Here is a 144,179-nt window from a genome sequence, read left to right on the forward strand (position 1 = left end):
CGACTCAACTTTGCTTATCTAAATATGGATGTATCCACACATGTTTTTACTCTAGATACATACACGTCTAAGGAAAGTTGAATCAATTAATTTAGTTCGGAGGGTGTACAATATACAGAGAGAAGTCGGCCTCGTCTCCGGCCGGCGAGGCCGCCGGAGAGAAGGGGAGAGGAGCCGGGGAGTGGGAGAGACTCGAGAGAGAAAGAGAAGAGGAAGAAATGAGAGCTCCCTGGGGAAGAACATTATTTTTGTCGTTACGCTAGTAGCTTGAAACTGAAAATTTCGGCCGCGCGCCAAATCATCCCGCCGCATCCATTCGAAAATCCCGTGACCAGTTTTACCCTTTTAACCCCGGTCCGGAAGCTACAACCCACCGACCATGGAGGGCTCATTCGGTAACAATGAAATATCTTGCCTAGATCCCGAACCCTCCCCACAGGCCCACACCCACCCACCAACCATTCGCCCCATTAGCTCAAAAATACTATCACACGCCAAAGCTCTGACTCTCTACAGTACTAGATCTGCTTCGCCACCGGCATACTCCTCCACAGCGTAGCCTTGATCGTGTTGGCTGTCCACCCACCTGATCCGCTCCCCCGCCGCCCTCGTCACCGACGGATCTGCTTCACCGCCGACCTCGCCACCGACCTCGCCACCGACGGATCTGCTTCACCGCCGACCTCGCCACCGACGGATCTGCTTCACCGCCGACCTCGCCACCGACTACCTCGGCGCAGCGGCTGTATCAACTTCACCGAATCCCTTGCCAGCCAACCAGATCTGCTTCACTAACGCCCGCTTCTACTGAAACAGGGTCGATTCATCGTCTCCCGCGTTCGCCGCCGCCGGAATGCAAGTTGCCGCCCCGTCCACCCCGCCGCAGCTTGGTTAGTACGCTGGCCCGTTAGATCGCGGTGTTTCTTTAGCCATGTTTTGTGTAGTTATTTGCAGATCTCATATGCAGTTAACTTTCTTGATGTGTTGCTTCGCATGAAGTTTGTTTAAATATTGTACAAGTACAAAAGCATTATCCGATCGCTACCATCCTGTTCATTCTACCGACACCTGTGTGCATCCACATATTTATAGCCTTATACCCATTCATTTGTCGCCAACTGTTTTTGTACTGCATGCTATTGTCGCATCGCTTTTATAGTCATGCTATGGGCATTTCCAATCTGCTTGTTCTTATACCAGTCATTAGCTCACCGCTAGCCGCTAGCTGTTTTCTCGTGTCCGCTATTCTCACACTCGCTTTTATAATCATGCTATGTGCATTTCCAATCCGCTTGCTCTTATACCTCGTCTTTAGCTTATATAGTTATTGTTGCGTGCATGTCTCGGTCTTTGTATTATCGTAGACTCGACTTGTCAATGTTATTTTTCCTAGGGATTGATCATGCGAACCACTTATTAGAACATCCAACATTAACAGCGGGGACGCTAGGGAAGGTTGGAATCTGAGTTCTTGGTTGGTAATTTTGGCGATTTACTTCCGTTATTATCTATAACCTATATGCATTGTTCCTTATGCAAGAGATTAACACTTGGAACCCTGCCATAGCAATGCCATTCATGCTTTACTATGTTTCGCCTATTTGATATGCTTGTCTTGGAGAAACTGCGAAGGTGATTTGAACCTGACATTTGGTCATTCTTAATGCCAGCTTACTTTATGTGGAAAACCTTGGCATTACCCTACTCTAAATCTGAATGTCTGAAATTCGTATCTCATGCAAAGCAACATCTAGTTGGTTTTAATCTGATATCTGGTAAATATTGGCTTATTCATTTGGCAGCTCAAGTTTTTTGTTATTTGAAACCAGCTGACTTGGTCTTAAATGTGATATCTAAACACATATTAAGGACAATGGAGCAGGAGGATTAGCATTTCACTTGATGGCTGAACCTAAAATGACAGGCATGTTGACCACGACTAGTGCACGCAAGAGAAGGACCTGCAGTGAGCCAGTATGTGCTTAGTACATGCATCTTATCTTATCTTGTGCTTATTTCTGCTACATGCTGTTATCTGATCTCTACATTGCGTAATACATGTTTGAATAGTTAATTGTTGTAACTATGTTTGCAATGTTACCATAATGCAGTTTTAATGAAGCGAGTCATCATTAGAAGATAGTCGCCAAAAAGGATCCGTAGCGACCCTGTGCAACATTATGATGTAAGTTTGTGCTTAGTACAAGTTCCATACATTGTCTTATTTATGCAACTTGTTATTATCTTATATCTACATTGCATAATAAATGTTTGCATAGTTCATCGTTTAACTCTTTTTGAATTATTATCAGAATGCAGTTGTGATGAAGAAATCTTCATTAGAAGTGAGGCCCACAAAAAGTTCTGATATTTCTTCTGATGCATCTTCTCATAGCCGTCAACCTAGACCACTTCTTTCATCAAACAGTAAATATCTCAAGGCTGTACTTTATAAAAGACATGGTATTGCTGCTTTAAGATCCGTAGTCGATATGTTGACAAAGAGTACACAAGATTCAATCAAGGCGATTGCCAAATGTCAACGTGTTATTGATGATGCTAATAGAAGTCCTCAATGATTCTATGTAATTTTTTTATTTGGGCACATTAATTGCCTTGTAATTTTCCTACTTGTTTTATTTGTGTATGTAATTGTGTGTATCATTGATATCAGATTTTAGGCTCATGAAATTTAATGCAAGTTGACTAGTCAAACAAGTAGGGCCCTACAACAGATTGGGCCGGCCCACTTACAGTAGTGTGGGACCCACTTTCATTTTGGGCCGGCCCACTTCTTTAGTAGGCCGGCCCGGTTACACGATAGTGGGATCCACATGCTTATTGGGCCGGCCCACTATCTTGTTGGGCCAGCCCATTTGCTATATGGTGGTCCCACATGGTAAATGGGCCAGCCCTTTAACAAGAAGGTGGGACCCACATGTGTTTTTGGCCCGGCCCACTATCTTGTTGGGCCGGCCCACTTGCTATATGGTGGACCCCACATACTAAATGGGCCGGCCTTTTAACTGGAAAGTGGGACCCACCTGTGTTTTTGGCCCGGTCCACTATCTTGTTGGGCCGACCCACTTGCTATATGGTGGACCCCACACACCAAATGGGCCGACCCTTTAACAGGAAAGTGGGACCCACCTGTGTTTTTGGCCCGGCCCACTATCTTGTTGGGCCGGCCCACTTGCTATATGGTGGACCCCACATACTAAATGGGCCGACCCTTTAACTGGAAAGTGGGACCCACCTGTGTTTTTGGCCCGGCCCACTTGCTATATGGTGGACCCCACACACTAAATGGGCCGGCCCTTTAACGGAAAGTGGGACCCACCTGTGTTTTTGGCCCGGCCCACTTGCTTCTTGGGCCGGCCCAGTTGCTCGTAAGGTGGACCCCACATGTTAAATGGGCCGGCCCATTTAAGTTTTGACCAGTCAACCTTAGAGGTTAGGCCCGGCCCACGTAACTAATGGACCAGCCCAGCTATATAGTTGGCCGGTCAAACTATGTCAGCTGGCCCGGCCCGCTTAAGACGTGGCAGGCAACGTGTGGGCCTACCATCTACCACAGGGTTTCAGCCGGTTAACGCCGTTAACTGCCAGTTAACGGCGTCTGCCACGTGTCAGTTTGCATGACGTCAGCAGTCAACGGGCTCCCGAAAACACTTGCGCAACGGTCCGATTTTCCGTGGCGGAAGGGCGCCCAAACGCGACGGACCGAAAAAAATGTCGTAGGACTTTGCCTGACGCAGTTTGGACAACAGAACCCATATCGTCGGGTTAGGCCCATAGGCGACGAAAAATACCCCTTAGTGGAAGATTTTGGGACGTTGTCTATCAGAACTTTTCTTGTAGTGGCTGCAGGCGAAGCTTGTTGCAGTCCTTGGACAGCATCTTGATGGCATCGCCATGAGTGATCAGTGCAAGGTGAGTCTGGTTCGCGTACGCACGAGAGTTGTCTAACTCCTTCTGAGTGTGGTACAGCATGAAATCCAGATGCTCAGCATGGTGCCTCATCTCCGGGTGCGGCTGCAGCTCCATAGGCACTCCCATAGCATCACGCCTCACAAGATGTGCGAAGCGAGACGCAAGTAGGCGCACCATGTTCTGTCCACAGAGGCGCGCAAGTGCCTCCTGAAGGCCACGTGCGAGACCATCGAGCCAGTTGCTCTCGCGGAAGGAGAAGAGGATCCTCTCCGAGGTGGGAGGCTCCATCTTGCCCCTCAAGTCGGCGGTGATGATCCACTGCAACTCGCCTCCAGCCTGGTCGTCCACCTGAATCCCGTGGAACTCAGGGTGTGGGCGTCCAAGGAAGTCCGAGACAGCGTCGAGGTCGTTCTCGAAGATCAAACTCCCTCCGTTCCCAAGTTGATAAAACTTGGCGTTGATGGGTGCATTCGGCTCCATCTGAAAGCGAATGGGAGGAATAAGTTAGAGAGTGAACAAGTGTGGCAAAATTTTAAGTAGATTCAAATAAGAAAGAGCATGATTCATCAAATTTCGAAAAAGCCTCAAAGACAAGAGTGTGAGTAAATTTTCATAAATATTCTCTTCATTTTGATTTCAAAGTTAGGTTTTTATGAACGTCCATTCTAACTAGGGTTTCCTAAGGTCAAACAATGGCTCTGAAACCAACTTGTCAACACCCGGATTTTTAAGTCCAGATGCCTATTATGTCATTCATCGCAATCCCAGGAATAGTGTTGTTGCGAGGCATAATAGTCGAATATCATAGTCATCATTTATTACAAACCATATTGTCTTACAACCTGAATCACATGATCCATATTACACAAATAGTTGATCTATCGATCAACGAACAAACACAAGTTCATAGCGGAAGCGTAAAGATAAAGGGACTCTCTAGTCCACGGGCCAACGCTTGACGTCGGAAAACTCCTAATTGTCGTAGGCGTCCCGCTGGTCATCTCCTTGGTAGTTCTGTTCATCTTCATACTCTGGCCATTTGAATAGCCAGGGACAAAGCCGTAAGTACTTTAAGTACTTGCAAACTAACACTAATGTAAGTGCTAACAATTTTAGTAAGGGTTGCTAAGCTCTAGTTTATTTTGCGTAAAGCCAATTTTAATTCACAAGTATTTGAGAAACAGACTTATTCATGTGCTAACTAACTCAAGTGGGAACATTAGTGTCATTCCCACTACATTTGTTGTAATTCACCAAGTCACCAAGTCACCATTCGTTTCATCAATATTTTCAAAACCTGACACCGGAAACTGTATGGCCTTTCCAACCGTCCGTAACCGTGGACACGGCTATTCGAATAGATTAACACTCTGCAGAGGTTGCACACTTGTGCCACAACATTTGATTTCATCCGTCGGGATTACCCCGAATCATCGTAACACAGTACGCGGATCATCAACCATAACCTTTCACTTACAAACCCTAGTATGAGCACCTCTCCCCATGAGCTTGGCCTCCCAGTGAAGACCAACTGTCAGCCTGGGAACTGCACAGGGCTTGGCCGTACAATTCACCTTAGTTCACATCATTTCTTAACGACGGAGGCAGCCTCGGCAGAACCCCTATGATGTGTGTTCAGAGGGAACCCATACTAAAGTGTATAAATTTCCAGTTAAACCCTACCCATAATCAGGTATTGTGGGGGTACTCAAAATTGGAAAGGTATCGCATCCAAACCAATCTCAGTTTTATATCAAAAATCACTTTCTTCTCTTGTTCATCTTCATCTTCAAAAAATCATTCAATGAAATGATTCATCATTCCAAGGTTTCAAATTCAATTCAAGTCACATGTTCCCATCTAGAGTAGTCAAGTTTTAATCTTTAGCACTAGCACTAATCATGAGGGGTGCTATCTTGCTTGGCTAGTTTGAGACTAACATTGCTACTCTAGTAACCTTATTCACTTAGACCAAGTTAAATTAACTCTTTGAAATCAACAAGTAAAACTTGTAAGGTAAAAACTTGGGGTAGGCTTGTGATAATAAGGTAAGAATCATGGTGCCTTGTCCCAAAGAGGCTTTGCACTTTGCAAGAGTATTAGCTTGCCTTGGTAGTTCTCAAGGTGTTCCTCTTCCTCCTCTTGGTAGAATCCTTCTTCCTCTTGGTATTCTCCGGTGCTAGCGTCTAAATTTGAATACGAGGTATAATCACTCCACAAGCTCAAGAGCTATACTAAGCACATCATTACTTCACACAAACTACGCTAAGCACACACATAACATAATTAGGTGCATTGGTTTTCTTTATTGAAGAAAACTAATTTCCTCTCATTACATATGTAATTAATAATTTCTATTTAGTTCTTGAGGAAAATAATTTCCTCTCATTGAAATCTTCTTAAGATTTAAATTCTCAACAATCATACATGAATTTATGTTGACCTAGGTCAACCATTCATGATCATCATTTGAGAAAATGATTTAAATGAGGTAGACCACCTCATACCATTTAATAATTCTACAAATGATTTAAATCTCCAAGTATTTCATCTAAGAGTGTTTGGACCAGAGGTTCAAACATCACATGAATTCACTTGAGACAAGATTTAAATGAAGTGAAATACTTCATATGCATTGCCTAATAGTTTTGGACAATATCACTTAAATAAACTAGCCATATTGTCCATTAATTAAACTAGGGCATGATCATGCAAAGTTACCACACCATTTTCTTGCAGAAACAATTAGTGTAAGTCAAATGTGAACTATTAGAGTTGGAATTAACTAAATATATCTATTTTGGTTGATTTTTAATAATTATTTGAATATGAGAAAGTCCCTGCCTTCTTCTTTTTATCATTTTATTTCTATAACAGATCCTGAGATGGGACCAGTGGAATGTTGTAGAACTTTTCTGTGGCTTTCTAACAATATAAAATTTGTTAAATTTGGCCCAGCCAAACAGATTCTATGAATTTTCAAAGTTGGGTCCAGTATTGAATTTGAATTCTATTTATTAAACGGGATTTGAATTAAACGGGCTGGCGGGAAAACTAACTGGGCTGAAACGTTTAAAACGGCCCAAGGTCAGCCCACCACGCGTCCACGCACGCGCGGGCTGCCTGACAGGGGGCTCCACCCGTCAGCGACTCCTAAAAGCCGAATCGGTATGGATCAAAGGGGAGCGTTGGATTAAAACGCAGATCAACGGTTCACGCTCGTCGTCGTTGACGGCGAGAGAGGGGCTCGCCGGCGGCTCAGGTAGGGGGTCGGAGAGCTCACCGTGGCTCCAGCTAGGGTGGGAAGTGTGCGTGATGACGTTGTGGACGATGGCGATGCAGCCTGTAGCAGTTGCGAAGCTCGGGGCGGCCTGGATCGACGGCGATTTCACCAGGGCTTCCACGGCTCCGATCGCTCGATTGAGCTTGCTCCGGCGACGATTGAGCTGGCTAACGGTGCGAGGAGAAGCGGTGGTGAGAGGTGGTCATGGTGGTGTGCTGGGGTTGCTCTGGGGAGTGCTCTATTTATAGGAGGGAGGGGGTGCTGCGGGGCATGGTGCGGGTCGTCGTGGGCGCGGCGTCTCCGGCGAGCTAGGGAGCTAGGCGATGACGCAGCAACGATCGGGAGGGTACAGATAATCCACGAGCGTCCGCGGCGCGTTAATGCGAGGCGTACGATGGTCGGGGCCGTGCGCGTACTGTCGCGGCCGTGGCGGGCGGTCTCGTCCTCGCCGGCGACCGTAGGTGCTAGGGGGTGACGCGAGCATGTCCGGCGAGCTACGCGTGGCAAGGCAGGTACCAGGGCGCGCGGAGGTGGTCGGGGTACGGCGAGGTACGGCGAACGCCGCGTGGCCGTGTCGCGCGCGTCCGTGCACGGGTTACGTCGCCATGCCGTTGGCGGCGTACCTGGAACGTACTGGGCGCGCGTCGTCCGGGTCGTGGCATCGTCCTCTCATTCAACGGCGAGTACGGGCGATCTCTGGAGATCGTGGGCGACGCGTTTGGCAAGGTGGCGAGGGCTGGAAAGGCAGGGAGAGAGGGGTGGCGCGTCGAGGTGGAACGTGGCCGGCATGGCCATGGCGAGCCATGTTCTGGTCGTGTCCATGGTGGTTTCTTGCATGGGCTAGGTAGGGTTGGGTCAAGAGGTCATGGCTAAGTCAAGTGGTGAGCAAGAAATGGTCTGGTTTGATCAAAGTTTGAAAATTGGTGATCTTGCAATTGTTTCAAAGTCCTCTCTTTGCTTGATCATAACCTTTGATCCAAGATGAATTTGGTATGATGATCTTTACAAAAGTTGTTCACCTTGTTGTGTACTTGGATGACATGCAAAGAATGGGATTTGTTTAGTTTAGAAATCTTGAAATATAGAGGCTCAAAGTGGTGACCAGAATGTAATTGTCAAAAATGACCATTATTCCACGTGAGCATATTTTGATTTTTGGATTGGGTTTAAATGGTGTTTCTTTGATTCCCAAGGTTGTAATAACTCTTTAATATCATATTGCAAATAATGATGAAGATCAAATGGGTCTAGGGTCAAAATTTGCAAAGATGGCATAGGCCATATGTTAGGGTTTTTAGGGTTTTATTCATATTTGATTTCTTTCTCTTTTTGATTTATTTGATTGGTGATCTTCACTTGATCACTTTAGGGTTTTAGAGTTCATCACATAAACAATAAAACAATCATCATGGCATATCACTCAAAATGCACAAGTCCTATGCAGGGCACTATATGCAATTTAAAAGTTTTTGTTGGTTCTCAAATTTGGATCTCTGGAATTCTTCTTCTCTCTTTTATTGAAATTTTGGGATGTTACAACCATCAACACCACCATCTCCATCTACGAGATCGAGGTAATCCCCCTCATAGTTTGTGTTGAATTGAACCCCAAATATTGTTTTTAGTGATGTTGCATGTTTGCGATTGGTACTTCGTCATTATTTGGTGGGGAGATTATATATTCAGATTGTGTTGTAATCATTATGCCTCTGGTTAATATCATGTTTGCACTTTTGAGTAGTTTCCCACGTTCCTGAGGGCATAGGATGACCTGGCTATGATTCTATATGATGTGCAATGAGTATTTGGTCAAGTTTTCTATCTTTTATGTTGTTCTATGATGGTTTTATGCGAACGTCGACTGCATATTACTTCACCTATATGGGCTCATAGGGCTGCACTTTAATGTAATGCATTAGTGTTGGAAGGGACGGACTGACAACGATGCTATGAGTTGCATTAGAGGGGTTTATGTCGGGGACCAATGATCTTATTGCTGTGGTGGGACATTTATGTCTTAATAATTCCTATACTTGCACATGAAAATGGCTCTAGGACCCATCATAAGGGGTGTGTTTGCACATATCTATGACTGCACCTAATTTAGGCTCCGCCCCTAACTGAATAAAATTTGACAAAATATTTACCATGTTGTGTAGAACTCAGATGCTAGTAAATCCATGCCGCCCTCGGGAACTTTCGTCTCATACAAGCACACACACTTGAGCTTGTCCTCTTGCTGCATAGAGGATTGGGCTTTTCTCTCATTGAGAACTTTTACTTATTTACTATTTATTTTCTGCACTTTATTTTTATTGCAAACTATACAACCAAAATATCAAAATTGCTAAGCAATACCTTCAGCTCCTCGTGGGTTCGACAACCTTTCTATTTGAAAAGTACTACAATTGATCTCCTGCACTTGGGAGCCATCAGTGCCAGACACAGAGCTGTTCGACGCCCTCATCGCTATTGACAGGTCTCAAACCTGCTTGGGCCCGACGCCGTGGCTCAAGGGCTGGCCCAACACCTCTTCCTCACCTCAGCAGAGGAACCTGCGAGCGTGGCCGAGGAGGAACGCGATCCGAGCTGGCGCAAGGCAATGCTCGAAGAAATGAGCTCGTGAGGACAACAACACCTGGGAGCTTCTTGATCTACTCCGTGGCCACAAAGCTATCAGTCTTAAGTGGGTATTCAAGGTCAAGCGCGACGAGAACGGCCCCATCATCAAGCACAAGGAGTGACTCGTGGTTAAGGACTATGTCCAGAAGCAGGGGATCGATTTCGAGGAGGTGTGCGCACCTGTCGCTCGGAACGCATCCGTGCGCCTGCTACTTGCTCTAGCCCCTCATGAAGGGTGGGCAGTCCATCACATGGACGTGAAGTCCGCGTTTCTGAATGGCGACCTCTAGGAAGAGGTATACGTATCGCAGCCGCCTGGATTCGTCATCGCCGGCGAGGAGGCAAGGGTAATGCGCCTTCGCAAGGCACTGCACGGGCTCTAACAAGCTCCACGTGCCTGGAACACCAAGCTTGGCGCGACCATGCTGTCGCTCGGCTTTCGGCGCAACAGCTCGGAGCACGCCATCTACATCCGCGACAAGCTGCTGGTAGGGGTCTACGTCGACGACCTCGTGATCACGGGCTCGAGCGACGAGGAGATCCAACGATTAAAGGAGGAGATGAAGGGCTCGTTTCACATGAGCGATCTCGGATTGCTCAGTTACTACATGGGCACCGAGGTGCGCCAGAACGCAAATGACATCAATCTAGCCCAGACCGCGTACACAAAGAGTGTGGTCGAGAAGGCAGGGATGGAGGGCAGCAATGCGTGCCATGTCCCAATGGAAGCACGCCTGAAGCTGAGCAAGGCGAGCAAAACGCTGCCGGTCGACGCCACACAGTACCAGAGAGTCGTGGGCAGCCTTCGATACCTGGTTCACACCCGCCCTGACAAGCGGTTGGGTATCTGAGCAGGTTCATGGAGCACCCCACGGAGGAACACTTGGGAGCCGTCAAGCACATACTTCGCTATGTCGCTGGAACTCTTGACTACGGCTGCCACTACGGAAGAGAAGCAGGTGCACGCGCTGGTCTGACAGGTTTCAGCGACAGCAACATGGCCGACGTTGTCGACACACACAAGAGCACCACTGGCGTGATGTTCTTCCTCGGTGATGGACCCGTGAGCTGGCAATATCAGAAGCAGAAGGTAGTGGCTCCTGTGAAGTTGGGTACATCACCTCTACAGCTGCAGCGTGCCAGGGAGTTTGGCTCGCGCGGCTGCTCGGTGATCTCACCAGCGAGGAACCCCGTGCAACTAAGCTTTTGGTGGACAACAAATCTGCCATTTCCCTGATCAAGAACCCGATGTACCACGATAGGAGAAAGCACATTGATCTCCGCTTCCACTACATCCACGAGTGCGTGGAGAATAAGCAGATTCATGTCGAGTTAACCGCCAACACCGACTTGCAGCTCGCGGACATCCTGAGGAAGCCTCTTGGTAGAGCCAAGTTCCAGGAGATGAGGAGGAAGATCAGTGTGATCCAGATGAGGTAGAGTGACAGGGATTAGGGGAGTTTGTTAGCAAATAAACCATGTCACTAGAGGTTTTAGGTGTTGAACACTTTCAGTTTCGACAGATTCATCAGAGTTGGTTCTAGCATAGTTTTAGGCTAAATTTGTTAGCTTTTAGTTGAGGTCCTCGTCGTTGCTGGTAACGGTTTAGGACCGAGGTCTGTTGGTGCCAAGATCTGCTCGTGGGATGGCGCGAGGTTTACGGATCGTGCTGACCGACTACGTCCTCAGAAATTGAATAAAAGGAAGAGAGAAACAGAAAAGCTGTGACACTTCACGCAGCACAAAACTCTAGTCTTGTTCTATCTGAGGTTGATCTTTTTTTGACGTGATCTGAGGTTGATCTTGATTGTTTTCCAATTCTTGAGTGAGTTGCGAGAGAGAATCCAGACTACATCAAATGGTCGGCGCGCGAGCACTTTAGGAACGCATCCTCCACTAATCTGTCCACTGACATCCTGACTCACAACCTTGGGCCTCTTTATTTTTTTAGGAACGCAACCTTGGGCCTCTACGAACGACCCGAGTGCACTTCAACGCCTGACCCGCCGCCAAGCATCCATCCATCTCTAACTAATCTCAGATTATTTTTCCCCATCTCTCTAGCCATAACATCTCCGATGGATCACCCTCTCTCAAAAAAAAATCTCTGGTCTCCCGATTTTACCGATTATCTTTCTCGTCGGACATCCGCGGCTCCGTTGCGTTCAATTTCCTGCTGCCGCCGGTGGAATTCGTGTCTCCGAGCCTGAGGTAAGGCATCCCCTCAAATTCCCTCTCGCCTTGAAGAAAGCGAATCATGTTCCCCTGGCATGCTCTAGTATTTGGGAATGAGATGTTCGGATTTATGTTTCCGCGATCTTACTATTATTGTGCCTTTGAGATGGACCGACAATTTGCCAGCGTTTTCTGGTTATTTGTGTTACAGCAAATTACAGAATAAGGAAAACCTGTATTAGCCTGATACGGAACATCTTCAATTAAGGAGGTATGATAAAATGTGGAGATCATTCAACCCCATGAAAGAAGAGGCCATTCTGCCATCCTTGACTCCTTCATGAAGGAGAGTGACGTCAGCATAAACCTGAAAAGACGGGCCTTCACTGAGGTGCAAACATAATTGACCTTCTAGATATCCTCTATGTCTAGCCTTCCCGGTTAAGATCTCCAATTTCCTAGGTTCTTATCTGGGAAATCACAAAATAACCGTTTTTTGTCGTTTTGGTCAAAATAAAGTGTACCGAATAGATCCCACAAAACAACCGGTACTGAAAAAATTTAATCCTAGTACTGCGATTATGGAGCTGGAGATGCTCTAAGTACCTAGGTCTACCGCTGCACTTTAGGCGTCATTATCATGTAGTCTCTAAGAGCAAGTACAATAGGTCCTAATCAACAGGCTACAAACAATGCCACCTCAGAAAAATCTTAGCTGCAAGAGAGAAGAGAGAGCAAAGCGGTCTCTCTGCCTAGCGCCCGGCTACAGCTTAAGAAACTAAAAATTGCAGCCAGTTAGTAGCCTACCGTAAGCTTTTGGCTGGCTATTGCATCAGTATACTCTTGCATGCGATGCATGCACATGCAAAGCAACATGTTTAAATATTCTATTTAGCCCATCTAAGAGCTAGACTATTGTATGTGTGCTTACTTTATGAAGACTTTAAACTGACTTGGCATGAACTTGTAGCTGGCAGCAGGCTATATTATTGCTCTTGCTCTAATCGGCAAGATTAGATCAAGGCTTCCCTGGTGGAAGGGGAAGAACTTCATACGTCCAAGCAGAGTCACTCTTTTAAAATCGATAGTCATGAATGGGATCATATTAGGGAAACCCCCTCGCCTAGCAGTGTCTCTCCGTGGGGAGACAAGGGGAAACCCTAAATCCTGCCGCCAACCGTCCTTCCCCAGCATCTCCCTCCCCACCCCCGCCATTGCCATGAGGCCCCATCGGGCAAAGCACGGGTGAAGACGGCGACAGTGGGGTCTCTCTTTAAGCGATAGTTCCCTGTTTAGGCGGCGAGGTGCATGGTATCGTCTACATCTTGCGGTGCGGAGCGGCGGATCCCGACGGAATGTGACTCTAGCGCTGACGGTGACGGAGGTGGGGGCTCAGGCTCTGGTAGGGGTAGTCCTCTTGCAGCTACAGACAATAGCTCCGGGTTTATTTGTGGGCCCTCCGGGCTTGGGCGGGCATGTGGGGCTGGGTCCATGGCGGCAGGAGCGTGGCGACACTTGGCAGCGGCAACCTCGTGTGGTGGTGCCAATGATCAGCCAGGCAGCTGGACCTCAACCATCCAATGGTAGAGGTGGAACGACGGTCTTTGTATCCCCTTCACCGATGTTGGGGATCGGCTCTCCTCTCGGCGGCGGTGTGGTCAATGGGTCAAGCCTAGCCTTTTCCGGCAGAATTCAGGGCTAACGCTTGTGTTGGAGCAAAAGCCACTTGAAGTTGATAATGGTGAAGCGTGCGGGCCCCATCGCCTCCTTGGGGGTGTTGTCTTGGCACTACTCGTGCTTTCCCGCCTTGGGCGCTAGGGAAAACTATAGATTCTGTTGTGGCGGCACCACACCGTGTCCCCTCCTTGGAGGCATTGTCTAGGTCGCTCGTAGTCACCGGAGTGGCAAGATGGAGTCGATGTTGGCAGCCACTTTGAGCGTGGGCTTCCGAGGAACAATGTACACCGTTTTTGATGCTTCTTAGTCGATGCCTCCTTCGGTATGGTCCTATCTGGCATTCACTCGCCGACTGTTAGCGGCTTTAGGGCGACTGAGGTGTGCTTATTGTGCCAATGTGGAGTCAGAGTCGATCTTCGGAAGTTTCTTTCACCGGTCGTGACATGGTCTTGAAGCTCGGTGTAGCGCCTCCTCACCATTCATGGCGGGAGACAGTGTAAAGCGAGTCCTCCTCGTTTGGTGGTTGTTGGTTCCGTTGTAAGTTGCGCCGTGTTTGTATCATTGTAGCCTTTCTTCGCGTTTTACCAACCATCTCGGAGTTCTCTTCTATGTAATGTTATACACCTTTTAGGGTGTATTCTATAAAAAATAATCAGTTATCACAACCAAGACCACTTACAACGTTGCTGTTGTTCCATTTTCTAAGAAGGCTCATGACAAGACCTAAGGAAATTTCATTTGGAGCGGTAACGAGGGCCATCATGCCTCGAGAGGGCAGCTGGAAGATCGTGTGCCGCCCAAAGGATTTAAGGCGGCTTGGGGTGGCTGACATTGAGCTTTTTTCCGTGCCCTTAAGCGGAGATGGCCATTGCTCCGACAGCAGACGTGGGTGGGCTCAAGGCTTCCCTCCGATGATACAAATATGAAGTTGTTCAAGGCCTCCACTAGGATTACTTTTGGAAATGGGGAAACAACGCCCTTTTGGCACCACAACCGGTGCAATCAGAGCCCACTGCGCCTATGGGTGCCTGATTTTTTCAAGATTGCAACTAGAAAGAAAAACAAATGTAGCAAAGAGTTCCAAAGAGACAACTGGATTCGGCCTATTGCGTGACTTAACATGACTGCTCAGCTGGCCTGGCTCATTTCATCTATATGTGGGGCATGATTTCCTCGACCAATCTTCTGGTAGACCAGCCAAATACTTTCACTTCGAAGTGGAATGAAAATGGAATTTTACATTGCAACCCCTGCTTATAGAGCGCAATTTCATGGCCCTCATCCAAAATTTTAGAATCGAGAAGATCTAGAAGGCGTGGGCTAAGCCGAAATGCAGGCTTTTTTCATGGATCACCTTTCACAGGTGCATTTTGATGGCTAACATGTTGGCTGTTCGAGGATGGCCATATCACACGATGTTCCAGTTGTGCTTGAGCGGTCATGAAACGGCGATCCATCTCTGTAAAGAATGCCCCTTCAGGATGGTTGTGTGGAAGTCGGTACAATTAGGGGTCGGGGGTGGTTGGGGGACCCAAACCAAGCACCGGCTCAATCTTTCCAGTCAAACTCTGGATGGTGGAATGGGTTAATCAGAAGGCCCCCGAAATATATACAGGGCAGCGGATGGCTCGTCTATGTTCTTTGGAACTGTCTATGTTCTTTGAAACGCTTGGAAAGAAAGAAACCGACGAATATTCGCCATGGTTTTTAAGGCGTTCGCCTTATGACGCTTAGGCGATAAGGAGGCCTTGCAACGCCTTTGAAATTTGCTGGCTTTAGGCGCTTACACGCTTGTTGCGGCGTTAGCGCAGGGGTCAAGCGCCTTAGGACGCCTCACTGCCTTAAAAACCATGATCTTCGCCAGATCGAGGCTAACATGTCAGGCGCTCAATTCCAACACACCCCGAAGATCCCACCATTGCCTGATTAGTGGTCCCTTAAAGAGAAGCATGCCCCTCTATACAAATGTTCGTTTTTCTCTCTAAGTGAAAAGGGAGCTCTCCTGCTGGTTGCTCTAAAATAGATTTCTCCTAAATTAATATTTGGAAGCTCTGAAAAATTATATAGCAGCGTCAGAGCATTTCCAGTAGATTACATGTACTTTGTTACCTAAAACTTCTTTTTGGTATAGAAGAGAGAAGTTTTACAGAAAAACATGTGCTCTCCCCTAGCAGATTACCTAAAGCTGGTCACATATAATTCATTTTGCTTCTATCTGTCGCCCTATTGTGGATACTCCAAATGAATTCTAATTTTCATCACATGGCAATTCAAACATTTATGATCATGACACACAATTCAACAACATTTCAAATCCTTAATTTTTAAATTCAAATTCAAACCTACATCAATTTGGGCTATTGGTTGTACTGGTTGGTGCGCATGAAGCTTAATATGTTATCAGAGTAGAGGTCTTGGGTTCAAGTCTCGGATTTATTTCACATTTTAAAATAAATTTCTCTTGCCCTCTTTCTGTCCACGTGTAGGCGCCTCATCGAGTCACGCGTGAGTGGGAGTTTAAATTATATTGGATTGTCCACCTTCTCTCCATCAGTTCGGTTGATGCAGAGCGGAGGTCTTGGGTTCAAGTCTTGACTTTTAAAACTTAAAAATAAATCGCTCTTGCCCTCTTTCTGTCCACGTATAGGCATCATCGAGTAGGTTGCCCACCTTCTCTCCACCAGTTCAGACTTTTGGTTCTACTGGTTGGTGCATCAAACTTAATAAAAACTACTATTTTTTCATAATAGAGTTCATTAGGTAGATTGCGCTATTGATTTACTAACCTATGCCTTGTCGTGAACACTAATCTCTACATTTTAGCCTCTTGTACCTGCATATTGTCGTAAATCATAACTAATGTTCATTGTCTTTGCACGTGAGTCATATGTAGCAGCATTTTGTAGAAATAAGAAATGGCTGACGTGGAAGACATTATGTCTGATGCTGAGATAGAGGAAATGGGGAATTTAATGAAGGGTGAACTGATAAGGTGCTTTTCGTCAGATATTGTTTATGACAGTGGATCTGATTTCTGCTTGATTCCAAGAATACATGAGCACATCCGAGTGATTGATAGATATTCTTATGAACCAATAATAGTGTCAATTGGTCCCTATCACGACGGGTCTCCAGCACTTTCTTTTATGGAGAGAGAAAAATGGAACTGCTTGGACTACATTCTTAAGTTGAACTGTGAGAAGGGTCTGAAAGATTACTTGACCGTCGTCAATGGACTAGAGAAACGAGCAAGGATGTGCTATTCTGGAGATATTAAAATGAGCAAGAGGAAGTTGTTGCAGATTCTCTTGCTTGATGGATGTTTTGTGCTTGTTTCACTAGTGGGATTAAATGAGCTTATAAGTGGAGGCCAAAGTCGTATGTCTAGTTCATCACATGCTGACATACTTGAGGAAGATACAAGTCAACAAATGAATATGAGAGAGCAGAATGCCATGAAGGGCAGTGTAGTGGAACAAGACACTATGAATTCCAAACATTCTGGGGAAGAAAACTTAGTGCTTGAGATTGAATCATCCTCAGAAACCAGTGGTCATCAGACAGGGCAATGTCTATATCAGGATAACGCTCAGCTGATTGGACAGTGGTATGATGTCTTTGTAACGCATGACCTGCTCCTGCTGGAGAATCAAATTCCCTTTTTCATAGTCGAGGGAATATATGAGGTATTAACTTTGAACAAGATGGCACCAACCACTACCTGTAAATCAAGTGTTGCTCAATACATGGAAAAGTATGTATCCTTCTATCCAACAGCAATACGAGAGTCTAATCGCCCAAAAGATTTTGATCATTTGTTACACTTGTGCCACATGTACTTCAGACACAGTTCTAACCAGGATGAGCATGATGACCAATCAGCACAACACTACATTCATCAGTTCCTTCAGCTGGGACGGGATTATCTCAGCCATTTAGGTTTGTCGCACGATGGCCATTTCCCAAATCGATGGCGGCGAGCGACACAGTATCATGAAGCTGGGATCGAGTTTAGGAGAAGAATACAATCTGGGTGTAATCCTCATTCTCTCCTCGATATCAAGCTCAGGGATGGCGTTCTGGAAATTCCTTTCCTGTTTGTGGATGAAGAATCCATCGCCCGTTTCAGGAACTTTATAGCACTGGAGCAAACATCCCCACGAGTCGGAAATGATGTTACTGCTTACATTATCTTCATGGCCAAGCTGATGAGCATGCCTGATGATGTAGCGCTGCTGGCTCGAAAGGGGGTCATCGCGCACCATATGCGCACCGACAGAGACGTATCACAGCTCTTTACCAGGCTGACGAAAGGTGTTGTCTTCGATTTCTATGGGAACTATTACCTCAATCAACTGTGTTTAGCCTTGGAGGCATATTATCAGAACCGTCTGCACAGGTGGGTTGCGTGGCTGAGGCACAACCATCTGAGCAATCCATGGCTGGTAGTCGCAGCGATAGCTGGTGTTATTGTGCTTTTCTGCACCATTGCGCAGACCGTCCTTACTGTCGAGTCTTATGTTAATCCTTTGTAAGCACCTGGTGGGAAATTGACTGGGGGATTCAGTTTTATTTTCCACTTCAGTCTCAAAGAAAATAAACTATCTGCATTCTCTACTCCATCTCTTTGTACTTCCTCTGTTCACTAATATAAGACGTTTTGGAAAACTTAATCAGTTTGCTAAAATGTCGTATATTAGTGAACGGAGGAAGTAACATCTACTATTTGTCTATCTGGAGATCGGAAGTACTATGCTTACGGTTAGAGTTCCAAATGCACTTAGACGACCCCATCATGAACTGGCTATATGATTGTGCCATCTATCATGCATACTTGTGTTCGGTCAGTAACTGTGGTCTTCTGAAATTGGATCGTTGATCTGATTTTTTTTCCAGGATATTATGGTTATTTGTTACTTTTGTTGATATCATAGGTGATTTTTTTTTTGTACTTTTAGTACACATTGATCATAAATATGCCTAGCCATATGGTCATGTAGCATGTTATGAGCAGTATTTTTCCTCCGCAGTATCTTTGGCAAGACTGAGGCTCACGTGATTGGTGATAGCTATTTTTCTTCTGCTAAATTGTTGTGTGTAAACTTTTGTTGTTTTGCTTCCCTGATTAAAGAGGAGTTTCTAATGTATTTTCATGTTGGGTTAATATGTGCTCTGATTAGTACATACGGAGTATTATATATAGGAGTAAGCATGATTACTGTGCTCCACCTTTGTATGAAATGGAAGGCTGAAGGGTATCATGCTATGTAAAGATAAGAGTTGCCTCTTCGGGAAAATTTAGACCCCGTTGCTTTCTGAAAGAAGTGGAAGTTCATCCTAATTTACGTTACCATAATTTTTTTTTCCTTTCTGAGAAGAAACTGGTGTGTATTGCAATTTTCCTCTTAAAATCGATGCCAAGTCTTATGTTATTTGCGCTACAAGTTTCTCAACTCGTGCTGATTATCTGATGCAAACTGCGGACCTACAGAATGGCAATCTAGCACACCTGTAGGCCGCATCCACGTTTCTCCAATTTCTGCTTTGAGGCATCCAATTGATTCCCACCTAATCTTTATGTGTTTACCTGGATACCTTATCCCTCTGAGTTTGAAATTAGATGTTGCTATAAGTACTTTTCAAAGTCTCAACATATGCCGTCGACCACTTATATTTGTATTTCATGCTATGGAATTTGAGTATCATATTTAGTTTATTGCAGTTCAAAACCTTGCCATCATACCTTATTGTTTAGTTTTTTTGTTTGCCCGAAGCAACTTCAGTCTTGTAGGATCATTGCAATTTGGTTTGCACATTTTTCTGAAGATGTGCAAAATTTGTTTTTAATTTTAGTTTCTTTCCAGCGTATCCAGGTTCCCACAGTTATGTGCATGCCCTGAACTTCTGAAGAATATGCCAAAGCTCACAACCATTTTACCACTTCACAATCCTCTGTAAGTGGGGCTTTGGAATGGTTCTATAAACCTTTCCCCTGCGGTTAATCATGGCTAAACTTAGTAACATGGTCTGAAGCGAAATTGTGTTCTTAGCGTGTATTCCAATGCATATGTGTCCTGACCGTGTCATTTTATAGATGCATCATTTTTCATTTTGAACCACACTACAAAATGTTTCTAACAATTGCATGTTTTGGATGTGTTTGTCAAAGATTAGCAGGCTGGTATCTTATATATGTTAGCACCGTTCTATTGTAGATAAGCGTCTTTGGTCCATCGGATATACTTGTGGTTTATCTTTTTCAGATAATGATATATTGTTGCTGTTGAATTGCCAAATATCCTGGTAGAAAGTTTGGGCGCCAGAAAAATGTCGGTTCTTTGGGTGGTTCCTTTTTTTTTGAGAGCTCTTTGGGTGGTTCCTGGTTACTCGTCCAGAATCGAATTTATTCAGCCGTTCTTCCTGGTCAAAAGAACATTCAAAAACGACAAGCGGTGAACTTTCTACACAAATGCGCTTGCTGGACGAAGCTGGGATGTTTCAATCCGGTGGCCTGGCAGGTTAACACTTCGATTTGATCCTGCTGCCTTGAGCACAACTACCAGGCAAGGTTTGAAGTCACCATTCGGCCAGAGCTGCTCCCCCTCGTCGATATTCCTCTCAACCCTTTGGAAGATTGGGAGGAGATAAATCGTAGGAGTAGTATTTTTCAGCAGAGGCGGCGCTCGGCAGGCTTGCAACTTATCCGTCATCAGAGGCGAAGCTGATCAACGGGCGAAGGCCGGCAAACACTTGTCTTGGTGGCAGGATCTGACGATGTGCCTCGAATCTTTGGAGCGCCCTGTGATTTGATTTTTTTCCCGCATGTTCCTCCTCTCGTTCCAAGTTTCAGTATTTTGATGAGAAGCAAAAGATTACCACGTATACTCATTAACCACAAAGCACGATACAATGCGCACTCACGAAATCATCGAGACACAGCGAGAAAAGACGTGGCCAAGAATATTGGCGGAAAACCGTCCCAGAAAGAAAGGACAACAAATCCCCTAAGGTTCGCTTCAACTTTCGTAGCTGCTGCAGGACATACCGCGGAGCCAAGATTCCAAATTACCAAGCAAGACCGAGGCCAGATCTTCAAATCACAAAGGAAAAGTAAATTACTCCACCATGTGTGAGAACTGAGAAAGCATCATCCCTTAGGGCATGTGCAATGGTTGATAAGGTTGCCATATCTTAACCCTGCCACGTAATCTAGATATAACAATAAAACATGATGTACAATTGATTGTTTTTTAGTCTTATCTTTAGTAACGAGACATCCTAAATTTGTGGTGGGAGAGATTGTGCTAAGAGATAGGCAAAGTCTTTTTTTCATTTTTCTCCTTTCTCCACATCAGCGTTTATCCTATATGGCACTGCTAAGATATCACCATTGCACATGCCCTTATGTGGTTTTCAGCCGATGAAGAGGCCCGCTGCAGTTGTGCTCGTGCGTCGATCAAAGATTGTCCCGTACTCCTCGCATCTCTATCTGAACCCCCATAATTTAGAGGATAAAACGCAGATAAAAATAGATGGAAATACATTTAGTCCTCTAAATGCTGATCGCCAGATTGGAACACCAAAATCTTAAAGGACTAAAATATTTTAAAATCATTTTTTAAACATCTCAAACACATAAAGTTGAAACACATAAATATTATCCAAAAAACATCGGATCGATCAAGTTTGATCCAAAAGCACAACATAGCATGTTTATGTTGTCTCGGCCACCACCATCTCGGCCACCTCAAACACCATCACCACCACCACCACCGGGCGTTTCATCGATCACGTCGCGGGCGGCGACTCGGGGACGAGATCCGATGCCATTCCGGCCGAAGGAGGGGAGAATGGTGGCGCCTGCGACAACTGATGGCGAATTTGGGTGGGAGGGGCGGCCGCTCGACGGGAGCTCAATTTTTTGTCATCGAGGTGGGCGGGGAGGAAATATGAGAGAGTCGTCTCGAGTTTTAGGGGTCACTCTCTCAATTTTAGTCCTTTAACCTTTTTGGCTTTGGCTCGAGGCGCTTATGACACTCGGCAGCTTATCGTTTCTCCTCTAAGGGCATGTACAATGGTGCTGACTAAGCTGTCTGTAAGTGGTGGTTATATGTGATTTTGATGATGTGGAGGAAAGAGAATAAGGAGAGAGAGTGAGGCTGTCTGTAAAGTTGCAGACAGTCTGTTCTTACAGACAGCTTACAGACTGCGATTTTGCTATTGTATGGAGAGTGTCTGTAACTTATACTCACATATGATTATGGCTAAAAATAGGCAACTTACAGACAGAATGTTGTACACATTGTCTATAGCATCGTCTATATATGACATGGATTAGTACTACAGACACCATCTGTCTAAACTAATGTACATGCCCTAAGGTGGTTTTGGGTTTCGGTTAGAAATGTTCTCACCATGGGAAAACTCCAGACCACCACCCACAAAGTGAAACAAGAAATGGCGTTGCAGATATGTGTTGTTCTGATTTTACTACCTCTAATTCGAATTAATCGACGTGGACACTGCTGGGGCTGTTGCTTATTTCTTGCGTGAGCCCGCGGCGATTAATTGCGAACGAAGGGAGTATTTGCTGAAGTTATTGTACAAACTTTTTTGTGAAATAATACCCATCTAAGTATAACAAAATTTCATTACCATGTTTTTATATACTACTCGGCTACTCCATATGTTATAAAAGAATATCGGAGATTTATCTAAATTCGAATGTAAATATATTTAATGTGTAGATACATTTAAATTTAAATGTAGATGAACTTGCGACATACTTTTATAGTACTACTGTATTAGAATTTGATGGATAATAAAACAAACAAATATTCCTTTATTACGAATTTTCTCAACTTAAATGATCCACTGCTCCACAATTCCTGCCTCTAACGCTCATTTCCTCAGAAAATAGATCAGGGAAAATAAATTAACCACACAACCCGCACGGCTTTAACGCATAGGAGGCGGCTCCCACCAACCACGGCGACGGCGGCAGCGGCCACGGAGGAGGGCGGCGGATCAGCGGCACCAGCGATGGCGTCCGTGGCGGCGGTAGAGGGCGCGGCGGCGGCGCTCCGGTCGGTGCTGTCGCGCGCGCAGCAGGCGGCGGCACGGTCGGGGCGCTCGCCGGAGTCCGTGCGCGTGGTGGCCGTGAGCAAGACGAAGCCCGTCGGCGTCATCCGCGGCGTGTACGACGCCGGCCAACGCTGCTTCGGCGAGAACTACGTGCAGGAGCTCATCGACAAGGCCCCCCAGGTTATCGCCCCCACGAAAAAATGCTTGAAACATTTGCCCCCTTTCTAGCTGTGTGAATAAACTGCTGTCTGAAACATGAACGAAAACAAGTTGCTAATGAAATCCACCCAGTAGTTACAAAATCTACACGATATAAAATTAACATTTGAGTTTGTGAGGTCAGCTCATTCTTGATTTGATCCCGCGCAACACAACCGAATCCTGTGCATTTTACTGGACGAGTGGACATGCTTCGTACTAGTTCAAATTGCTTAGTTGTCTAAGCAAGTACTACCTCTGTCCATAAATAGATGCCAAAAGTTTATCTAAATTTGAATGTATCTAGACATGATTTAGTGTATAGATACATCCGAATTTAAATAAATTTTTGGCATCTATTTATGGACGGAGGGAGTATTATTCTTGTTGCAGCTCCCCACAAAATAAAAATGCTCGAAACTTCCCCCTCCCCTTTTTGGCTGTATGAATAAACTGCCGACTGAAACATGAATGAAAGCAAGTTGCTGATGAAACCCATCCAGGAGTTACAAAACCTACACGACATACAATTAACATTTGAGTTGGGGAGGTCAGCTCACACTTGATTTGATCCGCAGCACAACCGAATCTTGTGCATTTTACAGGACGTGCTTCGTACTAGTTCAAATCACTTAGTTGTCTAAGCAAGTGTTCTTTTCGTTGCAGCTCCCCGACGATATTGAGTGGCATTTCATTGGGAACCTACAAAGCAACAAAGCCAAAGCCCTCCTAGGTTAGTGCACATATTATTGTTTGGCTGTTCTGTCGGAGACAAGTGCTCTCATCTCTCAATTATCGACCACCAGTTGCTTAGGTTTTCTGTTGAGCCAACTTTTTCTTTTCTTCTTAACCTGCAGCTGGTGTACCAAATCTTGACATGGTTGAGAGCGTAGATGATGAGAAGGTATGTGATCAACTTAATATTTTTCTTCTGGTTTACTCTGCAATTGCTCCTGATTTCTCAAAATAGTATCCTTTAAGGCAATCAGTCATCAGTAGCTGAATTATTTTGGCTGCCTTCTCATATTGTATCGCTTGCTTGGTGAAGATAAAATTATATTACTAGTCTCATAGAACTTGCTCTTGTAGGCGATCTATGATATTTTATTGTGTCACTTGGGAGTTAGGCCTTAGGAAATAAAAGTTGCATTGCTACTGCATTGTCTTGTTGCCAGATTGGATTCTCGATCTTGCATAAGTAACAAGGCTGAAAGTAAATTTTTTCTTTCAGATTGCTAATCGTCTTGATCGGGTGGTAGCTGATTTGGGGAGAAAACCTCTTAAGGTCTTGGTCCAAGTCAACACAAGTGGAGAAGAATGTGGGTACTCTAGTTCTCTTTTTTGATACAATTGCATGGTATGAATTTCTCAGTGTGGAGTGCATGTGGTACTTACTTTTCAACATTTGTACCCTACACATTGTTTGTAGCTACTGTTAAGTGTTTCTAAGTGATCAATTTTTGTTTTGTGAAATCATATTGTTCCTGCCTTAGCATTGCCAGAGTGAAGATATGTATTTCTCAAACACTATTGCCATTTTGCAGCCAAATTTGGAGTAGATCCCTCAGGGTGTGCAGGATTAGCAAAACATGTCAAATTAAGCTGTCCAAATCTTGTATTTTCTGGTTTGATGACAATTGGGATGCTTGATTATTCCTCAACTCCGGAGAATTTCAAGGTTATTATTTGAGACACAAATTTACTTGGACTGATCTGCTTCATAGTGCTAATGTACGATGTTTTTCGATCGCATAGGCACTCACTAGCTGCCGGAAGGAGGTATGTGACGAGCTTGGAATACCAGAAGAGCAGTGTGAGTTGTCAATGGGCATGTCTGCTGATTTTGAGCAAGCGGTAAGGAACAGACTACAAGAAGATAACTAGGAGACGTGAAAGCTGAATGCCTAATACCTCTTACTTGTTATTTGTGTTTGTGCAGATTGAAATGGGCAGCACAAATGTCAGAGTTGGATCAACTATATTTGGTGCAAGAGAATACCCAAAGAAGAATTAGGATAACTATATATTTCAGGTTTTGTTGTGGCACTGCCTGCATAGAATATGTACGATTCTCATCTAGAAATAAAATATTGGTGATAAATATGTATCCAGTTCCTCCAACATTCCGCTTTGATTTTTTTCACAATGTGTCATTAATAAAACTACTGTTTGTCATGGTGATTCCGAAGAGCCACTTAAGTTGCTCATACAACTGAAGCCTAAAAGGCCATAGTCAATCTTGTAGCAGTTGTATTGCATGCAAATGGCAATGTTCAACCTTTCATGTACTGTTTTTTGTACTTTAGCAAATAAAATCATCTAACGGATCATCATTTAAGAACTCATTCTCATTTAATATCTATGGAATCATCATTTCACCAATGTTCTGCAGATGTCTCAACTTCTGCGGAAATCCCCATGCTGCACTTGTTTGCTCTCGGAACTTCAATGATTCATGTATTCAAGAAAAAACACATTTCATATTTCTAGTGATATTTTTTAAAGAATGTTGGATGTACAAAGAATTTCACAAACTGACATCCAGTGATACAACCTGGGAGAGGAGCTTTTGCTCACATATGAAAGAAACTCTGCTGATTTGTCAATTTCAATATCCCATTCCATCCCTTTCATCAGATATCAAGGAGGAATTTACTTTTTGCCATGCTTTACTTTGGCAATCTACAATTTGCCCTCATTTACTTTTACATCTACGTTTTGCCACTCTTTACTTTGCCCCTTGATGATTTGCCCTTTCGATTTATTTCCGTTTCATTTTAGGATCTAGGATAAAACTCAATGACATAGCTGCCCCTGACTGCACACGTGAACAGAATCACCTTTTCTCCCCTGTTTAGAAAGAAGCGGGAAGAACCGCAGCTCCGCTGGCCCTGCTATGTCACACGCAAGCTCACTGGAATCCTAATTCTAGCTCTCAGCACACAGGGGAGGGCGGGATGAGGTGGTTCGTGCCTAGCGTCGCTAGGGAGTGGTCGCTGTGCTCCCCGGAATCCCGCTGCTATTCTGCCGGCTGCCGATCGCTTCCTCTGCTTGAGCCGTAAACGAACGGATCCAGATTTCAATCGATCCAAGTCAAACATGTATTTGTTTGGGGTATTTTCGACACTGCATGCAGGCCCAGCCTGTTACAGGGCAAATAATCAAGAGCTAAAGTAAAGAGTGGCAAAAAAAATAGATATCAAAGGGCAAATTGTAGAGTGGCAAAGTAAAGCAGGGCAAAAAATAAAATTCCCCGATATCAAGCCCCATGTGTTCCCACATTACCACACACAGGAGCTCCTCAGCGCTTAGTTAGTATCACCTTTCACAAACACATTTCTCTTCTTTGTCTATGCAGACTACCAAGCACCAACAAATTATGGAAAGATGAGGAAGGTAGCAATCTTTGCACAGAAAAAAATACTAGTAATATCCTCTCTCCGATTACAGATAGTTTAACCGGTCTCCAATCGACAAAATATGAAAGATTACACAACTCAAATTTGTGGATTAAAACTATAGCGTCTTCTCTGGGCTTGGCAGGCTCATCAAACCCCCTGGGTTAACCAATATGATTCGATCATCTGATCTTCTCTCAGGATCCCAGAAACTTGGTTGAGTGACTTCCTCTACCGCTAGATGGGACGTGACTTGACGAAGCGGAGCAAATGAAGATCGTACATAGAAGGGTCCCTACTCTCTAGCAGTTCTTGAGCTCTGCAAACCTGCAAGCTTACAAGAGATAATGCACAGATTTACATGGTTGCATCCTAATGCCCTCACATTGTTCTGATACTTAAGGTTGCTGTCAGGTTTTGATCTCCTTTAATAAGCACAAGTGCTAAAAGCTGTCCCAGTAGTGTGATTTTAGTGTGGAGTTACTCGTCATGATCTATAATCTCTCGTATCTGGATCCTCACTAGCCATCGGCCAAGATCTCCCTACCACTAAAATACATATAAATATGTGGAGGCTTATCTGTCGTTTGGTGAGGGTAAATGGAGTAAGCAAACCTAAATTTCAGTTATTGCAAAGTTAAATAGGTATCCAAAACTAGTACAATGAAACTTTGTCATGCCAGTCAAAGGAAGAATGATGTCATTGGGGGGAAAAGGTGTCAAAAGGAAAAGAATGATCTGAGTACTGGATACCACATGGAGAGTGGGCATCAGCTCAGCACTGCCTAAGGATATGGAAGTATGCGCTAATGAACTCTCCCACTGAGTGAAATATCAGAGCCTCTATAATCTTAATCGGCAGCACACGCTCTTTTCTGCCTCTAGAATGCAAGGACTCCTTTTTCTTCTTTTCCTTATATTTTTTGCCTCTATAATGCTCTTTTTTCCAGTATACTCTTTTTCCATTTTCTTTTATTTTTTTCTCTTTGCCTCTGGAATGTCAACACTCTTTCTTCTTCATTCAAATAAGTATATTTTTAGAGTTGCCAACTAGACGGAGGGCTCTGTTTATAAAGGACTGCTGGTAGTTATTCAATGCATGGTGGGCGCTATAAATGATATCTCCCCATGAATATGTCAAAGAAGAACAGTATGCAAACTCTACATGGTAGTCTGATGGATACACCAATGGAGTATGCAAGATCACAGTGTAGTAATTGCAATGGAAAATGTCAAAGAGGGAACCAATGGAGGGATTACAAAGGAACCAATTGGCTTTCAAGAGCTTTAAACTATTGGATGACTCTCTTACGAAGGACTGGATGAGTGCCATAAAATGAACTCTCTCATTGAGTTTTATCGGAGAAGAACAAGTGTACAAACCCTATATAATCGGTTGAAAATGATGCACAAAAGGATGAAGTGGCTTATACAAGGTGAATGGATACACCGATGAAGTATGCATGATCGCAGAGCATGGATTGTACTGAAAAGTGTCAGAGAGGGTAACAATCAAAGAATAGAAAAATAATGACTGGCTTTCAATAGCTTCTGACTAGATGGATACAAAGTTAACAACGCTCACTAAATATTCAGATTGCTAATGGTTCAGTTTTTGTTACGTATGGCTCTGGTGGGATAAATAATACTCTAAACCTGCGAGGGCTAGAATGCAACCAAATAAATTATATGCATGATCCAAGGTAAACTAGCATTTGAATAGATAAATTTTGCTACTACCATTTTTCATCCCAGCATTCCGTTCATTAACTCCATGTCAGCATTCCTGTCTTCAGTTATTCCCGAATCTGCATTGGTATTACAATAATCTAAATTTTAGTATGAAGGCCTCGGCAATCGTAATTTGCATTATGTACATTATACCAACCCTGGCTTCAAGAGCTAGCAATAATTTTAGTCTACAATTAATCCTAGAATATTGTGATTTCAAAATACAAGAGAGGAAATTACCTTAGATGCTGCAGCTTTCAAGTAGCAAAATTGCATGTTTATCCCGGGTTTCACCAAAACGCAAATCAGCCGATGCCAATATAGCTCTTAGAATTTCAGGTTCAAGACAAATGGCAGATTCATACAGCTTCATTGCCTGCAAATATGGCAAATATATTTATAACTTGCCGAAGTGCACCATTATTTAGCAAAAGCATAGAGAATAAAATCATGAGAGACGTCCTTTGCAGAAAACTTACCTTGCACATCGTCTACTAACTTGAGATCCACTGCAGAATGGTCCATAACCTTCGTTCTTTTTGCAGGTTGACTGGTCCATAACCTGAATTGCTTCATGTGCAGTGAATAATCCACCCTTCATCTATTAAGTGCCAGATAAGGACGAACCAAACCTGGTAGTATATCATGTTAGGATCAATTAACTAAGCAGTAAATGAGTTTAACATAAACTTCTTTGGCAGCACTTCCAAGGCTCCAAGTCTATAGTAGCTCATTTCTTCGTTTACCTTGTTTAGTCAGTATGTATTCGGCTTTTCGTAATGGCTTCAATTAACTTTTGTTACTGCTGTTTGAGCTCCTCGTTGCCATGACCACTCACATCTAATTCTTTCAGTGAACTGGGTATGTCTCCTTGGGCAGCTGAGTGCGTGGGCTGCACACAACAATGACTCTTAAGCTATCGAAGTTGGTAAGGCTGTGTAGCTCTGCCATGAGGCATTGAAGTTAGGCAAGTTTGCACGTGTGATGTTGAGTAGTATCTGAACAAATGTGACTTCTGATTGAGATTTTGCTAATAGAGAACAATAATTGTACTACTCTATTGAAGAAAAAAATCAAAAAAATATTTTAAATTAACCTTAGGTAGTCATAAGGGAGATCTTCTGAAGTCTTTGGATACACTCTTTTGGAGTGTGAACCACCAACATTTCTGACAATGTTCCCTGGACGGACGAAAGGAGAATGCCAAAGTTAACAAAGATTTCGATAGAAAAACAAGTTAACTAAGGTGATATCTACATATTCTATAAAAATGGGAAACAAGAAAATGGAGCTTATAGATCAAAATGAATCATAAAGTAGTGGTTTCAACAACAGTACTATTGAAAGTTTTGTTCAGTTCAGTAACTTACTAAGCGGTCAGCCAGTAAAGAGCGTAGCTTTCACACCTGTTGCAATACGAAGTATACCCAAGACTGCATGGCATTTTCTGGAAAGGAAAATCAATACTTCTAAGATTTGAAAAGATAAATGCAACATTATATATGAAAACTGAGGAACCAGAGTGCTATATTATTTGAAAACTATGTTCAATTCTGGAACTTACGAAGCAGTAACATCTGCAGCAATTGGAACGCTAGAGCACCAACTCTTCACTAGTGACGACAGAAGCGTAATTACAAAGTATCAACAAGACCACGGGACCACGGGAACAAGCATAAGAACACCTGCACAAAAAGCCAAAATAGATGGTGTATACATATCAGAGATTTCATCCAGGAAAGAAAACAGAGAAACTCTGTAATGCCATTAACTGCGGATTACATGATTTCCCCAATATTCCTTTGCTGGAGTGAAGTTCCATTTTGGTTGTACAGTACTTACCAGGTTTATGTACATGAAGAAGATACCACACAGGAGACTCTCTTCTGTGTGAACTGGGTACATCCATGGAGATAGTCCTACAAGGCTAGAAGAATGTACAACTCCCAACAAGCCCTGCAGGGTAGATAGAAATGCAGACTGTTCAGATTATTAAGTAATGAGGTAAATCAAACAAAAGAAGGTGACTTGTGTGTGTGGTATGATGAAAAAAGAAAGGGTAATTGTGAGAATTGAGGATGGGAACAAAACAAGGAAGCGATTGTTACCTTGGATTAGTCTATAGTTTGATTAGTGGGATGGTCCCCACTAACCGTCTGCATCGCTGTTTTAGCTTCTCGTTGTCGCAATATCTGAGATTCAACTCTTGCAGTGAGCTGGGGAGGCCATTCTTGGGCAGCGACCGGATGGCTGGACAACTCCAGATCTGTAATCTCTTGAGGTTGGTGAGCTTGTGTAGCCCTGCTGGGAGACACCGCAGATTGATGCAATCCCAGACAACTAACTCTTGCAGGGAACTCGGGAGGCCATTCCTGGGCAGTGACCGCATGGCTGGGCAGCCATTGATCCCTAATTTCTCGAGGGTGGTGAGCTTGCGTAGCCCTGACGGGAGGCAACTTAGCTTGTCGCACCACCGAAACTGGAGCTCCTTCAGCGAGGTGAGGAAAGAAAGGGCCTCCTCTTGCTGCTTTGTGAAGCGCTCCACCTGTTCGTTGAATTTAAGAGATAATCTGGTGAGGGAGGGAGCGAGGAGACGGCAGATCGGCTGAGCAAGGGCTCCTGCGATGTCGTCCGTCTCGAATTCCTGCAATTTGGAGGATGGCTGCTCTTCTCCACCCTGCAGCCCTCGCGCGGGGTCCCAACCAGCAAAGAAATTGGGGCAACGGCAGACTTCTAAGAGCATGTCTAACAGGCCCCGTATTTCGCTGCCCCGTATAAGTCTCTTATTTCGCCCCGTATCGAAAAACTGCTCCATTTCGAGCCATGCCGTCTAGCAGACCCCGTATTTCGCCCCGTATTTTCAAAAATTAAAACCCCGGGAAGTTCATCTTCATTGATCATACTAAGGATCATACATACATTTTGATCATACTACGGATCATACTACATCTAACCTACCTCTAGTCGTCCAGGATGACGTAGGGGATGAAGGCGATCCTCGCCGCCTCCTCCCGCGCCTCCCGCGCCTGCCGCGCCTCGAACTCCTGGACGGCGGCGATGGCCGCCGCCTCCTCCTCTGCCTCCGCCGCCGCTTTCTCGGCGGCATCCGCCTCGGACAAGGCGACCGCACGGCGGTAGGCCGCCCTCCTTCCTCTCTCTTCCGCCGCCGCCGCTTCCTCCTCGCCGCCTCCGCTTCCTCCGCCGCTGCCGCCGCTGCCGATGGACGCCCTCCATTCCGCCAACGCCGCGCGGTCGCGCCGCCACTGCGCGCGCCATTTCTCGAACGCCTCGCCGCTCATCGGCTTGAGCGGCGGGTCCTCGCTTGTACCACCGCCCACCCGCGGCGAACTCGCGGAGCGGGTCCGGCACGTACAGCGCGCCGGCGTACTTGCGGGCCGCGCGACGGCTCCCGGCGGCGGAAAGTTTGCACTTCGGCCGCCACGCTTCCTCTACGGTGTCCGGCGAGCGGGATCGCTTCGATCCGCTCGCCGGCGAGGCCCTACTCGCGGCGGCGGGAGTCCATCCTAGCTTTGGGGTGGAATGCGTGGCGGGGAGCGGCTAATTGCTCGCCGGAGCGGGAGGAGGAGGCGGCGGCGCGCGGCGGAGCTAGGGTTGCGAGCGAGGGTTAACCCCTCACTCGCACCTGCGCCCACTATATGTACGGGCGACGGGGCCGATTTCCTGGGCCCCGTATTCCGCCGAAACGGGGCGGCCCGAATACGGGGCCTGCTAGACGGCCCAAACCGCGCCTGCCCCGTATGTCGCCGGAATTTTACGGGGTGGGCGGGTTATACGGGGCCTGTTAGACATGCTCTAATGTGGTGAGCTGGCCCTGGGTAAGGAGATGCAACAGGCCCTCGTGCCTTAAATGCTGGCCCCAATATGTAACTCTTAATTCCTGGAGAGTGGTGAGGTTCGAGAGGGGCACCAGCGTGTCCATGCCCTCCATACGATGTTGAAGAACGAGGCGTTGCAGGGAGGATGGGAAAGGGCAACAGGAAGAGGCATCCGAATCCTTGTAGGCGGAGAGGAATTTGGGGCATTTTTTTACTACGATTTCCTCCAGGGAGCGCATGGCCTGGAGACCTCCTCCTGCCCCGCGGGTCAGGATAAGCTCTGGACAATAACGAATACTAAAATACTTCAGAGAATCGGAGAGATGGGCCGGTAAGAGCAGCAGCCCATCATGTCCTTCTTGTTCCGCAGCAACCTCCTCTGCTACTTCTTGTTGTTGACCTCTTCCTTGTGGATCCTGCAATTTAACAACGGGAGAAGCTGGCACTGATTGCGATGTTGCTGGTTGTTTATGTTCGGCCTCTATGTCCAACCGTGTTATCTTGTCGCACATACTTATTTCTAGGTGAGACAGATCAGGGAGATGAGAGAGTAGACGTGTTAGTTCCTGCCCACTACCAGTCCACCTCGTTATGTCAACAAGGGTAACCGGAATCTGCCATTTCACATCAGTTTTTACTAGCGGCAAGAACGCAATACCAGAACTACTTATTTTGAGGGTCTTTAAAGATGTTAGCATTTGAAGGTGTTTCTCAGACAGAGGGGGGCATTTTTGAAAACTTAACTCTTGTAGTTGGGTTAACTTACCGAATGCCAAGACTGTCTCATCTAGGCTAGGCAGCGCATCATTACCTTCCATTTTCAAAGAGAAGGATGATTTGTTTGAGTAACATAACTGCTCCATGCCTCTTCCTACATCTTCCAGTTTAACAGAGCACAAAGTGTCACTAAAAGGGGTAGGAGGCAGTGACAACAGTTCTGGGCAATTCTCTATTTTAATCTTTCTTAGCCTAGGAAACCAAGTCACATTCAAATCTCCATCCGAAGGGTAGCAAGTAGTATAAGATGAAAACGGGAGCTTAGTTAGTTCAGGGCAATCCTTCACAATGAGGACTTCTATTACTGAGAAGTACCAAGGGCAAAATTCATTTGCTACCCACCTTTTAAATCTTGGCAACCCAATGAGTTCTAGTCTTTTCAAGTTATGAAAGTTCGGACCTCTAATGCAACCGAAATACTCTTCTCCAGTCTCGCGAACAAGATATAGCTCTCCAAGGGGTGGAAGCGATTCCCATTCAGTGCTGTCAAGTCGGAGAGCCTCCAGACCTCTAGTGGACAAATTTGCACCTAGCCATGTAGGGCAAGTAGAGCCTCCATGCCCATCAATGCATAGCTCATGAATATTGTTGTGTGGCTGAAGGCTTTCAAGTATTTGATCTTCTGCGGAAGGATTTGTGCTAGACCTTTTTTTATTCCAGTTGAGTGTTAATTTTTGCAAACGGTTTTTGTATGATAGTTTTGCTTCATGTGCCTCATTTACTACTGCATTCTCAAGATTATAAATGCCAAGTGATCCTCCTAGCTCTTCTAGTTTCCCCAGCTCCCTTAATTCAAAACCACCACTTTCTCTTCTAACTTCAAATCTCTGTAGCTCTTGTAAGCTATGTAGTTTTCCCACATTAAAAATATTTGAGTGGAATTCATCATTATGAGATAGAAAATGCCGCAGTTTTTCAAGGTTCGTCATATCTCCAAGCAAACTATGAGAACCGTACCAGTGTTGTATGTCTAGGACCCTTAATTGATAGAATCTCGAGATAATTTTTGGTAAATGTTCTTTACAGCCATAGTTTGGAGACACAAGTCGCAGGTAGCGAAGATGAACAAGTTTGGAGAAGTTGTGCAATAGAGACTGCACAGGGTAGTACATTCTTGACAAAAAGACAACACGCAAAGATTTTGCATTTTTAAATAAATCACTGAACATGCGAAGAAACATTGCATCATAACTTCCAAACAACATCAAAGTGCGCAGATTCTCAAATTTGATTATGTTCCTTATTTTATCTAGTCCTTTCTTCAAATTTTCTTCCTCAGCTCCATCCATACTATTAGCTGCACAACTAATGGACATGTGATAGATTGATGGTCCAATTTCTAGCGCTCTTGGACTAGAAGAAGCTATATGCAGACATTCTTGTGAGGAAACCTTCAAGGCTAAATCATGCAGCAGGTCATGCATAGTATAGTAGTGTCTACCAGAAGGGTATGTTTCTTTTTTGAGAAATCCATAATTAACTAATTCATTCAGGTTGTGATGCCCTATATCTTCAGTTCTTTTGGTTATATGACCTGGATGTAAAATGTCAAGTCCTATCCAGAAGTGAATTAGCTCGTTATCGTCAAACTTGTAATCCTCTGGAAATAATGCACAAGGGGAAAAACATTGTTGCAGACGAAAAGGAAGGTAGTAATAGCTAAGCTTCAATGCGGGCATAATATCATGATCATGGGTTTGTGATTCCCATTCTCTACTTTCAAGAACTCTTGTCCAATGATCTACAGTTAGGTCATGCCTCAGCACTCTACCCACAGTTTTTGCTGCAAGAGGAGAACCCTTCAATTTTTCCACAATCTTTTCCCCAATTTCAAGCAAGTTTTCATCATTACATTGTTGATTACTTTCATAAAAAACACATGATAGAAAAAGACTCCGATATTCTTTTGGCTCCAGACCTTCTAGTTGCAAGAGTTTATCTCCTTTCTTAACCATTTCAGCAACTTCAAGGAATCGGGTTGTGATTAGAATTGTGTCTCCGTTTCCCTGCACCTTTTTAAAGGGAACCAGAAATCTATTCCACTCATCTTCATTACCATATTTCCATATATCATCCAAAACAAGTAAAAATCTTCTGTTTTTTAGTCTTTTTTCAATCAATTTCTGAAGTTGGTCCAGGTTTTGTACCTCGTTATCCGGTTTGTCATTTTTTTCATCTTCTGCTTTAGGAATGGAGCTCACAATCTCCTGTGTCAACTTATACACACTAAAGTCAAGGGATACACACACCCACGCTCGAATTTGGAAATGATCTTGCACTTCTTTGTTGTTATATATGTACTGAGTGAGTGCTGTCTTTCCTATGCCCCCAGGACCAACTATAGGAATAACAGTGAGACCTCTATGAATGTGTTCACCCTTTGTAATGTCCTCGACAATGGTGTTCTTCTCTGGATCCCTCCCATACAATGTAGGCTCTAAAGCTTGTGAGGTGGTTATGGTCCTAGTTGCAGAAGCTGCATTACCAATGCCGCGGCTAGAACCCATTAAATCTAGCTTGGCAACGACAGAGCCTGAGAACTCTAGGCCAAGAATGGTGGAGACCTTAGCACACAGGGGCTTTAGTTCTTCCGTAATACATTTCATTTTTCTAGAGACGTCCACCCTATCAAATTTCAACTTCGGTACTGTATGAACACGTTCACTATCATCAGGAACATGATGAGAAGAGCAGAGGAATCGTTTACCGAAGGTGTGGACGGTGGTACGAGCACGGGATGCCAGCCCGCGCACGCACTTGCTGGACTCCTCATCAGACTCCTCGTCGGAACCACGAGCAGTCGACGAGCGCGAGGCGCAACAGAGCTGCTTGGCGGCTTGGCCGGTGGTACGGGCACGGGAGGCGAGCCGGCGCACGCATTTGCTGGACTCGTCATCAGACTCCTCGTCGGAACCACGAGCAGCCGACAAGCACGAGGTACAGCAGAGCTGCTTGGCGGCGGAACGGGCACTGGAACCAATCCGGCGCACGCACTTGCACGACTTCTCACCAGCGCGGTCGTTGGAACCAGGAGCAGTAGACAATGACGAGGCGCAACCGAGCTGCTTGGCGGCGGCAGTGGCGGCGTGGCGGACATCGCGGACGAGGTTGCGGGCGCACCCGCGGTCGTCGATGGCCTCAGAGGTGTCCTCGAGCTCGTCCTGGATGCGGAAGTAGTCGAGCTCGTCGAGGACGTCCTCGGCGAGGTAGCCTAGGCCCCGCAGCATCTGCAGCAGGTCCACCAGCGCGGGGTTGTCGATCTCCCTTCTCCGAGCACCGTGGAGTATGGCCTGCGCGTTGAGCAGCTCCATCTTGAGGGCCTTGATGTTGGGTTCGAGCTCCGTTGTGGCCGCCCATGCCTCCACCAGGCCGCCGGACAGCGGGCTCAGCGCCTTACCCACCACCCATCCAGCCCCCCTGATGGCGGCGGACTCCATGGGCGGTGGCTGTTAATTAGCCCTCCTGCAAAGCAATAAGTAACATAGAGTTGGGTTAGTTTCTGAATTGCACATCGGCTCGTACGCGACGTCGCGGAGGATAAGATATTCGGTCTCATGTATCTATACCTATACCTAATAATATAATATATATATATATATATATAATATATAATAATAATAATAATCTATCTATACCTAATAATAAAGGAGCTAAGGTTTCTGCTAAAAAGTTTCGTCAACGCTTTTTTTGGACCGTTTTGCCCTCCCACCAAACCGCATAATACATCAAACTGCCCTGTACCGGTTTGTCTTTTATTCCCTCGACCTCCGCTCTCTAAACAATCCACCGGCGTTAGTTGTATGTCCGGCCCTGTATCAATTAATGACCTCCGCTCTCTAAACAATCCACCGGCGTTAGTTGTATGTCCGGCCCTGTATCAATTAATGGGCCACTAGCCACCTCCGTTGGTACTCCGTAACAGAAGTCACGAAAGCTCTTGCAATCAATTGATTGGATGGGGTTCAATAGTCCCACATCGTTACATTAAGATGAATACCACCAGCTTATATACGCTCTGATTAGCCTAGAATATAAGGAGGTGAATCAACGAGAGCTAGCACCATTGAAATGAGGGGAGCTCGGCCACGAGACGACGGATGTCGACGACAGCGCTGGGTGCCAAAAAGAGCGCGGCGAGAGAAGGATTGAGAGGGCGGGGCGGAGCTGCTCATGGACTACGGCGCTTGGTCCCGAAAAAAAAAACGGGCAAGAGCAAGCCTGAGCGCAGAATTACATGTTGTCGGCGGATGGCACAAGGTGGACGGAGCCCGGAGAATCAAAGGCCACGCTCGCGCAGCTCTGTGCTGCAGTGGCGGCCGCCCTCAAGAAACGCCCCTACGCGCTGCCCAGCGAATCCAACCCTCCCGAGAGGCGCGAGAAGGGGATTAAGCGGTTGGCAAAAAGGCCAAGTTGGGCCAATTATTTTGTCCAAGAATTGTTGTGGATTTTAGCCTGCATGAATAAAACATTAGAGGACGCTCAAAAAATAATAAAACATTAGAGGTGCTTTTAGACACGACCGCAACAAAGCTGGACACGAATAAAAAGTTGGAATAATTATTCTTGCGTGGTGCATGAATTACTTACCACGGATTAGACACACACTTACTAACACATATATTTTATTATCGAGCTGGAAGAGCACAAAATCTAGATGAACAGAACGTGTTAGCTGAATTTCTTCTTACAATTTCTCTCTAGGATAAAAGGTAGTTCAACTATGGAAACCCCAAAGAATAGAGGGTGCTTTATGACAGCGGTCTTGCTGCCGTAACGACTCCCATCTCCGATCGCCCTGAATAATTCTTTGGTGTTTCAAATTTTGGACGTAACCAAATCCATGTTTTTATTATTAAATGAGAGTGGATTTTGTGCACCCACGCATGGTGTGAGTGTTTCCGTCACCGTCCTGCGGCATGAAATGAAATATTCGTGTCTCACTTTAAATTCCTAATTTTCTAGAATATCTACATCTATTCTTTCTAGCTTGATTTTGATTGGTAAATGTTGCGTGCAAAGATATACAATAATATTATATGTGTAATAATGGTAAATTGTTTTGAATTCATATCTTAATAAAAATTAAGGATGGAACGCCATCGTTGCCATATTACAAGTTAGTGCCACGAAGAGCTTGCAATCATGATTATTTTCATCGTGAATGGGAGAAAACATGACCACCATCGACGATGGTAACAAATATGTGAAGTTTCAACATGGAAGATTTGCTTGAGCATTTGAGTATTTGTTTCCACGGTGCAACGCACGGGCACTTTTGCTAGTACCTACTCGCGCCACCATGGGCCACAAGCTGCACTAGCCGCTGCTGGGCTAGCTTCGCATCGAACCCACCTTAATCTAGCCTAACGATAGCTAAAAATATTCTTAAATTAGTACCACCTCGCTTCATTAAATAGAGTTTTAGCAGTTTATATACGCAGGTTTTCTGGCTATCCACAAGCCTCCAAGGAACAGAAAGGAAAAATCTCATCGAGATTCGGTAGCGCACCCCATCGGTGGCGGCTCAGGAAATCGAAATCGGGACGCCTCCGGTCGGGCCAGCGCCGAGCGGTTCCTCCGGCCGTCGTCCCACGGGAGAATCCCAGAAGCCCCTGCCCCGACCCATGGTCTGAGACCAGCACAGCCCAGCGGCTCCAAGATCGTGGTCAGGAGACCAGCAGGTGGCCCACGAGGTCATGCGTGGAAGCTCTGCAGATCTGATGCGCCAGACCGGCACCGACGCCGGTGTACTGAGCCTCTCCTGCGTGGAAGCTCTGCAGATCTGATGCCGGCAAGCCTCGCTGTGTTGGCGCGTTTTCCGCTCACCTGCAGTTCTATTGCGAGGCGGGCCTACAACTAATTTTCAGTTAAAGCACGAGTCCGTCAAGAAAGGCAAGAACAGGAATAGACTAGCATCAGTCGGAAGCATGTACAATTAAGCTTAAAAAAAGCTTTCACTTTGGTCTCTCGAGTTTAGTTTGTTTTTTGAGAACCTCTGCCGATTTCCGTCCGGCTGTTGCTAATTGGTCTCTGATTCCTAACCGTGCCTTTGATTTGGCGGTCAGTTTTGGGCTATCGGTACAGATACTACCGAATAGACAACTGTATCACTAACATGAATAGTTGGCTAATAGAGGGAAAAACTTAGTCCACCTTGTTGCCTTACATCAAGACTCACCGGTTGGCTCGGTATCTCCTAGGAAGCACGGATACTTGGATACGTATCCGATACGTGATACGGGGATACCGCGATACGACAGTTTTTCAAAAATGTAGATACGGGATACGTTCATATATATGTAAATATTTAGAAAAATAAAGAAATTAAATATTTCTCATAGGATTAACATGCATGAGGATGTTTTCCTCCACATCCAACATAGATATTTTATTATTTAATAATTAAAGAAGTAAAATTCATCTCTAGAAATCACACGAATCAATAGCTAGTAGTTGGGATGCATTTCATATAGTTGTTGCCAGTGTACATGCTCTAGCTCGAGCTCGCAACTCTGTTTGATGGGATGTACTAGCACTAGTCATTGCTTATCTGAATGGAGAAGGAATGAATTCAGAGATAAAAATCAATTGTTCGATAGGGATGGGGTGGAGTGGAAGGATCAGCGGTAGAAGATGAGTGGACGGTGGGCTGGCTCAAGTACCCCTCGAGTATCGCTTGAGTATCCCTTGGGTATCCCTCATGTGTCCGTAATTTTCTTATTTTTCTTTAATTAAAAAATTAGTAGATACGTACCAGATACGTATCGGGAAGTATCCGGGCAGTATCCCGTATCCGAGCAGTATCCGATACCGGTACGGCATAAAAGCAAAGTATCCGCGCTTCATAGGGTATCTCTAGAATACCTGATAGGGATGGAAAAGAAGAAATCGCCTGTCCTAGGGCAGTCTGACCTACAAACTATGATTACAGTAGCTTCATGGTACATTTGGTGGGAGAGACGACAGGCCATGAAAGGAGATATTGTACAAGCTCCACATAGGTCAGCGATGTCTATCATCGTCACGGCTGCAAACTACGTAGCAGACAACGACATCGAGGAAGGAGGGAGTTAAGAGGCATGGTTGGGTAAAACCGAACAAAGGGCTGATCAAGCTAAATACTGATGCAACGTTTGATATAGATACACATACAGGAGCCACAGGAGCTATATTGCGTGACTCCAAAGGGTTCTTCGCCGGAGCGAGTAATCATGTTAGGCTGGTGCCATTGCAGGCGGGAGCCGGGGCACTAACGGCGGCGACGGGGCGGGAGAGGGGCGGGAGGCGGGCGGGACGAGAGGGAGGGGCGCCGGCGGGCGCCCGGCGCTAGCGCCCGCTCCCGCCCGGCTGGCGCCCGCGTTGGCGGCGAGAGGGAGGCGGGAGAGGGGCGAGAGGCGGGGTGGGGCGAGAGGCGGGGTGGGGCGAGAGGCAGGCGGGCGCTAGGGCGGGCGAGAGCGGGCGTTAGTGGGGCGGCAGGCGGGCGGGATGCGGGCGAGAGGCGGGCGAGAGTGGGCGGGAGTGGGGCGGGAGTGCCCAACGGCTAGCTGACGTGGCGCGACGCGATTGGTCCACGTCAGCTAGCCGTTGCTGGTTCAAAATTTCAGCTCCACCCCTATAAATACCCCCCATATGTTTCACTCACTCCACACCCATCTCATCTCCATTCATCACCTTCCCTCTCTCAACTTCTCCACCATGTCCGGTTGGACTCCACCAGATTTCACCACGTTCACGGATCTGATGCAAGACGGGTCACCAATAGACCTCGAAGGTGTCTCTCCGACACATCGTCGCACCAATGTAGCTTCTTCGCCGATTCCCCGAGTTTTATGGTCCCCCGGCGCACCACCTCCGGGGCCATATGGCCCATACGCTCCACCTCCGGCGCCTCCGGGGCCATATGGTTCATATCCTCCGCCTCCGTATCCATACCCCCAAGCACCTCCAAATGCTCCACCTGTAGGTAGCGGGAGTGGCACTGTACCCCCGTACCCACCACCTTCGTACGGGTCATACCCTCCACCTCCGTATCCATACGCGCCATATGGCCCGTACCCCCACCACCTTCCGAAGCTCCAAGCTCCGAGTCCAATGTCGCGGAAACAATCGTACCACCGCGTCCAAAGAGGCTTGGCTGGATCTGTTGAGGAAGAGGAGAAGCTGGTACTTTACTTACCCATCTCATATTTATTTCGGGGTTGGTTGTTGCTTGGATTTGTCACTAACAATATCTATTTCGTGGTAGGTTAATGCTTGGCTTCTTAACTCCAAGGACTCTGTTGCCGGTAATTGCAAGACCGGCACAAGTTTTTGGGGTGGGATAGCTGCAACCTTCAACTCTACCTCGGATCCTGCCCGTCATCGGACCTCGAAGCAGCTGAAGGATCATTGGAACGCCTACAACAAAGAGGTGTCCCTGTTCAATGGATACTACATCCAAGAAGAGCGGTTACGTCAGAGTGGAGCAGACGATGATATGGTCATGAAGTCGGCAATGGAGAGGTACGCGAATGACAAAAGAGTGACTCAGCCATTCAGAAAGCACCACTGGTGGCAAGCTGTTCGCAATGAAGCGAAGTGGAAAGGACAACATGGTCCTGGTAGTGGATCCGATTCCACTTCGAAGAGAAGCCGTCTGGGAGTTTCTGGTGAGTACAGCTCTGGCGACGCGACTACGGAGGAGGAGCGTCCACCGGGGCGCGATAGAGCCAAGGCCGCGGTACGATCTGCAAGGAGGAAGGGGAAGGCAACCTCATCAAGCAGTGAGGTAGGAAGCAAATCCTTCGCCATGAGGAACATGATGAAGGGTTTAGTGAAGGCTAAGCTATTCAAACAATGGAACAAAATGAAAGATCGATCAACCGACGACATGAGCAGAAGCGAGAAAAGCGCTTACATGCGAAGGCCATCAAGATGTGCGAAAAAGAGCTTGGTCTGGCAGATGATGAGGAGGAGGAGCAGCAGGAAGAAGAGGAAGAGGAAGAGGAAGAGGAGTAGAATTTTTATTTATTATGTAATTTTTAAAATTTATTATGCAATTTTATTAATTATTATGTAATCGGTAACATTTTAAGTTGAATAAAATATTTTTCTTGCATTATTTTGAATGTCTACGAAAAATCAAGTGAAATAACTTAATGTGAAAAAGAAATAGTGATGTGGAGGAGAGAGAAGTGAGAGGTGACACTATAGCCCGTGCATTGGCACCGTGGGGTGAGAGTGGGGTGAGAGTGGGGTGAGAGTGAGGGAAAAAGCTGACGTGGCGGGTGAGAGTGGGGTGAGGCATTGGCACCAGCCTTATTACTAAGGTTGATAGCGTTGATACAGCAGAAGCTCTAGCAGTGCAGCATGGCCTCCAACTAGCCCTACATATGGGCTGTAATCGGATTGTCGTCAACTCAGATAGCATGACTATTATGACTATTATGGACGCTCTAAATGGCAATGCCCAGTTCCTAGGACGAGCAGCTGCAATTTTAAATGAGTGTGTAAAATTAGTTAAAGAGTTTGTAGTAGTAACCTTTCACCACTGCCCGAGAGAGTCCAACGAGGCAGCTGATGTACTAGCTAGGCAAGCAAGCCGATCCAATTTGGGTTCCTGGTTAGATGATCCTCCCAGTTTCCTTATGCCTAGTCTTGTAACAGATATGACTATGTTTGAACAATAAAGGTTATTACTCTGTCAAAAAAAAAAAAGACTCACCGGTTCATGTACGGTGGCAAGTTACTGAAGGCGAGCCGATCCGGGAAGCAAAAAAGGCAGCATATATGGTGTAAGCTAATTAAATATAAGGTTGCAACTAAATAAGCGCATGTAATATTTCTCTAAGATTTTTTTCTCGGAAATGTACACACAACCAAGAAGAACAAAAAATAAGCGCATGTAATAGTTTGACCATGTATGTTCCTAAAAAAAATATTTGATACAATATACAATATTACATGGCAAGTTCCTAAAAAAATTTATCTGATACAATATACTATATGGCAAGTTGTTATAAGTTTTATCTCCAAAATAAAGACACAAACATATCACGTTTCATATTATTTTTCTTTTACGATGTTAGAATAAGAAATATGGCTATAAGAGACATGGCATTTTAAGACCTCCAATACTAAATATAAAAAAGTTTTATTTTGCTAAAATAGCCTACCAAAACATCTTCTATTGAGAAGTAGAGGTAATAATAATATTCAAAGGCTAATGTCTTTCATGGTGCACTTCTTAATTTGTTTGTCCAACTATAAAACACATTTTTTTCAATCTGCATGTTAGAATCTAAATTTATTCTGCCGTAGCAACGCACGGACATTGTTCCTAGTAATAATAATAATAATAATAATAATAATAATAATAATAATATAATATAATCTATACCTAATAATAAAGGAGCTAACGTTTTCCGTGGTTTGGTCCGTCACAAGTGCGCTTTCGTCCGTCCTCTTTTACGTCTCCAGCCGGTAAGTCGTATCGCTTCACCGAGTTCCTGAATTTTGTTTCGCTGGGAGGAAGAGTACTTCGACAAGGACACGAAACATCGATCAATAGAAACAAGAAACACATTGTAGCCTCCCTGAAATTTGTTTCCTCGCCAGGAGGCACAACAGAGTTTGAAAAGGACACGAAACATGATCCCGTCCAGAGGCACAACATAACGCAATCGCTAAAAACAAGAATCTCAGGTTGCATAAATAAAGCTGAATTTTAGATCGACACGGTGCCTACATATGAGCAGCCCCGTCTTGCTGTTGATGCCACGATGGTCACGACGACAAGGTCGCCCAGGAGGATCGAGCACCCAGCGAGGGGATGTGGAGGATTGAGATGTTATCGCTGGTCATCGGCGGAGGACGACGCTGATGGCGTGGTCCAGGAGGATGCCCTTGCTGATGACGGCAGACGGGTGGATAATGGCGTGGTCTAGGAAGATCTTGCCGATGACGGCCACGGCCTGCCGGGTGGATTTTTTTTTTTTTTTTGAAATGAGCCGGGTGGATATTGATGATGAACACCTCGGCGACACTTTGGGCGATATCGACCGGAAATTACGCAATATACCCGTGTTCGCCTGTCCGTACCCTGGCAGCTCTACAATTCTACAAAGAGCACGAGGAGCGGCGGCCAACCTCGAGCATGACATGCACCTCCCGGTCTTCCCCAAGGCAGACTAGCAGGCCCCCATATATGAACGAGGCCGCCGTGGCCACCGAGGAATACCTATCCTGTATCCACATGATGGGTATAGACTCCAGATAACTATGAATCCATGATTGTCGAGTACGTTGATCGTTAGCTTTTCCTCCGGTATCGGATAGTTAACAGATCGTGATCGGAAGGAGAAAGTAACAGCGTCGTGGAGGCCTGCGCTGACATGGCCTGCAACAGCAACAGCAACCGCGTGCTCTCCTCGGCAAGGCGGCAACGCCGTCCCCGCGACCTGACGCTAACATCAAAGCACGGGACGACCACTGAGCGCAATTACTTACGGCGTGCTGTACGTACCCAAAGCAGCTGCAGGTTTACTTAGTCGAGCTCGTCCTTGGTTGAAACTTGAAACAGAAAGAACAACGGCGGCGAGTAGCAAGAAAACCACAGAAGTAGCGGCGGGTAGCAAGAAAACAATGGGAACAATGCCCAGGCGACGGCGACAAGGAGCCATCAGAAAGATCAATTTGATACATGCAAGAGGAATCAAGGGGGCAACTTGGATAGGATCTATGTTTGCATAGGATCTGTGAGATCAAAAATTTTAAACGGACAAACCATGTTTAAATATTTTAGAAAAAATTGACAACAAACATATGTCATATATTTGCAACCACTAAAAATCGCAGCTTTAAATTCGACATACACTTAGAGAACAAAAAAAGATAAATCTTAGGTGTGAATAGTGAGAAATCCTGTTCATCTAAAGCTGGCACTATTCGCAGTAGAGTTTATCATTTTTATTTCTCTATCTGTAGATGTAATTTTTGGCTGAATATTTTTTAGAGTTGTAGGTACAACCCGTAGGTATGTTGTATAGAAGTTTCAGATTTTTTGCAATTTATACAAATGAATTTTGTTAAATGATCCTATGATCTTACCTAATGGAGTGATCCTATACAAGTTTTTCCCGAGGAATCAATGGATCGACAGGTTTTCGCTTCTACCATAAAAGAATATATAAATATTCGCCAACCAGTAAGGCTGATCAGCGCTTTGAGGGCTTGCTCTTCTTCAGTGTACAAGTAAGAATTTTTCTGTTTCCGTGTGATGCTCTTCTCTGATTTATGAGTAGTTTGAGGTCCATTGCCGATCATGTCCATATAGTTTATGTTTGCATGAATGCTGCAAGCAATGCATGATCTGCAAGTATGGTTCGTCTAGGTGTACACATAAACTGATTGAACAGATCTCAAAGCAGGATTGGATGTTTGAGATAAGCCCGGGATGCGAACAATGTTGAAGAATGTGTTTTTCTGATTTTCTACGTGCTACTCCCAGAAGATATTATTTTTACAGATGAATGATTTATTTCGGCAATCGGCACACCTCACCCATACACACGGTCGGTCAAATTCTCCTTGGATTATTGAAATTAATGATTCACTATTGAAAATATAATTCTTATCATACTGATTATGTTATCTGTACAACACACATTTGATTACCTTTATGTATTTCCGTAGCAACGCACGGGCATCTTTGCTAGTATATATAATAATAAAGGAGTTAAGGTTTCCATGGTTTGGTCCGTCTCAATGCGCTTTTGTCCGCCTTAAATGTGTTTTCGTCCGTTCGTGCTTGTTCTTAGTTTGCTATGTTCAGAGTCCGGAACCGGAAACAAGAAAGAATTCGGACCGACCAAAAGAGGAAGATTCAGATCTACACGATGGTTGTGCCGTCAAATACTGCGCTCGTACGCGACGTGACTCGCAAGGCCCATCAGTTTAGATAATTGCAATGCGTCCTCCCCGACAACGCCGGCGATGACGGAGGTTCGCCAACCGGGCGCGAGCGTCGGGCGTCCTTTGTCGTGGAGTCCGTCTCCAGCTCACGATGATTGGCCGGCCACAAAGGGACTTTGACCTACAGCCAGATGGCTATCGGCCCTACGATGTTGAGCTGGGTGCCGGACTTCCGCCGTGCCGCACGCGAAGCCTCCGCCAGTAAACAACATGCGGAGCTGCTCGCCAGACTGCCGCCGTCGACACTTGGAACTGGTCGCCATAGTTCGCCCCTGTGGGGATTTAGGATGCTGACCGCTCCCGCTCCCGCCACCGCTATGAAGATCTGGAGCTTGAACTGCAGCCACGGCCATACATGACACGAGATGAAGAGATCGGGAGTGCCAGGCGTTGCTAGGCTGGTGAAGCAGGGAAGTAGAAGCAGTCAAGCAGTCAAGCAGCTTCCTCAGCCATGGCCTCGTGGAAGGAGTACTAGAAAATACGATGGGGACTATGCATTCTTGTGAGCTATTGTGGAAATATCATGTTATCCACCATGTTCAACTCTGACGTCAACGTTGACGAGCAGGTTGAAGGTCTATCACGCTCTGCTCCTCAGCCACGGTCTGACTGATTAGCCTTGTTCTGATGCCTATGTTAGTATTACTCTATACGCTCGGCCCTTGCCTCAGTGCCTGCTGACAATCGCGCCCCTCTGTGGCATCTTGCTCTACACCCGCGGCACTTAGTTGCAGAAGAGTGCGCAACTAACTCATCCGAGGTGAGAAAACGAAGGATACCCTAGGTTTCATCACTGAAAATCATGTTAGGGGAATATCTGTCAATCTGTAAAGAATGTCACGATATATTTAATAGGAAGAATATTTTTTTGTGTGCGATAATTATTTTCCTATGGAATTTTTATTAATGAAAGTTCAGGGAGTCTCTGATGCCTGCCTGTTAGATTCTGGATAAGCATATGTACTATCCGCTGCGGTTTTCAGTTGCACTTCATCATCTATTCTACCAAAGGAGTTGTTGGAATCATGCATTGATTTTTTTTATTGCGATTTGCGGAGTTTGAGTTATGTCTAATTCAATATACAAAGTATTCAGGTACGCTCAATGAAGAAACTAAATCAATATCATATGTAAGCTTTGCGTTGATTTTGTTCGATTCACCATACTTTGTTACCTTCTAATTTAAGGTTAAGCTTAATGAGAAGCATGTTTAAGTCCCCCACATGTTTTGATGGAGTGCCACTATTTTTTGTTGCGCTTCTATGACACCGTAGCAACGCACGGGCATACTTACTAGTTAAAACCTAAAAAATCAAGCTAAAAACACTGAAATATTTTGCAAAGGGAAAACAGATTTTAAGACTTGGGAGCTTATAAATTTTTATCATATATACTTATCCTATTTTTATATGCAAAACCGAAATTCATCTGTCCTTACTAAGAGTAAAAAGAAATGGCAGATGCAATTTCATGTTTTGAAGTTTTTTTTTCTCCTTGTTACAGTGCTCCTAAATCCGTTCGAGGCATACACTAGACCTCCAACAACTCCTTAGCAAAATTTGAACAGGACAATGAAAGATCTAATGAGAAAAATACATACCGTAGGCTCTCCTTCAGTGCCTCTCTGGCTCCATAGCAAGGCTCACATGATGTTACCGATGGGTGGGCTGTCTTTTTGTTCAATTTTCTAGGGACCAAAGGGGCAATGCTGTTTTTTTTTTTTCTATTTGAGAATGTGGATGTATGGATTTCTTCTTGTGAATGGAAAGAAAACTAAGTAAGCTGTGGTTGCCACACGAGATGTGGATAGAGCAAAAGGAGAGACCAGATGATTGCAGGACTGATGGTGATTCTTACAAGGGGAGGTATATATGGACCAACGATGAGGAGAGGCAGTTGCAAATTAATATTACAGCAGTATCAACACCATCGACAAATGCCTCTGAAAAATAGTCCTTAGGCTGGTCATAGTGCATAGTATCATATACTAGTATCATGCATATGATATTTCTCTATGATAATATCTCTATAGTGGGTGGTATTATAGAGTAGTATCATAAACTTCTAAATTTATTGTTTTATAGAATCCCAATGTAAATCTATGTACAAGATCAATTTGACATTTACTTTTCTCGTAACGTGCGCTATGATACATTATCCACATATGTTACTCTAATCCTATCTCTTCTCTTTAATTAGATGCCACATCGTCATTTTTGTGGGTCTACTCTACATGATACCAGCTATGATACTAGCACTATGATCATCCTTAACGCTCTAGCCACTTGTGGCTTGCAAGATACACGATGAACGTGGTGGCCACTTGTGGCTTGCAAGATACACGATGAACGTGGTGGATCCAGAGGCGATGCTCACGGTCACGGAGACATCCCATGTGGTGGATCCGGAAGCAGCCGCTCCTCACCTCAACAGGCTGATCAGGGCACTATACACCGAACAATACACTAAAATACATCCGCGTGATCGAGCACACAGACCGAATTATACAAACCAGAAATTTGATGCTGACTGCATTTACTGCAAGCTCTCAAATCACGCAAAGTCAATCCAAATGGACGCTCCAACTGAGTCTGAATCTCGAGAACTACCTGGCTTCGGATCTCGCGCTGCGGCAGCTGCGTCGCGGTCTTCACAGCAACTTCCTCGCGTGAGGATGCACATGGTATGGTAGCAGAGGCGTGAGTTTAAAAGGACGCCGGCTCTTGAGTCTTCCTGCGCTAGTCTTGCGTCTCGAAAAGTATACTACAGAAAAGGAATAGATATCTATTTTGTTTCTTCATTTAATGCTTGATTATTCCTCAACTTCGGAAAATTTCAAGGTTATAATGTGAGACACAAACTTAGTTAGGACTGATATGCTGCATAATCCCCTATATACATTAAAAAGACTAAATTGGTTTCTTATTCTGCCCAGCCAACCATACGTCAAACGTTTTCGTCGTCATCGTCGTACCTCCGTTCCGCACCTGGGCCGCTTCCGCCCAATCGCCTACCTGGGCCGCTTCAGCATGGCCATAAACTCGTAGCCTGAAAAATCCCATCGCCTGCGAACTAGGAAGAAAACACCACATCCCCAAATCACGGACAAAAATCGTCCCAATGTTCTCTGAATTGATCTCCTCCTCTTCCGCGCACCTCGCTCTCTTTCATCTGCCGAATGCGTCGCCGCCGCATCTCCTCTCCTTCCCCCATCTCTGCTGCCTCGCCGCTCGCTGTCCCGGAGGTCGCGGGCTACCCGAGGTATCCGACGTACGTCTTCAAGATCCACAGCCGCCTTCTTCCGCGATGGTGGAGCCATGTGCTCTACCCCGACGCCCTGTGATTCGCACCGCCGCCGTGGCGACCGCTCATCTGTAGGCCTTCTAGGACTGAGTTGCGCGGCAACCACCCTGAATCTGAGGGGGTGGCCTCCATCGTCAAGTCTGATGTGGTAAATCCAGTCCAGACCTCACATGCATTCCTCACACGATTCACTCTCTTCTCCTTCAATCAGTTTCTCGCTTCCAGTCTGCTAATCTCTCTCCCTCTCCGATCTACACGAACATTTTCTAGGTTCCAGGAAACGTCGATGTTGCGGGTAGAAGCGGAGGCAGAATTGGGCATGCTCAAATTATTCCTGGTGCGTATTGCCTATGAGCTAAATAATGGTACGCATGGCTATTTCCAGTTGAGGTGCACAGAAACTGCTCATTTTTGTAAACTGAACATGTAGTGTCAACACATATACATGGGCCTCACTGTAGCCCTGTAAAACTCGGTTTGACCAACTTTGTAGGCCTTATTTAACTCCTCTCTATTCAACTTAAACCATTTTCAGCGGGCCGATCCAAATGATTTGGTTTGTTCGAAACGGTGCAGGGACAAGCCACGCACTCCAGCAGCGACGCAAACAGACTAACTCGTGCGGACTGACCCATCCGTTTTCTAAATTTACGACGCCGATGCGTCGGGCCGGCGCGTCCTCCCTAGAAGACCATGGTCCCTCCCGCCAGTGGCGCCACAATTCCTTCCAAAAACCCTACCACAGAAATTCGGTCGGCGAGAAAGCCAGCAAAAGCGATGGATTTCGCCACCACGCATGCCACGGTTACCGCCGGCAAGAAGAGGCGAAGAAAAAGAAGCACGCCAAGGATTTGACGGCAGAGGAGCGCTTGGCCGAGTCTAACAACTACGCATGCCGAAGAGAGGCCGCCAGCTCAAGCGAGTGCCGCCAAGCTGGAAGAAGAGCGGCTCAAGGCAACGACCGCATCGTCGCCCATCGTGAGCATGCCAATGGCGGGCTGCAAGGCTGTCATGATGATGCGTGGTTATCTCTCTCGCCGACAACAGCCATGCCGTGGCCGGCGCGCCGTCGACAAGCTCCGTCACGTCGACGCCGAGCGGTTGGCCTCCTCTTCAACCCAGGCCGCCATGTCCGCGTACGTCATACTAGGGCGGCGGCCACATTAGGGCTGGATGCGCGCTCTCCCGGCTAGGCGATCCACGCGTGACGTCGTCTGGCCAAGGAATCGACATCAACCGCACTCCCAAGGCTGGGCAATCATCGCCGGCAGGGTCGAAGAAACAACGGCGAATCTTTGCAGCCGATATGCCGCCGCCAACCAACTTGTTCGACGAAATGATAGGCGAGGTCCCATCGGGGAGCAATATGGTAAAGTTCTTCCATGTTTCTTGTAATTGTTTCACATTGCGACTAGTTACTGCATGTGGCTTGTCATGGCAAGTATGCATGTAGGAATATATGTGGACATAAAATGGTGAAGCCATCATGCATGACATGATCAACTACCGCGGCGAGCAAGAAGACAGCGACTACGAACAATATGAGGACACTCAGTACGAGGATGTTCATGATGGCTACTCCATTGACGACCAACCATTGTTTGGCAACGACGGGTTCACCCAAGCCATGGGCGAGGGTGTCACCCAAGAGATGGCCGAGGAAATCACCCAACCACCGCGGCGACACTGGCTACGCCACTTGCCGCCATAGTTGTCGATGGCAAGAAGGTCAGCCAAAGGACGTCGAGCTACACCACCGAAGAGGACAAGTTGCTATGCGCTGCTTGGATTGAGATTTCACAAGACTCACTTTGTGGTGCATAGCAAAAGGGATGTGCTTATTGGTCCCGCGTGGGCAAGTACTTCCATGATCATAGAAAGTTGGGGCAACACCCCTTCTATTGCAACAGCAAGGATCTCTCCCTTTCAAAGAGGTGGGGCTTCATCCATGCCGAGTGTAGCCGATTCCAAGGCTCATTCGAGACGGTGAAGGGGAGGGCAATAAGTGGTGTCTCGGCCGACATGGTAAACCTCTTCCTATCTTCTCTATGTTGCTAGTACATATGTGAGCATACATCATTACTTGTATGTGTGTGTGTGTGTGTTTATGCTTTGGAGCACTACAAGTCCACCCACGACAACAATGGCTCCCATTGAGCCATTGTTGGATATTGCTGGAAACAAGCTACACCCTTTGGAGGAAACTCGAAGACGCTAAGAAGAAGGCCAATGACAATTCGTCAATGGATGGCACCATCAACCTCAAATACGATGGCCAAAACCTTGGCGTCCCTTCAACCGAAAGGCAGGCGGTGGTGGTCGTGCCAAACGGCCAATTGGCGACAAGGCAACCAAGACCGACATGCACCGTCAAGCTTCCTCATTGGCATTCCAAGACACCTTGAGGGAGTTGATGGTCAAGAAGGAAGAGGCCATCCCTGAGAGGGAAGAGAGGCGACGCAAAGAGAAAGAGGCAACCGCCAAGATCTCTGTTGATCTTCAACTTTGAGCTCTTGAGGTGGAAGATGCCCTTGCGAAGTCCAAGATCTTGGAGGCCGAAGCCAAGATCATGGCCGAGGAGAACCGGATCATGCTCACCAACTTGGCCACCATCTCCGATCTCGTGCAAGGGCTTGGATTGAGAAGAAGCAAAAGATGATCCTAGATCGGGATGTTTGAAGGGCATTGGCATAGATGAATGTCATTTGGATGAAAGTATCCACTCTTTGGGTGAAACTTGCCACTTTTTGGAAAAATTGTAAGATATTGTCTCATTTTTCACATATGGGAGTAAGTTGGCACTAGTTGTCCTGGAGGGCAATGGCATATGTTTGCCATATAATTTGCTTGTCAATTGCTACATATTTGTGTTGCAATTTGAAATGGAGTGGCCAACTGACCAGGTCTACCGAACGTGCGGCGCTGCTGGCGCACTGCGCAGGCCGGACAACCACGACCAACCTGTCAGTGGGCCGACCCAAACAGATAGAAACAAACTGTTTAGAGCATCTCCACCGGCGCCCCCCCCCCCCATAGCGGCCCTGATAGCGATTTGGGGGCCGGCGTTGGTTTTGGGCTCGCACCGATGCGCCCCAAACGGCGCCGGCTCCTTTTCGAGCTCAATAGAATCGCATGCATCCTCGTGCCGGCCCTTGTCGAAGGGCGTGAATCAGGCGCGCCGGCGCCTCGCAGCACGACGGTTTTCGCGAGTGGGGGCGCCTTGTCAGCGAGAGGACACGACGGTTCGCATCGGCCGCGACGCGGGAAGGTTGGTCGTTGGTGTTTAATGGTCTCCCGCTTGGAAACTGAGGCGGCAACGAGGGCGGCTAGTGGCCACGCAGCGTCCAGTCGCCTACGTTGCCGTAAATGCGAGCAGTTGCCACCACTATTTAGTACGTACGTCGTCCACCACCGTGGTGTTATCCTCTCATCTTCACCACCGCCGCCGCGCCATTCTCACCTCTCCACCTCAAAAATGTCGTGCCGTCTGAAGACGACCTACTCCATGCTTGGCCTCAACGGTCGCGCGCTGCCACCACCGCAGCCGGAGTCGGAGCTGGAGCTCGACGCGGACAACAAGTCCGACGACGTCACAGACCCAAGGTTCGCGGCGTGGCACGAGGCCTACATCGCAGATGCGGAAGCTGAGGCGGCGGAGGAGGCGGCCGCAGGCACCCCCCCCCCCCCCCACCCGGAGCAGGCGGCGATCCTGACATCGTTGAACGCGCAGCGGTTCCGGAGGTTGAAGGAGGAGCAGCGGGAGTTCATCAACGACGCTAACCTCGAGCACGCTCTCAAGATCTCGCGCCAGCGAGCGGCCACGGAGGAGGCGGGATGCCTACTGATGGAGGCGGAGTGACAGAAGCTCTACGAGCTCTACGCTCATCGCCACTACGAGACGTTCGTCGCGAGCAAGCGAGGCGCGCTGAGAACGAGGCTTCTCGCCAAAGGCTGGCAGCGCGGGCACCACGCCGCCGGCAAGCTCCTGCGACGCCAGCCGCCATGCTCCACCGCCAGATGCGCGAAGCAAGGGCCGTGAGGCGGGCACGGACGTAGGCGGTGTCGTTGCCTAATCGACGGTACCCCGGAGGAGGGATCCTCACGAGGGGGAGAAGAAGTAGGGGCCATAGGGCGGAGTGCACACGGGACGGTGGTACGCGATTTACCCAGCTTCGGAACACCTGCACGAGGACGGGGGCCTACTGCTGCTTGTCTGGAATTATCTGGGCGCTTTCGCGATGTTACAATAAGTTGAGGTCTTGCCTCTAGGGCTCCCGGGATCCGGCTTATAAAGGCGCACGGATCTAGGGTTTACATGGAGAGTCCTACCCGGATACGGAGTTACCTAACTACGGTACAATGTCTTGCCGTGTACACCAAGGATCCGCCCTTCCATCTATGTCGTACCGGATCCGGGTCCCTTAATGGGCCTCCGTGGATCCGGGTTCCTCCTCAATGTCGGTTGGATCCGGCTCCTTGCTCCCAGGGCTGGACATCTTCCGTCGGGATCAACAAGCAAGCTCGGGCCGCCCGATGGGCCACATGCCTCACCACCATCTGTGGGCCACCCGGGCTTGCCGGATCTAGGCACTGTCGATGGTACACCCATGAAGTATACCCACAACAGTAGCCCCCAGAGTTCTCCGAGTTTCACCTGCTATTTCCTCCTTGCTGGTCCATCATGATCTCCGGCAAATGTTGGTAACGCGGAGGAACTTGAAGAACTCCAACTTCACATTTTCTTCTTTTTCCAACTTATAGCCGGAAAATGCTCCCATCCCGCGGGACTTCATCCATCGACGTTCCAAAGAACATTTCCGGGTTACTCCCTGATCGCGAATGAGAGCCAACTTATCCTCACGCAATTACCCGGAATCTTAAAAGACTCAAACGGTTCCGCCAATTCTGGCGCCATTTTCGCGCGATTTGTGCGGTAACTTATCTCTAGCCATTTTTACCGCTTAGGGTTTAGGACACGTGTCACGCATCCAACGGCGCGACGCTTGCGTTCCGACCACAGGATGCGGAGCACGAATCTCGTCCCGCCGGCCTATAAATATCCGCCGTCGACGCCTTAACCCCCATTCACCCTCCTTCTCACCTCTCTGCCAAGCGCCGCCGCGAGCTCCCTCTCCGCCGTGCCGGAATCTTACCGGAACATCGCCGGAGTTACTTCGCCGCCGCGTCGTGTTCATTCTGTTCTTAACATCAGCGAGCCACCGCGCGGAAACCTCGTCGCCGGCGACTCCGACCGCCGCAGACGCCATTACGGTGAGTCCTCGAACTTCGCTCTTGCGCCGTAGTTGGTAGGGATGAATTTGGGGAAGATGACGTTGGATCCGACTAAAGAACATTTCCGCCATCGGTATTTCCTTCAGATGTCTTCAACGACTCCGCCTCCGGCCTCTGAACCAATCATGGCCACTCCAATCTCCTCCGCCCCTCCACCTTTTGTTCCAGTTAAGCTGGGTCCTTCGAAGGATTCCGGCAAGGAAACTGAAGGGACTTCCGCTAACCCGGAGAAGGCCTCCGGGGAGGATCAGGCGGAGCACAAGGCGGAAGAGGCCACCGCCAAAAAATCAAAGGCTCGCCAACGGGATGCTGAAGCCAAGGGAAAATGGTGGCCTTGCACCACCACCAAGACGGAGCTGACGAACCTCGAGACGGAGGGCTTCCTGCAACCCGGAAGCTGGAGGTCGGTTCCTAATGAACTAGCCCCAGCTCCGGAGGACAATGAGATGGTGCTGACGAAGGCACTGGTGGAGCGGGGTTTTTCGTTTCCGCCTTCGGACTTCTTCCTGGAGATCCTGAAGGTCTACGGGCTCCAACCCCACAACATCTCTCCAAACAGCGTGCTTGCGATCAGCAATCACGTCACCCTGTGCGAGGGCCATCTCCGGGTAACTCCCGAGCTTCCTCTGTTTCAATACTACTTCACCGTCAAGAAGGAGAGGATCCGGAACTCCACCGAGCTCGCAACATGCGGATCCATCACCTTCATGATCCGCCCGGGCCGCGTCTACCCCCACACTGACCGCCACGAATCCGCGCGGTACTGGTCCGGAGGCTTCTTCTATTTGAAGGACGTTTCCGACCCGGCGAGCACAAGGAGGCTGCCGCCGTTCAAGAACTGCCCCGCCACCGAGCTTCCGACATGGACGCACTGCCCCCACCTCTCCGAGTCGCCCCAGCTCACTCGCGCCGTCAGGTGGATCTGCAAGCTCACGGAGGAGGGGCTGTCAGGGAAGGACTTGACCCTTTCCTGGTTCACCAAGCGGATCCAGCCGGCTCCAGGCACGAGGACCGGCTGATGTTCCGGTACTCGGGCGCGACGACCCAATGCGCGCCACGAAAGACAACTTATCCGCCGACGCCATCGACAAGAGGATCCGACTCCTCATCAAGGTTCCGCGTGAACTTCACGTTCACGTGTGTAACAAAGACATCCACACGAAGGGTTCCGGAACCGCGGTACGTCGTCTCGACTTTTTAGTCCATTACTTTTCTTCGTATTCGAACTTTTTTGTCTAAGTGTTTAACACATGCATTAGCTTGAGGCGCTCGAAGAAAATGAACTCCGAACTCTTCTCCGAGTTCCTTCCACTGGCAACACGGATCCGGAGGCTGCTTCGGAGGCGGAAGTCCACGAGGCCCCACGCCCTCCTAAGAGGAAGAGGCCTACTCCGTCCAGCCCCGCCGCTAAACGCGCCCGCGAAGTGCCTAGCACTGCGGCAACTCAGAAAGCGGAGGCGGAAAAGAAACGCCTCAAGCTGATTAACACCAGCAACAAGGGGCAGCCCGCCATCCAGAACTTCTTCAAGCCTTCCGGGTAAGTGTCTGTTTCCGAGATCCAAGTTCTAATTTCACGAGCAATTCTTTAGTTGTTTATGCTTTTTTCTTTTTACTGAAGCTCCGGAAGCCAGCCCCCCAAGGCTCCAAAGGTCTTGAAGAAGAAGGTCAAGCCGTCTCCGGCTTCAGTTCCGTTACTCCGAGGTGGAGATCCCACCCAAAGCTTCATCTGCTTCCAAGCCGGATCCCAAGGACATCATCGACCTTGAAGATCTTCCGGAAGATCCCGCAGATCACGGCGATTCCGCCAAGGGTGCCTCCTCGTCAGCCCCTCCTCAAGATCAACCAAGCGCTACTTTCGCGGAGCCCACCGAGGAAGAATATGAGGAGAAGGTAAAGCTCGTTCAAGCCTCCAACGCGATCCGGGTGGATCCTCGACCGACCCAGTCTCTTCAAAAGCTTTCCCTCGCCGAGCGCCATACGGAAGTATCCGCCATGCTGAACAAGGTCTGGGGGAAGTCGGATGAGGAAATGCAAGAGCTCACCGTCCTGGAGAACGATCTGAAAGAGTTTTTCGCCAAGCACAAAGAAGTGCGGCAGGTAATACTAGCCCCCAAGCATTGAGTCAGACATCTCCGAGTAACATGTGTTAGCCGATGCTTTCTCAAAATGTACCTTAGGCGGAGATTTAAAAATTTATTCCTTCAAGAATGTGAATTCCTCGCCAGCCCCCCAGATTTTAAATATCCGGCTAACTCCTCTCTGCTTCTCAGACGAAGCGGAAATTGCACGAGGATCTCCGCGTTCATGTGCTGGAGCAGATCACGGAGATCGAAGGGCTGCGTCAGAGCGCGGAGAACAGCAAGAATGCTATCCAACTTCTTGAGACCCGCCTCCGTGGTACGTCTTCCAAGCTTTGCGTTCGTATATTGATATCTGTTCATGATGTTTGATATGTGCAACTTTCCGCCTTCGAAGAAACTGCCAAGCACTCCTCGTTTGATGAGCTGTCCGCCAAGGTCAAGGTGCTCGAGGCGGAGAACGAATCCCTCAAAACCTTCATCCAGGAATCCTCCAATAAGGAGACTGAGGCGAGGAAGGAGCTCTCCGAGAAGCATGCCCGCGACTTGGCGGAGCTGAATGAAAAACTGGAGAAGAGCCAGGGTCGCGTGATTTCCTTGGTAGCCAAGAACAGAGTTCTAGAAGCGGAGGCGGAGGCCATCGACAAACTTATCTTCCGTAAGCTTTTTTTCGTGTCGTTGCTCCGACTACCTTATATGCCCTCTCTCTAACGAAACTCGGACCTTCTTCCACAGCCTAGCCTTGGCTTCGAGTGGTCAAAAGAGTCGAACCTGAAGAGGACAGAGGCATACGATGAAGCGCGGATTTCCATTGACGCATTATTTGAAGCTTGTCGCGGAATCGCCAAGACTCTGTCTCTGAAAAAGGCCAAAACTACAATCATCGATACGATGACCAATCTTATGGAACAAGTGCCGGACTTCATCAAGGACTGGCAAAAATCTTCCGCACGCGGAGTCGCCTCTCTGGTCTTAGCCACCTGCAAGGCTCACATCCCCTCGCTCAACTTTGCGAATGTTGCACGCGGAGCCCCCAAGGGTTCCGACATAGGTGCCATCCTTGCGGAAACCCAGGGCTATGAGCAGTTGTTTGTCAGGCGAGTGAATCACTCGTTCTGGTATAACAAATACGATCTGCCCAAGGGATTTTCCGATGCAGAGGAGGAGGAGGAGGGTGAGCCAGAGTATTATGGCGAAGGCTCCGGGTCAAGCGTCGAGCATTCCGGAGAAGGCTCTGGTGAAGACTCCGAAGCCGGATCCGGTGACAGCGACGACTCCGCCTACCAGGAATCTGAAGAAGAGGACTCCGAGTAGAGTTCCTGTTTAGACAATGAAACAAGTTGCATCATTTTGGCCCCAGAGTGGGTTTGTAATAAGACTTTAAATTCTTAAGTAGCTAGGAAACGAAACAACTATGCATGGGGCGGGAACACTTATCCTGCTATCCGTTAATATTATGCGCATGTTTCGTTTTATGTTGGAAAGCAAGTGCTGATTTTATTGTTTTTCCGGCTTGCCCGCTTGACCTTCCGCGAGCCGGAGGACCTTAGCCGGAAACACTCGCCAGCGGCGACGAAGCCCAATGGCAATCCGTCCATAACCGCGGAAACAAGCCCCCAGGCATAGGTGCCGAAAATCGCTACTAGGAATCCACGAGTTCGCAACAGATAACAACTTAATCAGAAAACTTAAGCTTATGTCCTAAAGGACGATTTTTTGAAAATCACAACTTTCATACACGCCTAGGCGGAAAAATCCAGCTCTGCGGTTTTAGTCGGAAAACATACATGATCTAAAAATGAACAAGTAAAGGAGGTAAAAGACTCGGAGAGTGAACCATAAGCTTTATTTCATTGATCATGTATAACTATTACGAGTTTGTAACTCGGAAAAAATATGCTAAGTGTAGAAAGGACGTAGGCCGTGCGATGTTCCAAGGGCGATCTGTCTCGTCGTAGATGTCATCCGGATCCTCACGCTTGCGTTTCCGGTGCCAATTGGCAGGTCTATCCTTCAGCTCGCGGAAATCAACAAGGTAGTACGACCCGTTATGAAGCACTTTGCTAACGACGAAGGGTCCTTCCCATGGAGATTGCAGCTTATGGTCTTTCACCTGTCGAAGGCGGAGGACCGGGTCTCCCGCCATGAAGGAGCGATTCCGAACTCGACGACTGTGATAGCGTCGGAGCTTCTGCTGGTAGATGGCGGAGCGCTGGTCCGATAGGTTCCGAGCTTCCTCGATCAGGTCCACAGATAGCTGTCTGGCCTCGTCAGCTGTTTCTTCATTGTAGGCGGAAACTCGCGGTGAATCGTGAATGATGTCGGAGGGAAGCACGGCTTCGGATCCATATACCAGGAAAAATGGGGTAAACCCCGTTGATGCGTTAGGGGTAGTTCGTAAACTCCACAAAACGGCTTCCAATTCGTCGGCCCAAGCTCCAGCTGCTCGTCGCAGCGGTTCTTCAAGGCGCGGCTTAATTCACGATAATATTAGGCCGTTAGCCCTTTCAACTCTGACCATTTGATTGTGGATGAGCCACGGATGCAAGGTCCGGTCGAATCCCTACCGTCTCACAGTAATCCTTCAATTCTCCCTGTGCGAAGTTTGTGCCATTGTCCGTGATTATGCTTGTGTGGGATGCCGAATCGCATCACGAGGTCTGCAGACAAATTTTAGTGCCGTAGCACCATCGGCTTTCCTCACCGGCTTTGCCTCGATCCACTTGTCGAACTTGTCAACAGCGACCAGAAGGTATTCAAAACCGCCAGGAGATGATCTTTTTAACTTACCAACCATGTCGAGCCCCCAGACCGCAAATGGCCAGGTGATAGGTATGGTCTTCAGCTCTTGGGCTGGAGCGTTTGGTTGAGTAGCGTAGTACTGACAACCTCGGCATGTCTTGACTATTTTGTCAGCATCTTCTTTAGGCTGTGAGCCGGTAAAAACCTAGCCGAAAAGCTTTTGCAACGAGTGACTCAGGGGCGACATGATGCCCGCAATCCCCTGCATGGATCTCTCTGAGGATTTCAATGCCATCTTGATTGGAGACGCATTTGAGAAATACCCCTGTTGCACTTCGTTTGTAGAGCTGTCCATCAACAATTGTGTAGGATCTTGCTCGTCTGACGATCTGTCGCGTGAGGACCTCGTCCTCTGGCAACTTCTGATCGATGAGGTAGTCCAGGAAAGGCTGTGTCCAAGCCGGAATGATAGCCATCACTTCCCTAGCCGGAGACACTGCCACTTCTGGTTTTCCGGGTTAGCGCCCTTCACCGAGGGTATCCGGAGATGCTCCGGGAAAATTCCGAGGCGGAATTGGCTTCTGCCGGATCCGAGCTTGGATAGCATATCCGCCGCTGCGTTGTCATCTCGCCCGACGTACTTGACTTCGTATCCAAGGAAATGTTTGGCGATCTCGTCAACTTCGTCTCTATAGGCCGCCATGACGGAATTTACGGCGTTCCGGGTTCCGGCTACTTGCTCGTGCCACCGAGTCCGAATCTCCGCAACATATAATGTGCTTGATCCCTATCTCCTTGGCGATGCGTAATCCGTGTAGTAGAGCCTCGTATTCCGCCATATTGTTTGTAGCTTCGAAGTGTATCCGCGAACATACTGCAGTTCTTCTCCGGTAGGGGACTTCAGGGGTGACTCCGGCTCCCGAGCCTTGATCGCTGCTTGGATCCATCGAAGTGCATGACCCATGTCTCGGGTTCCGGCTCCGGGTTTGTATCCGGAGCTTCGTCCAATCTGCAACGAAATCTGCCAAGACCTCGGGATTTGACCGCGGTCCCGGCTTTGTAGTTGATGTCGAAGGCGGATAACTCGATGCCCCATTTTGCCTGTGCGTCCCGTTGCGTCGGCGTTGTTGAGAATCGTTGACAGCGGAGCCTTGCTCACGACTGTTACTGGATGCTCCTGGAAGTAGTGTCTCAGCTTCCTGCTGCCTAGGAATACTCCGTATGCTAGCTTCTGAAAGTGAGGGTAGCGCTGTTTGGACTCCGTAAGGACTTCGCTGATATAGTAGACTGGCCTTTGGACTCCGTACTCGTGACCTTCTTCCTGTCGCTCCACCACGATGACGAGGCTGATGACCCTGTTGGTGGCTGCCGGAGTAAAGGAGCATAGGCTCGACTCTCCTGGAGCTGCTAGGATAGGTGGGGAGGTGAGTATGTCCTTCATCCCTTGAAGAGCTGCATCTGCTGCCTCGTCCCAGACAAACTTGTCTGTTTTCTTCAATAGCTTGTACAGGGGGAGTGCCTTCTCGCCGAGACGGCTAACAAACCTGCTGATTGCTGCGACACAACCAGTGAGCCCTTGCACATCTTTGAGACAAGTTGGCCTTTTTATGCACAAAATTGCCTTGATTTTTTCCGGGTTAACTTCAATGCCCCTATTAGAAACAATGAAGCCAAGGAGTTTTCCAGCTGGTACGCCAAAGACGCACTTTAGCGGATTCAACATCATCTTGTACCGACGGAGATTCTCAAAGGTTTTTGTGAGATCGCTGATCAAGTCGGATCCTTTCCGAGTCATGACCGCGATGTCGTCGACGTAGGCGTGTACGTTCCGGCCAATTTGGTCCTTCAAGCACCGCTGCATCGTACGTTGGTAGGTGGCACCTGCGTTTTTCAAGCCAAAAGGCATAGTAACATAGCGAGTAAGTACCAAACGGGGTGATGAATGAGGTCGCCTTTTGGTCGGACTCCTTCATCCGGATTCGATGATACCGGAATACGCATCAAGAAAACACAGAAGTTCCGCCCCTGTCGTCGAATCAATGACTTGGTCAATGCGCGGCAGGGGAAACGGATCTTTCGGGCAATGTTTGTTCAAGCCAGAGTAATCGATGCACATTCTTAGTATTTCGGTGTTCTTTTTGGGTACAAGGACGGGATTTGCGATCCAATCAGTGTGGATAACTTCTATTACAAAACCTGCCTCTAGTAACTTTGCTAATTCCATTCCTATAGCGCGGCGCTTCTTGTCTCCAAAGCGTCGCATAGCTTGCTTCACCGGTTTAGCCCCCGGGTTTATGTTGAGGTAGTGCTCGGCGAGTTCCCTTGGTACTCCGGACATGTCGAAAGGCTGCCATGCGAAGATATCCATGTTAGCGCGGAGGAACTCGACGAGCGCGTTTTCCTATTTGGGGTCCATGTTGGCTCCGACTGAGACCTGCTTGGAATCGTCGTCTTCCTTGAAGTTGACTTTCTTGGTCTCTATCGCGGCCTTGAAGGAATTTTTGTGCTCGGAGATGCTGCTTCTTGGTGGTCCGCATCTCGGTCGGATCCACCGCGGCTCCGTAGCCTTTCGGCTCTTCTCCGGATATCACGGACTCGCGAAGGCGGCTTCGCCTAACTCGCACTCATGAGCCTTTTTGTAGTCTCCGGATACGGTAATCATACCCTTAGGACCCGGAATCTTGAGCTTGTTGTAGATGTAGCACGCTCTTGTGTGGAACTTGTGGTAGGTGGGCCTGCCGAAGATGACGTCGTAGGAGCTCTTGAAGGGCACAACTTCAAACGTGATCTTCTCTTCGCGGAAATTGTGAACATCGCCAAAAGCCACGGGAAGTGTGATGCTGCCGAGGGAATTCGCCTTCTTACCCGGAACCACGCCATGAAACTCAGTGTTACTGTGTTTGAGCTGTTCCTTGGTGAGGTTCATCCGCTCTAGAGTCTCCAGGTACATGATGTTCAAGTTGGCTCCACCATCCATGAGGCACTTGGAGAAGTCATACCCGTCTATGCGGGGTCTTACAACCAAGGCGTAGCATTCTTTTGGCACAATGGCAGGGTGATCCTCCCTATCAAATGTGCACGGGACTTCCGACCACCGACATGCTGCGGCACGGCCGGAAGCTGTGGCGTTCAGGATCCGGGTAGCTGACTTGGCAGCGCGGACTGTTGGGGTTCCGAGGAAAGTGTGGTAAGCCCCCACGCTCTTTTTCTCGAATGGGTTGGATTTACCTGCGGACCCTGCCTTGGGATCCGGCGAGTTATCATCCTCATCCATCGCCTCGAAACTATCTTCCTCTTTGTCCTTGTTCTTGCCCTTGCCTCCCTTGCCGCGTGGGCGGTGCTTCCGGGCTCGCTTGTATCCTGCCTCCGGGTCGTTCTTTAAATCATTGACCCACTTGCAGTTGCGATTGGTGTGAGTGGACTTCCCTGTAACCGGATCCAAGTGGGCCGGGCGAGGCATGTCTCTGTACTCCTCATAGGTTTGCGGGGCGCGGGATCCGCCGACCGTGACTTCGGTGCCATGCTTCGCCGACCCCTGCCGGCTCCGCCTCCACGGCCGCGTCCTCTTCCGCCTCCCCGAACCTCCGCGTTGAAACGCCATGGCGACCATCTCGGATCCGCCACTCTTCGGTCATCGGGGTTCTTGCGCTTATGGCTGCTCGCTTGTTGCCGTTATCACGGTTCTTCTTTTGTTGATGTAGGGGGATTGCTGTAGGCTGCGAGATCACCGCTCGCGTCATCATCGGCGGCGGTATGATCACCGGCAATGGAGATCATTTCATCCAAAGTCGGTTTGTTTGAGTTAGCCAAACGAGTGAGCGTATGCCTCGGCAATCCTCCCCTCTGCGCAGTCCACCAATGAAGGCGTACATGGCGGTGGTGTGGTCGACGTTTTCGCACTCGTTCCTCCATGCCAACCATCGTGTGAGGTAGTGTCTTGAGGTTTCTCCCTTCTTACGGATGCGAGGCTTGCAAGTCGCTTGCCAGTGGCGGAGTCTTTTGTAGGTGCCTCCGAAGTGTTTCTTGAAAGCGGTCTTCGGGTCGAACCAGCAAAAGATGGAATTCTTCTCGAGGTCACCGAGCCGGATCCGGGCTGGACCTACAAGGTACAAGCTCGGAGCATGCGGCGGGCGATGTTAGGGGTTCCTCCGGCGAAGGTTCTTGCATTATAGTAATCTTCAATCCAGGTATCCGGCCTTTCGGTGCCATCATAATGCTTCAGGTTTCCGGGTAGCTTGAGGTTCATCCTTGGCTTTGGTTCCTCTCGAATCATCCTGCCAAAGCACTTGGGACCGATGTAGTCGGTTCTGTATTCGTTAAGGCGCTCACGCGCGTCGCGCGGGCCGTGGCGAGGAGATTGTGAGCGAGAGCGAGATCTCCGGCCGTCGCCTCCGCCTCCACCTCCGCCGCCACCGCTAGGTGGTGGTGAGGAGACTCGCGAGGTGGTCGATCCGACTTCTTGCTTCCGCCTTCCGATTCTCCTCGGCCTTCCCGGTGCGGCTCCGGCTCACGTGGCTACCTTCGCCATGGCGGCTGGCTGCCCCGGTCGTTCCGGCTCCGGCGAGGCTCCGGGTCGTGGCTCCGGCGAGGCTCGGGTCGCGCTCCTCATTCCGACTCCTCCCGGGCTCGGGCTCACGATCGTTGTTACGGGTTCCGGCGAGGTTCCGGCGAGCACTCCTCGTTTCTGTTTCTTGGCAGCACGTTGTCGCGGATAACAATCCCACCATGCCCTGGGGGCCTGGTGTTTCCGGCTGGACTACGGCGGCGAGGGGGCCGCGGGTAACCATTAGGCGGAGGAGAGGGGTTGCGGTACTTGTCTCGTCCAGAGTACATTGCATCCTTTCCCTTTCCTGGATCTGATGGAGGCGTCCTTGATGGGACGGGGATTGGATTTGGGTGCTCTCTGGCTATCCTTCGCGTTCGAAGATCCGGTTCGCGATTCGTCATCTCGATGGCGACCGTCGTGCGCAGTGGAGACGCAATGCTCCGGGTTAGATTCCAATCTGCGCGAAGTGTCTGCCTTGCTCTGCTGCCTCATTGCTGAAGCGACGAGCGTGCGAACGTAGTCGATGTCGATCTCCTCGTTCTTTTTCTTCAAGATCTCTGCAGCCTTCGTCATATTGTCCTTTGGGGTTGCGAGCGAGCTGCCGTTCGACGAGGGTTGCGAAGTTGATCTCGCGGGGAGGGATTGCTTCTCTGATGATTCTATCAGCCTCCGCCTGAGCGTAGGTCATTTTCACCTCTCACTCTTTTTTCATACTCTTGACTTGCTCGAGTGTTGCGGTGATTTCGCGATCCTGTCTTTCAAAGCGATCCATGAGATGCGCAGCTTCTTCCCTCTCATCCAAAATAGCAGCTGCGGTATTGGCGATCTTCTTGGGCGTGGCCGGCATCTCCTTTCTAGTGGCCTCTAAAGCCTGCGGATGCGCGGCGTCGCCAGGGGTTATTGGCTTATTGAGAATATCCGAGCGATAAGCTGCATCTATGCACGCTTGCGCAACCATCTCTTCGGGTGACGGGAGTTCCTCGAGGAAGAATCCTCGCGGGGTCGCTCCCGTGACATTGGAGATCCTTGGCGGGATGGGCGAGGGTCGGATTGGTTGGTTGCCCCTTCGATCTAGGTTCTCCCGGCGCCGCTACGGTTGCAAGTACTTGCTTAGGCTGGGCGGAGTCGACTTCAGGCTGATCACCGAAACCGTACTCCCCTAGCTTGCGGTTGAACTCGTCAGTATCCATGGAGGGGGTATCTCCGAAAATTAGGCTCAGATTGCCCAAAATCTACTCTTCAACCGGAGTTTCGCTTTCTCCGACGAGGCTCGGCTCGATCCGGATCCGCGTCGTTTTCCGGTGCCTCTACACCGCTCGGGACCGGCTCCGTTTTCTTGAGGGGCGGTTCGGCGGTATGGGCCAAGAAGTGTACGAAGTGGCACCTCTGCTTTTCTAACACCGGGAGACCCGGGCGGATCGCATGTGGTCTTCCACCGTTATTTCCTGCTCAGGGGCGGATTGGGTGGGTTTTGGAATTTCCAGATCCGAGGCGGAATCTTCCTTGGGAAGCTCCTGCATCTCAGATCGGATCTTCGCGACTGCGTCCAGCTCTGCGGCGGTCGCGTCTGCGTTACTTACTAGTGGGTTTCCGTCGGAATCGACGGTTTCCCCGATGAAGATGTGTATGCCGCCAACTGGGACGATGGAGAGCTTGACAGGGTTTGTCCTAGCCGGAATCCAACACTCGTCCGGAGGGACGATCGGCGATTCCGGCGTAGAGGACGCGCCCCACGGCGATGGTGTCGTCGTAGCTTCCCATGGCGGAACCCTCCCGGTTCCGGCCTCCGGACGCCGCGAGCCCCACGGTGGGCGCCAGCTGTCGTTGCCTGATCCGACGGTACCCGGAGGAGGGATCCTCACGAGGGGAGAAGAAGTAGGGGCCATAGGGCGGAGTGCACACGGGACGGTGGTACGCGATTTACCCGGCTTCGGAACACACGCACGAGGACGGGGCCCTACTGCCGCTTGTCCGGAATTATGCGGGCGCTTTCGCGATGTTACAATGAGTTGAGGTCTTGCCTCTAGGGCTCCCGGGATCCGGCTTATAAAGGCGCACGGATCTAGGGTTTACATGGAGAGTCCTACCCGGATACAGGTTACCTAACTACGGTACAATGTCTTGCCGTGTACACCAAGGATCCGCCCTTCCATCTATGTCGTACCGGATCCGGGTCCCTTAATGGGCCTCCGTGGATCCGGGTTCCTCCTCAATGTCGGTTGGATCCGGCTCCTTGCTCCTGGGCTGGACATCTTCCGTCAGGATCAACAGCAACTGGGCCGCCCGATGGGCCACATGCCTCACCACCATCTGTGGGCCACCCGGGCTTGCCGGATCTAGGCACTGTCGATGGTACACCCATGAAGTATACCCACAACAGGCGGCAAAGGCGAAGAACGACAACGAGTCAGGTCCGTCGCGCGCCCCAACCGACGGCCAGTAGATTAGGATTATGTCTAAGTTTTATTTAGGTTTAAATTCGAGGTACTTTTGTATAAATTTTGTATGAATTTCGTTTAAATTCGATTTTTAAATGTCATTTTAAATTTAAATTTCTATTGGGGCTACACTACAGGGACGCCGGTGTGGAAGCAGCGTCCCCAAATAGAGGATGCTCTGTCGGAGATCCCCATACGGCAGTTGCAACACCTGCCGGCGACTAATTGGGGGACGCTTGTGGAGATGCTCTTAGGTCGCTGATTTGCCCTTATGCGCTCGCTTAGCACCAGATAGGGCCGGTTGCCTCGTTTTGGACTGGTAGTACACATTCTGCAACTGCAGGCCACCAGATTTGGGCTTGTCCAGTGGTGTTCTCTCACCTCCAAGCTGAGACCAACCAGTTGTTTCTCTCTCCAATAGTTGGAGAGAACAGCCTGAAGTATTGTATTTTATTTAGTTAGCCAAGTTTATGACTTCCTCTTGCAAATGAGAATAAAAAAACAAACAAAATTGACAAATTCAACAAGATTGCAGGAAGTCTAATAATATATTCTTTTTTCCAAAATGATCTTTTTTTTAACAAGGAGCGCCCTGAAGGGCCAGGAAGCATCACATTAATACCAAACATTGGATGTACAAGATATTACAAAGGACCCCATAAGAAGGGAAAGAACTGTTATGACCGGGCTGGTCTACCGTCGGAGGGGGCCCACTGGCCCGGCCGGCCAGGCTTAGTTGGGGGCTTAGCCCACTTAGCAGTTCGCAGTTTTCTCTTATAAATACGAGTTGTAATCGACTAGATCAATTAAGCAATAAACATACTTTGTTGCCAACTCCTCAAGGAGTCGGAGTTCCCAAACCCTAGCGCCGCCTCAGCCTTGCGCCGCCGCCTCTCCCGAGCCGCACGACGGCGCCCTGCCGCCTGCGCCCTCGCCTTCGCACTCACACCGCCCCTTCCTTCCCCTACAATCTCCGCCCTAGACCTGGTAGATACGCTGATTCTACCAATTTGGTATCAGATTCCTAAGTTTCGATCATGTCTTCGGGCCAACCCGCCGCCACCATCGCCGCCACCTCCGAGACGCCGCCGCCCTCCACCGCCGCCGCGCACTTGCCGCCGCCCTCCACGGGCGACGCGACGCCCATGGCGGATGCCGCCAACGCCGCTCCCCTCCTCTCGCAGCAGGAGCTCTCGACGGCCATCCGCGACCTCGCCACCGCCGTCCGGGGCATCGCGCCGTGCTTGATCGGCACGCGGGGGATGACCTCGCCGCCCCCGCCGCCGCCCTCACCGCCTACCGGCCGCGCCGGCAGCCCGCCCGCCCGGGCGTGCTCGTGCCGCCCTCGGCCTCGCCGCCCACGCCGCCGTGGGCGCCGTGGCAGCCGGGCCCGGCGCGGGCCCCGCATCGCTGCCCGGGTCGTGCCCATCCGGCGGGTGCGGTTCCCCGCCGTCACCCTCCCGGCTCCCGGCGTGGGTGACCGCGACGAGCCCCCGCCCGTCTACTCGGCCGCACCGGCGCCTTCCCCCGTCTACACGGCCGCCGGGGACCCTCCGCGCCCGTCCTTCCCGGACCCGACGCACTCGCGCTTCGCGGAGCCCTCCGCTGGTCGCGCGGAGTACCCCGCCCAGGGCGTCGCCGGCCTCGCTCCCCCACGCTACGCCAAGCTGGACTTCGCCATGTATGACGGCATCGAGGACCCCCTCAACTGGCTCAACCAGTGCGAGCAGTTCTTCCGGGGACAGCGGACTCTTGCTTCGGACCGGACGTGGCTCGCCTCGTACCACCTCCGCGGCGCCGCCCAGACGTGGTACTACTCCCTGGAGCAGGACGAGGGTGGCATGCCCCCATGGGACCGTTTCCGCGAGCTCTGTCTTCTCCGCTTCGGCCCCCGATCCGCGGCAGCCGCTTGGCGGAACTCGGGCGTTTGGCGTTCACCACCACGGTGCAGGACTTCGCCGACCGCTTCCAGGCCCTCGCATGCCATGCGCCCGGCGTGACGGGACAACAGCGCGCCGAGCTCTTCATTGGCGGCCTTCCGGACCACATCCGCGTGGACGTAGAGCTCCAGGCCCCGCAGGACCTCCAGACGGCAATGCACTACGCGCGCGCTTATGAGCGTCGCGTCCAGGCGGTTCAGCAGGCGCCCCTGCCCCGTGGCGCCCGCGCCGCCCGGCCTCCTCCTACGGCCGCGGCTGCCACCGCCCCGCCCCACCTGGACCGATCGGCCCCGCCCCCGTGGCTACGCGCACGTTACGCCGCCTCAACCCGGCAGAGCAGCTCGAACGCCGCCGCCTTGGGCTCTGCTTCAACTGCGATGACCCATACACGCCCGGCCACGTGTGCCCCCGCCTCTTCTACCTGGAGACAGTCGACGTGGAAGAGGGCGACCCGAGGACCGGGACGGTTGCCACCGCGTCCGAGCCGGCCGAGTCGACCGACGCGGCCGCCACGGCCTTCGTCGTCTCTCTACACGCACTCGCCGGCATCCGCCACGAGCGGACGATGCTGCTACCGGTCACCATCCAGGGCGAGACTTTGGTGGCGCTGTTGGACACGGGGTCCACGCACAACTTTCTCCCCGCCGCCACAATGCGCCGCCTCGCGCTACAGCCGACAGGCGGGGATAACCCCCGCGTGACCGTGGCCAACGGTGACCGTCTTCACTGCCACGGGATGGTTGATACGTCTCCAACATATCTATAATTTCTTATGTTCCATGCTACTTTTATGATGATACACACATGTTTTATACACACTTTATGTCATTATTATGCATTTTCCGGAACTAACCTTTTGACAAGATGCCGAAGTGTCAGTTGTTGTTTTCTGCTGTTTTTGGTTTCAGAAATCCTACAAAGGAAATATTCTCGGAATCGGACGAAATCAACGCCCAACATATTATTTTTCCCGGAAGCTTCCAGAGCACCGAAGAGGGGCCAGAGGGGAGCCAGGGGGCCCCACCCCACAGGGCGGCGCGGCCAAAGGGGGGGCGCGCCCCCCTAGTGTGGGTCCCCCGTGGCCCCTCCGACTCCGTCTCTTCGCCTATAAGACTCCTCGTGACCTAAATCTTCGACACGGATTGACGAAACTCCAGAAAACCTTCCAGAGCCGCCGCCATCGCGAAACTCCAATTCGGGGGACAGAAGTCTCTGTTCCGGCACCCTGCCGGGACGGGAATTGCCCCGGAGTCATCTTCATCGACGCCACCGCCATCTTCATCGCCATCGCTGTCTCCCATGATGAGGAGGGAGTAGTTCTCCCCCGAGGCTGAGGGCTCTACCGGTAGCTATGTGGTTAATCTCTCTCTCCCATGTACTTCAATACAATGGTCTCATGAGCTGCCTTACATGATTGAGATCCACATGATGAGCTTTGTAATCTAGATGTCATATGCTATTCAAGTGCTTAATTATGTGAACTTTGGAGTTACTGTGACCTCGGTGTAATGGTGATAGTGTGTACGTCGTGTGTAACTCCCTTATGAATTGTGGTGTGTTAGTACCTCCTATGAATTGCTCACGGTGACGGTGTGGGGTGTTTATAGTACTTGGGAATACGCCTTTGAGGTGTGCTTTTGCACACTTGCCCAATGAATTTGAGTTCTCTATCCAATAAGAGAGTAGTATGATGAAGTGCTTATATTTAATTATGATTGCAATGCTGAGAGTGTCCACTAGTGAATCCCTAGGCCTTGTTTCTAAGCATTGAATCACCGTTTACTTACTGTTCTGCTGCATGTTTACTCGCTGCCATCTTTATTTCAGATTGTTATTACCACTCATATTCATCCATATCACTTGTATTTCACTATCTCTTCGCCGAACTAGTGCACCTATACATCTGACAAGTGTATTAGGTGTGTTGGGGACACAAGAGACTTCTTGTATCGTAATTGCGGGGTTGCTTGAGAGGGATATCTTTGACCTCTACCTCCCTGAGTTCGATAAACCTTGGGTGATTCACTTAAGGAAAACTTGCTGCTGTTCTACAAACCTCTGCTCTTGGAGGCCCAACACTGTCTACAGGAAAAGAAGTGTGCGTAGACGTCAATGGTCCAGCACGTACCCCTCACCATCGGCGACGAGCACTTCGTCATCACGTGCGCCGGTATCGACTTGGGCTGCTTTGACTTCATCCTTGGCGTCGACTTTCTGCGGACACTCGGTCCCATCCTTTGGGACTTCGACGCCACGACGATGACCTTCGGCGCCGGGGCCGCCACATTCGGCCGGGAGGGTCTCGGGGGCGCCACCCCCGCACCGCAGCTTCAGCTCGTCTCCGGGGCCGACGACGCCGAGCACCCCCTCCTGACGCACCTCCTGCAGCAGCACGGCGCCATCTTCGAGGAGCCGCAGGCCCTGCCGCCCCCACGAGCGTGTGACCATCGCATCCACCTGCTCCCAGGGTCGGCGCCAGTGGCGGTGCGCCCATACCGCTACCCACGAGCTGCGGAAGGACGAGCCGGAGCGCCAGTGCGCGCTCATGCTGGTTGCGGGCATCATCAGGATCTCCACATCCCCGTTCTCCGCGCCGGTGCTATTGGTGCGCAAGTCGGATGGCACGTGGCGCTTCTGCATCGACTACCGCGCCCTCAACGCCCTCACGCTCAAGGACAAGTTCCCGATTCCGGTGGTTGACGAGCTGTTTGACGAGCTCCACGGGGCGCGGTTCTTCACCAAGCTCGACCTCCGCTCAGGCTATCATCAGGTGCGCATGCACCCGAAGGACATCGCCAAGACGGCGTTCCGGACACACCATGGCCACTTTGAGTTCGTGGTGATGCCTTTCGGCCTCACCAACGCGCCCGCGACTTTCCAGGCCCTGATGAACGACGTACTCCGCCCATACTTACGCCGTTTTGTGCTGGGTTTTTTCGATGACATTTTGATCTACAGCGCATCCTGGGCGGAGCACCTGGAGCATATCGCCATCGTCTTCAACGAGCTTCGAGCGCATCGACTTCACCTTAAGCGCTCGAAGTGCTCGTTTGCGACGACCTCGGTGGCCTATCTCGGTCACGCCATCTCCGCCGACGGGGTGGCGATGGATGCGGACAAAGTGGCGGCGCCGCACTCACCACGCGCCCTACGCGGGTTCCTGGGCCTCGCCGGATACTACCGGAAGTTCATCCGGGAGTTTGGCCTCATCGCCTCGCCACTCACGCGCCTGCTGCGGCGCGATGCCTTCGCTTGGGACGACGAGGCTACCGCTGCCTTCGAGGCCCTCAAGGGGGCCCTCACGACGGGTCCCGTCCTCCAGATGCCGGACTTTGACAGGCCGTTCATCGTCGACTGCGACGCCTCCGGGGCGGGGTTCGGCGCCGTCCTTCACTAGGGCGACGGCCGCTCGCCTACTTCAGCCGGCCGTTTGCTGCACGCCACCTCAAGCTTGCGGCGTACGAGCATGAACTCATTGGCTTGGTCCAGCCCGTCCGCCACTGGCGACCCTACTTATGGGGGCGCTCGTTCCGCGTACGTACGAACCACTACAGTCTTAAGTTCCTCTTGGACCAGCGGCTGTCGACGGTGCCACAACACCAGTGGATCAGCAAGCTGTTTGGCTTCGACTTCACGGTGGAGTACCGTCCTGGGCGCCTCAACACGGTGGCCGGCGCCTTGTCCCGCCGCGACGCCGATCCAGACACTGCCGAGGGCGTCTCGGAAGGACGCCTGCTATGCATCCGCTCGGGGCCCTCTTTCGCCCTCTTCGACCGCGTCCGCCAGGCGACCGCGGCCGCGCCGGACGCCCAGCTTCTGCGGCAGCAGCTCGACGCGGGCGAGCTGGATGAACCCTGGTGCTTCGTCGACGGTCTTCTCCTCCATGGGCGCCGCGTGTTCGTCCCCGACCACGATGACCTCCGTCACCAGGTGCTGCTCTAGGCGCATTCCGCGGGTCATGAGGGTGTCCAAAAGACACTCCACCGTCTCCGCGCTGACTTCTACGTCCCTGGCGATCGGGCCATGGTCCAGGATTGGGTGCGTTCGTGTGAGACGTGCCAGCGCAACAAGACGGAGACTTTGCGCCCAGCCGGTGTTTTGCAGCCGCTTGACGTTCCCTCGCAGGTGTGGGCCGACATCTCCATGGACTTCATCGAGGGCCTTCCGAAGGTGGGCGGCAAGTCTGTCATCCTCACGGTGGTTGACCGCTTCTCCAAGTACGCCCACTTCATCGCGCTTGGCCATCCCTACACGGCCTCGTCGGTGGCCCGCGCCTTCTTCGACGGTATCGTCCGCCTACACGGGTTTCCCTCGTCCATCGTGTGTGACCGGGATCCGGTGTTCACGGGGCACGTGTGGCGGGATCTCTTCCGCATGGCCGGGGTCCAACTCCGGTTCAGCACGGCGTTCCACCCTCAGACGGACGGCCAGTCCGAGGTGGTCAATAAGGTGATCGCCATGTATTTGCGCTGTGTTACAGGTGATCGCCCTCGCGCTTGGGTGGATTGGCTTTGCATGGGCGGAGTACTGCTACAACACCTCCTACCACTCCGCCCTACGCGCTACGCCATTCGAGGTGGTCTACGGTAGGCCACCGCCGCCTATTCTGCCGGTGGACCCGGCGATAGCGCGGACGGAGGCAGCTGGCGAGCTCATCCGCACCCGCGACGAGATGCTAGCCGAGGTGCGGCAGCGTCTTGTCCAGGCTCAGCAGGTCGCCAAGCACTACTATGACGGTCATCACCGCGAGGTTGAATACGCGGTGGGTGACTGGGTGTGGCTACGCCTGTTGCACCGCTCTCACCAGTCCCTCGACCCGCGAGCCAAGCGCAAGCTTGGTCCGCGCTATGCGAGGCCCTTCGTCATCGTGGAGCGGATTGGGACCTTGGCGTACCGCCTTCAGTTGCCTGATGGGGCACGCATTCACGACGTCTTCCACGTGGGGGCTGCGCGAAGCCCTACCGCGGCGATCCGCCGGTGGCCACTCCACCACTTCCGCCGACGGCAGAGGGTCGTCTACTTCCCAGCCCGGCCAGGGTGCTCCGCGCTCGGCGACGTCGTGATATTTGGCACTTGTTGGTGCAGTGGGAGGGCCTTTCAGAGGAAGAGGCGACTTGGGAACCACGTGAGGCGTTCCAGCAGCATTATCCAGACTACCACCTCGAGGACGAGATGTTTGCGCAGGCGGGGAGAGATGTTATGACCGGGCTGGTCTACCGCCGGAGGGGCCCTGGCCGGCCGGCCGAGCTTACTTAGGGGCTTAGCCCAATTAGCAGATTAGGGTTTCGCAGTTTTCTCTTATAAATACGGGTTGTAATCGACAAGATCAATTAAGCAATAAACATACTTTGTTGCCGACTCCTAAAGGAGTTGAGGAGTCGGAGTTCCCAAACCCTAGCGCCGCCTCAGCCTCGCGCCGCCGCCTCTCCCGAGCCGCACGACGGCGCCCTACCGCCGGCGCCCTCGCCTCCACACTCACACCGCCCCTTCCTTCCCGTACAATCTCCGCCCTAGACCTGGTAGATACGCTGATTCTACCAAGAACATATAGGTCCCAGTAGTTGCAGAAAAGATCTCACTAACAGTCTTATAGATATCAAGATTTTGCCCAGAGTGGCCTGTAGAATCTACCCTTACAGGTTGCTAATTTTTTTTGTCCTAATTTTTTTTTAGCTAACATCATATTAGAGTAACCTATTGTGGCACCATCTTAGTGACATCGATGATATACAAGAGAGCATCGACCCTTGGAAGTGTGATAACATGGAAGGGAAATCGAATCAACTTCGGCAAGCAAGGAGCATTCCTCGTTGCTGTTTGTTGGTACACCCATTTGGCCAAATAAATACTCCCTATATAAAGATATGCAAATAAAAGTTGAACTTCCTGCTTCTACAAAAAAGACTAAGGATGGAAAGAACTACTCAACGTGCTTCATTACTGTGTGTATTGCAGCTTTATGGGTTAAACCAGAACGAGCAAAGATTTTAAAATGAGAGGATATCCTTTGCTTAGCAAAGCTAGGCTAACAACAAATTTTTTCTGTAACATGGTGGGGGTGCTAAGCTATGTCTTAAGCAAGGCTGCCGTTGGGAAGGGTATTGGTTAATCAAAATCTAAATCGAAAATTACCCACACACACATTAGATTTTATATTTCCCTTAACAACAAATAAAAGGGTATTATCCAATCGATATGGGAAAATCCATTGGCGGGAAGGACAGGCAGCAACCATGATTTCCTTGAAATCATGAGAACTATCATGACCAACCTAAAGGGCATGCAGCAGAGCGAACCATCCACCACAGGTGTGTCAACCTCTCTTCTTTTTGTGCACATTATAAAGCAGGGTGTTGCCCCTCGGTTGCCGGTTATCCTTGGGACAGCTGGCCGGTCAGTGTACCAAACAAGCATCTCCACTCCACCAGTCTATTGGTTTTACGCTAACAGCATGCCTTGCTAAAATGGTTTAGCAAAGTGAACCTTTTTATCCCATTGACAAGTTAGGATTCCAGGGCAGAAAAGCTACGATCGGAAATATCTTGTTAACAAATTTGGCACTTCGCATATGTATGAATGTATCCCATATCCATATCAAATTGGCAAAGCAGATTTGGTGCACATGAGCCAGCGCTCTCAGTTTTATAAATATTAAAACTGTACATTTGCGTTTTAACAAATTGTCGCATTTATTCAACGAATACATGCACATGTCCTGAATACTCATGCAAAGTTTTGGTAGAAATTGCATTGTATTTGAGCTACAGGAAAAAAAAAACAAGTTTGTGGCTACGTATAGTGGTAGATATTTGTCAAAAAAAATTTGTATCGCTTAAAATACAACATATTTTTCTCCAAAATTTCTACTGTACCTTCGGAATGTTTATATGTATGTAGGTATTTGATTTTAACTTTTTTTAAAAATATATGATTTTAAAAATCAGGAGCTTGATGCTCATGTGCCTAAGACACTTTTTTGTCAAATTGGATGCTATTGTCCAGTGAATGAAAACGATAAACGAAGGAAGGAGGTTTGCAGGCTATGCTTGTAGCGGACAGAGCCACCATGCATTACTGAGTTATTACAGACTATCAGCACCGTAGTTGCGCGCACACTATGATTATCACCTTGGTACTATTTGTCCAGACATCTACCATGATCAAAGAAATGGTGAGGTGATCAACCACCAAAAAATTGATATATTTATGCTTAGGATGATAATAGATGATCTAGCAACACATTAGCTATTTACCAAAAACCCAGATTTAAAATTAAGTTGTTTGAAAAAAACGTCACAATTTATGGTAGCTAATACAATTCTATCATACCATAGCTGAACTAGCACCACGTTAGCTGGTTACTAAAAGCCAACTAAGTGGTACAAAATTAGAAGAAGTCACAAATAATGGTAGCTAAGGTAATTCTATCAGATTCAATAAAGATATTGTGAAATGAAGAAATAAGAGAAGTAGATGAGCGATCACAAATGGAGGTCACATGTAATCAGGGGACAGCAACATGAGGACATGGCGCCGTACCTGCAGGTTGTGCCGCCCGCTAAGCAATAGCCCAAGGTAGTCGATGTTGGTGTACTCTGGTGGATAAGTGGTGATACCCATGGACTGGGATCAATGACCTGACAAAAGCGCCTTGCCCCCTTTATCCACCATCCATCCAAGGGAGGGGAACCTCTAGCGGCTGCAACTGGAGAAAAGGGCAGCAACGCCCCCCCTCTGATGGCTTCCGATGCCCTGCGACCCTTCCTTGACGGAGCGTTGATGCTGCTGGTAGCCGCCAACGGCCCCCTCCGTCTCCCTCGGAACCCCTATGACGGACATCAGTGCTCCAATCCGCTCCCCTCCATCAGACAACAACAATCCAAGCGAATTGCTTCAGCCAAACAGCTGCATAGTTGCAATACATCGATTAAGTTAGCAATTAGTAGTTGCATACTTGCAGTAGAATGCGCAAACAACAGCTGAAAAGTTAACACATAGTAACTGATGTATAACAAGGACCGATTATTTTTTTTTTGAGGGTGATAAGGACCGATTATAGAATGGAATGACAAATTATATAGCAAAATCTGAACAGTTTCGTAGGCTTCAGCAAGACAACTGCACGACTATAACACATTGATTCAGTTAGCACTTGCCAGTTGTAGACTTGCGGTTCAGTGGGCAGACAACAGCTGAAAAGTGAACACATAACTGATGTATAACAGGACAAATTATGAAAGGGAGTGGCAAATTATATACGGAGTAGGAAAAATCTGAACACTTCTGTAGGTCCGAACACTTATGCACTGACCATTGAAATTCATAAGGAAGATTATACTGGACAGCACACAACACAGTTTACTCGGTTGCATAACACATCACAAAAAACAGCAAAATAGCGAAGATGGTTACCTGTTAGAGCCCGATGGCAGAGAGCGGCCTGGAGCTCGATGGCTACTGCTGTCTGCTAGAGGAAGACCCGCCGTGCGCCGCTGGCGGCGGCCACCATCGAGGAGGGGTCGCGGGTGAGCGGAGGGCGCCGCCGGAGAGGGGCGGGGGAGCCCGCTGGCGCAATTTTATTCATCGGGTGGCTTCCCTACCTTTCCCGCAGCAGCGGCAACGAGAGAATGATAGACCCACAGACCTCCGGCCGGCGGCCGAGCCCGGGTTTTACCCGCCCGCGAGGCCGCAAAGCAGTTTCCCCAAAGCTACAGATTGGATCCCAGTCAGATAGACATAGCCACGCTTGCAGGCGGTCACGGCGCCGGTCCACTGGCAGCATCTATGGCGGTAGGGGGGTCGGCAAGGCTGGTCGACAAACCGCCGGCCATGGATATGGCGGCCGGTTGGTTGCAAGGGTTCATCGCGAACGGCGCGAGGAAGAACGGAATTGAGAGGAATTTTGCTAGAAGACAGATTTTTTTCTTTGAGGAATTACGTGAGTCGTGTGAATGTGATGCGTATGCAACTGTGTGTGCGTCAACTGGATATTCGGGTGTGGTCACTTAAAATAAAGCCCAATATGTGTGTGTTCACTCGAAATAAAGCCCAATAACTGTGTTGTACCAGTGTTGTATTTTTTTATACTTATATTTATTTACTAGTACAAATGTCCGTGCGTTGCCACGGGACACAAATTTAATTTCTAAATACACATATATAAGAGATACATATTTCCTTACAGAAAACACATTCCTTCTAGCAAAGAACTTCAATAGAATCATCTTTGTCCACGCTATGATTCAATTCTATTCACCGACTCATGGTAGGCACATGTGTTCATAAAAAATGCAAGATGGATATTCAGCGATAAAGCAAAAATATTGTTATATTTTTCAACCAAGTAGTCACATAAATCTCGTTCCTTGCACAAATCTATCAATTAGAAAACAACACTACCAACACACGATATATTAAACAACTACCCTTAATTTAGGCTGTCAAGCCTATACTTCAGCTTCATTTTTTTGGCTTGCAATGAATGCCCACTTCTTTCTTGCCACTTCACGCACTTGATTATATTCCTTATTGGTTCTTTTTTTTTTGATTGTGGACTGTGAGGCAAAAGCCCCACAGCATAAAAAATATATAAAAGGAACAAACAGAAAAATTATGTACAAACTATAGAAAACAGGAGACCATATATACAAAAGGATAAAAATACCCCTCATGGCAGCCCATGAATCCAATCAAGCAGCCCTTTCTTATGCTTCTCCTTAACCCTTCTTGGTTCCTTGCTGCACATCTCTTTCCACACCACCACACTGCAGGAAGTCAAAGACTCCTCATACTTCTTTCTTCATCCTATCAATGTTCTATGCCATTATCTTGCAAACTGCTTTTGGAAGATTAGAATAATTCAATCTCATCATGATTATCAATCAAGCAAAATTTAGTACCTTAAGTTATTTTTTCAATTACATTCCAAGTATTAAGAAATAGTTCATGGCTCATATGGGCTTGAAATATACTACTCGATAAAATTATATATCATACTATATAGTCTTGTCATCCTCTTTCCAACAAAATTGGTTTCACTTAAATCCGAGTTTCCTAACTCAACTTATTGCATTTTCGAGGTTGGAGGTTTTACCGGTTTGTCTTTTGCTCCTGGCGGAAGTTCCGGCCTCTTCTGGCGGAAGTTTCGCGCAGATGCTCCTCTCAGCAGATCCTCAGCACCCCTCACGCTGAAGCTCGACGTTCGCTGGCCGGAAGTTCCGGTGCTGTTGGCCGGAAGTTCCGGTCAGCGGAACTTCCGCCCAGCTTCCGGGCAAGTTCCGGAAACATCGTTTTTTACTCGCAGATGGTTCCAGTATGGTTTTCGCGCTTTTCCGGATGTAGGCTGGAACATGGCCGGAACTTCCGGTCATCGGAAGTTCCGCCCACACTCAGTCCATCAGCTGCACATGTGCGAAGGGATCCAGCCGGAACTTCCGTCCCCTGTGGCCGGAACTTCCGGTGTTATACAAAAACGTGCATAACGGTCAGATCTCGAGCATCTTCTCATATAAATAGCTTTCTTCCCCATTGGAACAAAAGCCTCTCTCACTCTCTCTCTCCTCCATTATTGAACTAGAGAAGCTTGCTCTATCTCTCTATCCATTCATGATTCTTTCCCCCTTTTGAGGGAAAAGGGAGAGGAGATCTAGATCTACATTTTTACCAATCAAATCCATATCTTTGTGAGTGGAACTCTCTAGATCTTGATCTTGGTGTTCTTTGTGAATTCCTTTGTTCTTCCTCTCTTATTCCCCCAATAGTTTTTGTAGCTTTGTTGGAATTTGAGAGAGAAGGACTTGAGCATCTTTGTGGTGTTCTTGCCATTGCATTTGGTGTATCGGTTTGAGTTCTCCACTGTGATTCGTGGTGGTGAAAACAAGAAGGTTGTTACTCTTGGGTTCTTGGAACCCTAGACGGATTCTAGGACTTTGTGGCGATTTGTTGGGAGCCTCCAATTAAGTTGTGGAAGTGTGCCCCAATCTTTGTGTAAGGCCCGGTTTCCGCCTCGAAGGAAATCTCTTAGTGGAACCGTGACCTAGGCCTTTGTGGCGAGGGTCACCAGAGAATAAGGTGAGGCGCCTTCGTGGCGTTCGGTGTGTGGTGTGAGTACCGCATTTTGGGGTGACGCCTTTGTGGTGTTGGTGTGCATCGAGCAACCACACCTCAAGGTAAGCCTCTTGTGGCGTTCGGGAGCACTAAGCCACCGCACCTCTCCAACGGAGATTAGCACTCGCAAGAGTGTGAACTTTGGGATAAATCTTCGTCTCCCGCGTGCCTCGGTTATCTCTATACCTGAGCTTTTTTACTTATGCACTTTACCTTGTGATAGCCATCGTGCTTGAAGTTTTATATATATATATATATATATATATATATATATATATATATATATATATATATATATATATCTTGCTATCACATAAGTTGCTTGCATTGCTTAGCATACGTTGTTGGTGCACTTAGGTGAACCATTGCTTAGAATAAGTTGTTGGTGCACATAGGTGAACCATATTATATAGGCTTTGGTCTTGACAAAGTAAACGCTAGTTTTATTCCGCATTTGTTAAGCCCATCTCGTAAAAGTTTTAAATCGCCTATTCAGCCCCCTCTAGGCGACATCTGCGTCCTTTCAGACGGGTTGAAGACCGAGTCGATGAATTTTGGGGAGATCGAGCAGGGGGTAGGTGGATTCGGCGGAGTTGGCGGAGTCATTGGGCCTGGCCATGTGGACAACGAACGAGGAAGCTCGATGACGAAAGGAACGACGAAGCAATTGATGCAGCGGCAGAACTACGAAACGTATTCTGGATAGCAGAATAAGGAACCAGTTTAGTCTTTTTAAGTAGTAGAGATTATTGCTATTGTTGCTCTGCACCCAAGAAGAATAAACATCACATAAATAAATTTTAAAAAAAATAGTCCTTAACCACCATTGTTATTTCTCAATACACTGCTTGGGGTGCCCGGGAAAAAGAGAAAAAAAATTACAGCTCATTTTGCCTTTTGACAAACTGAAACAAAAGATTAGAGGCTAGAAATTCATACGATCACAAAATTCACACAGATTTACCAACCAAAATTTAAACATATCGGCTTACTACAAGAATTATTAACCGCGAGTTGGTAATTTTTTTGTAGTCTCTACTTCTCAGCCATGCATAAACCTGTCTCATTCCACCAAATATCGTATATCTTCATATTTGATTAAATCATATAAAATGCAAGTCAAACCTTTTAGTCAGCCCAACTAATCCACTCAAACTTTAAATTCAACAATGGATTTTCCAAAAACACAAAATGATAAATTTTAGTGTTTTTATCATTTCTGCCACTAAGACCAACGTGAATCTCAAATTTGCCATTTGACCGATGGAAATCTCAATTTTGCCATTGCTCACTTACAACACTCATCGGTTTTGCCATTCTATCATGTCCACCGCTAGTGTATAATCAGTTTTGCCACTATGATCGACTTGAATCTCAGTTTTGCCAGTTGAAACCTCAAATTTTCCACTGCTCCTTTACAACACTCGTCGGTTTTTTCCATTCTGCAATCTTGTAATGTCCCAGGTTTAGAGACGATCGAGGGGTAGATTTTAGAAAGGGATGTGTATTGCATAGTAAATTCTGGGGAAATTTCGCGCTTTTAAACAAAAACTGCATCGAAGGGGGACAAGTTTCTCTCTCGACACCTTACATGGTTAGGGTTTCGAGAGTGCGATAAACTTGCTTCTCACTTCACTAGTTTAGGGTTTTGAGAAGAGAGAGGAGAGTTGCTTGATTGAATTCCAAATGATATGACATGGTTGAATTCAAACCAAGGTTGAATTTGAATTTCAAATTTAAACATCATATGAATATCTCATAATTCAAAATTGAGGTAATTCATTAAACAAATATTAATAATCAAGAATATAAACATTACATTTATTTAGTAAAGCTCATTAAGGAAACTTTGAGCTTTATTAATAATCACACAAGATACATTGTCTTTACAATATCCAGAATTGAAATATAAAATATTACAACACATTACAAGAATTGAATAAATAGAAAATAGAAAATGAAAATTACAAAGATATTGTAAATGGCTAAACTATATAAGAAAATCTTCATGATTTTCTTGGACATCACTTGATTGAACTTCTTGATCATTTCCTTAAACCTCGCATAGGAAGACAACAAAGACAAGAAAATAGGGATTATGCCAAGTGGTAAAACCACTTGGCGAGGTTAGCAAATATGATCAAATTGAGAGGATAACTCAAACACTGCTAGGGTGTCAAGCCAAAGGACCAAGTCCCAACCTATGAAGCACACGAGCAGCTCACGGGGATAGTTGCATGTCTCACAACACACACGGACCGGGGAGAGTCACCTAAGTGACATGGTTGTGCTTGTCGACCAATGAAGCGAGGTACTTGGATGGTATAAAAGCTTTTTCACCGAGCAAACCCTAGCCGATCATCGGCAGAATCTCCCGGGGTAAGAACTCAAGAATAGGAAGAACACATAGCTAGCCAAAACCCACCGAGAGACAGTTCCACCAAGAAGCGCTGTGCTGCTGAGCAACAAATCATGGAATAGATCAAGCATCGGCTAGCCGGGAGGAGCGGGGCAAGCAACTCAACCATCGGATCAACACCGAAGAAAAACCTCTACACCAACAAACAATCTAGGAGCTGGAGTGAGGTATACCACACAAAAGCCCGAGCAAGATCATATCTTGCTCATAATTAAGCATACAAAGCATCACTGGAGCACAGAAGGGTAGATTACCCTGTGTGTGTCATCATTTGGCTACCAAGCCATTTGGTGCAAGCACAGATGGGTAAGACCAATAGGTTAACATCCTTTGGGAACAATAGTTATGCAAATCCATGCATAACTAGAGGAATCCAGCCAAGAATGAAACCATAGTTAGCCTAAACCACTCACTAAGCACCTACAGCTAGCTAGGCCATCAGACTATAGACAATTACCTGTCTATATATTTTGTCAACACCAAAAGGTCACTGGAAGTCCAAGATTGGATCAAGCCAGAGAACAATTACTCCATTCCAGCCAGCCAACACAAACTATGGCAAATCACAGATAGGGGAGCAACCAGGACAGCAACACAAGTGCTGCCAGGGCCACCTCAACCCTAAGCCAGCACAAGAACCTATACCTCATTATCCATTTGGATTCAGTAGAGGGCTAGGGTACACAACTGAAGGTTGGCATCCATCTAACCCTGACACAATTAATTAGATGATCACAACTGCAGAGCAGCTCACATCACTTATCCACTTCAGAAAAATTCAGGCAACACAGATAAGTGAACAAAGCAAATAAATCAAAGCATCAGGGCTTTGCAGTGATCCAATGGATCAGTGCAAGCAACAGCAGTTGCTTAAGCCAACAACAATACACACCAGAGTTAAGTCCGTTTGATACACACACGGCACAGAGTGAGCAACGGTGAGCCACGAGATACCAAAGAACAGCTTTTACAAGCAACTGGAGATCATATGATCACCAGAAGCTTGCTAGAGCATGCTACTACATGCTAGAACTCATTCCAAGTAATTAACACATGAACGAGATAATTAAATAACCGAACAATTGCATCACGAGATAAGAGCATCGGGCTTTATAATTGTATCCAGAAGCACATCAAAGGCTTGATGAACCAAAGGATCACAATATACAAGAAAAGCACATGTAAATTCATCACTCGAATCACACTTGCTAAGCCAACGAGTACAGCTCAATGGAGCATAATAATGAATCCGAACTAAAGGAACTAGCTCGGAGGCACCGGCACTTGTTAACATACAAGAATTACCCACCACAATCAAGTCGGGGACAAGATTAAGCACAGCGAGTAAGCTAAGCACGGCAGAAGCTAAGCACAGCAGAGCATCAAGCAACAGCAGGAGCTACCAAATTACACAGGGCATCACAGCATGCTCATAAGCACTAATTCATGAATCGCCACAGTGAGCAACTGAGCAAGAACAACACAGCAGCAGCGCATAGTCACGGCAAGCATCTCAATATGGAGATGCAGGCCAGTAGCTGAGCAAGACAAAGTAGATGAGGGGAATAGGAAGCAGAGCAGAGAGGGAGAGAAAGAGGCTACGGTTACTCACCAGGGAAAGGAAGTACAGGGCTCGGCCATGGCGGCTACGGCGGCACGCGCCGGAGCACGGCGGCGCCTGGCCAAGCCGGGCCATGGTGGTGCCACGGCAGTTCGCGGCCACAGGGGCGAACCCACGGCAGCGCCGTGACGCCAGGGACGTCGGCGGCGACGAATCGCCGCGGAACTCCACGGTAGACGAGCAGAGGTGAAGGGGGCGCGACGAAGAAGCGGCGAAACGCAGATCGGCGCGGACCAATCGATGCGCCGTCGTGCGGCCGTTCGACTGCGTCCGATCTCGCCGGCGGGGACGGCCGGTGACGGTCGGAATAATCCGGCGACGGCGAGGCGACCACGGTGTCGCGAGAGAAAGAGGGGAATTAGGGTTTCGCGCGAGGAGAGGGGAGAAAACAAATGGGCCGACCAGAGCCCAAAGGGTGGCTCGGGTGCGACCTAACCCGTTGGGCCACCACGACAGGTGGGGCCCAAGGGCATTTAGGTCATTTCCTAATTCCAAGAAATACGAAACTTTGAAATTTTGTAAGAAATGTTGAATAGCTCTAAAAAAATAATTAAAAATATGAAAATAGATCAGCATAAAATTCTCTAATTAAATAAAATGTCAAAGAGAATTTTTGAAGACAATTAAGAATGAATCTTAATTTGATGATTTAAATAATAATTTAAATCACACATATTATTTTCAATAATGAAAATAAGTCCATTAATGCATTTGGACTTCAAAAACACCTTGACAACATTTCAAGGTTGCATTTTACCCTAAATCAAGTATTCCCAAATCATTCTTAGTATTAACCTCTTACATGAATTAATAACGATGTCGGAAGGGGGAACAAACCCTAAAAATGGAATCATGCATAAAGTGCTTCTTTAACCATTGCCCTTATCGGACAATGATGCTATTTTTCAGAACAAGAGGACAAGGGTCGGTCCATACCTTCCAAGCTGCAGAACTTTGCGGTGTTCGGGCAAGTTCATCACTTGCTCATGTCATTTGAGTATTTTTATCAAATTACTTGCAAAGTATTATGGTTATCACTATTGCATAAAAATCAAAACCACTACTTTCATAACTATGAATATGACTATGTGGTGGGCAATGGAACCATGGATTGTGTTGATATGGTGGAGGTTCCATTGCACGGGCTTATATCCATCTAGGATTAAACAACAAATGTCGCCAGTGATTCTTGTGCCGTAATATCCGTGTTAACCATAAGATCCGGAGTGGGACGGAGTAGTCAAAAGTGTTTCCACCTCTCGTTCATCAACGGATGCGCTTTACCGTAGACACTTGTATCCGTCGGGGCAAGCGGTGGGCTGGGGAAGCCTTAAGTCCCCACGGCATAGTCCGTAGACACTTGTCGCTCGAAGTGCAAGCGGTGGGCTGGGGAAGCCTAAAGTCCCCACGGTATTGCGGTCTATGATGGGTTGCAGCTACCGGCGAAGGAGTTTGGTTAACGAGTCCCAAACTGTTGTCGTGGTCGGGGTCCATCCTTAAGTGGTATAAGAGGACCGACGAGGACCCAGGGTCGGGGTATGCAACAAAGGGTGGGTGTTCGAGGTAGCGGAGGAACATGATTGGCTAGACCTTATACCGGGCCTCACACCTAAGGAAGTGTGGACGGGAAAGCTGCCCGGTTGGCACCAAGGTTAAGATATCTTATGGGTAAAGCAACACACCTCTGCGAGTGTAAAGAAGCGTGACTGTCACTCCTCGTTCCGGGATTGAGGAGCTGCGAACGCGGCCGGAAAGGAGCTCCATGAAGTTCTAGTAAACCGGTGAAGGCTGACGGACATAGCTCTTTGAAATAAAAGCAATCTATTGAAGAAATGTTTATCAAAACTTGCATTGGTATTAGACTTTTTGGTCTAATATCGTAGCTAGTGCATTAAACACCTCTTATCTATAATGAACTTGTTGAGTACGCTCGTACTCATACCACTCTTAAACCCCATGCTTAGATTGTCTGAACCGTCTGGAGGAGGAGGACTACGACAGCAATGATGGAGCCGAGATCATCGGCTACGAGGAACCAGACCTCTCAGGAGGAGTGGAAGGCGTAGACTACATCATCGTCTACGGATCCGGGGAGGCTTCCGGAGGAGAACAAGCCTAGAGATCTCTGAGGAGTAGTAGTAGTAGTAGCCGAGCAGCACAAACTCTTACTACAGAGCTGCTCGATTAAATAAATGTTTAGTTTAGTGAGACAATGGTATTGTAAGTTAAGTTGGGTTCGCCTCGAACCCAGGAGTTATCCTCTTAGGACCCAAGAGGAACTCCAAGACGACTTGTGTATGTGTATTGTAATAATATGTGAATGAGTTATGGACCTTGCTATGTTCGTTGTACTACTCGAGGGATGTGATATTTGCGGAATGGTACTTCGCGAATGTTATATCAACGACCGGCATACTACAACATGCGGTGGTATGCGGGGTCACCACGGTTGGTATCGAGCAAAAGCTTTGACCTTAGGTTGGAACCTAGTAAATGGGACTAAACGTTAGGAGTCAAATAGGATTAGTAAAGAATTCTCTAAAAATATGGTGTATATTCAATTGATAATACAACAATCATATCTTTTAGTGCGATAATTCTTTATTATCTCTATTATGATGCATTATTACTAATCTTATAATCTTTCTATTTCTACAGCCAACATGGCAAGTTCACGACCGGGAAGAAACGTGAAAGTTATGGATTCCACACTGAACGAATATCGAGGAGGACTTGCTGATATCCTACGAGCCATGTTGCTGGAATTTGGGTGTGATCCCCAGATTCCAGTAAAGAAGTACATGTTCTATGATGGACCGGTGTTGGCCAAGTGCAGAGTAGGACTGCGACTTCCCGAATCTTTGGGAATGAGCGTAGTCATGCCAGCTGGAGAAGCTAGGACAACCAACACAGCCTACCATATAGCTGTTATGAGAGCCATAACCGACATACGGGAACATAAGACAAAAGAGCTTATGGATTCCGAGTTCTCCCATATTCCTCATAATCAGGAGGAAGAAGATCCCATGCTCAACCACTACAAATACGCCAAACGCAAACCCATAGCAGCGGCAAAATATATGGATAATAGCCGTAACTTCATATCACTACTCTTTCAGCTGAACCATCATCTGATAGGAGCTATTGATACGATGCTAGAGGAATTTACCGAACCCAAGGAGGAGAGTAGGGGGAAAGAACCTATGGAGAATGTAGTGCACACACCAGTTTATTCAGTCGGTGACTACATCAGCTTTGATCCACTTGCACGTGAACCTACACCGTTACACTCGGGAACTACCTGAATAGTTCCTATGGGGGATACGAAGGCGGAGCGGAATCCGGAAACAACCAGCGTTCCGAGACTCCAATCGAGAATTCTAGGGGTTGGCGTTGGGGTAGTGATACTGGAACCCATAGTACTACTGAGTATTATGATGGAGAGATGAACGATGATGCAACAACCTAGAACCAGAGCTATCCTAGTAATGAAGGAGTGGATGGAGGATATCCGACACAGGTTGAGTCGGGTATGGGTTTTGGTAACCCTTATGGTGGGGCTACAGGAGAGTACACCCGATGGGTGGACTATGATGCACTCAACGATCAGTTTGTGAACACTGATTTCTCCTTAGGGTCATCATCGGATTCGGACTACAAGCCAACGGGGAGACCTTATGTTCCAGGGTCTATCAGGAGGACGACACATTCGACCGGATGGAAGCCTGGAATGTACCGGGAGTGAAGACCGATTAGAAGTCCACCAAGGGAGGCGTGGCTATAATACACAAGTACCACGTGTATTATAGTTTGTAATATCTGTATAAATTTGTACATATACTTTAATAAGTGAGTTTGCATACTCACATCGACTCGAGTATTGTAATAAGACCACTTATGTATGTATATACGGGGTATATGTTTTGTATGATTTGGATTTGCTTCTTGATTTCCATTGCGTGACTAGTTCTGTGCACAAAGTTGAGCTCAGAAAACTTGCGCATGGAGTAATTATGAGTATCATCTTGTGTTGCAGAACTAGGGGGATTATGTCGGGAACGTTAGGAAACGAGACCGAAGCACAGCGCATGGAGCGCGAAGCAAAGGAAAAGGAAGAGGCTGAGGGTGCAGCCAGAGATCAGTTTCCACCACCACCACCACCCATGACTCAGCAGAACTTTATCCAGTACATGCAACTGGCGGAAGAGAGGCAGCGGGTAACACTGGAGCTGCAGAACAAATTCCTTCGAGGATCCGATGCGGCAGAATAGGGTGGAGAGACCCGAGAATCGGGGAGTCACATTAGCGGACTTCCAAAACACCAAGCCGATATCTTTCGCATACGCGCCAGAACCGATGGACGCGGAAGATTGGTTGATGGATACTGAGCGCAAGCTCAACACTGTTGGATGCAATGACCAAGAGAAGGTCCGTTATGCTACCCATCTGCTATGTGGACCTGCCGCATCATGGTGGGACAACATTGTAGCCGTGTATCCGGCAGGAAAGGTATTCACCTGGGAGGAGTTTGCAAGGAAGTTCAGGGAATCCAATGTCCCTGAAAGTATCGTGGAACTGAAGCGTCGAGAGTTTGAGAGTCTCGAGCAGAAGGATAAGGCAATCCTGACCTATGTCAGGGAGTTTTCAAAGTTGTCCCGGTATGCGGTTGAGGAAGTCAATACCGAGGACAAGAAGAAGAAGAGATTTCTGAGGGGGTTAAGTCCCCAGTTTAAGGTGCAGCTACGGATGATGAGAGCAACGGAATTCCAAGAGTTGGTGGATGCAGCCATCACTCTTGAAGATGACTTTAAACAACTGCAAGAAGAGAAGAGGAAGAAGGCCAAGTATGAGCCTAAGAGGTTTGTTAGTAACAAGCCCAATACCAGCTTGAGTTTCAAGCCACGGTATAACAACAACAACAACAACAACAACAACAACAGCAATCAGAGGAGGAACCAAGGATATCAGTCTGCAAATCAGATTATATGCCATTCCTGTGGTTTAAAAGGACATGTCATGAAGGATTGTAGGAAACCCAAGATCATATGCTTTGGGTGTCGTCGGGAGGGGCACATCGTTGAAGGACTGCCCCAAGAAGAATAGTGGAGGAGGAGGAAATCGAGGAAACACCGGAGGGAATTGGAAGAATAAGAAGCCCTTCGGCAAGCTGAATTTTACCAGTCTGGAGGAGGTGGTCAACTCTGACCAGGCGGTGATAGGTACGCTCCAGATACTCACTCATCCTGGCAAAGTACTTTTTGATACTGGTGCAACTACATCATTCATTTCTCAACAATTCATCATCAAACATGGGATTAGTTGCACTAAGTTAGATACACCCATAACCATACTTTACGCGGGGGAACGATATTAGTAACCCATGCCAAACAAAAACAAGTCATTATGATCAATAAGTGCGCGTTTGACGCGGACCTGTTCATTTTACCGATGAAGGACATTGATGTCATTCTTGGTATGAACTGGTTAGAAGCTAATGGAGCATTGATCGACTGTGTAAACAAGACGGTGTCACTAAAAAGTCCCGATGGAAGTAGAATGATCTACCAAGGCGACAAACATACACAGATTGAAGTGGAGCTACAGCTGAATAGCATGAAGGAGGTTAAGTTAGAAGATATACCTGTAGTAAATGAATTCCGGGATGTGTTTCTGCGGAATTACCGGTATGCCACCGGATAGGGAGATAGAATTCACTATCGACCTAATCCCGAGAACAGCTCCGATTGCCAAAGCACCATATAAGATGGGGCCTAAGGAATTGAAAGAACTCAAGGAACAAGCTGGATGACTTGGAACGAAGGGATTCATTCGAGAGAGTGTTTCACCATGGGGATCACTCGTGATCTTCGTGGACAAAAGGGATGGAGGAAGAAGGATGTGCGGAGACTACGGAAATCTGAACAACGTCACAATCAAGAACAAGTATCCACTTCCAAGAATACAAGATCTATTTGATCGAGGTTAGAGGAGCGGGAGTCTTTTCCAAGATTGATCTAAGATCCGGTTATCACCGGATAAAGATCAAGAAGGAGGACGTTCCGAAAACTCGCCTTTGTCTCAAGGTATGGACACCATGAATACCTTGTAGTACCTTTTGGATTGACCAATGCCCCGAGCAATATTCCTGAATCTCATGAATAAGATTTTCATGCCATATCTAGACAAGTTTGTCATCGTATTCATCGATGATATCTTGATATATTCCAAGAACAAGGCGGAACATGCCGATCATTTGAGGTTAGTATTGCAAACACTAAGGGAACACCAACTTTATGCCAAACTCAGTAAGTGTGAATTTTGGCTAGATCAAGTGGAATTTCTTGGTCATGTCATTAGCAAAGATGGAATCGCTGTCAACCCGAGCAAGGTAGCAGCAGTTTTAGAATGGGAAGCACCCAAGACTCGTCAAGGAGATCCGAGGATTCCTTGGAATGGCAGGATATTATCGGAGATTCATTGAAGGATTCTCCAAGATAGCGAGGACCAATGACTAAGTCTGTTAAGAAAGAACACACCATTCGTGTGGTCGGAGGAGTGTGAGAAGAGTTTTCAAACTACGAAAGAGAAACTCACCACGGCACCGGTGTTAGCGAGTTCCGGAAGTTGGCAAGGATTACACCGTGTACTCGTGACGCATCCAAACATGGATTGGGTTGCGTACTCATGCAAGATCGGAAAGTGATATCTTATGGATCGAGGCAACTCAGACCTCATGAAGTGAACTATCCAACGCATGACTTGGAATTAGCAGCGGTCGTATTCGCACTTAAAACATGGAGACATTTTCTCTATGGAGCTAAGTGTGAGCTCTATACAGACCATAAAAGCCTCAAATATTTCTTCACTCAGAAGGAACTCAACATGAGGCAGAAAAGATGGCTAGAATTGATCAAGGATTATGATCTGACAATCAATTACACACCAGGGAAGGCTAATGTAGTAGCAGATGCCCTGAGTAGGAAGAGTACTGGGGGAGTGGAACAAGAAATATCACCGGAATTGAGGAAGGAAATAAGCCAAGCCCAAATACAACTTTGGGAGAAGGAAGCCCATGAAGGATTATCGGCGTTGCAAGTAGTCGATGAGTTGAATGTCAACCCTGAAGAATGAGATAATGATGGGTCAGTTGGACGATCCATTCATTGTAGAAGAGATGAGGAGAATAGATGAGGGAAGACCATCAGAATTTCACCGTGGAGAATCTGGATCTTTGCGGTTCCAGAAGAGGATTTGCGTTCCGGATATTGCTGAAATTAAGGAAGTAATACTCCGGGAAGCTCATCAAACACCCTATTCCATACATCCGGGAAGTACAAAGATGTACATGGATTTAAAGGAACTATTTTGGTGGAATAACATGAAGAGGGAGATAGCACAATATGTGGCAGAATGCCATACCTGTCAGAGAGTGAAAGCTGAACATCAGAGTCCCGCAGGGAAGTTACAACCTCTACCTATTCCAGAGTGGAAATGGGAGGAGATAGGGATGGATTTCATCACCGGACTACCCATGACTAATAAAAAGAAGGACATGATATGGGTAATCGTGGACCGGTTGACGAAAAGTGCACACTTCTTAGCGGTAAACCAACAGGATAAAGGAGAGAAACTTATTGATCTTTACATCAAAGAGATCGTGAGTAAACATGGAGTACCTAAGAAGATAGTGTCGGATCGAGGATCCGTGTTCACATCGACGTTCGGAAGCGGCTTCACGAAGCTTTAGGATCCAAGTTGGATTATAGTACCGCGTATCACCCACAAACGGGCGGACAAGCCGAGAGAACCAATCAGATCTTAGAAGATATGCTTAGGGCTTGTGCCCTAGACTTCGGAGGATCATGGGAGGAGCATCTACCTTTAGCAGAGTTTTCATACAACAATAGTTACCAAAGCAGCATCAAGATGGCACCATTTGAAGCTCTGTATGGAAGAAAGTGTAGATCACCCATATGTTGGTATGAAGCCGGAGCAAGCAAAGAGTTCAACCCCGATTATGTCAAGGAAAAACAACAAATCATTGACATTATCGAGAGACGAGGCTCAAGATAGCCCGAGTCGGCAAAAGAGTTACGCCGATCAGAAGAGAAGGACATGGGAACCACAAGTTGGAGACATGGTTTATCTTAAGGTAAGCCCGATGAAAGGACTCCGGAGGTTTGGAGTAAAAGGGAAACTCGAGTCCTAGATATATAGGACCTTTCAAGATACCGAGTCGGAATCGAGGTTTAGCTTTTGAGTTGGATCTACCGGGAAGGTTAGCTCAAGTTCATAATGTATTCCATGTGTCACAACTTCGGAAATGTTTGAAGACCCCAGATGAACCAATATCACATGAGGAGCTTGAGTTACAACCAGACCTGACGTACATCGAGAAGCCAGCCAAGATTCTCGAGGAGAGCTGGAAACAACTCAGAAACAAGGCTATCAAGTACTGCAAGATACAGTGGAAGCATCATCCCGAGAGGGAAGCCACCTGGGAAAAAGAGGAAGACCTAAGGAAAACATACCCCGAACTGTTCAGGTATTACAACCACAACTTCGGGACGAAGTTTTCTTTAAGGGGGAAAGGCTGTAATGTCCCGGAGTTTAGAGACGATCGAGGGGTAGATTTTAGAAAGGGATGTGCATTGCATAGTAAATTCGGGGAAATTTCGCGCTTTTAAACAAAAGCTGCATCGAAGGGGGACAAGTTTCTCTCTCGACACCTTACGAGGTTAGGGTTTCGAGAGTGCGATAAACTTGCTTCTCACTTCACTAGTTTAGGGTTTTGAGAAGAGAGAGGAGAGTTGCTTGATTGAATTCCAAATGATATGACATGGTTGAATTCAAACCAAGGTTGAATTTGAATTTCAAATTTAAACATCATATGAATATCTCATAATTCAAAATTGAGGTAATTCATTAAACAAATATTAATAATCAAGAATATAAACATTACATTTATTTAGTAAAGCTCATTAAGGAAACTTTGAGCTTTATTAATAATCACACAAGATACATTGTCTTTACAATATCCAGAATTGAAATATAAAATATTACAACACATTACAAGAATTGAATAAATAGAAAATAGAAAATGAAAATTACAAAGATATTGTAAATGGCTAAACTATATAAGAAAATCTTCATGATTTTCTTGGACATCACTTGATTGAACTTCTTGATCATTTCCTTAAACCCGCATAGGAAGACAACAAAGACAAGAAAATAGGGATTATGCCAAGTGGTAAAACCACTTGGCGAGGTTAGCAAATATGATCAAATTGAGAGGATAACTCAAACACCTGCCGGGGTGTCAAGCCAAAGGACCAAGTCCCAACCTATGAAGCACACGAGCAGCTCACGGGGATAGGCTGCATGTCTCACAACACACACGGACCGGGGGAGAGTCACCTAAGTGACATGGTTGTGCTTGTCGACCAATGAAGCGAGTGCTTGGATGGTATAAAAGCTTTTTCACCGAGCAAACCCTAGGCTGATCATCGGCGAGAATCTCCCGGGGTAAGAACTCAAGAATAGGAAGAACACATAGCTAGCCAAAACCCACCGAGAGACAGTTCCACCAAGAAGCGCTTAGCCGCTGAGCAACAAATCATGGAATAGATCAAGCATCGGCTAGCCGGGAGGAGCGGGGCAAGCAACTCAACCATCGGATCAACACTGAAGAAAAACCTCTACACCAACAAACAATCTAGGAGCTGGAGTGAGGTATACCACACAAAAGCCTGAGCAAGATCATATCTTGCTCATAATTAAGCATACAAAGCATCACTGGAGCACAGAAGGGTAGATTACCCTGTGTGTGTCATCATTTGGCTACCAAGCCATTTGGTGCAAGCACAGATGGGTAAGACCAATAGGTTAACATCCTTTGGGAACAACAGTTATGCAAATCCATGCATAACTAGAGGAATCCAGCCAAGAATGAAACCATAGTTAGCCTAAACCACTCACTAAGCACCTACAGCTAGCTAGGCCATCAGACTATAGACAATTACCTGTCTATATATTTTGTCAACACCAAAAGGTCACTGGAAGTCCAAGATTGGATCAAGCCAGAGAACAATTACTCCATTCCGGCCAGCCAACACAAACTATGGCAAATCACGAGATAGGGGAGCAACCGGGACAGACAACACAAGTGCTGCCGGGGCCACCTCAACCCTAAGCCGGCACAAGAACCTATACCTCATTATCCATTTGGATTCGGTAGAGGGCTAGGGTACACAGCTGAAGGTTGGCATCCATCTAACCACGACACAATTAATTAGATGATCACAAGCTGCAGAGCAGCTCACATCACTTATCCACTTCGGAAAAATTCAGGCAACACGGATAAGTGAACAAAGCAAATAAATCAAAGCATCGGGGCTTTGCGGTGATCCAATGGATCGGTGCAAGCAACGACGAGTTGCTTAAGCCAACAACAATACACACCAGAGTTAAGTACTGTTTGATACACACACGGCACGAGTGAGCAACGGTGAGCCACGAGATACCAAAGAACGGCTTTTACAAGCAAGCGGAGATCATATGATCACCGGAAGCTTGCTAGAGCATGCTCTTGCATGCTAGAACTCATTCCAAGTAATTAACACATGAACGAGATAATTAAATAAGCTGAACAATTGCATCACGAGATAAGAGCATCGGGCTTTATAATTGTATCCGGAAGCACATCAAAGGCTTGATGAACCAAAGGATCACAATATACAAGAAAAGCACATGTAAATTCATCAACTGAATCACACTTTGCTAAGCCAACGAGTACGACTCAATGGAGCATAATAATGAATCTGAACTAAAGGAACTAGCTCGGAGAGCACCGGCACTTGTTAACATACAAGAATTACCCACCACAATCAAGTCGGGGACAAGATTAAGCACGGCGGTAAGCTAAGCACGGCAGTAAGCTAAGCACGACGAGCATCAAGCAACGGCGAGGAGCTACCAAATTACACGGGGCATCACGGCATGCTCATAAGCACTAATTCATGAATCGCCACGGTGAGCAACGGAGCAAGAACAACACAGCAGCGAGCGCATAGTCCACGGCAAGCATCTCAATATGGAGATGCGAGGCCGATAGATGAGCAAGACAAAGTAGATGAGGGGAATAGGAAGCGAGAGCAGAGAGGGAGAGAAAGAGGCTACGGTTACTCACCGGGGAAAGGAAGTACGAGGGCTCGGCCATGGCGGCTACGGCGGCACGCGCCGGAGCACGGCGGCGCCGGCCAAGCCGGGCCATGGTGGTGCCACGGCAGTTCGCGGCCACGAGGGCGAACCCACGGCAGCGCCGTGACGCGCGAGGACGTCGGCGGCGACGAATCGCCGCGGAACTCCACGGTAGACGAGCAGAGGTGAAGGGGGCGCGACGAAGAAGCGGCGAAACGCAGATCGGCGCGGACCAATCGATGCGCCGTCATGCGGCCGTTCGACTGCGTCCGATCTCGCCGGCGGGGACGGCCGGTGACGGTCGGAATAATCCGGCGACGGCGAGGCGACCACGGTGTCGCGAGAGAAAGACGGGAATTAGGGTTTCTGCGCGAGGAGAGGGGAGAAAACAAATGGGCCGACCGAGCCCAAAGGGTGGCTCGGGTGCGACCTAACCCGTTGGGCCACCACGACGGGTGGGGCCCAAGGGCATTTAGGTCATTTCCTAATTCCAAGAAATACGAAACTTTGAAATTTTGTAAGAAATGTTGAATAGCTCTAAAAAAATAATTAAAAATATGAAAATAGATCAGCATAAAATTCTCTAATTAAATAAAATGTCAAAGAGAATTTTTGAAGACAATTAAGAATGAATCTTAATTTGATGATTTAAATAATAATTTAAATCACACATATTATTTTCAATAATGAAAATAAGTCCATTAATGCATTTGGACTTCAAAAACACCTTGACAACATTTCAAGGTTGCATTTTACCCTAAATCAAGTATTCCCAAATCATTCTTAGTATTAACCTCTTACATGAATTAATAACGATGTCGGAAGGGGGGAACAAACCCTAAAAATGGAATCATGCATAAATTGCTTCTTTAACCATTGCCCTTATCGGACAATGATGCTATTTTTCAGAACAAGAGGACAAGGGTCAGTCCATACCTTCCAACTGCAGAACTTTGCAGTGTTCGAGCAAGTTCATCACTTGCTCATGTCATTTGAGTATTTTTATCAAATTACTTGCAAAGTATTATGGTTATCACTATTGCACAAAAATCAAAACCACTACTTTCATAACTATGAATATGACTATGTGGTGGGCAATGGAACCATGGATTGTGTTGATATGGTGGAGGTTCCATTGCACGGGCTTATATCCATCTAGGATTAAACAACAAATGTCGCCGAGTGATTCTTGTGCTCGTAATATCCGTGTTAACCATAAGATCCGGAGTGGGACGGAGTAGTCAAAAGTGTTTCCACCTCTCGTTCATCAACGGATGCGCTTTACACGTAGACACTTGTATCTGTCGGGGCAAGCGGTGGGCTGGGAAGCCTTAAGTCCCCACGGCATAGTCCGTAGACACTTGTCGCTCGAAGTGCAAGCGGTGGGCTGGGGAAGCCTAAAGTCCCCACGGTATTGCGGTCTATGATGGGTTGCGGCTACCGGCGAAGGAGTTTGGTTAACGAGTCCCAAGCTGTTGTCGTGGTCGGGGTCCATCCTTAAGTGGTATAAGAGGACCGACGAGGACCCGGGGTCGGGGTATGCAACAAAGGGTGGGTGTTCGAGGTAGCGGAGGAACATGATTGGCTAGACCTTATACCGGGCCTCACACCTAAGGAAGTGTGGACGGGAAAGCTGCCCGGTTGGCACCAAGGTTAAGATCTCTTATGGGTAAAGCAACACACCTCTGCAGAGTGTAAAGAACTGTGACCTGTCACTCCCTGTTCCGGGATTGAGGAACTGCGAACGCGGTCGGAAAGGAGCTCCATGAAGTTCTAGTAAACCGGTGAAGGCTGACGGACATAGCTCTTTGAAATAAAAGCAATCTCTTGAAGAAATGTTTATCAAAACTTGCATTGGTATTAGACTTTACGGTCTAATATCGTAGCTAGTGCATTAAACACCTCTTATCTATAATGAACTTGTTGAGTACGCTCGTACTCATACCACTCTTAAACCCCATGCTTAGATTGTCCGAACCGTACGGAGGAGGAGGACTACGACGGCAATGATGGAGCCGAGATCATCGGCTACGAGGAACCAGACCTCTCAGGAGGAGTGGAAGGCGTAGACTACATCATCGTCTACGGATCCGGGGAGGCTTCCGGAGGAGAACAAGCCTAGAGATCTCTGAGGAGTAGTAGTAGTAGCCGAGCAGCACAAACTCTTACTACAGAGCTGCTCGATTAAATAAATGTTTAGTTTAATGAGACAATGGTATTGTAAGTTAAGTTGGGTTCGCCTCGAACCCAGGAGTTATCCTCTTAGGACCCAAGAGGAACTCCAAGACGACTTGTGTATGTGTATTGTAATAATATGTGAATGAGTTATGGACCTTGCTATGTTCTGTTGTACTACTCTGAGGGATGTGATATTTGCGGAATGGTACTTCGCGAATGTTATATCAACGACTGGCATACTACAACATGCAGTGGTATGCAGGGTCACCACAAATCTCCACTGTTAGTTTATAACCAATTTTACCGTTCCAGGTTTTCCAAATATTTATCTATTTTATATCTAACTAATTGGTGGGATCTACTTGTCATCACTTTTAACAAATTCAAACCAGTAGTTCACCCCACCATGGTGTCTCCAGTTGCCCGCAAAATGCAACATCATGATGTCTTTTGTGGTATTTCCCTCCACCTACAAACGTGGAACAATAATGGGAAAGAGGCCGGATCTACCCACCGAGATGAGGGTGGAGCGAGAGATGAGCTAATTGAAGAAGCAACCCATCGCTCCTTAGTTGTTGCAAGTCCTTCATCAAGATTTTTATTGCAGAACTCCTTTGAATTGTTATCAGAATTTGAGTCATGTCATTAGTCAGTACTTTACAAGGGTAGCAATAGATATTGTGCTAGCATTCTCATTGGCGGTCTCTTACTCATCAAATTCAGACTAAATTAATTCATGCATATGAACAAAAATAGTTTGTATGCCAAGTGTAAAAATTTGTGGAGATGTGCCTTTGTAGAAAGACCATTATCAGGCTCTTTGTTTGTAATTCTAAATGTTGAATGCTTGCCCCTTTGACATACTAAATGCATTACCATCTGCCTCCACTCTTCAGACGGCAAACCTGATTATAGACTAATGGTGGAGATAATGAAATGGCAAAATTGATGAGTGTTTAACTGAGCAATAGCAAGATTGAGGTTCCATCGGTCAAATGGTAGATCTGAGATTCACGTTGGTTATAGTGGCATGAATGATAAAAACCCTAAATTTTAAATAGCTGCATTCATGCATGGGAGACCTAAAATTGATGCTACATGTTTTTAACACAATTGATATCACCATAAGGACGTGGCGTGCCAATAACCAGATTTTCGTGTGTATCATACATTAGCTTTAATGCCAAACCTCATATATATTTTATTAAACTCAACTTGAGATAACGTAGCTTCACTCATGTGAGCCATGAACCATTACTGAGCGTTGCCATCTTTTATTCTTCACCTACGGGCGTGGCATGCCGCTGCGCCAATGCTTTCTAGTAGTTCTAATGTGTGATGTTTGTTGATCGCTTAGGCACTCGCTAGCTGCCGCAAGGAGGTATCCGACGAGGTTGGAATAAGAGCATCCCCACCGGTGCTCCTAAATGGCGTCTGGAAACTGTGCCAGAAGGGCTATTTGAGGGGACGCCGACTGAACTGCCACCGTTTGGGGTGTGACCACTTGCACCAGCGCCTCCCTAATAGAGCCCCTAAATATTGTTTTTGTCTAAATTGCATAATTCAAAACAATATTGTTTTATTATAAGTAATTAGTGGAAATTCAATTCGGCACATGGGAGCATATCCTCCTGCCACCGGAAAAATATTTTGAAATGTTTAAAAAATTCGAACAAAAAATTTCTCGCTTACATATCAACATGTTACATGCGCACATCAAGTCTTGCGAAATACCGACATTTTTTGTGACTTGTGTGAAAAAGATAAACAAAACGCCTCGTACACAACTTTTTCTTACAATTTTTTTTTGTCTTTTTTACAAATGACACTCAAAATGTCGGTTTTCTATGGAACCACTTTGTGAAGGTGTAGAATTTCGAGATGTATCCACTAAATTTTATGTTTAAATTTTTCAACATTTTAAAAGTGCATTTAAAATGAAGTTTAAAAACCGGGAGCATATGCTCCCGGGAGCCAAAACGCCAATCCCAGTAATTAGATGCAAATAAATTCAGTAGCTTGCACACAAAAATTAATAGTTTATTATAATAAGTGAAACAAATAAAATTAACCAATTCATTGTGCAAGAGACACATCAATTGGCGTTTCCATTCCTCCCCCATAAATGTTCCATTAGATCATCGCGAAGTTGGAGATGAACTTGTTCATCACGAATTGTTTGATGCATGGCGATAAAAGCTCCAAACTCGTTCGGCACCTCGTGATCAACTTCAACAAGAGGCTCATGACTATCAAAGGTCATATCTGCAGCCTCCAGATCAGCGCGCTCACTCTCGATAACCATGTTGTGCACGATCACATAGTCATTTTACTCCACATGTCGCTTGCGAGCCGCCTTTAGCAAATGCGAGCACACGAGATGAAGCAACAATGGCCTTGCACATGTGCAAGCATAATTCTTGAGTGAGACCTTGAACGCTCGGCCTCCATCTTGGGCACCATCGGTCATGGTTAATTCCTCCTGGCTCATTCACTTAGTGAACTAGATAATACCCCGCGCGTTGCGGCGGAATTCTTTTTAGTGATGACTCAGAGAGCTTTTGTCATTCTTTTCACGTGAAATAGTGTATTTCATGATTTGAAAGGTAATTAAAGGTTTATTACATGATGTAGGTGTTTCATGAGTGCAATGATAATTTTATAGGGTGGTCGTGACATGTTGTTTTGCATTTTTGATGTATTCAACTGTGAAGAACGGATGACCACATCCTAATATAATTGCAATGTATGCACGTGAATGTATGTATTGTCTCCCCTCTATTGAAGTTAGATGAAGTGGTCATTCGGTTTCACTTTTTTTTTTGTATTGCCTCGGTATACATCTTGCTAACTTTTGTGCATCTGTGAGTTGAATGTGGAAGTACATGTTTTCCATGGTTGTAGATTCATGTCATCAGTAGCTGAGTTATTTTGGCTGCCTTCTTATATCGTATCGCTTGCTTAGTGAAGATAAAATTATATCACTAGTCTCATAGAACTTGCTCTTGTAGGTTAGCCTTCGTACAACGAAAAACAAACACATGTATGATATTTTATTGTGTCACTTGGAGTTAGGCCTTAGGAAATAAAAGTTGCATTGCTACTGCATTTGTCTTGTTTCCAGATTGAATTCTCGATCTTGCATAAGTAACAAGGCTGAAGGTAATATTTCTTCTTTCAGATTGCTAATCGTCTTGATCGAGTGGTAGCTGATTTGGGGAGAAAACCTCTCAAGGTCTTGGTCCAAGTCAACACAAGTGGAGAAGAATGTGGGTACTCTAGTTCTCTTTTTCAATACAATTGCACGGTATGAATTTCTTAGTGTGGAGTGCATTTGGTCATTACCTTTAAACATTTGTACTCAACACATTGTTTGTAGCTACTGTTAAGTGTTTGTAAGTGATAAATTTTTGTTGCGTGATATCATATTATTCTTGTATTATCATTGCCACAGCGAATATCTGTAGTTCTCAAGCTCTATTGCCATTTTGCAGCCAAATTTGGAGTGGATCCTTCAGGGTGTACGGGATTAGCAAAACATGTCAAATTAAGCTGCCCAAATCTTGTATTTTCAGGTTTGATGACAATTGGCATGCTTGATTATTCCTCAACTCCTGAGAATTTTAAGGTTATAATCTGAGACAAACTTAGTTGGGAATGATCTGCTTCATAGTGCTAAGGTATGATGTTTGTTGATCTCTTAGGCACTCGCTAGCTGCCGGAACGAGGTATGTGATGAGCTTGGAATACCAGAAGAACACTGTGAGCTGTCTATGGGCATGTCTGCGGATTTTGAGCAAGCGGTAAGGAACAGATTACAAGAAGAGAACTAAGAGACACAAAAGCTGAATGACTAGTGCCTAATGACTAAGTACTTTTTGTGTGTGTTTGTGCAGATTGAAATGGGCAGCACAAATGTCAGAGTTGGATCAACAATATTTGGTGCAAGAGAATACCCAAAGAAGAACTAGGATAACTATATATTCAGTTTTTCTTGCGGCGCTGCCCGCATAGAATATGTACGATCCTCATCTACAAATGAAACATTGGTGATAAATATGTATCCAGTTCCACCAGCATTTCCGCTTTGATGTTTTTCACCATGTGCCATTAATAAAAACATTATTCATACACCCACCTGAAGGGCATAGTCAATCTTGTTGCAGTTCTATGCCTTGCAAATGGCAATGTCCAACCTTCCGTTTACTGTTAATTGTCCTTGCTTCAGCAAAGCAAATCATCATTTAAGAACACTTATTTAATATCTAGGAAATCATCATGTTACTCCTTACCGAGTTAATAACCAGAGTAGTACCATTGTTCTGCAAATTTTCCTGTAATAATCCGAACTTCTTTAAGAACTCCCATGCTACACTGGTTTGGCTCCCGTAACTTCTATGGTTCCTGTTTTCGAGAAGAAAAAAAATGCATTTCATACTTCTAGTGAAATTTTTTTTTTTAAAGAATGTGTGATCTACATCAAGGTTCCAAAAGAATTTCACAAAATGAGATACAGTGATCCCAGCTTGGGAGAGAGGCTTTTCCACGCAGCTGAAGGAAACCACCGATCTGATTATCACATTCCATCCCTTTCATCAGATACCAAGCTCCATGTCTCCAAGATTCTGAGATTGTTACAGGCAGGAGCTCCTCAGCACTTAGTTAATATCGCCTTTAATGACATGAAGAAGGATAGCAATCTTTGCATAAATAGTAAAATTCTCTTCGCTAAAATTCCCTCTTCGATTACAAATAGTTTGATACAGGATGGAAGATTACACAACTCGAATTTATGGACTAAAACTATATCACCATCTGACTACTTAGCAGTAGAAAAGAGACTCATCAAACCCCTAGGGTCAACTAATATGATTGGTCAATCTTCTGATATTTTCAGAATCCTGGAAACTTGGTTGTGTGGCTTCCTCTTTCGTGAAGTGGAACTTTAAACCTTTTCATGAGATGCAAGTGACTTGACGAAGCGAAGCAGATGAAGAGCGTACAGTGAACTAGTGAAGGGTCTCTAGTTGTTCTCCAGCTTTGCAAACCTACAAGCTTACAACAGATAATGCACAAAATTTCATGGTCACATCCTTGTGCCCTCACAACGTGATCATTTCTCTCAGTCACTCGTATCTGGATCCTCACTGGCCATTGGCCAAGATCTCCCTACCACTAAAAAGTAAAAACATATACATATGTGGAGGCTTATCTGTGGTTTGGTGGGGTAAATGGAGTAAGCAAATCTGAATTTCAGTTATTGCAAAGTTAAATAAGTATCCGAAACCAGTACAGTGAAACTTCATGATTCCAGTCACAAGAAGAATGATGGAAAAGATGTCAAGAGGAAAAGAATGATCTGAGTGGCACAATTGATGTCGAGAAACTATTGATGACATGGATACAACATGAAGAGTAGGCATCAGCTGATGACTGCAAAAGTAAAGTATGCGTAAGTCCTCCCACTAAATGAAATATAAGAGCCTCTTAAATCTTAATTGCCGGCACACTCTCTTTTGGTTTTCTTTTGGCTCTTGGTTGGCAGTACACTTCTCTTTTTTCTTTCTTTTTCTTTTTCTTTTTTCTTTCTCTTTTTCCTCTAGATGCCAGCATTATTTCTTTTTCTTTTCTGTTTAGTATACATTTAGAGTTGCCGACATATGGCAGGCTCCATTTACAAATGACTGCTGGGAGTAATTCGATGCATGATGGGTGCCATAAATGATATATCCTCATGAATATATCAAAGAGGGACAATATGCAAAATCTACGTAATAGTCTAATGGATAGACCAATGGATTGATCCAAGGAGTCATTGGAATGATACAAAAGAAATGATTGGCTTTCAAGAGCTTTAAACTATTGGATGACTCTGTTTCCAAGGGACTGGACACCATAAAATGAACTCTCCCATTGAGTTTTATCGGAAAATATCAAGTGTGCAAACCCTATATAATAGGCTGACACTGATGCACAAATGAATGAAGTGACTTATACAAAGAGAATGGATACACCGGCGACAGAATGGTACAAGTGGCTTATGCGAGATTGCAATGCATGAATTGTGATGACGAGTGTCAAAGGGTAGAAATTGAAGGATAGAAAAAGAGTGACTGGCTTTCAAGAGCTTCTGACTAGATGGATACATAATTAACAACGCTCACTAAATATTCAGATTGCACAAATGATGGTTCAGTTTTTGTTTCGTATGGCTCTGGTGGGACAAAATAATAATCTAAACATATGGGAGCTAGAATGTGACCAAATAAATTCTGTGCACGATCTCAGGTAAACTAGCATTTGAATAAAGCGAGAAAAAATTATACCGTTGCTCATGCCAGCAGACTTGTCTTCAGTTATTCCTTAACCTGCACTGGTATTACAACAATTTAAATACTATATGAAGGCGTCTGGAAATTGTAATTTTTACATGATACCCATCCCTGACTGAACTAGCAATCAATACACTATATCCTATAATCTCCTGATTTCAATTATACAAGGGGAAAGAGCCATTTACCTTAGTGCAGATTGATATTGGGACAGCAGATTTGTTGTTGCAAATAGTTGACCTAACTTGATGAGTGGAGAATCATCTGCCTATTGCCTCTAATATCTTTCGAGTAGAAAAATTGCTTGATTATTCCAGGATTCATCAAAACGCATATCACCCCTTGCCAGTTCAGCTCTTAGAATTTCAGGTTCAAGATAAATCGCAGATTCATACAGTTTCCTTGCCTGCAAATATGCCAAATATATTAATAGCTTGCTGAAGTGCACCATTATTGAGCAAAGGCATAGAGAATAAATTCAGGAGAGACGTCTTTGCTGAAAACTTACCTTGCACATCATCGGGTAACTTGAGATCCGTTGCAGAATGGTCCAAACTGGTCCATAACATGGATTGCTTCATGTGCAGTGAATAATCCACCATTGCATCTATGATGTTCTAGATAAACATGAACCAAACCTGATAGTATATCATGTTAGGAACTTAGGATCTATTAACAAAGTAGCAAACGAGTTTAACATAAACTTTTTTTGGCAGCACATCCAAGGCTCCAAGTCTATTCTTCATTTACCTTGGTTTGGTCAGTACGTATTCGCCTTTTCGAATGGGTTCCATTAACTTTTCTTACTTCTGTTTGATCTCCTCGTTTCCATGACAACTCACATCTAACTCTTTCGGTGAACTGGGGATGTCTCCTTGGGCAGCTTACTGCATAGGCCGCACACAACGATGGCCCTTAAGCTGTCGAAGTCGGTAAGCCTGTGTAGCCCTGCCAGGAGGCATTGAAGTTAGGCAAGTTTGCAGGCGTACAGTGCAGTAGTATCTAAACAAAAGACTGGGCAAATGTGACTTCTGATTGAGATCATGCAGATAGAGAACAAGAATTGTACTACTCTGTTGAAGAAAAACTCAAAAAGAAATTTGTAAATTAACCTTAGGCAGTCATAATGGAGATCTTCTGAAGTCTTTGGATACATTCTCTTGGAGTGTGAACCTTCTGACAATGTTCCCTGGACCGATGAAAGGGGAATGCCAAAGTTAACAAAGGTTTCGATAAAAACAAGTTAACTAGGGTGATTCCTATTTATGCTATCAAAATCGGAAGAAGAAAATGGAGCTTATAGATCAATGGATCATAAAGTAGTGGTTTCAACAACAGTACTATTGAAAGTTTTGTTCAGTTCAGTAACTTACTAAGCGGTCAGCCTTTAAAGGGCGCAGCTTTCACATCTGTTGCAATACGAAGTATACCCACGACTGCATAGCATTTTCTGGAAAGGGAAATCAATACTTCAAAGATTTGAAAAAATAAATACAACATTATATATGAAAACTGAGGAACCAGAGTGTTATATTATTTGAAAACTATGTTCAATTCTGGAACTTACGAAGCAGTAACATCTGCACCTATTGGAACGCTAGAGAACCAAATCTTCACTAGTGACAACAGAAGTGTAATTACACAGTATCAACAAGGCGACCAGAACAATCATAAGAACACCTGCACAAAAAGCGAAATAGATGGTGTATACATATCAGAGATTTCATCCAGGAAGGAAAACAGAGAAACTATGTAATGCCATTAACTGCAGATTACATGATTTCCCCAATATTCCTTTGCTGGAGTGAAGTTCCATTTTGGTTGTACAGTACTTACCAGGTTTATGTACATGAAGAAGATACCACACAGGAGACCCTCTTCTGTGCGAACTTTGTGCATCGATGGAGAGGGTCCTACAAGGCTAGAAGAATGTACAACTCCCAAGAAGCCCTGCAGGGTAGATAGAAACAGAGAATGTTCAGATTATAAGTAACGATGTAAATCAAGCAAAACAAGGTGACTTGCGTGTGTGGTATCAGGAAAAAAGCAAGGGTAATTGTGAGGATTGAGAATGGGAACAAAACAAGGAAGCGCTTGTTACCTTGGATTAGTCTATAGTCTGATTAGTGGGATGGTCCCCACTAACCGTCTGCATTGCTGTTTTAGCTTCTCGTTTTCGCAGCGACTGACATCCAACACTTGCAGTGAGCTGGGGAGACCATTCTTGGGCAGCGACCGAATGGCTGGACAATTCCGTACCTCTAATCTCTTGAGGTTGATGAGCTTGTGCAGCCCTGCTGGGAGAAACCGCAACTTGATGCAGTCCACAACACTTAACACTTGCAGGGAACTCGGGAGGCCATTCTTGGGCAGAGACCGCATGACTGGACACCTATCGATATGTAATCTCTCGAGGCTGGTGAGCTTGCGTAGCCCTGACGGGAGGCACCGCAGCTTGTCGCACCACCAAAACCACAGCTGCTGGAGGGAGGTGAGGAGGGAAAGGGCCTCCTCTTGCTGCTTTGTGAAGCGCTCCACCTCTTTGTTGAAATGGAGAGATAACTCGGTGAGGGAGGGAGCGAGGAGACGGCAGATGGGCTGAGCAAAGACTCCTGCGATGTCGCCCGTCCGGAGTTCATGCAGTTTGGAGGAAGGCTGCTCTTGGCAGATGGGGTCCCAACCAGCAAAGAAATTGGTGCTATGGACTTCTAATGTGGTGAGCTGGCCCTGGGTAAGGAGAGGCAACAGGCCATCCCACCTGCAGATATTTAATTCCTCATCACTCCAGATATTTAATTCCTCATCACTCCAGATATTTAATTCCTGCAGAGAGGTGAGGTTGGAGAGGGGCACCAGCGTGTCCATGCCCTCCATACGACCATAAAGAAAGAGGTCTCCCAAGGAGGATGGGAAAGGACAACAGGAAGAGAGATCCGAATCCTTGTAGGCGGAGAGGAACTTGGGGCAATGATATATTCCGATTTTCTCGAGGGAGCGCATGGCTTGGAGACCGCCTCCTCCTGCCCCGCCGGCCTGGGCAATCAGGATAAGCTTTGGACACCTCTCGACACTAAAGTACTTCAGAGAGCCGGATAGATGGGCCGGTAAGAGCAGCAGCCCATCATCTTCTTCTTGTTCCGCAGCAACCTCCTCTGCTACTACCTCTTCCTCCACCTCCAGCGCTACTTCTTGTTGATCTCTTGCATGTGTATCCTGCAATTTAACAACTGAAGAAGCTGGCACTGATAGCGATGGTGCCGTTTGTTGCTGATCGGCCTCCACGCCCAACCGTGTTATCTTGTCACACCCCAATATTTCCAGGCGAGAGAGATGAGGGAGATAAGAGAGTAGACATGTTAGTTCCTGTCCGCTAACAGGCCACCTAATTATCCAAAGAGTGGTAACCGGAAGCTGCCATTGCACGTCACTTTTTACTAACGGCTCAAACGTAATACCCAAACTACTTAATGTGAGGGTCTTCAAAGAGGTTAGCATTTTAAGGTGTTTCTCAGACAGAGTTGGGCATTTTTCTAAACTCAATTCTTGTAGATGGGTTAACTTATCAAACGCCAAGACTGTCCCGTCTAGTCTAGGCAGAACATCATTACCTTTCATTTCCAAAGAGACAGTTGAGTAATGTAACATCTCCAGATCTCTTCCTACATGGTCCAGTGTAACATCGCACAAAGTGTGACTATAAGGAGTAGGAGGCAGTGACAACAGTTTTGGGCAATTCTCTATTTCAATCTCTCTTAGCCTAGGAAACCAAGTCACATTCGATTCCCCTTCTTGAGGGTAGCAAATAGTATAAGATGAAAATGGTAACTCGGTTAATTCAGGACACTCCTTGACAATGAGCACTTCTATAACTGTGTAGTACCAAGGGCAAACTTCATTTGCTACCCATCTTCTAAATTTTGGCAACCCAATGAGTTCTAGCCTTTTCAAGTTATGGAAGTTCGAACCTCTAATGCAACCGAAATACTCTTCTCCATTCTCGCGAACCAGATATAGCTCTCCAAGGGGTGGAAGGGATTCCCAATCAACGCTGTCAAGGCAGAGAGCCTCCAAACCTCTGGTGGACAGATTTGCACCCAACCATGTAGGGCAAGTAGAGCCTCCATGCCCATCAATGCATAGCTCATGAATATTGTTGTGTGGACAAAGGCTTTCAAGTACTTGATCTTCTGCGGCAGGATTTGTACTAGGGTTTTTCTTCCACATGAGTGTTAATTTCTGCAAACGGTTTTTGTATGATAGTTTTGCCTCATGTGCCTCATTTGGCAGTGCATTCTCAAGATTATAAATCCCAAGAGATCCTCCTAGCTCTTCTAGTTCCCCCAACTCTCTCAATTCAAAACCACTACGTTTTTTTCTAACTTCAAATCTCTGTAGCTCTTGTAAGCTATGTAGTTTTCCCACATTATAAATATTTGAGTGAAATTCCTCATTATTAGATATAAAATGGCGCAATTTTAAAAGTTTAGCCATATCTCCAAGGAGACTATGAGAGCCGTACCAGTGTTGTATGTCTAGGACCCTTAATTGATAGAACCTCGAGATAAATCTTGGTAAATGTTCTTTACAACCATACTTTCGAGATAGAAGTCGCATGTAGCGAAGATGGAAAAGTTTGAAGAAGTTATGCAACAGAGACTCCACATGGTAGTACATTGTTGACAAAAAGACAACACGCAAAGATTTTGCATTTTTAAATAAATCATTGAAGATGCGAACAAATGTTACGTCATAACTTCCAAATAACATCAAAGTGCGTAGATTCTCAAATTTGATTATGTTCTTTATTTTTTCCAGTCCTTTCCTTAATTTTTGGTCCACGCTATCAGCTCGAGAACTGATGCTAATGGACATGTGATAGATAGATGGTGCAATTTCTATATCTCTTGGACTAGAAGAAGCAATATGTAGACATTCGTGTGAGGAAACATTCAGTGCCAAGTCATGCAGCAGGTCATGCATAACATAGTTTGTACCTGAATCGTCTGTTTCTTTTTTGAAAAATCCATAATTAACTAAGTCATTCAAGCTGTGATACCCTACATCTTCAATTCTTTTGGTTGTATGACTTGGATGTAAGATGTCAAGTCCTATCCAGAAGTGAATTAGCTCCTCAGATTCAAACTTGTAATCCTCTGGAAATAATGCACAAAAGGAAAAACATTGTTGCAGGTGAAAAGGGAGGTAATCATAGCTAAGCTTTAATGCAGACATAATATCGTGATTACTGGTTTGCAATTCCCATTCTCTACTTTCAAGAACCCTCGTCCAAATATCTACAGTAAGGTTTTTTCTCAGTAAGCTACCAACAGTTTTTGCTGCAAGAGGAGAACCCTTCAATTTTTTAACAATATTTTTCCCGATTTCAAGCAAGTTTTTATCAATATATTGGCGATTAGTTTCATCAAAAACACATGCTATAAAAAGGCTCCAATAATCTTTCGGTTGCAAACCTTCTAGTTGTAACAATTTATTTCCTCTCTTGACCATTTCAGCGACTTCAAGGAATCGAGTTGTGACTAGAACTATGTCTCCATTTCCTTGCACTTTTTTAAAGGGCACTAGAAATCTATTCCACTCATCTTCATTACCATATTTCCATATATCATCCAAAACAAGTAAAAATCTTCTGTTTTTTAGTCTTTTTTCAATCAATTTTTGAAGTTGGTCCAGGTTTTGTACCTCATTATCTGGTATGTCATTTTTTTCGTCTTCAGCTTTGGGAATGGAGCTGAATATCTCTTTTGTCAACTTATACACACTAAAGTCGAGGGATACACACACCCAAACTCGAATTTGAAAATGATCTTTCACAGTTTTGTTGTTATATATGTACTGAGTGAGAGTTGTCTTTCCTATGCCCCCAGGACCAACTATCGGAATTACGTTGAGATCTCTATGAATGTATTCACCCTTTGTGATGTCCTCGATAATGGTGTTCTTTTGTGGATCCCTCCCATACAATGTAGGCTCTAAAGCTTGTGAGGTGGTTATGGTCCTAGTTGTAGAAGCTGCATTACCAATGCCGTGGCTAGAACCCAGTAAATCTAGCTTGGCAACAACAGAGCCTGAGAACTCTAGGCCAAGAATGGTGGAGACCTTAGCACACAGGGGTTTTAGTTCGTCTGTGATACATTTCATTCTTCTAGAGACATCCACCCTATCAAATTTCAATTTTGGTACTGTAGGAACATGTTTACTATCATCAGGAACATGAGAAGAGCAGAGGAATCGTTTACCGAAGGTGTGGACGGTGGTACGAGCACGGGATGCTAGCCCGCGCACGCACTTGCTGGACTCCTCATCAGACTCCTCGTCGGAACCACGAGCAGTCGACGAGCGCGAGGCGCAACAGAGCTGCTTGGCGGCTTGGACGGTGGTACGGGCACGGGAGGCGAGCCGGCGCACGCATTTGCTGGACTCGTCATCAGACTCCTCGTCGGAACCACGAGCAGCCGACAAGCACGAGGCACAGCAGAGCTGCTTGGCGGCGGAACGGGCACTGGAACCAATCCGGCGCACGCACTTGCACGACTTCTCACCAGCGCGGTCGTTGGAACCAGGAGCAGTAGACAATGACGAGGCGCAACCGAGCTGCTTGGCGGCGGCAGTGGCGGCGTGGCGGACATCGCGGACGAGGTTGCGGGCGCACCCGCGGTCGTCGATGGCCTCAGAGGTGTCCTCGAGCTCGTCCTGGATGCGGAAGTAGTCGAGCTCGTCGAGGACGTCCTCGGCGAGGTAGCCTAGGCCCCGCAGCATCTGCAGCAGGTCCACCAGCGCGGGGTTGTCGATCTCCCTTCTCCGAGCACCGTGGAGTATGGCCTGCGCGTTGAGCAGCTCCATCTTCAGGGCCTTGATGTTGGGTTCGAGCTCCGTGGTGGCCACCCACGCCTCCACCAGTCCGCCGGACAGCGGGCTCAGCGCCTTGCCCACCACCCATCCAGCCCCCCTGATGGCGGCGGACTCCATGGGCAGTGGCTGTAAGCTCTGCAAAGCAATAAATGAACAAAGATTTGGGTTTAGTGCAAGAATCGCAGTTCGTCTAGACGGCGCGGAGCAAGATGCCAGATTCCACGCATTAAATCTAAGAAAAAGTTAAGCTAAAAAAATAGAAATGGAAAATAGATTTAAGACTTTGGAGCGATATTTTTTCCATGTACTTATCATATGTTCTTTGTATGCAAAATCCAAAGTCATCTGTCGTTAAGAGTAACCAAATTGGCAGATGAAATTTCATGTTCTTAATTTTTTTTCCCTACTTTTTGTTGCTTCTGACTCCTCCGTTTGACGCATACAATCGACCTCCAACAACTCCTTGGCAAAATTTGAACAGGACAATGAATATTTGATTCGAAACATCCATACTCCTACCTGATAGCGGAGGCTCCTTCAGTGCCTCTGCCCCTCGGGCAAGGATCTCATGGTGGTACCGGTGGTGGCTGTCTTTTTTCTCTCTATTTCTTAGGGGGGGAACAGAGGGGCAAAGTCTTTTTTTTTATGCTGTGTTTGGATGCATAGAAAGTTGGCATGGAATTGAATTGGAGTAAGATTCCAAATCTGAGATAGAAATGAATTGGCGTCAAATTCAATTCTGTTGTTTGGATGTCTTTGGAATTTGCTATTGGAATCAAATGATATAACTAATTCCAAATCCTGTTTGGATGTATAAACTATGGAATTTAATATTTTGTTGAATTTGGGATGAATCTGGAAGGGAGATGTTGGAGAGGGAAGCTGCCGGCAAGGGGAGATGCGAGGAGGGCCGCCTGCCGGCGAGCGTGCGGGGCGGAGCTGCGAGGATGGCCGCCTACCGGCGAGCGCACGGGCCGGTGCTGCGTGGAGGGCCACCTGTCGGCGAGCGCGTGGACTGGAGCATCGAGGACGGCCGCCTGTGGGCGAGCGCGCGGCCTGGAGCGTTGAGAACGGCGGCCTGCCGCCGAGCGCGGCGGGGTGGAGCGCGCGGGCAGGAGCGTCGAGGACGGCGACCCACGGCGGGGCGGAGCGTCGAGGAGGGCCTCCTGCAGGGGAGCACGGCGGGGCAGAGCGTGGAGGAGGGCCTCCTGCAGGGGAGCGTGGAGGAGGGCCTCCTGCAGGGGAGCACGGCGGGGCGGAGCGTGGAGGAGGGCCTCCTGCAGGGGAGCACGGCGGGGCGGAGCGTCGAGGAGGGCCTCCTGCAGGGGAGCACAGCGGGGGAGCGTGGAGGACGGCGACCTGCCGGCGAGCACAGCAGCCATCTGCCGGCGACCGCGGCGGGGGAGCGTGGTGGAGGGAGGCTGGGAGGGACGCGGGGATGGAGACGGGGGGCAGTTTCCGAGCCTTTCCGAGCTCCCACGCTCGGAAAGTTTTCCAATCTATTTACACGTGAGGTGGGAGGGCTTGGAATTTGGTTGGCTTTCCACAGATGAATTCAGAGCGCAAACCAAACGGCGGAATTTACGGAATCGAGCGCAATTCCAATTACATGCCCAGTTTCCATGCATCCAAACACAGCATTAGAATGTGGATGGCTGGAATTCCCCCTTGACTGAGTGATCACTAGAACGGGCGGTATATATAGACTAACGATCAGGCGTGACAGTTGCAAATAAATTAATATTGCAGCAGTAGCTCCGGAAAGTGATTTTGGCTCCCAATCTTCAGTTAAAGCTTTCGTTATTTTATTTTAAAAATGAAAAGCTTTTTTATAAGTTACCAAAAAATCTGACAATAACTCTGGATATTGTCAGTGACACCTCTCACAATAAGGCAAAATCTCAACCCAATTTTTATTTTATTTTGTGTAGGTCAGAATATAAAGTACTCCCTCTAATCCAAATTAGTTGACTCCACTTTATCTAAATACAGATATATTTAGTCGACAAACAACATTCGTATCTAGACAAAGTGGAGTCAATTAATTTAGATTGGAGGAAGTATTTAAAATCAATAATTTACAGGTTTCTGGAATACATCATTGACTATATGCGATTTTTTTCAATTTTTTCTAAAACTCAAAAATATGATTTTAAAAAGAAAAAAAACGAGATCAATGGTGTCCATGTACACCAAAGCCCGGAAAAGTGATTTTGGCACCCGAGGTGCTCTCAATTTTTTTAAAAAAATAAGATCACTCACCAAATCTGTGTCCCAGTAGCCCCGCCTTAATAATTATAATTAAACTAGCCAGCTGTGGGTTGCAAGATGCACGGTGGCATGGTACGAATTCAACATGGCATGACGCCTACCTAACGACGTAGTCGCGGTTGTCGCGGAGGAGACATGTCATGTGGGGTGAACGTGGTAGAGCTATTGCCATTCCGATGGCGCCAATGATCGATTTGTGTTGTGGTACTACTGTACTGTACCAATTTTGCAGTATTAGGGCATCTCCAACACGGCGACCCATTCCGCGCCCGCGCGTTCGGATGGGTTCAGCCGGACAAAAACGAGGCCAAACGCGGGGACGCACCGCAAGACCGCGACGTCTGGCTGGCCCAGCTGTCAGTGCCCCAGTCCTATTAAATGTGGACTAGGGGAGGGGGACTTTCCCTATCCAGTCCCCACTCACCACTCCGGCCACACGCACGCGCGGCCTCGAGCTTCCGCGCCGCCATGGCCCCGAAGCGGGAGTTCCTCCCGTCCGCGAACGACCACGAGGCCGGCAGCAGCCGGCGAATCACGTCGACGGCGTTCAACATGGGGCCGCCGGCTCCTCCCATCCGCGACCGGATCTACACGGCGAGGAGAAGCAGAGCCACACGCGCTCCCTGGCAGCCTCTGTGGCTGCTCGACATCGGCAGCGGTGGTCAGCAAAGACGAGCTCCGGCTCTCCAGCGCGGCCTCCCGCGTTCCAGCTCGCCGACGCGGCTATCTCTTTCCCTGCTCCCCAGCGACACCGCTCCGTGCGTGTGGTTGCCACGGTTGTCTCTTTGCCAAAAGCTTGTTAGAGCATCTCCTACGGACGCCCCAAAAGTCTTGCTAGGTAAATCAGTTTAGCGCATCGGAGTTGAAAATTTTCGCACCAACACACGCACGAGGGCATCTCCAACGGGGCGACCCATCCCACGCCCGCGCGTCCGGATGGGTCCAACCTGTTGTATTGTGATCCAAATTCATATACTAAAGGGAGGCTAACTTCTGACGAGCGGAGCGAGGCCCGTCGCCGGATGGGAGGATCGTTACGGTACGGTACGGATCGTTGGCACCGCCTATATATACATCTTGTAAGCCGCCGGCTAGAGTTTATCAGATTATAAGATATCCCACGGCGTTTGTAAATACTCCTCGATATAGTGAAGTTTTGCTGGCTGGCGCCCGTGGTTTTTTCCCCTTCTGTGTTGGAAGGGGTTTTTCACGTTAAATCTTGTGTCCCCTGCGTGTGTTCTTATTTCGTTCTTCGTTATTTGCTTGTCGCTTTTATAACACAACCGGACAAAAACGCGGTCTAGCGCGCGGACCCATCCATGGCCGCGGCGTAAGGGACGACCCAAACCCGGTCCAAATCTGGGACGAGTTTGCGTGGCCGCGGACGCCTAAGGCTGGTCGCTCGCGTCCTCCCCTTGTCCGCCCCTGGCCCGCCTGTCTGCCTCCCAAAACAGAAACACTCCACTCCACTCCCAAAACCTAGAGATGGCCGACGAAGCGACTGCCGCCGCCACCGCCACCACCGCCAACATCGGAGACGAGGCACAGCTCGCGGCCGTAGCCGCTCCTCCCGTGGAGGCGGCTCCTCAACTGGACGCTCCGGTGGTCGTGGAGCCCGGGCCGCCGACGAAGAAGGCGAAGCCCGAGCTCACCGCGGAGCAGAGGGCGATGGAGAGCAAGAAGCGGGGGGACCGGCGCAGGGCGCTCGAGCAACGGAAGAGGGAGGCCGCCGCCGCGGAGGAGCGGCAGCGGGCGGCGGAGCAGCTCCTCGAACTCCAAACGCAGGCGAAGGCTCGTGTCATTCAAGAGCAGGCGCAGGCCATGCTCTTTTACGGCCACGCAGCGCTCGGCCATCACATGATCATCCCGGGCACCGGCACGGCCTCGGGGGGGAGCTCGGCCTCGTCCGTGACCCGGCCCCTTCCTCCAAGGTCAACTGGCCCGCCGACTGCCCCGTTTCCGTACACGCCCCGCGCGCACGAAATGGGGGCGCAGTCAGGGCGGTACGCGTACCAGTCACGGGATGGGTCACCGGAGGTGGGCGAGTCCATGACGGGGCCGTCACCTTCGTCCATTGACCTCAACCGTGCGCCGGTGAACTCCAAAGGCCCCAAGCACCTGGGAGCAGCAGCGATGGCCGGTGCACGCAACCTGCTCGACGATTTGTCTGGCCGAGCGCGCGCAGCCACCGCTGCGTGCACCGTCCACCGTGCAGGCCCCTCCGTTCCCGCAGACAATGCCGACGACCATGCCATATCCTTCGACACAGCAGGCTCCCCAGTCACCTCCCATTGACACACATGAGGACACCACTGCCTGTCCCGACATCATTAACATCGAGGAGGAGCCGTTGTTCACTCAGGAGCTCACACAAGCCGCAATTGCACAAGCTCGAGCTCGCCGGGTAAGCAAAAGAACCACCAACTACACGGAGAAGGAGGACAAGGTGCTCGTCGAAGGATGGTTGACCATCGGGCAAGATGCATTGACGGGTGCCGAGCAGAAGGGGACCGCATTCTGCGCCGGATCTATGATTATTTCCATGAACATCGCAAATACGGATCGGAGCCATTTGAGAGCGACCGCAGCGAGACATCGCTCCAAAAGAGGTGGGGAGCAATTCAAACGGAATGCAACAAGTTCCGAGCGGCGTATGATCACGTGAAGCGGATCCCCGTTAGTGGCATGGGTGTGAAGGACTTGGTATGATTCTTAACCTCAACTTATTCATCCAATGTTTGCACATATGTTTATCGTTGTTGTCTCGCTTTGCTCTAGGTGTGGCAAGTTTTGGAATGGTACAAAGCCAACAATGGAGAAAAGACCTTTGCCTTCCCTCATTGTTGGAAGGAACTCCAAGGCACCCCCAAGTTCCAGGAGGGGTACGTGGCGACCTTGACTGGCAACAAGACCGCCAAAGATCCCACGGTCATTGACCTTGATGGTGGGCATCCTTGCGGTAGCTCCGCTTCTCGTGCAAGTCGTCCTCGCGGCCACAAGGCAACCAAAGACGACATGAAGCGTGATGCTTCGTCCATGCTATTGTTTGGCACTTTGAAGGAGCTGCATGCCGACAGAGAGGTGTCCACGGGCAAGAGGGATGAGAGGAGGCGCCGGGAGAAAGATGAGGAGAGGAAGAACTACTTCGATGTCCAAAAGAAGAAGCTTGAGATTGAAGAGGTCAAGGCCAAGACCAAAGCTAGAGAAATTGAGCTCAAAGAGAGAGAAATTGAGCTCATAGCAATGGCAAGGGCCAAAGAGGTGGAGTTGAAGGCGAAGGAAGTTGAGCTCAAACGGCAAGCCGAGGACAACCTGATCATGAACGCCGACTTGACCAACATGAGCGAGGCGAAGAGAGCTTGGTTCCAGAAGAGGCAGAAGGAGATCCTAGAGCGCCCAAATTGAGTTGACAATCTCAATTTGTAATTTTTATATTTCTTCGAACTATGGCACATTTCATTTCTTCATCATGCAACATTTTATTTGATATTATTTTATGCTATTTGATATTATTCTATAATTGTTAGATATTATTCTATATTTGTTGATATTATTTATAAGTATGTGTGGCTAGATGGCCTATTTCCCAAAGAAATATGCCAAATGGCCAAATGGGTGGCCGCTGCGTTGGGCGCACCGTGCGACCCAAACGGACACGCGGACGCGGGGCGCTGTCCGGGTGTCCGCGCGGCCACCCAAATGGCCCAAAACAGACGGCCCAGCGCGTCCGTTTGGGTTGCATGGTTGGAGATGCCCTGAGGCGGTATAAAACAGTGTGACGGGTCCTCAACTCCAGCTCAAACCTCCCTCCCGCCACACGCGCTGCCATCTCGCCTGCCACGCGCCACTTCCCCATCCACGCGCACCATCGCCACCATGCCCTCGACGCAACTCCTCCGGTTTCGTGGGCATCCGCGCTTGCCCGGGCAGCATGTTCTACGCGGAAATCCGCGCCGGCGGCGCTCGCCTCACCCTCAGCACCTTCGCTGCCATGGAGCAGGCGGCGCGCCTACGACGCAGCAGCATGGCGCCTCTGGCGTCCCCGCAAGCAGCTCAACTTTAATGATTGTGAGTCGCTCGCGGAGGCGGAGTTCTTGGCCGGCTTTGACAGCCTCGTCACCGCCAGCAACTTCAGCACCGCCTCGCCATTGCGCAGGCGGATGAACACATCATGGAGACGTGGGTATTATGGTCGGCATCTCCTATTCCAGGAAGAGGCCCAATAGTGGGCCAAATTAGGGGCTTAGCCCAGTTATTTTATTATATAAAGAGTTGTAATCAGACTTTTACGATTAAGCAATAATCAACAACATTATTGGTCTGGGAGTCGGCCTTCTCCTGCCGCCGCCGCCGCAAACCCTAGCCGCCGCCTCCTTCAGCCTTCGCGACGGCGCCCTGCCGCCGGCGCCGCCCTTCTCTCCCCCGCTCGCAACACTCCCACCCCTACAACCTACGTCCCCGCTCCGGTAGAACCCTAGCCTCTACCAATTTGGTATCAGATTCCTCGGTTGCGATCATGTCGTCGGGCCAGCCCTCCGCCACCATCGCTGCCACCTTCGAGACGCCACCGGCCTCCACCGCCGCCGCGCACGTGGCGCCGGGCGTCGAGCCGCCCCCGTCCTCTCCCTGGCGGAATTGTCTGCGGCCGTCCGCGACCTCACCATGGCGATCGCCAATATGTGGACGTTCCTGCAGGTGACGCACGGGCTGCCGGCCACCGTGACCGCTCCACCACCGCCGCCGCCACCCCCGCCCGCGCCACACGCGCCGCCTCCACTGGCCCCGGCCTCGACCCACGGCGTCCCCATCACGAACATCAATTGGCCGGCGTCGCCGTCCCAGCGGCCCTCATGGGTGGACGCGCCGGTCTTCACACCAGCCCCTGCCAAGCCGACCGTGCCTCCACCGGCGGCGTACACCGTGACCTCCCCCTTCGGTGGCTTCAGCGGCTACGGCGATCCTTATGCGGGGGGGGGGGAGCGCTGTCTACTCGCCCCCTACCGCGCCGGCCCCGACCTTCGTCGCCGCGCCGCCCACTCAGCAGCCACCGCGCTACACCAATTTGGAGTTCAACACCTATGATGGTGCCACCGACCCCCTCAACTGGCTCAACTAGTGTGAGCAATTCTTCCGGGGGCAGCGGACATTGGCGTCCGACCGCACATGGATCACTTCCTACCACCTCCGCGGAGACGCCCAAACGTGGTACTACGCTCTCGAGCAGGACGAGGGCGGGATGTTGCCGTGGGAGCGCTTCCGCGACCTGTGCCTCCTCCGGTTCGGACCCCCGGTACGCGGGAGTCGCCTAGCCGAGCTGGGGCGCCTGCAGTTCACCTCGTCGGTGCAGGACTTCGCCGATCGCTTCCAGTCGTTGGCGTGCCATGCCCCCGGCGTCTCGGCTCGTCAGCGCGCCGAGCTCTTCGTGGGCGGCCTTCCCGACCACATCCGGGACGACGTGGAGATGCGCGAGCCGCAGGACCTGCAGACCGCCATGTACTACGCTCGGGCGTACGAGCAGCGCACCCTCGCCATCCAGCAGTCCTTCCAGGGCAGGGGAGCTCTCCCTCCGCCACGCCCTGCCCAGACGGCCCCGGCGCGCCCGGCGCTGCCGGCTGCCACTACGACCCCTGTAGCGCCTAGACGGCCTTTCCGTCGCCTGACGACGGCCGAGCAGCTCGAGCGGCACCGCAAGGGCCTATGATTCAACTGCGACGAGCTGTACGCACCGGGTCACACGCGCGCTCGCCTGTTCTATTTGGAGACGGTCGATGACGAGGACGGCGAGACACTTACCCCGGAGCTTGACGCCGGGGCCGCTTCCGAGCCGGGCGCCACGACCTATGGGCCGGTCGACGCGAAGGCTTTCGTCGTCTCCCTCCACGCGTTGGCAGGCATCAAGACGGCGAAGACCATGCTCCTACCGGTGACGATTAGCAGGGAGCGCCTCACCACGCTGGTTGACACGGGCTCGACGCACAACTTCCTGGCCGGTGACGCCATGCGCCGACTCGCACTACAGCCGTCAGGGGACGAGCACTTCAGCGTCACCGTCGCCAACGGGGGCCGCCTAGCCTGCTAGGGCGTGGCTCGGCAGGTGCCCATCACCATCGGCGACGAGCACTTCTCCGTGGACTGCGTCGGCATCAACTTGGGCTGCTACGACTTCATCCTCAACATCGACTTCCTGTCCACCCTCGGGCCCATCCTCTGGGATTTCGACGCGCTGTCCCTCATCTTCTGGCATGCGGGCGGCCGTCGCGTCCAGTGGAGGGGCCTCGGCACCTCCGGGCCAACGGCGCCCCAGCTTGCGCTGATGGCTGCCGCCCTCGACGAGACGCATCCGCTCTTGGACGACCTTCTGCAGCAACATAGCGGCATCTTCACCGAGCCACAGGGCCTACCTCCGGCGCAGGCTACTGACGTGCGACAGTAGCTTCCTTGTGACGGTAAAGCACTCGTCCGTTGGGAACCCCAAGGAGGAAGGTGTGATGCGTACAGCAGCAAGTTTTCCCTCAGTAAGAAACCAAGGTTTATCGAACCAGTAGGAGATGAAGGCCACGTGAAGGTTGTTGGTGAAGGAGTGTAGTGCGGCGCAACACCGGGGATTCCGGCGCCAACGTGGAACCTGCACAACACAATCAAAATACTTTGCCCCAACTTAACAGTGAGGTTGTCAATCTCACCGGCTTGCTGTAAACAAAGGATTAAACGTATGGTGTGGAGAATGATGTTTGTTTGCAAAAAACAGCAGAGAACAATGATTGCAGTAGATTGTATTTCAGATGTAAAAGAATGGACCGGGGTCCACAGTTCACTAGTGGTGTCTCTCCAATAAGATAAATAGCATGTTGGGTGAACAAATTACGCGTTGGGCAATTGACAAATAGAGAGGGCATAACAATGCACATACATATCATGATGACTAATATGAGATTTACTTAGGGCATTACGACAAAGAACATAGACCGCTATCCAAAGCATGCATCTATGCCTAAAAGTCCACCTTCGGGTTAGCATCCGCACCCCTTCCAAGTATTAAGTTGCAAACAACGGACAATTGCATTAAGTACCGTGCGTAATGTAAACAATACAAATATCCTTAGACAAAGCATTGATGTTTTATCCCTAGTGGCAACAAGCACATCCACAACCTTAGAACTTTCACGTCACCGTCCCGCATTCAATGGAGGCATGAACCCACTATCGAGCATAAATACTCCCTCTTGGAGTTACAAGTATCAACTTGGCCAGAGCCTCTACTAGCAACGGAGAGCATGCAAGATCATAAACAACACATATATGATAGATCAATAATCAACTTGACATAGTATTCCATATTCATCGGATCCCACCAAACACAACATGTAGCATTACAAATAGATGATCTTGATCATGATAGGCAGCTCACAAGATCTAAACATGATAGCACAAGAGGAGAAGACAACCATCTAGCTACTGCTATGGACCCATAGTCCAAGGATGAACTACTCACGCATCAGTCCGGAGGCGGGCATGGTGATGTAGAGCCCTCCGGTGATGATTCCCCTCTCCAGCAGGTGCCGAGGTGATCTCCTGAATCCCCCGAGATGGGATTGGCGGCGACGGCGTCTCCGTAACTTTTCTCGTATCGTGGCTCTCGGTACTAGGGTTTTCGCGACGGAGTGCTTAAGTAGGCGAAAGGGCAGAGTCGGGAGAGGCACGGGGGCCCCACACCATAGGGCGGCGTGGGCCCCCCCTTGGCCACGCCACCTTGTGGTGTCGGCGCCTCATGGCCCCACTTCGTATCCTCTTCGGTCTTCTGGAAGCTCCGTGGAAAAATAAGACCCTGGGCTTTTGTTTCGTCCAATTTCGAGAATATTTCCTGTGTAGGATTTCTGAAACCAAAAACAGCACAAAACAGGAACTGGCGCTTCGGCATCTTGTTAATAGGTTAGTGCCGGAAAATGCGTATAAATGATATAAAGTGTATATAAAACATGTGAGTATTGTCATAAAACTAGCATGGAACATAAGAAATTATAGATACGTTTGAGACGTATCACAGGCCTGCGATCACCGCATCCACCTGCTGCCGGGTACGCCGCCTGTCGCAGTACGCCCGTACCGCTACCCCCAGCTGCAGAAGGACGAGCTCGAGCGCCAGGTGGCGGTCATGCTGGCCCAGGGCATCATCCGGATTTCGACATCACCCTTCTCGGCACCGGTGCTCTTGGTGCGCAAGCCCGACGGCACGTGGCGTTTCTGCATCGACTACCGCGCGCTCAACGCAGTGACGTCCAAGGACAAGTTCCCCATCCCGGTCGTGGACGAGCTCTTGGACGAGCTACACGGGGCGCGCTTCTTCACCAAGCTCGACCTACGCTCGGGCTACCACCAGGTGCGGATGCATCCGGACGATGTCCCGAAGACGGCGTTCCGCACGCACCACGGCCACTTCGAGTTCCTGGTGATGCCGTTCGGCCTCTCCAATGCGCCGGCAACATTCCAGGCGTTGATGAATGACGTGCTCAGCCCCTATTTACGCTGTTTTGTGCTTGTTTTCTTTGATGACATTCTCATCTACAGTGCATCGTGGGCGGAGCATCTACAGCACGTCGCCATCGTCTTCAACGAGCTTCAAGCGCATCGTCTCCACCTCAAGCACTCGAAGTGCTCGTTCGGCACGACCTCCGTCGTGTACTTGGGACACGTCATCACGGCGGAGGGCATTGCGATGGATGCTGACAAGGTCGCGGCGGTCGCTGCATGGCCGATGCCGCAGTCACCGCGGGCTCTTCGCGACTTCTTGGGGCTCGCGGGCTACTACCGGAAGTACATTCGGGACTTTGGCCTCATCGCCGCGCCTCTGACCCACCTCCTACGCCGAGACGCCTTCACCTGGGACGCGGAGGCCACGGAGGCCTTCCAGGCGCTTCAGCGGGCGCTCACGACAGGGCCCGTGCTCCAGATGCCGGACTTCGACCGGCCATTCGTCGTCGACTGTGACGCCTCCGGCATTGGGTTCGGCGCCGTCCTCCATCAAGGGGAGGGGCCGCTGGCTTTCTTCAGCCGACCGTTCGCCACTCGCCATCTTAAGCTCGCGGCGTACGAGCGCGAGCTCATCGGGCTGGTTCAGGCCATGCGCCATTGGCGGCCCTACCTATGGGGGCGCACTTTCCGTGTTCGCATGGATCATTACAGCCTGAAGTTCTTATTTGATCAACGCCTCTCCACCGTGCCGCAGCACCAGTGGATCAGCAAGCTCTTCGGGTTCGACTTCACCGTCGAGTACCGTCCGGGCCGCCTCAACACGGTCGCCGACGCGCTCTCTCGCCGCGACACGGAGGAGCTTGCGGACTCCCTCGACGGGGGCGGCGTGGTCATGTGCATCCGCTCGGGGCCGTCTTTCGCCTTCATCGACGACATCCGCCGGGCCACGGTGGGCGCCGCGGATGCCCAGGCACTGCGCCAGCGCCTCGAAGCGGGTGAGCTAGCCGCGCCCTGGCACCTGGCCGACGGGCTGCTTCTCCACGAGCGCCGCATCTTCGTGCCCGATCAGGACGACCTTCGTCAGCAGGCCCTACTTCTCGCGCACTCGGCAGGCCACGAGGGTGTGCAAAAGACGCTCAAGCGTCTCCGGGATGACTTCTACATTCCGGCTGATGGTGCGCTGGTCCGCGACTTGGTGGGGTCGTGTGTGACGTGCCAGCGCAATAAGACGGAGACGTTTGATGCGTCCAATTTGCATCACTATTTTATATCATAATTTGCTGTTATTCATTGATATATTTCATATTGGGACACAATACTTATGTTATTTCATCTATTTTGCATGTTTCATCATTATTGGAGGATCGAACACCGGAGCCGTGATTCTCGCTGGAAAAAGCACCGTCGAACGCAATATTTCGGAAGATCAACTCTGGAAGGAAATTATACCAAAAATCCTATTTTTCAAGATGACGAAGGAAGCCGAAGGAGGAGCCAGGAGGAGCCGAGGTGGGCCCACACCCTAGGGCGGCGCGGCCCGTGCCCCGGCCGCGCCGCCTATGGTCCGGGGGCCCACGACCCTTTTCGCCTCCTTTTCTTCGCCAAACCCTTCGTCCCGAAGACCTAAGCCACGAGAGGGTACCTCGCGAAGAGTTACAGCCGCCTCGCGGGGCGGAGAACACCAGAGAGAAAGAGCTCTCCGGCGGGCGGGAATCCGCCGGGAAATTCCTCCGGGAGGGGGAAATCGACGCCATCGACACCGTCATCGAGCTGGACATCATCGCCATCACCATCATCATCATCTCCACCATCATCACCGCCGTCATCACCGCTGGACACCGCCACCGCCGTAGCAATTTGGGTTTGATCTTGATTGTTTGATAGGGGAAACTCTCCCGTATCGATTTCTACTTGTTGTTGATGCTATTGAGTGAAACCATTGAACCAAGTTTATGTTCAGATTGTTATTCATCATCATATCACCTCTGATCATGTTCCGTATGATGTCTTGTGAGTAGTTCGTTTAGTTCTTGAGGACATGGGTGAAGTCTAAATGTTAGTAGTGAACTATGGTTGAGTAATATTCAATGGTGTGATATTTAAGTTGTGGTGTTATTCTTCTAGTGGTGTCATGTGAACGTCGACTACATGACACTTCACCATTTATGGGCCTAGGGGAATGCATCTTGTACTCGTTTGCCAATTGCGGGGTTGCCGGAGTGACGGAAACCTAAACCCCCGTTGGTATATCGATGCAGGAGGGATCGCAGGATCTCAGAGTTTAAGGCTGTGGTTAGATTTAATTCTTAATTACTTTCTTGTAGTTGCGGATGCTTGCAAGGGGTATAATCACAAGTATGTATTAGTCCTAGGAAGGGCGGTACATTAGCATAGGTTCACCCACACAACACTTATCACAACAATGAAGATTATTTAGCCGTATGTAGCGAAAGCACTAGACTAAAATCCCGTGTGTCCTCGAGAACGTTTGGTCATTATAAGTAAACAAACCGGCTTGTCCTTTGTGCTAAAAAGGATTGGGCCACTCGCTGCAATTATTACTCTCGCACTTTACATACTCGTACTTTATTCAACCGTTACATCAAACCCCCCGAATACTTGTCCGTGAGCATTTACAAGTGAATCCTTCATCGAAACCGCTTGTCAACACCTTCGCTCCTCGTTGGGATCGACATTCTTACTTATCGAAGATACTACGATACACCCCCTATACTTGTGGGTCATCAAGACTATTTTCCGGCGCCGTTGTCGGGGAGTGAAGCGCTATTGGTAAGTGGAATTGGTAAGGAAAACCTTTATCATTGCTATGTCGCTGCTGCTATAAGTCATTATGGAGAGATCTTCTCTTCAATTTCTATTTGGGAAATCTACTACTACCGCAACGGTAGTGGATGAGGCGCTAAGTGAGGAAGTGATACCATATAAAATACCTATGAAAATTATTGAACGTGTTATGGATAACCGCTATGAAGGGGATGGAACTCGTCCACCCCGGTGATCATTTACTGTTTTTGCATGAATTATGCGGTCTATTCAAATGTGCAGGTATTGCTATGGATGAAGTGAGGAAGAAACTATTCTCTTTGTCGCTGTCCGGTAAGGCGGCGCATTGGTATAAATTACTGGATAATGGGGATTCTCTTGAATGGAATGATATTGTGCCCCGGTTTTATTCTAAGTTCTATCCTCCAAGTGAAATTCATAAGGATCGGAATTGCATATATAATTTTTGGCCTCATGATGGAGAGAGTATTGCCCAAGCTTGGGGGAGATTGAAGTCTTTAATGCTCAAATGCCCCATTCATGAGCTTCCTGGTAATGTTATTATTGATAATTTCTATGCAAGACTTTCTTTTCAAGACAAGACCTTGCTGGATACTTCTTGTTCCGGATCATTTACACGCAACAAAGAAGAGTTTAAAAGGGACCTTCTTGATCGGATCCAAGAAAATACCGAAGGTTGGGAGAACGACAAGGATAGAGAATCAGGTATAATTTATGATTATAAATGCATTGAAGCTTTTATGGATACTCGATAAATTTCGTAATATGAGTGCTACATATGGTCTTGATTCTCAAGTTGCTGTAAATCTTTATAAAGCTTTTGCCTCTCATTATGAATTGCCAGAGAAGAATTTTGATAAGTATCATGAACCGTATAAAGATAAAATTGATTCATCTATTAATAAATGCGTTGTAGTTGAAACCGTCGATCGTGTTATTCCTGAAGCTTATATTGAAAAAACTCCTTTCCCTGCTAAAATGAAAGAGTACTCTGTTATAAATAGTGCGGTTCATAAAAGTGAAAAGAAACCTCGTAGAACCTGAAGAACAAATAAAAGTTGAACCTGCTGTTGCAATAGTTAAAGATCTTGTGACTGAAAATGTGGAGGATGGTCATATTATTTTCTGTGAAGATGCTTCTAATATTGTTTCACATCCTAATAAACCCAAACAAGCTAGTGTTCCTATGATATCTGTTAAAATTGGTGATCATTGTTATTATGGATTATGTGATATTGGTGCAAGTGTTAGTGCTATTCCGTATGAGCTTTACACGGAGATTATGCACGAAATTGATTCTTGTGAACTTGAAGATATTGATGTGGTTATTCAGCTGGCTAATAGAGAAACTATTTCTCCAATTGGTATTGTTCGAGATGTGGAAGTTTTATGCGGTAAGATTAAATATCCTGCTGACTTTTTGGTACTTGGTTCTGTTGCTAGTGATTATTGTCCTATTATTTTTGGTAGACCTTTTCTAAATACTTGTGGAGCTATTATAGATTGCAAGAAAGAGAAAATTTTGACTAAATTCGCTGGTGAATCTTATGAGTTTAACTTCTCTAAATTTACTAAAACTCCTTATAAAGCTGATTTGCCTAGTAATGATTTTAAAATGGAGCAATGTGCATCTATTGTTCTTGTTCCTAATAATCCTTTGCAAGCAACATTTGGAGGATAGCGAGAGCGAAATTTTTAGGAAAGAAAGAGATGAGCTTGAGGAAATTTTTCTTCGCCAACCTATTCTCAAGCATGATTTACCGGTGGAAGATTTGGGTACAACACCGCCACCAAAGGAAGATCCTGTTTTTGATTTAAAGCCTTTACCCGATAATCTTAAATATGCTCATATTGATGATAAGAAAATATATCCCGTTATTATTAGTTCTAAGCTTTCGAGAGATTGAGGAAGAAAGGTTATTGGAAATATTGAAGAAGCATCGAGGCGCTATTGGCTACACTCTTGATGATTTGAAGGGGATTTCTCCGTCTATATGCCAACATGCTATTAATATGGAAGATGATGCAAAGCCTCGTTGTTGAACCTCAGCGTCATCTAATTCCGAAGATGAAGGAAGTGGTAAGGAATGAGGTATTACGACTTCTTGAAGCCGGTATTATATATCCTATTGCTGATAGTAGATGGGTTAGTCCCGTGCATTGCGTTCCCAAGAAAGGAGGTATGATCGTTGTGCCTAATGATAATGATGAGCTCATTCCTCAAAGAGTAGTTGTAGGGTATAGAATGTGCATTGATTTTCGAAAAGTTAATGAAGTTACTAAGAAAGATCATTACCCTTTACCATTTATTGATCAAATGCTAGAAAGATTGTCTAAAAATACTCATTTTTGCTTTCTTGATGGTTATTCTGGGTTTTCACAAATTGCTGTTAAAGCTAAAGATCAAGGGAAAACCACCTTTACTTGTCCTTATGGAACTTATGCTTATAGACGCATGCCTTTTGGTTTATGTAATGCTCCTGCTACTTTTCAAAGATGCATGTCTGCTATTTTTCATGGTTTTTGTGAAAGTATTGTAGAGGTATTCATGGATGATTTTTCCGTCTATGGGAATTCTTTTGATAGTTGCTTGCGAAACCTTGATAAAGTTTTGCAGAGATGTGAAGAAACTAACCTTGTTCTTAATTGGGAGAAATGCCACTTTATGGTTAATGAAGGAATTGTATTGGGACATAAAATTTCGAGAGAGGTATTGAAGTTGATAGAGCTAAAGTTGAAGCAATTGAGAAGATGCCCTATCCGAGGGATGTTAAAGGTATTCGTAGTGTTCTTGGTCATGTCTGGGTTTTATAGGAGATTTATTAAAGATTTCTCCAAGATTTCAAAGCCTCTTACTAATCTTCTTCAAAAAGATGTACCATTTGTTTTTGATGATGATTGTAAGGAAGCTTTTGAAACTCTTAAGAAAGCCTTAACAACTCGCTCCTATAGTTGAACCCCCGATTGGAACTTACCCTTTGAAATTATGTGTGATGCTAGTGATTTTGCTTGTAGGCGCTGTTCTTGGACAGCGAGTAGATAAAAAGCTCGAATGTTATTCATTATGCTAGTAAAACTCTTGATGTCTGCTCAAAGAAATTATGCTACAACTGAAAAGGAATTATTAGCTGTAGTCTTTGCTTGTGATAAATTTAGATCTTATATTGTTGATTCAAAAGTTACTATTCATACTGATCATGCCGCAATTAGATACCTAATGACAAAGAAAGATGCTAAGCCGAGGCTTATTAGATGGGTACTTCTTTTGCAAGAATTTGATTTACATATTGTAGATAGGAAAGGTGCTGATAATCCCGTTGCCGATAATTTGTCTAGATTGGAAAATATTGCTTATGATCCTCGTTCCCGTTAATGATAGTTTTCCAAATGAACAATTGGCTGTAATAAAGGTGAGCTCGCGAGACGAGTCCTTGGTATGCTGATTATGCTAACTTTATTGTTTCCAAGTACTTGCCTCCAACCTTTTCAGCTCAAGCAAAGGAGGAAATTCTTTTATGACTTGAGGCATTATTTCTGGGATGACCCACACTTATATAAAGAAGGAGTGGATGGTATTATGCGAAGATGTGTTCCCGAGTATGAACAACAAGAAATATTGAGTAAATGTCATGGTAGTGCTTATGGAGGACATCACGCTGGAGAAAGAACCGCGCAAAAGGTTTTACATTCAGGTTTTTATTGGCCAACTCTCTTCAAAGATGCGAGAAAGTTTATTTTATCTTGTGATGAATGCCAAAGGGTTGGTAATATCTCCAGACGCAATGAAATGCCTATGAATTATACTCTTGTTATTGAACCGTTTGATTGTTGGGGATTTGACTTCATGGGACCTTTTCCGTCTTCGGAAGGTAACACTCATATACTTGTTGCTGTTGATTATGTTACTAAATGGGTGGAAGCTATACCTACGAAAAGTGCTGATGGTGAGACCTCTTTAAGAATGCTCTTAGATATTATTTTTCCTAGATTTGGAGTACCTAGATATATTATGACTGATGGAGGTTCTCATTTTATTCATGGAGGTTTTAGAAAAACTCTTGCTAAGTATGGTATTAATCATAGAATTGCTTCTGCTTATCATCCTCAAACTAGTGGTCAAGTAGAATTATCAAATAGAGAGATTAAATCTATTTTGGGAAAGACCGTTAATAAAACTAGAAAGAATTGGGCTAGTAAATTGAAGGATGCACTTTGGGCTTATAGAACTGCTTATAAAAATCCCATGGGAATGTCACCTTATAAAATGGTTTATGGGAAAGCTTGTCATTTACCTCTAGAACTAGAGCACAAAGCTTATTGGGTCGTTAGAGAATTAAATAAAGATCCTAAACTTGCCTGGTGATAAGAGGTTGTTGCAATTGAGTTCTCTAGATGAATGGAGAAGTGAAGCATATGAAAATGCTAAACTCTTTAAAGAGAAAGTTAAAAAATGGCATGATAGGAGGATTATCAAAAGAGAATTTAATATTGGGGATAAAGTCCTATTGTATCGGTCTCGTCTCAGATTCTTTGCAGGGAAATTACTCCCGAAATGGGAAGGACCATATGTTGTCGAGGAGGTGTATCGTTCAGGAGCAATCAAAATTAGCTCTCTCCAAGGCAATGCTACGCAAGTGGTGAATGGACAAAGACTCAAGCATTATATCTCGGGTGATTCTTATAATGTTGATGTTGATATTATTCAAGTGGAAACACCGGAGGCCTACATCAAAGGGCAAATTGACAGATCCGCCGAACTCGACTTCGAATAGGTAACGATACTTGGTAATGAAAAGTACGCAATTTACTTTCCGAACTATATTTTTGCTGTTTTTGGAAAATATGAGAAATTACGAGTTCGAAACGGAGTGGAAAGGACGCACGAGGGGTGCCACCATAGGGCGGCGCGGCCCGACCTGGGCCCGCGCCGGCCTATGGTTTGGCCGCCTCGTCGCCCCTTTCCGACTCTGGTTCGATCTGGTGCTTTCCGTTTGTCGTGAAAATTTTTGCTATATAATCCCCCGGACCCCTGGAGGTCCGTATATCGTTTTCTCGACGTGTTTTGTTTCGAGTTGTTTCTGCCAGGATTTGCTTCGGATCTAGAGCCATCATGTCTTCATCGGAAACTCCGAAGGACAGCTCCGAAGCAAGGATGTTGGCAACTTGTACATGGAGGAGCTGAGGATGCACCCCAAGGAGTTGCTGCTCGTTGAAGGAGAACTGCAGGTCAAGGATGTCCAGGGTCCTAAAGGAGAAGGAAGCCTGGAAGATAGGATGGAGAAGCTAGAACAAGAGGTTTTCAAATACAAGAAGATGGCCGAGCGTGAGGTGGATATTTTCCACAGGATTGTGTCTGAACTCATTGCTGAACATGAGAAGGAAACTGCAAAGCTTTGGAGCGATATCCTCTCACTTCACGACACCACCAACAAGCTCCAAGCACAACTCTATGATTTTCAGAATCAGAACTGTGAGTATGAAAACAGGTTTAAATACATAAGCCGTGCTGCTAGTTTCAGGATCCCCGAGACCAAGATGTCGTTTCTTGATGGAGAGCCTTTTCCTTGGAAGTTTGATGACGGGAGTTCATCACCACCATCACCGCAGGAGTAATTCATCATCGGTATTGGCATCCCCTTGGTTTGTTCCAAGCTTGGGGGAGTGCCGCGGTATCACATTATCACTACCTTTTACTTTTATTGTCAAGTAGTATCATATCATGAGTAGGGAAGTTATCATATAAGATGGGTTGCATTTGGAAGTATCTCTCCTTTAGTTGGTTATCTATGTATCCCTTGGTGTGAGTTATCGTTATGGAATATTAATGAGAAGTCTTATCATTTACATATTGCGCATCTTATTTTAGTTTGCAATCTCTACTATATGATTCACCTTGTTGTTAGTATTGGTATCACTTTGGGAGCATTGAATAAATCTATTTGGTTTTGGCAAACTTAGCATTGGTCAATAGCAACAACACTTTGAGGTTTAAATAGAAAAGAGAAATACATGTAGATGTTTCATTGTCTTTCTTGTTAGCTCATAGCTTATTATTCTGAAGTTAAAATTGTTTGTACTTACAAGGAAGATGCATGATTGTTTCTATCACATGTATATTTGTTTGTTTCCCTCGACTCTTATGCTTGCTAATTAACCTTGCTAGCCAAAGACCCGTATCGAGAGGGAATACTTCTCGTGCATCCAAACCTTAACCCAAACCTATGCCATTTGTGTCCACCATACCTACCTACTACATGGTATTTTCTGCCATTCCAAGTACATACTTCATGTGCTACCTTTAAACAATTCAAAACTTAGTATCTCTTATTTGTGTCAATGTTTCATAGCTCATGAGGAAGTATGTGGTGTTTTATCTTTCAATCTTGTTGGGCAACTTCCACCAATGGACTAGTGGCTTCACCCGCTTATCCAATAATTTTGCAAAAAGAGCCGGCAATGGGATTCCCAGTCCCAAATTGATTAAACTAAATAGACACTCCTCCATGGTATGTGATTGATGGACGGCACCCGAAGGATTCGGTTAGCCATGGCTTGTGTAAGCAAAGGTTGGGGGAGTGTCATCATCATAATAAAGCTAAAATAAAAAGGCACTCCTTCATGGTATGAGATTGTTGGCAGGCACCCGAGGATTCGGTTAGCCATGGTTTGTGAAAGAAAGGTTGGAAGGAGTGCCACACAAAATGAAAATAATATGGGAGCCGCTCTTAGGAGGTTGTCTGGCAAGGGGTTAGAGTACCCGCTACCAGTCGTTGACAACAACAAACACCTCTCAAAATGTTACTTTTATTCTCTTTATATGATTGCAAAAATTGAAAAAGCTCTAGCACATGATTTAATCCCTGCTTCCCTCTGCGAAGGGCCTATCTTTTACTTTATGCTTGAGTCGGTAAACCTATTTCCCTCCATCTCAAGCAAGCATTTGAGTAGTTGTGATCAAACCATTATATTGTGATTTGCTACATCATGTCTTTTATTCTTCTTTGTTTAGTACAAGTTTTATCTGAATGGATATAGCTTTGCAAGTTATCAATGATCATGAGAAAACCATTATGATTGAGTATGCAAGTTGTGCCTTATAAACTTTAACATAGGAGCGCTGCTCAATGAGATATAATCTGTTAATTGTTCTCTGACCAAGAACGAAGTTTGCCATCACCAATTATGATTTCTTATGCACCTTTACTTGTGATTACCTTATACTTGTTTCAATATGAGTTATAAGAGATTGTTTACTATAATGTCCTGTGTGAATGAATATGATGCTTCTTGTCCGTATTTTATTCATCGACTCTTCACTCCATAAACATGTGGTCATGTCTATCGAGCTCGGCTTCGCTTGGGGACAAGCGAAGTCTAAGCTTGGGGGAGTTGATGCATCCAATTTGCATCACTATTTTATATCATAATTTGCTCGTTATTCATTGATATATTTCATATTGGGACACAATACTTATGTTATTTCATCTATTTTGCATGTTTCATCATTATTGGAGGATCGAACACCGGAGCCGGGATTCTCGCTGGAAAAAGCACCGTCGAACGCAATATTTCGGAAGATCAACTCGGAAGGAAATTATACCAAAAATCCTATTTTTCAAGATGACGAAGGAAGCCGGAAGGAGGAGCCGGGAGGAGCCGGGGTGGGCCCACACCCTAGGGCGGCGCGGCCCGAGGCCCCGGCCGCGCCGGCCTATGGTCCGGGGGCCCACGACCCTTTTCGCCTCCTTTTCTTCGCCAAACCCTTCGTCCCGAAGACCTAAGCCACGCAGGGTACCTCGCGAAGAGTTACAGCCGCCTCTCGCGGGGCGGAGAACACCAGAGAGAAAAGAGCTCTCCGGCGGGCGGGAATCCGCCGGGGAAATTCCCTCCGGGAGGGGGAAATCGACGCCATCGACACCGTCATCGAGCTGGACATCATCGCCATCACCATCATCATCATCTCCACCATCATCACCGCCGTCATCACCGCTGGACACCGCCACCGCCGTAGCAATTTGGGTTTGATCTTGATTGTTTGATAGGGGAAACTCTCCCGGTATCGATTTCTACTTGTTGTTGATGCTATTGAGTGAAACCATTGAACCAAGTTTATGTTCAGATTGTTATTCATCATCATATCACCTCTGATCATGTTCCGTATGATGTCTTGTGAGTAGTTCGTTTAGTTCTTGAGGACATGGGTGAAGTCTAAATGTTAGTAGTGAACTATGGTTGAGTAATATTCAATGGTGTGATATTTAAGTTGTGGTGTTATTCTTCTAGTGGTGTCATGTGAACGTCGACTACATGACACTTCACCATTTATGGGCCTAGGGGAATGCATCTTGTACTCGTTTGCCAATTGCGGGGTTGCCGGAGTGACAGAAACCTAAACCCCCGTTGGTATATCGATGCGGGAGGGATCGCAGGATCTCGCAGTTTAAGGCTGTGGTTAGATTTAATTCTTAATTACTTTCTTGTAGTTGCGGATGCTTGCAAGGGGTATAATCACAAGTATGTATTAGTCCTAGGAAGGGCGGTACATTAGCATAGGTTCACCCACACAACACTTATCACAACAATGAAGATTATTTAGCCGTATGTAGCGAAAGCACTAGACTAAAATCCCGTGTGTCCTCGAGAACGTTTGGTCATTATAAGTAAACAAACCGGCTTGTCCTTTGTGCTAAAAAGGATTGGGCCACTCGCTGCAATTATTACTCTCGCACTTTACATACTCGTACTTTATTCAACTCGTTACATCAAACCCCCCGAATACTTGTCCGTGAGCATTTACAGTGAATCCTTCATCGAAACTGCTTGTCAACACCTTCTGCTCCTCGTTGGGATCGACATTCTTACTTATCGAAGATACTACGATACACCCCCTATACTTGTGGGTCATCAACGTTACAGCGGGCGGGGCTGCTTCAGCCGCTGGACGTTCCCTCGCAGGTGTGGGCATATATTTCCATGGACTTCATCGAGGGCCTCCCTAAGGTGGGCGGCAAGTCCGTCATCCTTACGGTGGTCGACCGCTTCTCCAAGTACGCCCACTTCATTCCGCTAGGCCATCCGTACACAGCCGCGTCCGTGGCGCGGGCCTTCTTCGACGGCATCGTGCGCCTCCATGGGTTCCCATCGTCCATTGTCAGCGACCGGGATCCCGTGTTCACGGGGCATGTGTGGCGTGATCTCTTTCGCCTGGTGGGTGTGAAGCTTCGCATGAGCACGGCCTTCCACCCGCAAACTGACGGCCAGTCCGAGGTGGTTAACAAGATTATTGCCATGTACTTGCGTTGTGTTACAAGGGATCGTCCGTGCGCTTGGGTGGATTGGTTGGCATGGGCGGAGTACTGCTACAACACCTCCTATCACTCCGCCCTGCACGCCACCCCCTTTGAGGTGGTCTATGGGCATCCACCCCCGAGGATGCTGCCATATGAGTCGGGCTCGGCCCGTTCGGAGACCGCGGGCGACTTGCTACAGACTCGTGATGAGATTCTAGCTGAGGCGCGCCAGCGTCTTCTCCAGGCACAACAGCTGGCGCGGAAGTATTACGACGCTCATCATCACGACGCTGAGTTCGCCGTGGGCGATTGGGTCTGGCTACGCCTACTTCACAGGACGGCGCAGTCGCTGGATCCGCGTGCCAAGCGCAAGTTGGAGCCTCGCTATGCCGGGCCCTTTCGCGTGCTGGAGCGTGTCGGCACGCTCGCCTACCGCTTGGAGCTGCCGGTGGGTTCCCGCATCCACGACATCTTCCATGTGAGCTTGCTGACGGCTCACAAGGGAGATCCTCCGGCCGAGGCGCCGGCGCTTCCTCCTCATGATGATGGTCGCGTGCTTCCGGGTCCTGAGAAGGTGTTGAAGGCGCAGCAGCGTCGGGGCGCTTGGCATATACTGGTGCAGTGGGCTGGACTGCCCACGGAGGACGCTACATGGGAGAAGCTTGAGGAGTTCCAGCAGCACTTTCCTGATGTTCAGCTCGAGGACGAGCTATTTGAGAAGGCGGGGAGAGATGTTATGGTCAGCATCTCCTATTCCAGGAAGAGGCCCAATAGTGGGCCAAATTAGGGGCTTAGCCCAGTTATTTTATTATATAAAGAGTTGTAATCAGACTTTTACGATTAATCAATAATCAACAACATTATTGCCGACTCCCACAGGAGTCGGCCTTCTCCTGCCGCCGCCGCCGCAAACCCTAGCTGCCGCCTCCTTCAGCCTCCGCGACGGCGCCCTGCCGTCGGCGCCGCCCTTCTCTCCCCCGCTCGCAACACTCCCACCCCTACAACCTACGTCCCCGCTCCGGTAGAACCCTAGCCTCTACCAGTGGGCCTTCGCCTTCTACGCACAGAAGAAGACATAGCGCAGGGTGGAGAAAGAGGGCATTCGCACGTGCAAGAGTTCATCGAGGCGCAGGAAGCCGGCCCGACGATCATCGACGAAAACGATGAACGTTGGGTGGATTTGGTCTTGACCGAGCTATCGGAGTCGTCGGGATCGAACTTCGACTTCTCCAATTTTTAGATGTATTGTATCCGTTTAATTATCGTTCTTGTCATTGTTTTAAAATCTATTTTTAGTAGTATGTTTGATCATATTTTTAATTATATGTGTGCAAAACTTATTTTTAACATTGTATTTTACATCGTTTGGTAAAGCGCTGTTTCTGCAATGTATTTTTTTCACGAGAATTTTTTTTAAATAATACGAATTTTTTATTTAATTCCAGGACTATCACGCGTTTTCAAAATTTTCGAAAAGTGTGACTCGGTCGGATGACAGCAGGCCGATCGGCCGGCAGCAGGCCGACTGGGTGTCGGCTGCCGTCGGGTTGTCAGACTCGTTGGTCGATAGATGACCAACTGGTCAGCTACAGACCAATTGGTTTGCTACAGACCAATTGGTTTGCTACAGACTAATTGGCCTGCTACAACCCGATTATTTGCATGGATGTATTTTCTTCGTTTGCATGAAGCTTATGGTTAGCAGAGGTATAGCTGAAGGTACTTATGGCGTCATTTTTAAGCGGTACAACATACTGATACATAGTTCATACATGAAGTCTGATACATAGGTGCTGCATACATAAATGTCTGATACATAGATACATAAATGTCTGAGACTATGGACGGCGTCTGGGGTTTCGTGGAGGTGGCGTAGTACGGGGTGTCCAACCGAACCTGTCCGGGGCCCCGGTTATGCGAGCAGGGATCCGGGACCCGGACTCGGGGTCGCATCTGTGTCTCCTCGTGTGGGCTGTGGTGGAGGAGTCCGCATACCGACATAGTTCTGCTGCGTGTCTGTAGTACTCCATGTGCTCGGGATCCCGATCACTAGCTCCCCATGAAGGATTGGACGCGAGTGTGCTGCGAGTATCCCGTGCCATGAAACATAAGTGATGTCAAACTAAGTGAAGTATAGTCTATATGGAACACAATATATAGAATAGTACATACCACTGTGTGTATCCTCGCTCCTCCCCTGCTCGTTGTCGCCATCGGTCGAAAGCGGCTTGCTCGCTGAAAGTCGTCGAAGAAACCGTGACGCCGGTACCGAAAGTCATCGACGGAAGGAGTGTGCCGCTGCTGCCACGACGAACCTCCTGCCTGGTCAGGAGGTGGTGGTCCGGGTGTCGGCGTCGGTGTGAGACGTGGCCGTGATCCGTGGTGCTCGGTACCGATAGTCGTCGACGGAAGGAGTGTGCTCGCTGCCACGACGAACCTCCCGCCCGATCGGGAGGTGGTGGTCCGGGTGTTGCGGTCGGTGTGAGATGTGGCCGTCGGCTGCCGCTGTGTGGAGGGTCGCGGTGGAAGGAGGTGGCGCCGAACGACGTCGGAACTACGGCTGCATGTGATAGCCGAGTAGATCCCGCGTAGCTTGTCCTCGAGACGCCTCAACCAGGACACATGTTGGTCACGCGCTGCAGAAGAGGTGCACTCGGACACTTGACGTGTGTACCGAGCGACTTCATCCCGTAAGTCCGCTAGTCAGCTGACCCCGAAAAATCATGGTAGCATATAAATCGTAGAACCCAATAGATAAACGACAAGTATGAGGGTGGAATAGAAAGTTGTACGTACCGCATCGTCGTCGACTACCGGCTGTGGACCGAGTCGGGTACATATCGTGCATAGACGCAGGTGGCGCTCGAGCTGGATCGGTCGGCGGGATGAGGCGCACTCGCGTGGCTGCGTGTACCTCTGCGGATATGCGGCAAACTCCTGTGGGTCAAACTGCTCATCGTTCGGCCGGACGTGTGTTGTCGCGCCATCCCACTCAAGCAACATACGAGCCAACGCGCTGAAGCCACCATGTCGAGGAGTGGCTAGTACCCTTCCTGTTGTACCTGCGAGAAAATAATTGTGAGAGTTAGTCGAACCATGATGAACGAGGCTTAAACTTAGCGACGCTCGGAACTTACTTGTGGACGTAGGCGGGGAGAGGTGCTATCGGTGGTGGAGGATCGACCAGCCGCCGAGAGCCGAACCGCCTCATGATCCTCTCGCTGGGCCATTATCTCCACGGACACATCGAAGATGATCTTCGACCGTGTCATCCAAGTACGCACAATCTCTATAACAGAGGTTAGAGATCCCGCCGGGGTACCTTTCATGCACGGCGGCGGCCATATAGGGCTGCCGGATCACCGCCCTATCATCGAGCACGTCGAACCGCTCGGTGAACGCAGGGTAGCGGTTCCCGACCTGGTCGCGAGCAAATCGTCTCTCGCGAAGAGAAATAGTCAGTACTCGTGTAAAACTATAAATTACGAAGGAACTATGTTCGACAGTCTACATACCTCGCGACGTGTCCAAAGTATGCCGAAAGTAGGCATATCGATGTGGTCCGGATCAGCCAACTCGTTTGCCCCGAAAGGGCGCTCAGCATCTATGTCCGGCCGACCAATCGGGAACCTCTCCCGGGACCACAGCTGCAAGAACAATGGGCAGCCAAGAAGCCCGGACTTGGGAGAGACAAGTGTACAAGCATTGCACAAACCTCGGTATGTGGCTGCTAAAACCGCGGAACCCCAACTCCGCTGTATGATGTCGTCGGCGGTTTGTGCCTCTGCTATCTCCGAGTGCAATGGGGATGAAGCGCTCGTTGATGGTGGTCTGATGGTTCTCTGTGAACATGACCTTCCCAAGCAGCCACAATATGTACGCCTCGAGACTCCTAGTGATTTGTGCCTCACTCATCGGCGGTGTGAACTGTGAAACCTACAACCATGAAAAAAAATATGTTAGTTATAACAACGCAATAACCATAAATAAATTTGTTATAACAATGGTTACCTCGAAGTTCAGTAACCAGTCGGACTTTGGACCGTGGTCCTCACGAGAAACTCGGTCTGGCCCGCACGAGTTCCCTCAAAACGTGCGAGGCATTTCTTGATCCCAAAGCACCGGTTCCGCCGGCGGGCCTATGGGCTGACCCGCCAACGGTAGGCCCGAGTAAGAAAGACACGTCCTGGAGAGTAGGGGCCATCTCTCCCCATCGAAAGTGGAACGTGTGTGTCTCGGGCCTCCACCGATCCACCAGAGCTGGTCGGTAGGGAGTGGTCTCGCTGAAGGCGCTTGATCGGTGTGCCTACTCGCTCACCGATGACCTCTCGACCTAGTGGCCTCAACCAACCGTGCAAAAGGTAGAAGTCCAGCCCACTTCAACCTACAAAATCATATAAGAATCCAATTAGTATGTGCCGAGTACTTCAAATTGAATATACCAAATAAATCCCACATACCTCCGAACCCAACCGGGTGTATCCGCAATTTTGATTACCCCCGCGTGTCACCATTGGTGACAAGCTATTAGGGTTGGCCTCTAGCTTGGCCGCACGGTGCGCCCTCTCAATGTCCCTATTGAGCAATGATCTTCCTGCCATTTCGCAAACAACAAAACAGATCGTTATTACTCATTACAAATGATAACATAACACGAGATATAAATTATTGTAACGTACATGACCATAATTTCACATTTGAAATTGCAAAGTAGTTCCATACTTATTACAAATTCATTGTTCAAGTACATAAATTCAAGTAACATAGTTTCACATTTGAAATTGCAAAGTAGTTCCATACTTATTACAAATTCGTTGTTCAGTACATAAAATTGCAAATAAGTTCCAAAGTAGCGCCTCGCCGCCTAGTTTCTTCCCCTCCCGCGACGTCCCCTTCTACCTCGCTGCCCCCTTCCTGCAGGGCCAATGCCGAAGGTTGTACAATTAGTGTCCCAATGGCCAAATTGATTGCATAGGAAACATTGTCTCGTTGGCCCTCCAGCTTCAGATTCATCCATATCATTCCGGATGCGCTGCGATGGCCGTCTACCGATGCCTCGTCCTCGGTAGCGTTGGGTTTGGGATATATCGCCTTTCACCAGGGTTTACGGTGTTGAAATTTCCCATTGACCGAAATCCTTCCAGCTCACCGGTCCAGGTGTTGAGCACGGCCTCCTTCGGATAATACGGAGAGACGAACGAGATTTCCGACATCCCCAGGACACCACAAACAGCTAACACATGTGAGCAAGGAAGATGAAGCAACTTTGGTTTGTTGCATGTGCACTCGCAAGTTGGCCATTCTTCATTGCCAATTTTCACATCATGTGTTCGCTGCGGATTCCCACACCCGAACCTATCTGTAGGTAAGCGGACTTCGTACCTTCTTTCCACATTACCAATTTGAACAACAGCGAGATGCTTAGCTTTCTCCTTCTTCTTATGCATGTACTCCGTAATCTTCGAACAATATGGTGTGGCTGGTCTGTTCAGCATGTGCATCCGAGCCTTCTCACGTCTCTCTCTGTAATATTTAACTGTGCCCATGAAAATACCCTCTACTATAGCTGTAAGTGGCAAAGCTCGTTGCCTCTCGGCACAAAGTTATACGACTCGCGAGGTTGGTTGTCATGACGCCGTATCTAGCTCCATGTGTGTCGTGCAACAAAGACCACCTCTCTGTAGGCTCATGCTCTATCCACTGCTCAAAGTTTTTAATCTGCCTTCCCTGCCTTCTCCTTGTTCCGGGCGGGTCAAATCCGGGCAAGTCGCACAGACCTTCGGGTGCCTCATAAACTGGTGCTTGTACCGCCGTTGTTCCTCGCTGCAACTCGCCTGCATATGTGCTGCTATGTTTGCATCTCGAGCTCCTTTCCTCTCGCACAACTAGTTTCTTCGTTAACTCCCGCACTTTGCTACGCAAAAAATTATACTTCCACCGCTGGTTCCGGATGCACAACCGCTTGAAGACATTCATAAGGGGCTTGTTCCTGAATTGTGTGTAAAAATTGGCCCCTGTGTGGCGCATGCACCAACGGCTCTCAATGTCAATCCATGGCGTTTCTTGCCCGGGCTCTTTCGGTGTCTTAATAGCTTTCAGTATACCCGCATGCCTGTCATGAAGGATGCAAACATTCGGCTTGTCCTTTACAATTGAAATCTTCAACTGCCTGAAAAACCATAACCAGCTTTCGGTGTTCTCACTCTCCACGAAAGCAAAAGCGAGTGGCACGATTTGATTGTTTCCGTCCATTCCAATGGCGGTTAAGATTTGACCCTTGTACCGACCAGTCGGAAACGTGCCGTCGACACATAACACGGGTCGACGAGTGTCCGAATGATTCGATGCATACACCGAACGAGAAATAGACTCTATGCGGAACCCCGTAAGATGGGTACTCCGGCAAAAACATGTCCTAGATGTTCACATATGTGTCCGGATTCCTCGCCCGCAGCGTCTGCAGCAAACGAACAACGGCGTCGTATGCGTCTCGAAACGAACCAAACCTCATCTCCATCGCCCTCTCGCTTAGCCCTCCAAGCCTTGCCATAAGATATGGTGTAAAAATGATGCTTCTTAACATTCTTCCGGATGGCGTTTACTCTCATGGCTTGCCCTTCCACTATTTCGGTGTACAACAACCGAGCTATGAGATTAGACGACAGAGTTGCAATGATCATTGAGGATACTTGCAAGCTCACAACTATGTGCCACAAAGTCGCTCACACGCCATGTTGTGTCATACTTAGGAACATACCCATGCACCCTTCCGGGACAATTGATGTCCACACATTCCATCGTCAGGTATTTTCCAGATGACACGGTTGTTCTCAGCTGCCTCTGACTCACCATTGCCCACTTCATTATTGCATCCTCGCATATGTCGCTTCGACGGAAACATGGCCCCTACGGCGACATTGTTCCGGTGATACTCCCAGTTAGAATCAAGACCATCGTTGATTGTCATTGCGGACGAAAAGTTATGATTCCATCTCGCTCGGAATAGGCACCTCCTCCCCATCATCAGACTCATCGGAATCATCAGCATCACTTTCACCTTCTGTATCTTCCTCTTCCATCTGGTTCTGGCTGTATCCATTTTCTTCGTCACCATCAACCTCACCGTCTTCTCCACTGTAACCATCACCCTGGCCGATATAAACATCTTCCGCATGGCTACTCGTTCGGGCTCGTAACCACCGCCACCGCCGGGTGCTTCACCGCTCCGGCCTGATTCGTAACCACCTCCTCCACCTGTAACCGCCTTCGGGAGGCGCTACCTCCTTCTCCACCGGAAGAACTAATGCCACAGGGTTAGTTCCTCTCCTTTCAGCCCCTTTTAACCAGCTCACCCACTTAGAGGTATCATCTACAGGCCTCAGATACCACGAAATGTTTGATATCGACTTAGTCCACAATGCATGCACACCCACTGTGTGCACTTCAGGATTAAGCCCGAAACATTCTGATCAACCGATCCTTCACCTGCTCAATTGTCCATGTTCTAGGAGCAGTCATATTCATCTCTACAGATTTGAACTCACTCAGATCAACTCCCATTTCATTTGATCGGACACTACCCATACCATAGTAAAATACTATCTTCACTACATCTGTCATCTTTGCTCACCTAAAAAAAATTCCATCCGCGTCAACTACTAAAACCAGCCCACATAAATACACTAACACTAAAACCAGCCCACATTAACCTACACAGTTAACACTACTATGCAAAGATTAGGATTTACCCTTGTAGCGTGAGCAGCCTCTCCAACTGTAGCAGCACGAGCAGCACGAACAGCACGCGGCACCTCAGCGCCACCACGAACCAGCAGCAGCTCAGCCCCTTACACCACCACCAACCTCCACCACTTCATCACCATTGCTGCTAAACAACACCACCAATCCTCTCCAAAACCTAACCCATCTGTAGATCGAGCTTCCCTCAACTAATAGCAGCAAAATGTTGAAGTTTTATTGGCTAAATCACTAGGGATCTGCGAAATATGCTGAAGTTTTCGAGCTGTTCTTGTGCAGCCAGGGAAGAAAGCATGCAGGAAAGAGAGAAGGGAAGAAGAGAGGAGAGAGGAGGAAGAAGACAGAAGAAAGAAGAAAGAAGAAAAGGCTGGCCGGGGGAGCGTCTGCGCGTGGCCGGGCGAGGGCGTCTGCGCGTGGCCGGCCGGGTCGACCGACGCGACGCGTGCATGCTGCATGCCACAGTCTGGCTGCTCCCGTCCGATCGGACTGCAGCAGTCCGACGGGGTGCTGTCCCCTCTGGTCGGCCACTGCGGCCACTGCAGGGCCTGCAATCGGCCTGCTGCCGGCCGATCGGCCTGCTGTCATCCGACCAAGTCACACTTTTCGAAAATTTTGAAAACGCGTGATAGTCCTGGAATTAAATAAAAATTCGTATTATTTAAAAAAATCCACGCCCAAAAAAGCGAAAACCGGTGTTGTATAATTTTTTTAGCACGATGAAGGTTACTCGTAGGGCTTCTTCCGGTTTGGTGCTAGACTATGTGCGAGTTTAGATGCATACTTGGTGCTAGACTATTGTGCGAGTTTCAGTGCTTATCTCCACTTTTCCTTAAATCTTAGTGTATTTTTTCCAATCTCCAATACTTTATCCCTACCTAGTGAATTGAGGATGAAATTTTTTATGAAAATTGGGTGATGATAGAAGTTTATGTAATACTTAGAGTATTATTCCCACTAATCCCTACAAACACTACAGTACTAAACAAGGCCTTAGAGAGACTTAGTATAGAGCGTTTCAGTGTTTTTCGAACAATGTTATGCACTGCCGGTTTTTTTTTTTTTGTCACAAAACGTAATTGTGGCGGTCTTTTGAAACTAATTGCAATTGTTCTGATTATGAAATAACAAAGGGATGGTGCTCCCTTAGGCCTTGTTTGGTGCCAGTGTTTTTGTGAGTTTTGAGGGGGGTTTTGAGGGGTGTTTTGGGTGAAAACAACCACCACCCAAAACACTACCCAAAACACTACAAAACCCCTATCTTCCAAAACACTTGTTTGGCACACTTGTTTTACAAACCAGTGTATTCAAGTGTATTCAACACAAATAGATAAAAATTCGATCTTTTTTTTACAGTTTAAACTATATTTGTATCGCAAATAAAAATATGATCTTTAGCACACTACAAGATCATATCTTGCAATCAATACATAAATATGCATTACAGCAACAATAGCATCTGTTCATCACAACTACAACCATGAAACAAATAGAGAAATTCGAAGTGGATAGGCACATAAATAGAGAAATTCGAAGTGGATAGGCACATAAACCATGAAACAAATAGAGAAATTCGAAGTGGTAGCATCTGTTCAACCATTTACATAAATATGCATTACAGCAACAGTTAGCTCATAGCCTCAGATTTCATAGTCCATTTTTGGGAGACATGACACAAATAGAGAAATTCGAAGTGGATAGGCACATGGTTCTGAGCAAAGTACTGAAACTACAAGATGTTGAATAGAAAAGAAACCTGGTGACCGGGTGTATACGTGAGCACGCGGTGTGTGTCCAACACGTGGCTAACACCGTTCAGTAAAGCGTTAAGTCGGGAAGTGCATGCGGCGGCCTCAGCCTATCCAACATGTGCTGCCCGATTTTAATCCCCATCACACAATCTTATCCGTTCACACAAGCTGGAGGCGTGGCTGCTAGGTGCGGCGGCGGAGCCTCTCCTCGTCCCCGTCGCTGCCCCCTCCACCCCACCGGTGCAGCTAGACGTCGCTGCGGCGATGGGCGAGGTAGCCGAACAGGGAGAGGGCTTCGTGGCCTACTGCCGCAAGGGCAAGGGACGAGAGCGCCTCGAGATGGAGGACCGCCACGTCGCCGCTGTCGCGCTCGGCCTCCGGCACAGGACGAGCCACGAGCTGCCCCTGGCCCCTTCGTGCTGAGCTATGTCGAAGGGAGGGCCGGCGGTGGTCGGCGGTCAACGGAATCACCCGATGCCCACTTCTTCCCAAGCCCCGGCATGCTCAATCTCCTGCCGGCGAGTCCGTTTGCACGCTCCTAGATGGAGGGCACGCCGCCGCCGTCGTAGCTTGCTCCGCCCGCGACTGGGAAACAGCAGAGCGCCCACGCGGCCAGCAGCCACATCGGGAGCAGTGCGCCCATGCTCCTCCTCCACCGGCGCGAGGCAACCGCCGGCCGTGCGTTCACCGTACCGCAGCGGACGCGGTTGTCATTCGTTCTCATCCACCACGTGGCTGTATGCCCCTCCACCACCGCGCGTCGCCGTCGGCCCGTCCGTCCTCCATCGACCCAAGTTCTTGATTTTCCCCTTCGATTCGTGCAGTTTTCCCCCAAAAAACAGGAGGCGCGCTGCGATGCGGCTGTTTGATGAAGGCGCGCTGCGATGCGGTCCACGGTTGATGGGACCGCCGGGACCCTGTATTACAGGCATCTACACCGCGCCGCCGCCGACGCGCAGGCACAGTACGTCGTCGCCTTGAGCCGTCACCATCGCCACCGAGCCGTCTACTCCAAGCCCCGACGCGCAGGTACAGTACGTCGTCGCCTTGCATCGTCGGCCGTTCATCCCTCTCGCGCGGGGGTCTCCGGCTGTAGTGGTTTCCTTTTTGCTGGTCTTATCCGAAAATTTTGGCTGCTCTCGGTTTGGGATGTCTTGTTTTGTAATTTGTGGATAAATTAGTGATGAACCAAAGAGCCGAAATGTGCAATGGTGAAACAAAATTCAGTCCATTCATGTTCAAAGAGTGTGTGTGCTCCAAGAACTATACTGATGGATTCAACAACACAAGAAGCCGGCACCACCCAGGCACCCATTACACCCTCGTGAGCGCGCCACAGTCCACGGACTGGTCACCTTCATCCTGATGACGGACGCGGCAACAGTCAAAGAAAAGTTCAGGCAATCGGAGCAACTACACGATAGACAGTAAAGTAATGATGCCAACAGCTGCTGCCGCCGCCCGGGGAAGAGCTTCTCGTCTGAAGTAGTAGGCGCGGAGGAGCCATACCAGTTCGTGCTGCACGACGCCGATTGCGGTGTAACTCCAGCTCTCTGCCACCACGACACCCTCTACATCGAGTGTCTTCTTGGGCGCCGGGCCGCCGGCCTCGAGCAGAACAAAACGACGCGCCGTCAGAAATCGATTCGAGCCCGCCGCTATTTGGGCAGCAGGCGGCGGTGGGAGGAGTCACCATGCGGCTGGCCGGCAGGGGAGTCGCAGGTCCATGAAGCGGGTCCCACTCGCATGCAATGGACATGGACGGGAGCTTCTCCATGAAGCGGGTCCCACTCGCATGCAATCTAGCATGCTAGCCGACAACGTTTTGCAGCTCGCTGGTGTGCTTTTCCTTTCTCACAGCCGAATCATTACCTTACGCCGCCGTGTACTTGCCGTTAACATCTTTCCGTGCAGTAGGAATCTAAAAGCAAATCAAACGGTAATGGATGCGTGCTCACGTATACACGCGGTCACCAAATCCACTCTCATGTTGAATAAGGCACCAACTCAGCCCGGGAGAGTCCTCTTAAAAACATGCTTGTTCCCTTTAATATTACAAGAAAATCAGTCCAAGCAACTTGTTTCCTGCCAAATCAGTCCAAGCAACTT

General features: G+C 47.9%; 3 protein-coding genes across 3 annotated transcripts; 1 reads left to right on the forward strand and 2 right to left on the reverse strand.

Annotated features, from left to right (window-relative positions):
• The first annotated feature begins 22,732 nt into the window (after positions 1 to 22,732).
• On the forward strand, positions 22,733 to 25,177 carry LOC124708957 (pyridoxal phosphate homeostasis protein-like). Its single transcript, XM_047240598.1, has 7 exons — positions 22,733 to 22,954; positions 23,639 to 23,705; positions 23,830 to 23,876; positions 24,204 to 24,291; positions 24,517 to 24,650; positions 24,728 to 24,826; positions 24,912 to 25,177. The coding sequence occupies exons 1-7, from the start codon at positions 22,733 to 22,735 to the stop codon at positions 24,984 to 24,986; spliced, it is 732 nt and encodes a 243-aa protein (XP_047096554.1). The 3' UTR covers positions 24,987 to 25,177.
• Positions 25,178 to 28,347: 3,170 nt separating this feature from the next.
• Positions 28,348 to 109,846, reverse strand: LOC124708953 (disease resistance protein RGA2-like). Its single transcript, XM_047240594.1, has 10 exons — positions 109,387 to 109,846; positions 106,721 to 109,149; positions 104,961 to 106,072; positions 104,696 to 104,809; positions 104,427 to 104,539; positions 29,472 to 29,548; positions 29,198 to 29,282; positions 28,848 to 28,993; positions 28,581 to 28,733; positions 28,348 to 28,477 (listed from the first exon to the last, which is right to left on the reverse strand). Exons 1-3 carry the CDS (start codon positions 109,844 to 109,846, stop codon positions 104,972 to 104,974), a joined length of 3,990 nt encoding a protein of 1,329 aa, XP_047096550.1. The 3' UTR covers positions 28,348 to 28,477; positions 28,581 to 28,733; positions 28,848 to 28,993; positions 29,198 to 29,282; positions 29,472 to 29,548; positions 104,427 to 104,539; positions 104,696 to 104,809; positions 104,961 to 104,971.
• On the reverse strand, positions 30,220 to 36,151 carry LOC124708954 (putative disease resistance protein RGA1). Its single transcript, XM_047240595.1, has 4 exons — positions 35,715 to 36,151; positions 33,011 to 35,474; positions 31,920 to 32,353; positions 30,220 to 30,839 (listed from the first exon to the last, which is right to left on the reverse strand). Exons 1-4 carry the CDS (start codon positions 36,149 to 36,151, stop codon positions 30,221 to 30,223), a joined length of 3,954 nt encoding a protein of 1,317 aa, XP_047096551.1. The 3' UTR covers position 30,220.
• Positions 109,847 to 144,179: the final 34,333 nt, after the last annotated feature.

The sequence above is a fragment of the Lolium rigidum genome, chromosome 4, assembly GCF_022539505.1.
Source record: "Lolium rigidum isolate FL_2022 chromosome 4, APGP_CSIRO_Lrig_0.1, whole genome shotgun sequence".
Taxonomy (NCBI): Eukaryota; Viridiplantae; Streptophyta; class Magnoliopsida; order Poales; family Poaceae; genus Lolium; species Lolium rigidum.

Excerpts from the sequence above, each read along its gene's own strand:
- LOC124708957 (XM_047240598.1), top strand. The coding sequence starts at position 22,733 with ATGGCGTCCGTGGCGGCGGTAGAGGGCGCGGCGGCGGCGCTCCGGTCG. Across the intron at positions 23,877-24,203 it reads AGAGCGTAGATGATGAGAAG|ATTGCTAATCGTCTTGATCG; the intron begins GTATGTGATCAA and ends TTTTTCTTTCAG. Across the intron at positions 24,651-24,727 it reads CAACTCCGGAGAATTTCAAG|GCACTCACTAGCTGCCGGAA; the intron begins GTTATTATTTGA and ends TCGATCGCATAG.
- LOC124708954 (XM_047240595.1), bottom strand. The coding sequence starts at position 36,151 with ATGGAGTCCGCCGCCATCAGGGGGGCTGGATGGGTGGTGGGTAAGGCG. Across the intron at positions 35,475-35,714 it reads GACCGCGCTGGTGAGAAGTC|CAAGTGCGTGCGCGGGCTGG; the intron begins GTGCAAGTGCGT and ends TGAGGAGTCCAG. Across the intron at positions 30,840-31,919 it reads ACCCAGGGCCAGCTCACCAC|CTTAGAAGTCTGCCGTTGCC; the intron begins ATTAGAGCATGT and ends GTTAGACATGCT.
- LOC124708953 (XM_047240594.1), bottom strand. The coding sequence starts at position 109,846 with ATGGAGTCCGCCGCCATCAGGGGGGCTGGATGGGTGGTGGGCAAGGCG. Across the intron at positions 109,150-109,386 it reads CAAGTGCGTGCGCCGGATTG|CATCCCGTGCTCGTACCACC; the intron begins GTTCCAGTGCCC and ends TGCGCGGGCTAG. Across the intron at positions 106,073-106,720 it reads GGTACTACACAGTTATAGAA|GATACACATGCAAGAGATCA; the intron begins GTGCTCATTGTC and ends GTTAAATTGCAG.